This window comes from Ovis canadensis, chromosome 2 (assembly GCF_042477335.2).
Source record: "Ovis canadensis isolate MfBH-ARS-UI-01 breed Bighorn chromosome 2, ARS-UI_OviCan_v2, whole genome shotgun sequence".
NCBI classification, from domain to species: Eukaryota; Metazoa; Chordata; class Mammalia; order Artiodactyla; family Bovidae; genus Ovis; species Ovis canadensis.
Genome location: NC_091246.1, coordinates 244,064,131 through 244,173,886, shown reverse-complemented (window position 1 = coordinate 244,173,886; position 109,756 = coordinate 244,064,131). Strand labels below are relative to the sequence as shown.

The window sequence follows — 109,756 nt, the reverse complement described above, 5'->3', positions numbered from 1 at the left end:
CAGGGAAGTCCCTTCTTCACATATTTTCTATTCCCAGTTCCTCCTTATTTTCAGGGTCTCCAGTTACCTGCAGAGCAGGCCACTTATTAAAGTTATTCCATAGTTCACTCATACTCTTTTCACTTAAAATTTTTTCTGTTTCATTTTGGATAGTTTCTTTTGCTATGCATGAGGTTCACTAATCACTGCTTTTCCAGTATCTAATCTATTATTAATGCCATCCACTATATTTATCATCTTAGATATTATCAAGAAGTTCACTTTGGATCTTTTTATATCTTCCATGTCACTACTTAACTTTTGGACATATGGAATACAGTTAGAATAACTTTTAATATTCACTTCTAATTCTATCATCTATGTCATTTCTAAGTCAGATTCAATCGACTGTCCTCCTTACTATGGTTTATGTTCAGTAAATAAAATACAACAATAATAGAGTGAAAAATTAATATTTATGTTCAAAGAAGATAAATGGGGCCAAAGAAGGCTTCATGGAGATGGCAAATAAAATTTAGCCTTAAATATATATATTTGATATATACGTAAAAATCAGATGTATATATACATCAAGAATTCAGCTAGACAGGAAAGAAAGCACTGGTAGAAAAGGTGAGAAAGGTGAGAAAGCAGGAGTGAGCATGGGCACGTTGAGAGGACAGTGCAGAAGCCAAGGGGGAGACGGGAAAACAACAGCTTGGGGCATTTGGTGCTCCTAGCACAGCACTGAAGAGATATGTCAGTCTTCAGACTTAGAAAATGAGCTTATGGATGCTGGGGAGAAGGATGGGGGGAAAGGATAGCTAGGGAGTCTGGGATGAACATGTACACACTGCTATATTTAAGATGGGTAACCAACAAGGTCCTCCTGTGTAGCACAGGGAATCTGCCACATAACTCAGTGTTATGGGGAGAGTGTTATGGAGTTTGGGGGAGAATGGATACATGTATATATATGGCTGAGTCCCCTCCCTGTTCACTTGAAACTGTCAAACATTGTTAATCAGCTATATTCTAATACAAAATAAAAAGTTAAGAAAAAAAGAAATATGTGAATCTCTACAGATTTTTAAGCAAGTCAAAGTCTCATAGTCATGATTTAGGGAGACTAACTCGGGGATCTTGATGGAATGAAATGAAGGCCAGGAGGTGCTGCTTTAGACCAGAGGGGCAAAAATAAAACATGGAGAGGAGAGGGAAGAACCAGAAAAGATACTGAAGTTTGAGAAACTTTTAACCTTGGCTTGAAGGATGAAGGGTGAGGGTGGGGGATCTTGATCCATGGAAAATGAGTCTCATTTGGTATATTGAGTCTTCTGCGTAGAGCCATAAGACTAAAACCCAGCGCAGAGGTCAGTACCAGACCAGATGGGCTGTCCTCTCAGTTAAAAGGTGGTGGCTCAGCCCCGAACAAGATTTCTGAAGTCCATCCACTTGTATCATGACCCCAGACAAGTTGCTTAACGTCTTTGAACCGCATTTTTTTTTCATTTTCCAACTGTCAAAAGTTTTGTGAGGAACAAATGGATGGATGTGTGTCTGAAGTTCAAGTTAGAGGTTTTACAAAATAGGTAACAATACTTATCTTTATAATTACATCAAGCTATGTGAATGAATAAGATCTTGGAGGAAGACAGCAGAGACAGAGATCCCAGGGCTAAAACTTGGAGGAATTTCACAGCATATCATCCAAAAGGGGAGTCCGTGATGGAGGCAGAAGTAAACTTGAGGAGGTAAGAAACCTTGAAAATGGGGCGTGCTTTGGGGTGGACTCTGTATGGAAGAAATTCAGCTGGTAAAGGCTCATCCGGAGCTTCCCTGGTGGTTCAGATAGTAAAAAAAAATAAATCATCTGCCTGCAATGTAGGAGACCTGGGTTCAATCCCTGGGTTGGGAAGATACCCTGGAGGAGGAAATGGCAACCCACTCCAGTATTCTTGCCTGAGAAATCCCAGGGACAGAGGAGCCTGGTGGACTACAGTTCATGGGGTCACCAAGAGTTGGACACAACTGAGCGACTAACACTTTTACTTCAAACACTCATCAAAAGTGTCCATCTAGAGTTCAGGAATGATAGCATGACTTTCAGAGTCAAGAGTACATGAAATGGAGAAAACACCCTTCTGCAGAGGTCACTCCTTTGACCTGGGAGACCCCCAGACACAATGAAAAGGCCTGAAAGGTGACCACAGGAAACTTGAAATACTGAAGAACTGCCTGAATCCATCCTGAACAAGGAGCATGTTAACAAGAGAAGGGTAGGCAGCTAGCTTACCTAGCTAGCTCCCAACCTCAGTTCACAGCCTCTTCTTTCTTATCTGGCCTCCCTGCCTCACTCTTGGTTTCCCCTCCACCCAAGCCTATTCTCTAAACAAAAATCTGTCACTCATGTGCTCAGATCCCTTCCAGAGTTCCCCATTTCCCCAGGATAGAGGCGGTCTCCTTAGACTAAACCGCTAAGTCCCTCCCACGGCACCCTGTGCCCCCAGTCGGACTTGGGCAGTTTCCCCAACCCACCAGAGGCTTTTATCGCTCCCTGTCCTCGCAAGGATGCTTCTCCTAGGATGCCCTACCCTCTTGGGCTTAACCTGGAAAACCTTCCTTAAGTCCCGGCTGAGCTAGATGACCCTGTGCGCACCCTTGTCACAACAGCCCTTGTCACAGCCCTGAGTAGTTGCTGACAGTCTGACTTCTCATCTTTCTCTGACGGAAAGCCCCTTGAGAGCAGGGACGATCAGTGTCTCTTTTATCCGTACAGTCCCTTCCATACCATATTTTTTCCCCAGGCAAACCCTGATTTCAAGCAGTCTTTCTGGTTGTCAGTCCACTCGTTCCAATTTAGGGCCTTCAAGACACACACCCGTTCTGTAAGCCCGGGCCGGTGCGGAAAGAGCCTGGTGGCGAGCGCCTTAGCCGGGTCGCGCCACCGGCACCTCCCGGGGCGGCCGCCAGGGGGCGCCGGGCTCTTTGTTTTCTTTTCTGGCCCGGGGTCGGGGCCGGAGGCCCGCAGAGCGCATGCTCTGGGGCAGTTCGCGGCCGGGCGGGCGAGCGGAGGAGTTCCTTGTGGCAGACCTGCAGCGAGGTAGGTCGCGCCACTCACGCACGGAGGGTCTGGGCGGAGGGCGGCGCGCGGGGCGGGCACAGCCCGGGAGCGCCGGCGGGCGGCGACGGGCCGGGGCGGTTGCCCGCGCGCGTCCGTGTGGCGCGGCGCCGGCCCCACGTGAAGCCAGCGCGGCTGGGAGGCGCGGGTGCGGGCGCGCGGGTCTGCGGCCCCGTGGGGCGCCGGGGAGCCAGCCCTCCCGCCCGGGCCCCGCCTCGCCGGAGAGAGGGCCGCGCGGCCCCTCCGCCGCCGCGCCTCGCGTGCCCGGCCCGCGCCGCCCGCGGGGGCGGGAGATTCAAACGGCCCGAGCGCGGCCGGCTGGGGTTTTGCGCGCGGCCGCGGTGACCTCGGCGCCCGCGATGCGTAGAGCCGCGCGCCTCCCGGACCGGGGCGGCCGCCCCGGCGGTGCAGCATTTCCGGAGCGGGAAAGTGATTTTTAAAAGTCCAGCACTGGTTTGGAGAGTGCGGTTTGCGGAGCGGGGTGGGAATCCCGCCCGGCAAGGGTCGGCTCGAGGAGCTCGAGAGTAGGCTGCCGAGGGTCTGCGTAGGGAGTGAAATCTCAGCGTCAACAGGCACCGCCACGACTGTTGACCAGTAGGAGAGGTGTGCCGGGAACTCCACATCAACTCATCTGTCAGCAGATTAATCGCTGGCAGTCTCCTCCGTGCCGCGCGTGCAGGGCTGGGGAAAATGGTGAAAGGGCCCCGGGTGGCCTTGATCGAGCTCCCTGCCTCCCCTGGGGAGGCCCATGTGGGGCCACAATTACTGTCCAGGGTGATCCCCAAGGTGTGCCCATGGAGCCGGGACGCTCGCTACTCCTGGCGGATATTAACCAAGGTGCTCCAAGTGTGACTTGAGTGCCTATAGCAGAAGTCGAGTGTAGGGAGTGTGGATGGGGATCTCGGATGTTCACCCAAGCCTGGGCAGGAGGATGAGTGATGGCTTTCCAGCCGAGGTGACTCTTGGCCAGGGTTTTGAAAGAACAGAGGAGTTATTCAGGCTGACCGAGGGTGGAGGGTTTCTGGCGATCCAGGCAGGGAACACAGCACGTGCAAATGCAGGAAGGTGTGGGTGAGTGTTGACATCAGAGGTACCACGGTGTTTAAGTCTGATTGGCACACAGGGTACCAGGAGAGGAAGAGCAAGATGATCGAGCAGGGGCTGGGTCTCCAAAGGTCTGGAGAGCAAGTGCTGGGTGGGGTGGAGAAGGCAGAGACAGTTTTACCCAAGAAGGGCATCAGAGTGGAGTCTGGAAAGGTAAACTAGGATTTCTCCATGCTCTTGTTGGGAAGCCATCCCAAGAACAGGAATCCTGTTCAGCTTTGCAACTGCCTAGTTGGCTACCCCTGGGCCATCCATCTAATCCCCCTGGGCCTTGTCCTTACCTGTAAGATGAAGATAAGAGAGTTACTAATATCCTGTAAAGCTGTGGTTCTAACACCTGGGGTAAGGTGTAGCCTCATTCTGCTGGGGAAAATGAATGCACTTAAGCCTAGGCTCCCCTCTGTATTTTTGGGCTTCCTTGGTAGCTCCGTTGGTTAAGAATCTGCCTGTGATGGAGGAGACCCAGGTTTGATCCCTGGATGGGCAAGATCCCCTGGAGAAGGAAACGGCAACCCACTCCAGTATTCTTGCCTGGAAAATCCCATGGACAGAGGAGTCTGGCAGGCTACAGTCCATGGGGTCACCAAGAGTCTGACACGACTTAGCGACTTAAACCACCACCACCCCCTCTGTATTGATGGGGGATCCTGGTAAGGAGCTCTTGGGTGAGGTCTACCAGCTCAATGCCTGACATCAGGCAGGAAGGAGTTGCTCCCCCAGTGTTTGTTGACAGACAAACAGAGCCTCTCTCCTGCCTTCCCTCACAAAGAGATTCTTCAGCCCTTGCATCTGTCTGGCAAGTGTTTGCCTCCTGACACTGGGGTGGCTGGGTGGGGACAGCTGCTGTGGTTGGAGAGGGCTCTGTCTCCCTTTGCAGAGATGAGGTCTCAGGGGGTCATAGCAGGAACACGAGGGCCCTGGTAGACTGTCTAGTCTACCAAATGGAAAAACAGGCCCAGGGAGACGTGGGGATGGGGGAAGCTCTGGTCCTGGTGGGGCGTGGTCAGCAGACCTGGGCTGTCACCCCACTTCTGTGTGGCCTGGGCCCCCTTCCCCTGAGAATACCAGGATGATCACACCTCTGAGGGCAGGATGCGAGTATTCCAGGATTGACTGGCACATGTTGTTGTTCAGTCGCTAAGTCATGTCCGACTCTGTAACTCCATGGATTGCAGCATGCCAAGCTCCTCTGTCCTCTGCCATCTCCCAGAGGTTGCTCACATTCATTTCCATTGTGTTGGTGTTGCTCTCTAACCATCTCATCCCCTGCTGCCCCCCTCTCCTTTTGCCTTCAGTCTTTCCCAGTCTCTCCCAAGAATCTTTTCCAGTGAGCTGGCTCTTTGCATCAGTGCCCAAAGTATCGGAGCTTCAGCTTTAGCATCAGTCCTTCCAATGAATATTCAGGGTTGATCTCCTTTAGGATTGACTGGTTTGATTTCCTTGCAGTCCACAGGACTCTTGAGGGTCTTCTTCAGCACCATAATTGGAAAGCATCAGTTCTTCACCTTAGGAGCCTGTTAGTGGAAGTTGACTCTGTATCTGACTTATTGAGATTGTATCTCAGTTTTCTTCCAGACTGAACTCCTTGAAGATGGAAGCTGTGTTTGTCTGTTGGGGAGTGAGGGGTGGTGACAAAAGACTAGGACCTATACCCAGCCCAGACTCTCGATGTCTACTTAAGAAAACACACCCAGGGACTTCCCTGGTGGTCCAGTGGTTAAGACACCACATTTCCACTGTAGAGGACACAGGTTCAATCCCTGGTCAAGGAACTAAGAGAAATTAAAATAAATAAATAAAACCTAGAGTGGTTAGAGACGAAGTCTGTCCAAAGGGCTGATTTGTGCGGTAGAAAACATGCATGTGGGTCATGGGTGCAGGGCTCCACCTTTTAGAAGGTGCCCTCTCATTCCCCACATTGCCTCCGGGATGGTTCATAGACACTGCAGTGCCTGGAGTCCTCCCTTTGAGAGATGAAGACTCTCAAGTTCAAAGGGGACTCAGGTGGGCTGGACTTAAAAGCCAGTGCGCTCTGCACCGTGGCTTGGAGCTGTGCTTGTGGTCCTTCCACGCGTGCTTCAGCAGATCTGTTGCCCTTCCGGCCCACTCTCCCAGGCCCTCACTGCTTCCGTGTCTCCCCTTGGCGCTCACCCACCGTTTTGTCCCTTTCAGCAGGCTCCCACCCTCTGCTCCTTGCCTTTGGCCAGGTTCACAGGGGATCCTGGGGAGCCCTGTCCAGGCTGCCGTGATCGCTGCCTGGATCATGACCCGCCTTTAGCCAACCGTTCTTTTGCTTTTAATTTTCAGATATACCTGGATTCCATTCCTGGCTCTCCTTTCCGGCTGTGCCAACTTAAGCAAGTAAATCTACTTCTCTGCGCCCCAGTTCCCTCACCTGTTAAATAAGAGTGACAGAGCCGTCTTCAGCTTGTTGTGAGACGTTAAAGGTTGTTAGAAGGTAGGTGTGGCCAGTGCCCCAAAGAGACTCATCTGAAGGAGCAGATTGGTTAAATAATTATGATCCAAACTCTGTCCTCATTTCTTGGAGAGGATGATTCCTTTAGGATTGAGAGAGGGATCCGAGGTAGTGTACCAATGGAGGCGACTTTGGATAGAAGTTCTTGCAGTAGGATAGGGCTGGTGTGGGATGGAGATGCACTGGTATGGAGAGAAGAGTGAGCAGTCTAAGAGTGTGAGAAGGGAGGGTGTGACAGATAAGATGAACCCAGAAGTTGTGTCAGTACCAGACCCTGGAGGTCTTTTTGAAAAGATCATGAGTGGTCGAATCATTTTTTTTGAGTTAATGATCCATGACACTGAATACCTCCTATAGCCTTTGTTTTTCTGATCTCCACTCCAGGCCTTTCCCATAGATCAACCCAATAGCAGCACCGATGTGCTGATACCATTCTGTTTCCTGTTTGTTTGTGTTTTCCGCTTCTTGTTGTGAGTACTTTTCCGAGCTCCTTCTCAGTCTCCCTCCCCAGCAGAGCTGACAGCTGCAGGTCATTCTGATGAGCTGACGGGGAAATATGCCTTTGGCGGGACAGGGCCCCAGACCCAGTGAACCAGTGCCAACATGGCCAAGGGTTATGAGCTGTTTACTGGAACGAATGGGTCCCTGGTGTATCCCACACTCCTTAACCCATCCAGCTCTGCCACCTTAATACCCCTTCTTGATCGGTTCCTGCACACTTCACACTTGACAAAAACCACTCAGTCTCTCCTCCCTGTTTGTCCCCCAGTCTTCTTGGTAAGTGGAAGTCTACCATCTACCTAGTTACTTAAGCCAAAGGCTAGGAGTCCTTGTGTTGGACCAAGTTCATAGGGGGATTAAAGGGGCCCTGCCCGGGATCCCCTGGATTTTTTAGGATGAAATAGTCAATCTGGTTCCTCCCCCACCCTCATTCCCTACATCTAATCCACTGGCAAAGCAAGCCTGTCTCCTAAATTGTGTATTTTTCTTTGTTGCCTCAGACCAAATCATGTCACCAGCTTCTCTCATTTGGATGCTTGCAATTGCCTCCTCTTCCATTCCCTTCCAGAACAATCGTTAATGAGATAGTCTTCTTAAGGCTTGTCTGTTTTCCCTACTAGGCCTTGTACGACCCGGCCCCTGCTCCCCATGTGCCTCTGATCCATCACTGTCCAGCTGCAGCCCTGCTGGCCTCCCCAGGTTCCTGAGCACGTCACATGCTTTTGTCCAGGCCTTCCCCTGCTGGCTTTCTCTGCGTAGTATTTCAAGTCTTAGCCCAGATGTCACCTATCTGACCTATATCTCCTCCCCTATCCCAGTTACTCTCTCTTTTTTTGTGTGTGTGATAAACTATACATAACAAAATTTACCATTGTAGCCTTTTTTAACTGTACATGGTTCAGTGGCATTAAATACATTTACATTGTTGTGTCCCTAGAATATTCCTACTGTATCACCTTGCCTATTCATCACACCACACTATCTGTAATAATACTCTCTCTGCCTGTGTATGTATTTCTGTCTGTAAGCTCCATGAGAGCAGGGAGAAGGTTAGTTGCCTTTTTCCTTGCTACCCCTGGTCCAGAGCCAAGCAGTGGTAATAAGCATTCATGGAAGGATTGAGTCCATGCTGCTACGTACCATGTGCTTGGCACTGCAAAACCCTTCACAGACATTTCATTCCGTCTGGACAGCGGCCCTCGAAGTGGTCATTACATCGCTTTACATGAGGATACACACAATTCAGAGAGGCTAGAACAGCCAGAGAGGCCAAACATGGTCGCACAAGCAGGGTTGAGCAAACCACAGCTCTTATCCCTGATGCAAAGAACTGACTCGTTGGAAAAGACCCTCATGCTAGGAAAGACTGAGGGCAGGAGAAGGGGATGACAAAGGATGAGATGGTTGGATGGTGTCACTGACTCGATGGACATGAGTTTGAGTAAGCTCTGGGAGTTGGTGATGGACAGGGAAGCCTGGCATGCTGCAGTCCATGGGGTCACAAAGAGTTGGACACGACTGCGCAACTGAACTGATCCCAGTGAAGGCGCATTTCTAGTGAGGGAAGAGGGGTCTCAAAGAGGCTGGTTGGAGGGGAGGAGTGCCACCCTGGGAGAATAAAAGTTGGGTGAAACATAGAACTGCCACCTCAACAAAGTCAAAACTGGGCCAGTCTCAGCCTGTAGAAGCTCAGCCTGCAGAGGCTCTGCCCACACAGCCGTGGGGCATTCTAGGCCTTTGGCTGCTTCCTTGTCTTCGGCACTTTGTTCTCCTCCCCCAGGTCAGCCAGCAGAAATGTGCCTGGAGGTTCCAGGCCGTTGACCTCATGTACATATACCTCGGAACAGGGAGCTAGAGAGGCTCCAGAGAAGGGTTCTTAGAATTCTCTTGCCATTTATAGCCTTAGTTAAACTCTCTATCCCTTTTCTATAAAATGGAGAAAAGGTGGTTAGATTAGATTAGCTGTGCCTAAGCATTACCTGGAACAGACCCTAGATGTTTAAACACCAGCATTGATTTATTGAGCCCTTACCCTACCGTGTAATTGTATGTGTGCATGCTAAGTCGCTTCAGTCATGTCTGACTCTTTGCGACCCTATGGACTGTAGCCCGCCAGGCTCCTCTGTCCATGGGATTCTCCAGGCCAGAATACTGGAGTGGGTTGCCACGCTGTCCTCCAGGTGATCTTCCTGACCTAGAGATCAAACCACCCTGTAATTACTTTTACAGTATTAGCTCATTTAGTCATAGTCATAACAATGTGTAGATACTATTGTTGTTCAGTTGCTCAGTCATGTCTCTTTGCAGCCCCATGGACTGCAGCACGCCAGGCTCCTCTGTCCTCCACTATCTCTTGGACTTTGCTGAAATTCATGTCCTTTGAGTCAGTGACACCACCCTTATGGCAGAAAGCGAAGAAGAACTAAAGAACCTCTTGATGAAAGTGAAAGAGGAGAGTGAAAAAGTTGGCTTAAAGCTCAACATTCAGAAAAACTAAGATCATGGCATTTGGTCCCATCACTTCATGGCAAATAGATGTGGAAACAGTGGCAGACTTTATTTTTGGGGGCTCCAAAATCATTGCAGATGGTGACTGCAGCCATGAAATTAAAAGACACTCCTTGGAAGAAAAGTTATGACCAACCTAGACAGCATATTAAAAAGCAGAGACATTACTTTGCCAACAAAGGTCCGTCTAGTCAAGGCTATGGTTTTTCCAGTAGTCACATATGGATTGAGAGTTGGACTGTAAAGAAAGCTGATCGCCGAAGAGTTGATACTTTTGAACTGTGGTGTTGGAGATGACTCTTGAGAGTCCCTTAGACTGCAAGGAGATCCAGCCAGTCCATCCTAAAGGAAATCAGTCTTGAATATTCATTGGGAGGACTGATGTTAAAGCTGAAACTCTTAATACTTTGGCCACCTGATGTGAAGAGCTGACTCATTTGAAAAGACCCTGGTGCTGGGAAAGACTGTACACTGGGAAAGATTGTATGCGGGAGGAGAAGGGGATGACAGAGGGTGAGATGGTTGGTTGGATGGCATCACTGACTTGATGGACGTGAGTTTGAGTAAGCTCCAGGAGTTGGTGATAGACAGGGAAGCCTGGCGTGCTGCAGTCCATGGGGTTGTAAAGAGTTGGACACAGCTGAGCGACTGAATTGAACTGAGTCAGTGATGCTATCTAACCATCTCATCCTCTGCCACCCCCTTCTCCTTTTACTTTCAATCTTTCTCAGCATCAGGATCTTTTATTTCATGGCAGCACTCACCATCCATAGCGATTTTGAGTAATTACTATCCCCATTTTACTGAGGAGGAAACTGAATGGTGAAGAGACTAAGTAACTTTGTCCAAGGTCAAACAGCCAGAAAGTAGCTGAGTACATAGCCTGGCTCCTCTTAACCACTACTTGCTCTACTGCTTTTGCATCTGGATAGCTGCAAATTGCCTGGGCCCTGCTCTCTATTCCAGAGGGATCACAGAGTTTGGGAGCCTTAAGGCTTAGACAGCCGTCTTTCATAACCTTAAAAACCAGGGCTCAATAAAGGTTTATTTCAGAAACTGCTTATGTGGAGGAAAAAGGGCTTTTGACCCAATTTGGGCTGGGTTGAAATTGAGACACTAGGGCAGAGTGTCTGTTCTCAGTGGCCTTGAGAAGGCAACAGCAGTTAGTTGAAGTAAGGAGGCAGTCAGCACTGACGGCTCAGCTGCCCTGGATCGTGCGAGCTGCCACAACCCTTCATGTCACCCAGAGGTGATTTCCTTTCCCGCTTTGTAATACCGGGTGTTTCTGTTAGTATGAGTGTATATACAGTGTTTATCTCTTGTTGGATGGGTTTAAAGGAAAGCCAGGTTCCTCCTAGGAGTGGTGGCATTTTGGATCAAAGGGCACAAAATGGTTTTGTTTTTTTAATTTATTTAAATTTTGGCTATGCTGGGTTTTCATTACTGCTTACAGGCTTTCTCTAGTTGCAGTGAGTCTGGGCTACGCTGTTGCGCTGCATGGGCTTACTGCAGTGGCTTCTCGTTGTGAGTGTGGGCTGTAGGGCATACAGGCAGAGTAGTTGTGGCGCATGGCTTAGTTGCCTCACAGCATGTGGAGTCTTCCCGGACCAGGGATCGAACCTGTGTCCCCTGCATTGGTAGGTAGATTCCTAACGACTGGACTGTGGTTGAGAAAATGGTGTGGTTTGGTTTTATTTAATGAAAATAACTGTGAATGTGTGTTTGTGTGGTCTGATTATAACAGTAATGTATCACCAGAGTTACTATGGTTATGTTGGGGTTGGGAGTAGTTGTGATGTTCATTGAATGTTCTTCAGTGTTTTAATTATTTTTAATTTTTAAATATAAATTTATTTATTTTAATTGGAGGTTAATTACTTTACATTAATTTTTTAATAATAAAATTTAAAAATACATGTCATGCTGTTTGTATCTTAGATTAAGATGTAAAGAAGTAAAATTTGTCCATAATCACATTTGCCGGAGGTTACCATTATTAATATTGAATGTATTTCCTTCCACATATTTTTATATATGTATGCTTTTTCTTTTCCACAAGTAGGATGATGGCCTGTTTTTCAATCTGCTTATGTTACTTGGCAATGATTCAGTAAATAAATCTCTGAAAACATCACTTTTAATGGCTTCGTACTGTTTTATTATCAGTATGCCACGTATTATTTAGCCAATCCCCTACTCCTAAGTACATGGGTTGCTCCATTTTTTGTTGTTTTTGTTTTTTTAATGTTACGAAGAATACAGTAGAGAATATTAGTGGAACTTAATCTTTGGGTTTATTTATTATTTGGTTCTTCTCAGGTAAATTCCGAGAAGTGGAATTGCTAGGCATTTCTTTTCACTTTTTTTAGGGTTTTTGATAAATATTGCCTGAATAGAGCCATTTCTGACATGGAGTCTTTGCCTGGGTTTTTCAGGACAGGAAGATGCCACCCAAGCGTGTAGCTAAGAGAAGGTCTCCCCCAGAAGATGCCCTCCCCAAAAGCAAGAAGGTGAAAGGTAAGTTGGCCCTCAGTATGGATGGCCTCTTGGCATCCCCAGAATCTGGTACCAGGCTCCTTCCTCCCTGAGATTTGAAGCCAAGGGGCCAGGAAGCCCAGGAACTCCACCCAGCTGGAGGGTCTCCTGTAGCTCACTGATTCCCACCCTCTGGGAATGATAAAGGGGCAGAGACTTGCTTAAAAGCCCTCAGATACAGGTGAAAAACTAGACCCTACGGCTTTGCCCTAGGCAGTAATGCCTAGTTAAGACCATTGACCTCCAGACTGGTTCACATCCTCGCTCTGCCACTTTCTAGCTGTATAGCTGTGGCAGATCGCTAACCTCACTGAACTTAGACTACCCCGTTCATAAAACGGGCAACCTCACCGGGCTGCCATGGGGAAAATGAGCTCGTTTCCTGGTTAGCACTTGAGAGAAGTGCCGTTTGGTCTCCTCCCTGCGGGGACCCTAGAGGGAGTCAGGGAGGAGAGCACCCCCCAGTCTGGGAGGGTGGGGGGAGTGTGGACCCACACTCAGACAGTGTCTGTCTTTTGCAGACCCTCGTAACCAGGCAGTGAGGGCCGTTGCCTCCCGCCGTGTTCCAGGCGCCCGCTCCTGCCAAGGTGCCTGCGGGCTGTGCCCTCCTGACCAGAAGGCCCGACCAGGTGGCTGCCTGCCCAGAGTGCCCTCTGCGCAGCCGCAGCAGTCCTGGCAGCCGTGGCCACACCCCCGGGGGGAGGGGCTGGATGCCATTGGCTCTCCGGGGCCTTGGCGGCCCCACCCCCCATTGCCCAGCAGATGGCCTAGCGCAGCACTCTGATTGGCGCTTACCTCTTTGCAAATGCCTGTGCGGTCTCTTACTCCTCCCTTTCCTCTTCGGCTGCGTATCTGCTCCCCAGAAGAAGTGGAGAGGGGGTCAGTGTGCCCATGTCCAGTGGTTAAGTCACAGCCTGAGGATGGAGACTAGGGACTATGCTCTGACCGTGTAGGCCTCCTCGATTTGGTTTCGCTGCAAACTTTGCTCGTTATTAGCTCTTATGACACTCTCTGAGGCTCTGTTCTCCTTTTCTATACAATGGGAGCCTGAAATGGAAGACCTATAGCATAATGTGGGGGGCTGCAAGTCAATTTAACATTCATAGAATAAGCAGTGTTAGATGTTGTTATGCCCTCTCTGTTAGTTGGTTCCTGACCAAGAACACCCAATCAGAAAAGCTATCTTGTGCCCCATTTCTCCTCCCCACCTGAATTTTCTTCTCTGTATCAAGTATATTATTGCCATTTCCTTCCACTCACATTAATAATGTGCTTAGGTGGGCACTTTCCTGGTAGTCCAGTGGCTAAGACTGCATGCTCCATTCCTGATCAGGGAACTAGATCCCACAGGCCACAACTAAGGAGCCTGCGTGTTGCACTAGGACTGAGCATAGCCAAATAAATAAGTAAATACAGATTTTTTTTTTAAATGTGCTGGAGTTTTTTGGTTTTTAAAATTAAAATTCTTTTCATGTGAGTCATATTTTAAAGTCTTCATTGAATTAGTTTCAGCATTGCTTGTTTTGTGTTTTGGATTTTTGGGTATGAGGCACGTTGGATCTTAGTTCCCCCTCCAGGGATTGAACCTACACACCCCTCTATTGGAAGGCAAAGTCTTAACCACTGGACCACCAGGGAAGTCCCTAATGTGCTCAGTTTTTAATCTTCACAAACATTGTATGAGATAGGTACTTCTCTTACCCTCGTTTCACAGATGATGATGTTTAGGCTTGGAGAGGTCTGACTAATGTTTTGTGGCTGGGCGCGGATTTGAACCCAGGTCTGTGTTATCCCACAGCCTGCGCAGCGACCTCTCCTCTCTCTTGTCATCCTGCACGCTCAGGGGCTATCTTCTTTACCCCTCAGTCTCCCATAGGTCCCATGGCACAGAACCAGGTATGGTGCTGACACTGGGCCAGGGCGACGTGGGCCAGCTGGGGCTGGGCGAGAATGTGATGGAGAGGAAGAAGCCGGCCCTAGTGTCCATTCCAGAAGACATCGTGCAGGCTGAGGCTGGGGGCATGCACACTGTGTGCCTAAGCAAAAGTGGCCAGGTAGGTCAGGGTGGCACCAGATGGGACAGGACCTGGGACTGGGGTCCTTGCGGAAGGAGCTCTGAACCATATGCATTACCCTGTAGAGATGAAGCTGGCTAGATAAGCAGGGAGTGGCCTAGACTAGAACATACTGAGAGGACAGACCTCGCACTAACGGGGGGCATCCTCTGCACAGGTCTACTCCTTCGGCTGCAATGACGAGGGTGCTCTGGGAAGGGATACATCAGTGGAGGGCTCAGAGATGGTCCCTGGGAAAGTGGACCTGCAAGAGAAGGTGGTACAGGTGTCAGCAGGAGACAGTCACACAGCAGCCCTCACCGAGGATGGCCGTGTCTTCCTCTGGGGCTCCTTCCGGGTAAGACTGGGTCTGGAGGATGGCTGTGGAGCTGTGAGCAGAATTAAGTACAGCTGGTGGGGCCCCATCTCCATGCCCATGTTGTACTTGTGGAGAGATTGAGACCCTGGGAAGAGCTTGGACCCAGACCCAGATTTCTGGTTCTTCATCAGGCCTGTGCACACTACTGACTGCCCCTGTGAATCTGATGTTATGATTTTGTGTGTCATGGAAAAGGAGTGGCTCAGGGATACCTTTGGTCTCGGCTGAGCCAAGAAGCCTGCTGACCCATCTCCTCCCTTTTAACCTCCCCCCTCCCCATCCCAGTCTCCTTCCACACTTCTCCGAGGCATATCTCAGAATTTTCAAGACTGGAGAGTGTGGTTTAAACAGCAGATTCAGCATTAAAATTGTTTTGGCACTTTGTTATTCAGTTTATTTTGAAATGTCAGAAATAAAGGAATCTGATATTTCCTCATTGGAGCTCTTTTAACACTTTTTGATGGAGAATTTCAAACATGTAAGAGTAATCAGAATGCTATTTTGAACTTTTATTTACTTGCCTGAACAATTATCAGCTTATGACCAAACTTGTTCGACTTTTACTTCCTTCCATTCCCCAACTCCTTTATTATATTTTAATGCAAATCACAGAGCACATATGATTTCACTCATGAGTATTTCACTGTGTGGCCTGGCTCCTGTCCACCTCTCTATCCTCACCTGGCACCAGTGCCCTTCACCACATAGCTCTGGGGGTGCCTACAAAGCTGGATCTGGCTGGTATGAGACAGGCAGAGCTGGCTGAAAACTGACCCGCCCCTCCCTTCCAGGACAATAATGGTGTGATCGGGCTCTTGGAACCCATGAAAAAGAGCATGGTGCCCGTGCAGGTGCAGCTGAGTATGCCCGTCATGAAGGTGGCCTCAGGTGAGTCTGGGTTCTCACTCTGGGCAGGAGTTGGGAGGACCTTTTTCTGGGTCTGGCCCAGCCTTGGGCCTTACAGACAAGCCCTGCATCCCCTGCTTTCCTCTCACCCTCAGGAAACGACCACTTGGTGATGCTGACAGTTGATGGCGACCTCTATACTTTGGGCTCCGGGGAGCAGGGCCAACTGGGCCGCGTACCTGAATTATTTGCCAATCGTGGTGGCCGTCAGGGCCTTGGTAGGTGTTTGTTTTTAATTTATTTTTGTCTGTGCTAGGTCTTGATTGCCACATGGGCTTTTCTCTACTTGTGGCAAGCGGGGGCCACTCTCTAGTCGTGGTACCCAGCTTCTCATTACAGTGGCTTCTCTCGTTGCAGAGCACAGGGTCTAGGGCACACAGGCTTCAGTAGTCATAGCTCATGGGCTCAGTGGCTCCCAGGCTCTAGACCACAGGCTCAATAGTTGTGGCTCATGAGCTTACAGCCTGTGGGATCTTTTGAATCCAAGCTTCCTGTACTGGCAGGCAGATTCTTTACCACTGAGCCACCAGGGAAGCCCCTTGGTAGGTGTTTTGATGATTTAGTTTCAGTTTAGGTTCAAAGGATTTGTTAACAAAAGAAACCACTCATCACACACAAACAAAATGCTGTTGGTTTCACCTGTGTGTCATAAGATTTCATCTGACCTCAGGGCGTTGGCTAGACTTCCAGGGGCTTAAGAAATTCCAAGACCCACTCCCTTTCTTAAGTGCCACTTGACTTACTGGTAACAGTTGGTGTGTTCACAAGTAGGCATGTAGTCCAAGCAGGGTCCAGGCAAGGTCAGATGTCAGTCAGAGGCCTGCTCTCCTGCTTCTGAAGCCTGAACAAGACTACCTCCATTTTAATTTCCCTGACAGTAGGTAGCTTAGGTTCCTGTGGTGGGACAAGTTGGCAAGCCACCCCCTGCTGAAGGTCAAAGGCAGAAGGGATTCTCTTGTGTTCAGGCTTGCATCGGGTGGACCTGCAGTGATAGTTAAGGAATCCCCAGACTACCTCAGAGTTGAATCTTGGCTCTACCCCTTCCTGGCCATGGGCCCCCAGACAGTTTCCTCATCTCTAAACTACCTGCCTCACTGGGTTGTTGTGAAGTGAACAGAGTTCATATAGAAGGCTGTCTGACACACAGCAAGTTCCATATAAATGCTGCCTCTGTGGCTTGGGGGTCTGAGTGAGGCACCTGGCCTCTGTTCGCCTCAGTCTCCTCTTCTGTATTCTACGGAAAAGAGTCCCTGCGTAGGCTCCCTGTGAGGGCTTCAGCAGTAAAGGAGACACAGTGGGGCAGAGAGGAGAGGCCGTGTGTGTGCCGCTGGCCCTGACCTTCTCTCTGCCTGCAGAACGACTCCTGGTCCCCAAGTGTGTGATGCTGAAATCCAGGGGAAGCCGGGGTCATGTCAGATTCCAGGATGCCTTCTGCGGTGCCTACTTCACCTTCGCCATCTCCTCCGAGGGCCATGTATATGGCTTCGGCCTCTCCAACTACCATCAACTTGGTGAGCCCCAAGCCCATCATCCAGCGTAGCCCAGAGCGACTTGGGTTGCAGTCCTGCCTCCACCACTCATTCATTGTGCCCCCTCCGTACGGGGCTCACCTAACCTCTCAGAGCCTCAGTTGTTGTTGTTTTGAATATTTATTTATTTATTTTTGGTTGTGCTGAGTCTTCGTTGCTGCACTGCGGCTTTCTGTAGTTGTGATGAGTGGATATGATGAGGGAAGGGATGAAGAAGGCAATTCCTTGGACGGTGTCACCCCTGACAGCCTCATCCTGACCTTCCCCCCGCCCCTCCCAGGAACCCAAGGCACAGAATCCTGTTTTATACCTCAGAACCTAACATCCTTCAAGAACTCCACCAAGTCCTGGGTAGGCTTCTCTGGGGGCCAGCACCACACAGTCTGCATGGATTCAGAAGGTAGGGGGTCTAGACCTATCTCTGGGGCGGGGGTGGAGTGTTCCCTGGACACAGGCCTGGCCCTACTCTGTAAACAACAGTGCTTGAAACCTGGGCCTGCTCCATGGATTGGGCTAACCGTGGGTCCATGAGGATCACCCCACCTGCCAGCACCTGGGAGTTCAGTGGGGGCCTGCTATTCTTCGTCTTCTCCTTCCTCCCACAGGAAAAGCATACAGCCTGGGCCGGGCTGAGTATGGGCGGCTGGGCCTTGGGGAAGGTGCTGAGGAGAAGAGCGTACCCACCCTGATTTCCAGGCTGCCCACGGTCTCCTCAGTGGCTTGTGGTGCCTCTGTAGGGTATGCTGTGACCAAGGATGGTGAGTGGGACTGCCCACAGTCGGTCTGGTTGGGGTCTGGGGGTCATGATTCTTACCAGAGTGCCTAGCAGGTTCTGTTGCCCACCATTCTGTGGAACTGAGATGTGGAGAGCAGTATTTGTGATGACGTTATTTTTGTCCTGATTGTTAGAAGTTCTGGCTTCGATGACATAAAGTGGGTAAACACATTATTAAAATTATTTTAATGTGTTTGAGCCAAGGGGATATATCAATTACTGAGGCCCAGATAGGCAAGGCTTCCCAGGTGGCCCGGTGATAAAGAATCTACCTGCCAGTGCAGGAGATACAGGAGTCGTGGGTTTGATCCCTGGGTTGGGAAGATCCCCTGGAGGAGGAAATGGCAATGTACTCCAGTATTCTTGCCTGGAAAATCCCATGGACAGAGGAGCCTGGCGGTCACAGTCCATGGAGTCACGAAGAGTCAGATACAGCTGAACACACAGGGAAGGACAGGGAGAAGGACTGAAACCCTGGTCTCCAGGACTCCTAACACAGGCATGCCTTTACATTTATACCTCGGTGACCCTTTTTTATGCAAACTAGTAACTGCCGGCTTCCCAGGGAGTTGTACTTAAAATATCATCAGGAGAAAGAAAGCTCAGTAGTTGGGGTCCTGGCAGGCACAGCAGAGGATGGTGTGGACAAGTGGTCGCCAAAGCCTGAGGGAGCAGACTTGGAGGCCTTGAGAAAGCAGGCTGGCAGAGGTGCTTGATCCGGGACTGTCTGGAAAGAGTTCCTGAGGAAGTGGGGTGTACTGCACCTTGAAGGTTTAGTCCTTGATGGTAAGAAAAGGAGAACATCCAGAATAGTCTCAAAGGCAGGTGGTTCAGGGAATGGAGGTGATGTAGGGGTTTGGGGAATGACCCACCAGTCATTGTCAGGCCTTGAAAGCTCTGCCTGGGAGCAGGCAGAAGTCTTTGTCAATGCATAAGGGCTGCGGTCTCTGGTTGACAAAGCTCTTTTTTGTCCATCATCTCCTTGCCTCCTCCTAGCTTCTCTGAACTCCCCGGAGGCTGGGACATTGCCAGGCTGCCTCAGGCCAACCCCAGAAGGTACCCCCATGTGCCAGGCTTCTCGCCCTGCAGAAAGCTGGGGCTGGGGATCCTCGAGACAGGATCTCCCTTGTTTCTCTCCCCTGTAGGTCGTGTTTTTGCCTGGGGCATGGGCACCAACTACCAACTGGGCACGGGACAGGACGAAGACGCCTGGAGCCCCGTGGAGATGACAGGCAAACAGCTGGAGAACCGTGTGGTCTTAACTGTGTCCAGCGGGGGCCAGCACACAGTCTTACTAGTCAAGGACAAGGAACAGAGCTGGTGAAGCCTCTGAGGGCCTGGTTCCTGGCCCCCACAACCTCCCTCTTGGAACAGGGAAGCCGTGATGACTACGTGTTCCAGCAGGCCTCTCCCAGCCCCGAGCACTCTGTCACCTCCTGCCTTTTCCTCATCAGCAGAACAGAACCCTTCTCCCTTTTGTGTCCCCTTCTTTTCTGGAATCATCCTGGGACTTACAGGATGAGGGTGGGATAGATGGAAGAGAGGGGAGGGGTTTTTATCAGAAGGAACATTGCTCATCCCACAGCCATACGGTCAGACCTTCCCCCTCATCCCTACTTCCCGTGGTACTGGCTGACCCTGGTTTTGCCTCTCCAAAACCAAAACTTCCTCCCCTGCGTGTTTGGTGCCCATATACGCTGAGAAGTCGGGCTCCATCAAGCCCCGCTCTAGTCCTGTGCCACTCTTCCCGTCCTTCACAACCCACAGGCGGACACATGGTACAGTCGTCAGACCCAGCTGTCATGGACTTATGCCTGGGGGAAACTGGAGAAGGGGCAGGGCTACCCAGCCGTGGGCAACCCCAGGCCAAATATTTGGCCCTGAACAGGTGCCCATGGGGCAAGAAGAAAAACAGGGCTCCTCCGCTTGATCAAGAAAAAAGCTAATCCGCCTTTCTCCCAGAAGCACAAAGCATTCTGTCCTTCAGGCCTTGTCTGTAGTCTCCCCCATTCATCCTGCCTCACCTGCAGCCAAGGGCCTGAAATCTGGAAAGGCAGCTGTGCCTGCAGGGCAGGACTTGCGGGGAGAGGGAAAGGAGGGCTTTATAAACAAACAGCAATATTGAGAGTGAAAGGAGGGAGGGGAAGAGGGTTGGAGGAGTAGAGTCTGGTCCCCAGAAAGGGAAACAGCAGCTTGTACAGTGGCTGAAAAAACAGGAAAGGGTTTTGATTTTCTTTTTTTTTTAATGTAAAGTATTTTGGAGGGGAGAGTGAAGTCTTTTAATACTTTGAATAAATTTAGAGTTTTATAAAACAGGCCACTTATTTTCTACACACTCCCTGCTTTTTTAAGGGAGCACCTGCTGTGTTGGGAAGGGCAGAATGACCCCATGCCTGTAGACCTGGGGAAGACTAGGACTTCAGTGATGTCAAGAAGTCCTGGTATGTGCCAGCTGTTCATTTTTTGTTATTTGTTGTTTTGTTTTTGTTTTTTGTATGGAACAATGTCTGTTCTAGACAAATCAAAATGAGTCGATTGGTTTTTGTTAGATATTTATGTTTCAAGAATCACTGGATTTTTACAAAATTATATTGTACAGTATGTGAGACATGGAATGGATCTTTTTAATATCCTAATTTGAAACCAAGATTTTTGAGTACAATACATCTCTAGAAATACACTAAGTTTAATGATGTATCATTTCAAAAGCTAGTGTAACTGAATAAAAATGATTAATTGCACAGTAACAACTTATGCATAATGATGTAGATTTTCACAGGCATTTGAGCAACCAAATCACATAAAGCTGACCTGTCCAGTATGGTGGTCAGTAGCTACTTGTGGCTATTTAGATTTAATTTAAATTTGTAAAAGTGTAAAATGAACTTCCTCAATTTTACTAGCCACATTGCAAGTCCTCAGTAGTCAAAAGCAGCTAGTGCCTATGGTTTGGGGGCTATGCAAATACCAAAATTTATAGAACATTTCTATAATTGCAGAAAGTCACAGTGGACAATGCTAATATAGGAAATCTATATATGTACAGCAGGGAAGTTTTATTAATACCAGGAGGATTCTTGATGTCAGCTATTCTTGGAAAAATGAATATGATATGAAATAACTTAAAATGTTTTCTGTGATTGTTTTTTCCTCAAACTTTTAGTTTCAATGCAGGTCCTATCCTGATTAGAAATTGACTTCTTAGAAGGGAAAAAATCACAACTTTCGACTTTAATATTTTCATTGTAAAGAGGCAGAGTGTGTCTGCTCTTCCCTCCCCTGCCCCCCAGAAAAGTCCATTAGATTTATTGAAGCTTTCCCTTTTGACATACAGCAGATTGAAAGTACTCTCTCCTTAAAAACAACTCTTGTGGGTTGAGACTTAAATGGGCCAGGCACTGTACTGAGCACGTTGCATACAATAAGAGCTCATTTCATCCTCACATCAGCCTTGTGAAGTTGGAATTGCTGTCCCTCAGGAAAATGTCCCTGGGAGTTCAAGAGACTAATTGGAGATCTAGCTGCCTTTCTTTTCCTTGTATTGTAGTGGAAGTCACTCAGTCTCCGACTCTTTGCAACCCCACAGGCAATACAGTCTATGGGATTCTCCAGGCCAGAATACTGGAGTGGGTAGCCTTTCCCTTCTCCAGGGGATCTTCCCAACCCAGGGATCAAGCCCAGTTTTCCCACATTGCAGGTGGATTCTTTATCAGCTGAGCCACAAGGGAAGCCCAAGAATACTGGAGTGGGTAGCCTATCCCTTCTGCATCAGATCTTCCCAACCCAGGAATTGAGCTGGGGTATCCTGCATTGCAGGTGGATGCTTTATCAACTGAGCTATCAGGGAAGCCCTGATATGTATTGTATGTAACAGTTATAAAGCTCTCTGTAGGTGCTTTATGTAGATTAGAAAAGTATCAGGCACAAAGTAAAGGCCCCACAAGCCTTTGCTATTACAACTGTTGCACATTTCAAAATTCCTCGTGGAATTGCCTTGTTTTTCACATGCTCACTTTTTTGGTATAAATATTGTTCAATAGTTCAATGTCATAGTCTATCGGAAGTGTGAATCTCTTTTTTTTTTGAATCTCCTTTTTTACGTTCAAACATGTCAAGTACTCTTAAGTTTTACCTTTTCCCCTATCCTCCTCCAACCTGGATTGGTTACCCCAAAACAAATATAATCACCACATATGGCTCAGCTGTAAATACTATTTACAGTCATAATAATGTAGCTGTTCAATGGTTTAACAAATTGTAATCAGAAGACAGAAAAGTGTATGTCTGAGGGGACGTCCCTGAAATATCTGAAACTACAAATGAATAGAAATTATATTATTGAGGGCTTCCCTGGTGGCTCAGTGGTAAAGAACCTGCCTGCCAATGCAGGAGACACCAGTTTGATCCCTCGTATTGCAGAGCAACTAAGCCCCCACCACAACTATCAGGCCTGTGCTCTAGAGTCTAGTGGCCCCAACTACTGAAGCCCTCGTGCCCCAGGTAGGGCCTGTGCTCCACAGCAAGAGAAGCTGCCACAGGGAGAAGCCTGTGTGCTGCAACTAGAGCGTAGCCTCCACTCCGCAACTAGAGGAAAGCCGGCGCAGCACTGAGGACCCAGGACAATCAAAAATCAAATCATCTTTAAAAGTACATTATTCAGAAATACACATATTTTAGGGAAAAGGTTGGGGTAAGGGATAGGTAGGGTAAGGGACAGCTGTCTGTTGTTTGACATAAAATTAATTTTTTTTCCGTTGTCTCAGTTCAGTCGCTCAGTTGTGTCTGACTGCAACCGTATGGACTGCAGCACACCAGGCTTCCCTGTCTATTACCAACCCCTGGAGCTTGCTCAAATTCATGTCCATCAAGTCCTTGATGCCATCCAACCATCTCATCCTCTGTCCCCTTCTGCCTTCAAGCTTTCCTAGCATCACGGTCTTTTCCAATGAGTCAGTTCTTTGCATCAGGTACATCAGTCCTTGCAATGAATATTCAGGACTGATTTCCTTTAGGACTGACTGGTTTGATCTTGCCGTCCAAGGGACTCTTAAGAGTCTTCTCCAGCACCACAGTTCAAAAGCATTGATTCTTCGGCACTTAGCCTTATGGTCCAACTCATCCATACATGACTACTGGAAAAACCAGAGTTTTAACTATATGGACCTTTGTTGGTGAAATTAAAAGACACTTGCTCCTTGGAAGAAAAGCTATGACCAACCTAGACAGCATATTAAAAAGCAGAGACATTACTTTGCCAACAAAGATGTCTAACATATCCCCAACATTCTCGTGGAAATTTGATTAGAAACAGCAAAGAAGGAATCCTATCTGATAAAACTTAACATTCTAAATTAAAAATAAATATGTAAAAATTTTCCACATGTAAAATGAAATTTAAAAATAGTAAGCAAAAAGCACAGGGTTTGGCAGATAGTACTATTTATCAGTTATAATTCAAAGGCCTCCAACTGCCGTGTTGGAGGACTTATTAGAAGCCAGGCATTAGGCCAAATGTTTTTCCAACTTGTCATTTTCTCCTCACAACAAACACAGTTTGGGACTTCGCGGGTGGGCCAGTGGTGAAGACGATTCCAATGCAGGGGCCATGGGTCTGATCCCTGGTCTGGGAATTGAGATCCCACATGCCACACTGCTTGGCCAAGCAAAACATGGCACAAGGTGAAGTGAAGTGAAGTCTCAGTCGGGTCCGACTCTTTGCGACCCCATAGACTATAGCCTACCAGGCTCCTCAGTCCGTGGGATTTTCCAGGCAAGAGTACTGGAGTGGGTTGCCACAAGGTAAGCACTGCTATTTGTTGTGGTGGTTAGTTGCTAACTCGAGTTTGACTCTTCGACCCTTTGGACTATAGCCCACCAGGTTCCTCCTTCCGTGGTTATTTCCCAGGCAAGAACACTGGAGAGGGTTGCCATTTCCTTCTCCAGGGAATCTTCCGCATATACAGATGGAACCTGTGTCTCCTGCACTGGCCAGTGGATTCCTTACCACTGAGCCAGCAGGGGAACCAAGTGCTGCTATTTCCCAAAATGGTGAGGAGGGCTGGGATTTGGGCTCTATTTGTTCAAATCTATAGTCAGAGCACCTAAACACTACACTACTGTGGAAGTGAACAGAATAAAACTGGAAATTTGGCAACTTGTGATTGGATCTAAGGCTGGATCCACCAGTGCTTGTCTTTGGGTCCAAACACCCCAAGTTTGGGATTTGTATACTGTCAAGGAAGGGCTGAAGTGGCCCATCAGCCCAGAAGGAGCCTCAGAAATGGGTCCTCAAGCACTTGGAGTGATTTTCACACCTGGAGATGACAATTCTCATAGAAGTTTCACATTCTAGGAAATGGGTATTAAACTGAGGTGAAGGCTTGGGACACTCAGATTAGAAGTCAAATTGTCAGGATTATCTAGAAATGGTGTTTGCTGAGAGCCTTCTGTGGCAGGTCACTGTTTGGGGACAGGTTAGAACTGGTGGTTTGGATTAGTGTAGAAGTGAGACGCCAGAAAGTGACAAGACTTGAGACTGATTGGTTTGAGATGACACAGTTGCCCCAATTTACACTCACTGTAATTCTGCCCTCCCTGCTCCCCAGGGAATGATGGAAGAATCCCAGCGCAGCAGTCAACAGAAATCTCTTGCAAACTGGGAAATGCAGTGTGAAGGGGTAGCTGGAGCGGACCAGTCAGTAATTTGCCTGAGTGAGTGGAACTGAATCGCCCAGACTCCCAGAGGAGATCTTTTACTTGAAGGGGAAAAAAAAAGTTTTTATATTTGCTTTTTTTTTTTTTACAAGGAGCGTAAAATTCTGTAATTTTATCTGTACGTGTGAGTTTAAATAGAAACCCGAGAAAGCTAGGCACCAGCTCCACCCACAGCCTAGCGCAGGGCAGGGTCTGCCCCGCCCCCTCCCGCGGGCTCCAGTCTTGGGACCTGCCCGCCGGGAGCCGGAAAGACCCGGAGCAGCACGCGGGCGCGGTCCGGTGCGCCGAGCTGCGGAGCATGCGCAGAAGGCGGTCGAGGCGCATGCTCCGTGGAGGTCCCGGTTCCGCGGCTCCCGCGTCCGCGCCAGCTCCGGGGGCCCACAGAGTCCCTGCGGGGCCGCGGGCATGGCGGCCAGCCTGTGGATGGGCGACGTGAGTGAGGGCGGCTTCCCGGGTCTGTGGCGCAGGAATGTTAGCGTCGCGAGGAAGAAAGGGGCCGAGTGGGGAGGGCCCTCGAATCTCCAAAAGGGTGGACGTGAATGGGGAGGGGAGTTTTAGGCGACGCTGGCGCGAGTCCCAGTTATTTTAGGTGCCGGGGGGCCAAGACTGAGGGGACGGGTCCTCAAAGTGCTTGGAGAGGGGCAGTTCTCTTAGGTGACGCCCAAGTGAGTCCCAGCGTGTTGGTGAAGGGGGCTGACTCGGAGGGGGAGGGGTCTTGGGGGCCCCGCCTGGGTTCGCGGAGGGGAAAAGGAGGGTTTGGGGGCGGATAGAATGGGAGGAATCCTAAGGGTTGAAGAGCGCCCCTGGTTCTGGGACTGGAGGGATGGATTCCTCCATCCCAGGGGGGCGGCTTCGACAAAGGAGCACATTTAAAGAAGGCGAGGGACGGGGAACGCGGGGGTTCAGGTCATTCTGCGCATGGAAACCTCTTCCCCCACACCCCCAACCCCACTCCCGCCCGCCAGCAGCGTGCAGCCCACCCCGGGCTGAGGGCGGAGGGGCTCCGGATCCGGAAAACGAGGAGTCTGGATGTGGCCCGACCCGCTCTGCTCTTGTGTTTACGCAGCTGGAGCCCTACATGGATGAGAACTTCATCTCCAGAGCCTTTGCTACCATGGGGGAGACAGTGATGAGCGTCAAAATTATCCGAAACCGCCTCACTGGGTTTGTCCTCTTACTTCAGTCCTCGTTCTGCTTTATAGATCGCGCTGCGTGTGTCATTCAAGAGAAGGTTAACATCGCGGAGGGTCAGGGCTTTGACCCCTAGTAGTAGTTGTCATAATGATGTTAACATTTGGTGGTGTACAGATGACTTGAGCCAGTCTGGGTTTGAAAGCTCTTGTGTGCTGTGTGTGACTTTGAGCAATTGACTTAATCTCTCCCTCTTGTCTGTAAAAATAGGCATAATGAAAGCACCTACCTCATAGAGCCCTGGTGAGGATTAAGTGCCATTAATTCATGGTCAAGGTTTACCACAATGTCTGGCATATGGTATATGCTTGGTAAATATAAATAGATTATGATCTGCTAGGTAATAAGCACTTTAAAATCACAAAAACCTCTGAGCTAAGTATTGTTATTAAAGAAGCTTAATAGCTGTCTTAAATATACACAGCTTTTAAATGAGAAGCCAGGACTCTAATTCAGCTGTGTTCTCCAAGTTCATGAGTACCCTTAACTCTCATGTGAAACACTACCTATGTGCTACTGTTCTAGATTTCCTGGACACATGGCTGAAATAACCCAGAAATAGTCCCTCTTCTTATGGATATTACTACATTCTAATAGAGGAATGAGACAGTAAATACTTACACAAAACAAAATGTGAAGAATACTTTCACATAAAGAAAAAAAAAAGACAGTGTTTAGTGAGTATCTACTCTGTGCGGAGTACTAAAGCAGCTTGCTAAAGCATCAGTCAGTTGAAAAATGATGGGAGATATGAAGTGCGGCCTAGTCTTTGGCTGTTTGGTAAACAGGTACTTTCTTATAGACAGAAAACCCTGATAAATCAGCTACTGGCATGAAAATACATTCTGTAATACTTTCCAAAACACTGACATAGGTTCTCACATTTTAATCTTTATTAAGAATTGGAATCATCCTTTCCTGCCGTTGGGCTTCCCTGATGACTGGGTGGTAAAGAATCTTCCTGCCAATGCAGGAGACTTGGCTTCAATCCCCGGGTCAGGAATATCCCCTGGAATAGGAAATGGCAACCAACTCCCATATGCCTGGGAAATCCCATGAACAAAAGAGCCTGGGGAGCTATAATCCATGGGGTCACAAAAGAGTAGGACATGACTTAGCGACTAAACAAGAAATAGCCACCACTGATTACTAAACCCTAGCTGTTTTTTATGGTGGCACCGACATACATATTACATGTGCACTCTGCCTCATATGACAAAGACTTTGAAGTGCTTTATGAGAATACTGTAAGATAAATAAATGTGAATTTAAAACAAGGAACAAAATACAGGGAAAGAGTAAGACCCAAGAAAAAGTAATGCACAGTAAAGCATAGTGCTTAAGAATGTAGTGATTGGTTGCAAAATACTTAATACCACAGAACTGTACAGTTAAAAAATGGTTAAAATGATAACATTTTATGTAACTGTGTGTGCTCAGCCGTGCCTGACTCTACAATCCCATGGACTAGCCCACCAGTCTCCTCTGTCTGTGGGATTCTCCAGGGAAGAATACTAGAGTGAGTTGCCATAACCTTTTCCAATGTAATGTAATCCTTAACAACAATTTTTTTAATTCAGCAAAGAACAAAAAGAATACAGTTGCATGTGGAGTAACCACATCTCTTCCATCACTGGTGGGACTAGAAAATGTTACAGCCACTGGGGACAAGTATCTGGCAGTATCTTTTTAATTTTTTTCCTTTCAAAAAAAAAAAAAAAACCTTGATATTTGGCTGCGCTGGGTCTTTGTTGCTGAGCACGGGCTTTCTCTAGTTGCTGTGGGTGGGGGCTGCTCTCTAGCGCGCAAGCTTCTCATTGCAGTGGCTTCTCGTTGCAGAGCAGGGGCTCTGCTCAAGTGGGTTTCAGTAGTTGTGGCACATGGGCTTAATTGCTCTGAGGCATGTGGGATCTTCCCTGAACAGGGATGGAACCCGTGTCCCCTGCATCGGTAGGTGGATTCTTAACCACTGGACCACCAGGAAAGTCCATACATCTTCAATACATCTGCCTTAGCAAGTCTGCTGCTGCTGCTGCTGCTAAGTCCCTTCAGTCGTGTCCGACTCTGTGCGACCCCATAGACTGCAGCCCACCAGGCTCCCCCATCCCTGGGATTCTCTAGGCAAGAACACTGGAGTGGGTTGCCATTTCCTTTCTCTAATGCATGAAAATGAAAAGTGAAAGGGAAGTCACTCAGTCGTGTCCGACTCTTAGCAACCCCACGGACTGCAACCCACCAGGCTCCTCCATCCATGGGATTTTCCAGGCAAGAGTACTGGAGTGGGGTGCCACTGCCTTTTCCTTAGCAAGTCTAGTCCTAGGTATTTACTCAAGAGAAATGAAAGTGTGTAACTACCATGAAAAGGACTTGAATACGTATAGCACATTTTGTGTGGTGTGTGCGTGCGCGTGCATGCCTACGAGCTCAGTCCCTCAGTTGTGTCCAGCTCTTGGTTGCTTCTCAGCCTACGGTATTTTCCCGACAAGAATACAGGAGTGGGTTGCCATTTCCTACTTGAGGGGATCTTCCGGGCCCAGGATTGAACCTGCATCTCTTGCATCTCCTGCATTGGCAGGTGGATTCTTTACCACTGTGCCACCTGGGAAGCCCCATAGCATGTTGGCCCCAAACTGCAGTCCAGGTATCTGAATAGGTAAATATATAAATACTTGTATAGTCATATAGTATATGACTGGTATACATACACATACAGTTTATGTATATGTATGGTATACGTATACAGTATATGGCATACAATTTCCAGAATTTGGTTAAGTTCACGTTGTTTAAGTTGGTGATGCTATCTAGCCATCTTATCCTGTGCCACCCTCTTTTCCTTTTGCCTTTATTCTTTGCCAGCATCAAGATCTTTCCACTGAGTCAGTTCTAAAATACACAAAATTAATCTGTGGTGGAAATAACTCTGCATCTAGCAGAATTTGTGCATTTCATTGCGTGTAACTTAAAAGGAAAAAACTGTACACAGTAATTGAACTCTAGTTAATAATAAGCATGTTAAAATAATTGAGAAAAATGTACCAATATCTGCAACTTACTTTGAAATGTATCAGAAAATAAGGATGATACCTGTATTTTCCATCTCCTGTAAATGTTATACTTTCATTATTAAAAAAAAATCAACAAAAACAGAAAAGGATGATAAATGGGTAAGGATGTGGATGGATGGATTATCACTTGGTAAAGTAAATTTTTTTTTTTAAGTAAATATTTTTTAAAAAGTGGTAGGTGTGTGTGTGTATATATATATATATATATAAAGGTGTTTGCTGTGGCAGCTCTTTTAATTATTATGTTCAGAATTTTTCATAATAAACTGCTGGGGAAGGAATATAGTCAGATTATCCTGAACTCAAGTCCAGCCGTTGGCAAATACCAGCTGTGTAGTTTAAGGCCTCTTGTATGATCCTGAGTCTCAGTCTCCGTATCTAAATGGGGGCAGTAGTTTGCTTCCCTCATGGAGTTTTTCTGTGAGAATTAGATGAGGTGGTGCATGTGAATTGGCGAGCACAGTGCTTGGCCTGCAGTGACTGCTCAGTAACAGTCAGCTCTTACTGGTGGTGGTCTTTGCATCGGCTTAAATTCTAGCACACACAAGACAGAAAACACAGATTTGCCCCACCGTTCTTCTAAGCAGTAACATTTATGGAGCTCATAGACTGTGTTCTTAGATCCCTGGGCTCTGGTACTTCCCTTGCCCATACCTTTTGGCTTGGTGTCCATAAGGTTATTTGAATTGAGTATCGTAGTTCCAGAAAAGTCTGATTTCTTTCACTGGTGATAGATTTAAGAATGCTGTTAAGGAAAACTGTTTTCAGTATAAATCTCTTAGAAGGAAGGAATATCAGAGGATCTAGCCACATCTACCTACTTATGTCCCTTCATTTCAGTTCAGTCTCTCAGTCGTGTCTGACTCTTTGCGACCCCATGAACCGCAGCATGCCAGGCCTCCCTGTCCATCACCAACTCTCAGAGTTGACCCAAACCCATGTCCATTGAGTCTGTGATGCCATCCAGCCATCTCATCCTCTGTCATCCCCTTCTCCTCCTGCCCTCAATCTTTCCCAGCATCAGGATCTTTTCAAATGAGTCAGCTCTCTGCATCAGGTGGCCAGAGTATTGGAATTTCAGCTTCAACATCAGTGCTTCCAATGAACACCCAGGACCAATCTCCTTTAGGATGGACTGGTTGCATCTCCTTGAAGTTCAAGGGACTCTCCAAAGTCTTGTCCAACACCACAGTTCAAAAGCATCAATTTTTCGGCACTCAGCTTTCTTTATAGTCTAACTTTCACGTCCATACATGACTACTGGAAAAACCATAGCCTTGACTAGATGGACCTTTGTTGACAAATTAATGTCTGTGCTTTTTAATATGCTGTCTAGGTTGGTCATAACTTTCCTTCCAAGGAGTAAGCGTCTTTTACTTTCATGGCTACAGTCACCATTTGCAGTGATTTTTGGAGCCCAGAAAAATAAAGTCCCTTCTGTCCCTTAGTAATGCTTTAAAAGTAGACCACCAAGAATCTCACACATATCCCCACAATTAGGTCTGGTCCGTGGATTTACTTTGTCCAACTAGATTTTAAGTTTCTTAAGGTCAGGTGCCATGTTCTTCAACTCTATCTGCCTGGCTGGTGGTAGTTTATCAAAAAAACTATAAATTACGAAAAATTTAAATTTACAAAGAGTACAATGTACACTCATGTAACCACCACCTAATTTCAAAAATTGTTAATATGTTGCTATATTCTCCTTATCTAAGTGTCTGTAGAGATTTAAGTAGATTGATGTTTTCTTTTTGCTGAACCACATGGAAGTAAATTATAGGCATTATGACATTCTAAATATTTGAGTATTGTTTTTTAATGAATTAGGATCCAGTCAGAGATCAGATCCTGTATTGCATTTGTCTCTTTTTACTGTAGAAATGCCCACTTCTTTCTTTTCTCAGAATGACGACTTTTTGAAGAGGTAAGATTGTCTTACATTAGGTTCTACATTCTGGATTCTGGTCCTACATTCTTGATTTATTTGTTTCCTTGTCATAGTGTTTTATTTGTTCTGTTCCTAAGATTTCCTGTAAGCTGGACATTAGATCTGAAAGTTTGCTTGGGTTGCATAGGAATATTTTTTTTCGGCTGTGCCAGGACTGAGTTAGGGCACACGAGATCTTCAGTCTTCAATTGTGCAGGATCTTTAGTTGTGGCATTCGAACTCTTAGTTGCGGCAGGTGGGATCTAGTTCCCTGACTAGGGATGGAACCCACGCCCCCTGCTTGGGAGCTTGGAGTCTTAGCCACTGGACCACCAGGGAAGTCCCAGGAAACCTTTTTGGCAAGAGTTCTTCATAGGCGATACAGTACATGAATAAATGACTTACTAAATGAGTCTGGTACTGGCCTGGATTGGCAGTACTTATACTCAGGTCTATAAATTCTGAACTGGAGTATAGCATGGAACAAAAATAATATGGGCTGTCATGAGAAAAACATTTTTTCCTGCCCTCCAGCTCAGACTCAGTCTCTCATCTAGGTATCACATCTTGTGTGTGCGTGTGTGTCTGTCTGTCTGTGAAAGCTTGAATTACTCTTTTTTCTAATTTTTTAATAGGAGGAAAATTGCTTTACAGTGTTGTGTTGGTTTCTGCCGTACAACAACTTGAATCAACCATAATTAAACATATATCCTATCTCTCCTCCCTCTTGAACTTTCCCATACCCCTCCTTTTTTAAAAATATTTATTTATTTGGCTGTACCTGGTTTCAGTTGCTGCATACAAATACTTAGTTGTGGCATATAGGATCTAGCTCTCTGACCAGGGATGGAACCCAGGTCCCCTGCATTGGGAGCTCAGAGTCTTAGCCACACAATCACTGTCAAAGTCCTGGGTATCAGATCTTTAACCATTCCCTTTTTCTGTTTTCTCTCCAGGATCCCGGCTGGCTACTGCTTTGTAGAATTCGCAGATTTGGCCACAGCTGAGAAGTGTTTGCATAAAATCAACGGGAAGCCCCTTCCAGGAGCCACACCTGTAAGCACACTTAGATAATGATAATGTTGCCATTTTTGTTACCATGGATAACTGTCATTTGTTGAATCCCTACCATATATTTTATTTAATCCTATAACAACCCTAAACAGTAGACATTGTTATCTTTGACAGACCAGGAAACTGAAGCTCAGGGAGATGGAATAACTTGCCCAAGGCAACACAGGTAGTAAGTGGCAGAGCCAGGATGCAGACCGAAGATTGGTTGCCTCTAAAACCCGTGCCCTTTCCGCTCTGCACCGCTGCCTCCCTTCACAGAAGACTTGAACCTCTAGACCTCTTGCTTGATTGACAAAGTAGAACAGGCTGGCAGCTGTGAGGACACGTTTCAAGAGAGTTGCATTCTGCTCTTCCCACAGTTACTTAGCTTACAGCTGCACCACGCTGGCACACCTGGGCTCATAGAACCATGGAGCTGGCAGTGCCCTTAGCGGTCATCCGTGCATCCCCCTCCTTTTAAACAAGAGAAAAGGCTGAGGCTTAGAGAGGGGGAGATGTTTTGGCCAAGGTAATTTATTTCAGTTTTTTTCCAAAAATTGTTGATTCTTGAAACACCTTTCTCTGTTTTAGTTTGTTTCTTTTTAAATTTTCAGGCAAAGCGTTTTAAACTGAATTACGCCACTTATGGGAAACAGCCAGATAACAGGTAAGTAGAGAGTAGCCACCAGGTAGCTTCAAGTCCTGGGAAATGTCTAAATAGAGACAAGATGTGTTCACTGTGCTGGTCACTTCCAGAGAGGAGGATGGGGAGCTGAGTTTGGCCCCAGTTTGCTTCCCTCCTGAAGGCCAAGCCCTCCCATCCCTGTTGGGGATGCTTCCAGTTTGCTCATGTCAAGGCCCCTGTCTTCTCGGTATTTGCTCCCTCTCCTAGTCCCGTGACTGCCCATGGTAATGACATTTTATTCAGTAAGAATTGCTGTAGCAACATAAATGTATCGAGCATTTCAGATTGCTTTGAAAGCTGGAGAACAATGTATCAAAAGCTTTAGATAGATTTATACCCTTTGAATCCATAATTCTGCTTTTCAGTATTTATTCATGGATATGTGTAAAGATTATTCCTAAGTGGCACTAGTGGTAAGGAACCCACCTGCCAATGCAGGAGACATAAGAGACGTAGGTTTGATCCCTGGGTTGGGAAGATCTGGAGGAGGGCGTGGCAACCCACTCCAATATTCTTGCCTGGAGAATCCCATGGACAGAGAAGCCTGGTGGGCTACACAGTCCATAGAATCACACAGAGTCAGACACGACTGAAGTGACCTAGCACGCATGTGTAAAGATTAGCCTTGATATCGTGTAATATCACTTATATGTGGAATCATAAAAAAGAACTTACTTATAAAACAGAAATAGAGCCACAGATGTAGAAAACAAAATCATGGTTACCAGGGGATAAGGGGACGCAGTGAATAAATTGGGAAGTTGGGAGTGACTTGTACACACTAGTGTATATAAAATAGGTAACTAATTAGGACCTACTGTATAGCATAGGGAGCCCTACTTGATACCCTGTAATGGCTTATATGGGAAAAGAATATTGAAGAATGCATATGTGTGTATGTAGAAACTGATTCACTTTGTTGTACACCTGAAGTTAGCACAGCATTGTGTATCAACTACAGTAAAAGTTTTTTTTAAAAAAGAAAATGTTCATTGAGATACTACATATAATGGGCAAAACTGGGGGGAAATCCAAGTAATCTAATAATAGGAAAGTGGGACATATTGTTAAGTTACAATATGTCCATTTTTTGGAATATTGTGAATCCGTTAAGGTGTCATGTTGTAGCAGAATACTCACATGTCAAGATGTTGGTGAGATCCTGTAAGTGAAAAAAATGCTAGAAACAAATGAGTTGTATCCAGTTTTTATAAATTCAAAGGAAGAAGCTAAAGCAAAACAACAAAAATGCATATCAAGGTGTTCATGGTGATTCCCTTTGAGTTGGGTTATTGGTATTTTATTTTTCTTTTTATTCTGATCTTAGGCAAGGAATATGTATCATACCTGAAATAAAATAATAATGAGTTTATTGTTCCATTACGGGGGTTGGCAAACTGACCTAATTTTGTCATTACCTGAAAGCTAAAAATGTTTTTTTACTTTTTTTTTTTGGCGGTGCCTCACGGTTTGCAGGATCCTAGTTACCCAACCAGGATTAAACCCAGGCCGTCGACAGTAAGAGTACAGAGTCGTAACCACTGGACCGCCAGGAAATTTGCTCTATATTTTAAACTATTCATTTGTTTACTTGGCCATGCTGCTCTGCTTGTGGGGTCTTAGCTTCCTGACCAGGAGTCGATTCTATGCCCCCTGCAATGAAAGTGGACTACCTTAACTACTTAAGTGACTTAACTACTGGGCCACCAGGGAAGGCCCCCTGGCCCCCCTTGCATTTTTTAAGGATTGTGGAAACAGACAAAAGACAACAGAAATGAGAGGTGCCCCAGAGCCTCCAATAGCTACTGTGTGGCCTCACAGAAGATTTTGCTGGCCCTGTCCTGAAAGCTGAGGGATTTCATGTTAGCCCATCTCCAGGGGAGAAGGTTCAGTTCTCATGCTCCTGTGCTTTTCACCGTTTGGATTAAAAGTACGCAGTGACTGCAGGATCTCTGGCTTTATCTTTTGCGCATCTCTGACTTGGCCCCTGGTCTGCACGCATGTGAAGCTGGAAGCCAGATAGGCTTTATTCAGTGGGTGAGGGGCTTGGGGCAGGAGACTCCTTCCGAAACTCTTCTACCAGGACTGCCAGAGGAAACAAATTAGGACTAGGTTAAGGACCCATCAGATGTGGTGTTCTCTGACGCGGCACAGAAGAGGTTTACCTAGAATGGGCCAAGAGAGCTCATAAGAACAGAAGTTTTCTCCTTTGTGTCTGAATCTCGTTCTCTCTTCTCAGCCCTGAATACTCCCTCTTTGTGGGGGATCTGACCCCAGATGTGGACGATGGCATGCTGTATGAGTTCTTCGTCAAAGTCTACCCCTCCTGCCGGGGAGGCAAGGTGGTTTTGGACCAGACAGGCGTGTCTAAGTAAGGCCTTACTCTTCTTGATGCCTACCCTGTTGGCTGCAGCATGTATCTCATAGCTGAGGGTGTGATAACGAGGTGGTGAAGGCTCAGGCTCTGGAGCCAAACCGCCTGGTGCAAATCCCAGCCTCAGTACTGCCCAGGGATTATGCAGCAGACAAGTTACCTGAACCTCTGCGCCTGTTTCCTCATCTGTGGAATGGTATCTGCATCTTATGGGAGTTGGTGTGAGGATGAAATGATGTATTAAATCAATAGAGAATGCTTTATAGGTATTTCCTTTTTTTTTATTATTTTTACTTTAAAAGTGGAAAGACCTTAAGGGTTTATATATATATTTTTTTTCTCCGTTATCATTTATTACAGGATATTGAATATATATGGTTCCATATGCAACCCATTCCAGTACTCTTGCCTGGAAAATCCCATGGACGGAGGAGCCTGGTAGGCTACAGTCCATGGGGTTGCTAAGAGTCGGCAACGACTGAGCGACTTCACTTTCATGCATTGGAGAAGGAAATGGCAACCCACTCCAGTATTCTTGCCTGGAGAATCCCAGGGACAGAGGAGCCTAGTGGGCTGCTGTCTATGGGGTCGCACAGAGTCGGACACGACTGAAGCAACTTAGCAGCAGCATGCTATACAGTAGGACCTCGTTTATCTGTAGTAGTTTATATCTGCTAATCTCAAACTCCTCCTAATTTAGCCCTTTTCTACCCTCTTGCACCTTTGATAACCATGTTTCCTGTGTCTGTGAGTCTCTGTTTTGTAAGTAAGTTCATTTATATCATACTTTAGATTCCACACATAAGTGAGATCATACCATACATGTTGGGAAAGATTCCTTTTTGATCTGAGTAGTAGTTATGGGCTTGGACTTTGAATTCTGCTTCTGGTATGACTTCGGGCAAGTCATTAAATGTCTTTGAAGTTTGGTTTTGCCTTCAATAAGATGTGGATAATCCCTTCAAGTTGTTGGACAGTTTATTGAGATAACTGGGAAAATACTCAGCATAGTGCCTGGGAAATAATAAATGGTCATTAAATGTTAACTGTCATTCATTTATCCCCAAGTGGGATATGAGTTCAGGAAAGCAGGAACCTTGTCTGCTTGTGACTGCTGAGTCCCAGTGCCTGGGGTAGCACCTGGCATGCAGGGCAGGCTCCGTAAATATTTGGCCTTCTGTGACTGTTACTACTATTGCTTCTACTATAATAATAATAATAATACTTCCCAGTAGATTGGGAAGGAAGCTCCTGTTTGGGGAGAAGCCACATCAGGATGGCATGGAGGAGGCTGGTGAACTGAAAGTGGGATCCTCCAGTGCTGGGGTCTCACACTGCTCTGTGACAACTCTCTGTTTCATGGGGCGCTCAGGCCTGCCCATGTGGTTTGATGGGTGCTCTCTCCCTTCTCAGCTTCTTTTCCGTTCTTTGGTTTTACCTGCATCACATTTGTGATCTAAATAGTGCGTGTGTGTCTTTTTCCTGCAGGGGTTATGGTTTTGTGAAATTCACAGATGAGCTGGAACAGAAGCGAGCCCTGACAGAGTGCCAGGGAGCCATAGGACTGGGGTCTAAACCAGTGCGGCTGAGCGTGGCCATCCCCAAAGCGTGAGTCCTGCGCTGGCGTGGGAACCGAGACATGCCTTGTCGGTTGCTGATAATCAGGGCATCCGCTTGCTGATTGGGAGGCTGCCAGGAGACTCAGTGCAGGCCACAAGTAATGAGTGCCCAGTATTTGCCAGGCTGGGTGCTGGAGATGAGCCAGCATCACTGTTGCCCCTGCAGAAGCTTACAGCTGAGGAGAGAGCTATGACTCGGGGAGGCAGGCACGTTCAGAATCGCCATAGCAATGCTGGAAAAGCAGCTGGGCTCTGCAAACTTAGTTTGTGTGCTCTTTGCCCAGTAGAGCTGCTGTTGAAACATACAAACCTCTTATGAGTGCCCCTTGCTATGGGAGTGGCTAAGAATTAATGATGTAGGGAATATGATACAGGAAATTGCCACAAGCCACGCCTTGTGGCCAAAAGAAAAATAATGATATAAGCAGGATAGAATATTATATATATCACTATTGTACCTGTCACTCTGGGCAGAAAACCCTTCATCCCGTGCATATCCAAGCATGTTTTATACTCAGATATAAGACAGTTTTTCTCTGCATAGAATCCTCCATCCTTTGGCCCAAGCAGTGGTTCTCAACTTGAGGACATTGGCAACACCTAAAGATAAATTTGATTGTCACATCCCATACTGAGAGAGGGGAGCCTCTGGAATCTAATGAGCACAGGCCAGGTATGCTACTAAACATCCTGCAGTGCACAGGACAGCTCCCGGAACAAAGAATGCTCTCCTCTGCCACCCAAAAGTCAATTTTACAAAGGCTGAGAAACTTCGTGTTAAAGTATATATAAGTGGTTACACTCTTTGGGCAGAACTTCCAAATGGCCGTGTTTTTTAAGACAGCAAAAAATTTGGAGGCTCTTTGCAGTTTAGCCTCCGCGATTCTCCCCTCCAAATGTTATTTGTTCTAAACTCTACAGTATATGTAAAAACATTAAAGAAAACATTGAAAAGAAAGAAGTTCCTTATTACTCTAGATGACTGCTTATAAGTTCTGGGTTCCTTTTCAGGCTTTGCCATAAGCTTCTGTTCTGTATAAATGTAGATATTGATGTGGACGCACACACACCGCGTGCATACGGGTCAGTTTACATGTGGTAGATTCGTTGCTTCTTCATTTTTAATTACAGTAACAATGTTCACTCTTCTTCCCCAGTTTACTCAGTATACACACTCACTTTGCCATACAGTTGCATAATTGTCATCATTACAACATTTTTAATAGCTGCGGAATATTCTTTTGATTGCATATTCTGTCTGGCAGTTCTTCAGATGTTTACTCTTTTGGTGGTTTCTGCTGTGTCATCATTTATTCAGTCAATGATAACTGAGTCCCTGCAACCACAGCCCCGCCCTAGACTTTGAAGTTGTAGCTATAAACAAGAAAAACAAAGTCCCTTCTGCAGAGCCGTTATATTGTTACATCTGTTTCTTCATTGAGCATTGTTGTCAGCATTGATGCCTGCCTCTGGGGAGGTGCCCTCATGCACTAAGAATTGAGTAATCTGTTTCCTTGGAGAGTCAGACTTGTAAGCCAAGTGTGGAGAAACAGAAATGTGTAGACCCAGACCCTGTGCCTTCAGTGACCTGAGCATGTCGTGAGGGTGGCAGACTCCTTGGATGCCTGGGTCAGGAGGGTAGGGTCACGGAGGCAAACATGAGCAGTTTTCAGCCTGGCAGTGGGCAGGGAGAGGAAATCTCTGCCATCAGACTTCATCAAGCCGCCCAATCGGGAGGTGATGCTAAGGCAGTCAGATGCGGCCTAACTGCTCAGGCTGAGCCCTCACCAAGCCGACACTGAGCACACGAGGAACTTGGGAAGAGCTCATCACCTGTGGTTTTTTAAGGTTTTGAAAGCAGTGGATCTTTTGCAGGCTTGACATTCTGTCTTTGGTTAGCAGTGACTGGGGTAGCTGTGGAATCAGAGAAGAAAGCTTTCTGTTGACCTTGGGCCTCAGCCCTGGTTGGTGAATGCAGGAAGGGGGAGACAGATAGGAGACTTGAGTCTGCAGGGCAGGTGCCTAATGAACCGTGTTGTGGTTGGGGTGCAAGCCTTGGAGTTAAAGTTTGGCTCCAGTCCTCTGTGTAGTCTTGGGTGAATCACTTAACCGTTCAGAGGCTATGTTCTCATATTTACAGAGGAAATAATAAATAATAGTTCTGTCGTAGAACGGTGCGGGGCTTAAAGAAGGAGACCATATGTAAAAAAGAATGGGCACAAATCCCAAGTACCTACTCCACAAATGATGTCTCTGACTACAGTTCCAGGCTCCTGAAACACTTACCTTATGTTTTTTGCAGGGAAAAGGTGATAAGATATTTTGTAATTTGAAAATGCTCCTTGGATCATTCTAAATCCAGATTATCCAGGCCATGTTACTCTGAGCCTTTGTGGCTGGCAGAAAAACAGCTCCCCAAGATCTTGAGAAGGGGAAAAGTCAGTACTAATAAAGTTTGTAAGGGAGACAAACCTAACCATTGGAAGTGCCTTTTTTTTTTTTTTTTTTTTTTAATTTGGCCATGCTCTGTGGCCCACAGGATCCCAGTGCCCCGATCAGGGATTGAACCTGGGCCCGTGGAACTTAAAGTGCAGAGTCCCAAACACTGGAACACCAGGGAATTCCCCAAAGCTCCTATCTTTAAAGCTGGGTTCTGGGATCAGACTGCCTGGGTTTGAATCTCTTACTCACTATGTGACTTTGGACAAATGATGTAATCTCTCTGTACCTCAGTTTTCTCATCTGTGAAATAGGATTAATTATATATTTACTGTATAGCACCATTGTGGGGATTAAACGAGTTAGTCTGTGTAAAGCACTTAGAACAGTCCCGGTCATATAGTGTCATGGAAATGTTTGCTCATTTGTTTGTTTATTTTTCCTTCTTCCTTTAAGGAGCCGTGTGAAGCCAGTGGAATATAGTCAAATGTACAGTTACAGCTACAACCAGTATTACCAGCAGTACCAGAACTACTACGCCCAGTGGGGCTATGACCAGAACACAGGCAGCTACAGCTACAGTTATCCCCAGTACGGCTACACCCAGAGCACCATGCAGGTAACCATGACTTGGCCAGTCTGGCCCCACATCCTCTAGAGACTTGGGTGAGTCTCCAGGGTGGGGTGGTTAAGGACAGGAGCTTGCGCTTCAGAAAGACAGGGAAAGATGAAGAGGGAATTCCTCTTGTTAAAAACAAGCCATCCTAGTCATGGGCCAGGCTTTCACCGTGCTTCTCACCCACCTCTCTGGTCTCTTGGCAGACGTATGAAGAAGTCGGAGATGATGCATTGGAAGGTAAGAAAGGACTCCCTTCACTCAGTGTAAGATGTGAATGTTACCTGAGTGGGGAGTGTGGATCCCAAATCACGCCAGGGAGCAACAGACGGAGGAGGGCTCCCGAGGTTCCCTGGACTTGTGGTGGTCTACCCCAAGATGTAGGTCTGAACCAAAGACTCCATTGCCTTATATTTGTTGCACAGGTTGTCAGATTCCTGTAAAATAATTTTTAATTTCACGTTTTAATTTTTTTCCATACTTTTTATGGGCTACGCTGAGTCTTTGTTGCTGAGCCCAGCAGTCTTTCTCTAGTTGCAGGGCACAGGCTCTGGAGCGTGCAGGCTTGCTGTTTGTCACCTGCGGGCTTAGGAGCCCTGCAGCATACGGAATCCTAGTTCCCTGACCAGGGACTGAACCAGAGACCCCTACATTAGAAGGCAGATTCTTAACCACTGGACTGCCAAGGAGCTCCCCCCATGTATCTTAAATTACCTATTTTCCTCACTTTCAAGTAATAGTTATGATTGAAAGTTTGGCAAATACAGTAAAGTATAAGGAAGAAACTAAAATCACCTCCCAGTTTTGCTACATGGTAATAGCCGTTATTGCTTATTTAAAATTAAAAATTTGTTGTGATTTTTTTATTGAATTTAACAGAGAAAAAGTAAAACCAAAGTAATTGCTGACCTTCAGACATATTTTTTCAAATGAGATATTTATACTTTTAAAGGAGTCTAAGGTTTGAAAAAATTATTAAAAATTTTTAAAAAATTTTTTTCAACATATTTCTGAACAGAATGTTAGGTTTAAGGTTTAAAGAAGTAAAATAAACATCGATTTCTAAGTAAATAAAGCTTTATTTTAAGGTACAAAAAGACTCCAAGTTTAAAATCTTAAGTCTGTTTTAAGAATTATTCTTCAAGAGAAGGTCATAGGGAAAATGTCATCTGTAAGCAAAATATCCTTTAAAGGAAACATCATCCGTAGCCATGGAACAAACTTCATAGCGTTTTAAAGCACTACACGGACCGTGTTGTCATCTGATTCTGGCAGCAGCGAGCGTAGGGGTGGGCTGGGCAGACACAGCTCCAGTAGAGGGATGGTGAGCTGGAGGTCCACGTGGTCTTCTCATCACACAGTGAGTTAGGAGCAAGGCTCAACCTGGAGTCCCTGTCTTTCTAGCCTTAGTCTCTTGCCCTTTTTTGCCTCCTTTTTAGAGAAATTATCCTGATTATAACCATATTTGTGTGTGACTCCTTAGAGTTTTTTATTTCTTCATCATCCGTTATTACAGCCAACACTGCTATAATAGTTTTGCAGGCACTGCTGCCTATCAACACTTCAATGAATAGGTATTTTTATAAATCCCATTCTACAGAAAAGAAAACTGAAGCTTAAATAGTTAACAGCCAACAAGTTTCACTATGTGAGTATACACTAAGCACGTATACAGGTATTAACTCACTTGGTGTTCACAATGGTTTTGAAGTAAGTACCATAATTATCTTGATTTTACAGGAGAGGAAACAAATTAAATTTTGTGTTCAAGGTCAGCTTAGTTGCAACATCGTAGCAAGAGGTAGACTGTCTTAGAATCCTGCAGTCTTGCCCTAGACTTCAGGCTCTTTACCACAGTTATAATGCCTCCCTCTTTTTTTTTTTTGGTGGTCAGATCTTAGTTCCCCAATCGGGGATTGAGCCCACACCTTTGGCAGTGAAAGCATGGAGTCCTAACCACTGGACCACCAGGGAAGTCTCTAATGCCTCCCATTTTAACCTAATCGCCACACAGAGACAGGGCCCAGGAGGGATTGTCATTCTTCATCTGTACCTTGGGTTCAGCAGGCCATCTTCCAGGCCCTGTCATCCAAGTGAGGAAGGGTGCTATACTGTCCATGCATCCATACACTTCTACACACCCAAATACCTGTCCTTGGGAATTCCCTGGCGGTCCAGTGCCGGGTGCTTCACCACCATGGCCCAGGTTCAGTCCCTGGTCAACTGAGATCCCTAGAGCTGTGTGGCTCGGCCAGAAACACCCAAAACAAAACACAGCAGCAGCAAAAATGCTTGCCCTTGCTGGAGCCTTTTACTAATCTGTTCCCATATGCCATTACCAACACTGAATGGAGTGGCCAGACTGGTCATGCTCTGCTTTCCTAGAGTTCCCATATGGAGCTGCTGTACATGCTCAAAACTTCAACTCATAATTTAGATTAGAATTATAAGAGAGATTCCTCTGGTTGCAGGAATGGGCACAGTACTTATGTGAAAAGATTCACCTCTGATTGGTTGATTCAGCACCAACTGGCTGATTCTACCGAGTACCTGAGAAAGTTGGAAACAGTTTACAAAAGAAGCTCAAATGGCCTATAAACCACAAGAGAAAATAATTTAAGCATATACTATTTGTGTTAGTCAAGATTCTCCAGAGCAATAGAGCCAATTGCTCTGTGATGTGCTTCAGCAAGCTGGAGGCTCAGGCAGGATTTCTATATTAGCACCTAGAGGTAGAATGCCTACTTTGAGAATCCTCAGTTTAAGGCCTTTAATTGATTGGCTAAGGCCCACCCACATTATTGAGAATAATCACCTTTACTTAAAGTCAACTGATTTGTAGATGTGAATCACATCTACAGAATATCTAGACTAGTGTTTCACCAAACAACTGGTCACCACTACCCTGACCAAGCTGACACAAAATGTAACCATCATACTGCTAATACTAGTACTTAAATACAAATTAAAATATACTGTCTTTCTACAAAGAATTCTTAAAATGTTCATGTGCATGAAATCAACTTCACCTGAAAGATTTTATCCCACAGTGATATCAATACAGATAAATATCTAATGATAGATTTATTAAATATTGGTAAGATTTTAATTAGATTTTTTGTTTTATTAAATCATGTCTTTTTCTAAGAATATTGATATAGAAAGATTTCTCAATGAAAAAATTCCTGAAATACAATAGGATGTACAGTAAGAATTCGGCTAGGTTTTTTGGTTTTTATTTTGGAGGGTGTAACTCACATAACATAAAATTCACCCTTTTAAAGTGTACAGTAGTTTTTAAAAATAGCCACAAAGTTGTGCAGCCATTACCCCTGTTTAATTCCAGTGAAGAATACCGTGAAACCACTAGCAGTCACTCCAATATCCTGTCCCTGGCAACCACTCACCTCCTTTGGATTTATGTATCCTGAACATTCTAAATAAATGGAGTCATGTATGAGATGTGGTCTTTGGTGAATGACCTCTCTGACTTGACTTCCGATTCCTCTGTTATAGCATGTGTCATTCCTTTCTTTTTATGGCTGAATAATATTCCATTCTCTGGATATCCATTTAGTTGATGGACATTCGGATTGTGTCCACTTTCATTGTTATAAATAATGTTATGAACATACGTGTGTAAGTTTTTGTGTGGATGTAGAAAAGTTTTCAGGGACAAGTTTTCAGTACTCTTCACTGTATACCTGGGAGTGTATTGCTGGATCATATAGTAAACTCTGTTTAACCATTTGAGAAATGGCCAGACCTGTCCAAAAATGCTTGGAGCATTTCCGTTTCTCCACATTCTCACCAACAGTTACAATTTGTCATTTTGGCTATCATAGTGGCTTTGATAGCAGATTGCCACTTCATGGCAAATAGAAGGGGAAAAAGTGGAATCAGTGACAGATTTCCTCTTCTTTGGCTCTAAAATCACTGCGGATGGTGACCACAGCCATGAAATTAGATGATTGCTTCTTGGAAGGAAAGCTATGACAAACCTACGCAGTGTGTTAAAAAGCAAAGATGGCACTTTGCTGACAAAGGTCTATATAGTCAAAGCCATGGTTTTTCCAGTAGTCATGGACGAATGTGAGAGTTGGACCATAAAGAAGGCAGAATGCCGAAGAATTGATATTTTCAAACTATGGTGCTGGATAAGACTATTGAGAGTCCCTTAGACAGCCAGGAAATCAAACCAGTCAGTCCTAAAGGAAATCAGCCCTAAATACTCATTGGAAGGACTGATGTTGAAGCTCCAGTACTTTAGCCACCTAATAAGAGCCAACACATTGAAAAAGACCCTGATGCTGGGAAATAATTGAGAGCAGAAGTGGGCAGCCGAGGATGAGATGGTTGGCATCACCAACTCAATGGACATGAGCTTGAGCAATCTCAGGGGGATGGTGAAGGACAGGGAAGCCTGGGGTGCTGCAGTTCATGGGGTCTTATTTATTTGGCTGCACCAGCTTTTAGTGGTGGCAGTTGCAGCATGCACAGTCTTTAGTTGTGCCATGTGGAATCTAGTTCCCTGACCAGGGATCGAACCAGGGCCCCCTGCATTGGGAGTTCAGTTCAGTCGCTCAGTTGTGTCCAACTCTTTGTGACCCCATAGACTGCAGCATGCCAGGCTTCTCTGTCCTTCACCAACTCCCAGAGCTTGCTCAAACTCGTGTCCACTGAGTTGGTGATGCCATCCAACCATCTCATCCTCTGTTGTCCCCTTCTCCTGCCTTCAGTCTTGCCCAGCATCAGGGTCTTTTCCGGTGAGGCAGTTCTTCGCATCAGGTGGCTGAAGTATTGGAGCTTCAGCATCAGTCCTTCCAGTGAATGTTCAGGACTGATTTCCTTTAGGACTGACTGGTTTGATCACCTTGCAGTCCAAAGGAGTCTTGAGTCTTCTCCAGCACCAGTTTAAAAGCATCAATTCTTCGGTGTTCAGCTTTCTTTATAGTCCAACTCTCACATCCATACATAGTGAATTCGCTCAGTTGTGTCCGACTCTTTGTGACCCCATGGACTGTAGCCTACCAGGCTCCTCTGTCCACAGGATTTTCCAGGCAATAGTACTGGAGTGGATTGCCATTTCCTTCTCCAGGGGATCTTCCCAACCCAGGGATTGAACCCAGGTCTCCCGCATTGTAGACAGACGCTTTACCATCTGAGCCATATTGGAAAAACCATAGCTTTGACTAGATGGGCCTTTGTCAGCAAAGTAATGTCTCTGCCTTTTAATAGATTGTGTAGGTTGGTCATAGCCTTTCTTGCAAGGAGCAAGCGTCTTTTGATTTCCTGGCTGCAGTCACCATCTGCAGTGATTTTGGAGCCCAGAAAAGAAAGTCTGTCACTGCTTCCATTGTTTCCCCATCTATTTGCCATGAAGTGATGGGACCAGATGCCGTGCTCTTAGTTTCTTGATTGTTGTGTTTTAAGCCAACTTTTTCACTCTCCTCTTTCATTTTCATCAAGAGGCTTTTTAGTTCCTCTTCACTTTCTGCCATAAGGGTGGTGTCATCTGCATATCTGAGGTTATCGATATTTGTCCCGGCAATCTTGATTCCAGCTTGTGCTTTAGAAGTTAAATAAGCAGGGTGACAATATACAGCCTTGACGTACTTCTTTCCCAATTTGGAACCAGTCTGCTCCATGTCCAGTTCTAACTCTTGCTTCCTGAACCTGCATACAGATTTCTCAGGCAGGTCAGGTGGTCTGGTATTCCCATCTCTTGAAGAATTTTCCTGTTTGTTGTAATCTACACAATCAAAGGCTTGGGAGTGCAGTCTTACCCACTGGACCACCAGGGAAGTCCCTACTGTTCTGAGTTTTGTAGTGACAAAACTTCCTTCTCTTTATAGGTTTATCACATAGCTATACACCCCTAAATAGCAGGGTTTAGTTTTGCCTGTTTTTGAATTTTAATGCTGTGCTGTGTATACTGTCTTGCTTCTTTCATTCAGTATTTTATTTGTGAGATTCATCCAAGTTGGATGCAACCGAGGTTCATTTTCAGTGCTCAGTAATACTCCCTTCTAAGAATAGTTTACTTGTTAGGGGTTTAAAAGGAAGCTGTTAGGTATTTTGTCATGATTTCTGGTGAACAAATACCACTATTGCAATCAAGAAAAAAAAATTTTTTTTCAATACAGAACTTGGTGTTTCAGCTTGTGTACTTGACTCTAGCTCTTTCATTAGACATTCATTGTTCTTGATTTAGTAATCTTGATCAGGTTTCCCAAACCCAAATTTCAGAAAAGGACCACACCAGAAAGTCTGAGACATGTGACAGTTACAGGTATGTGTAGTGTTTAATAAACATGGAATGACAGCCAAAACTACTTGAGTACTAATTACATGTTACATTCTGTAAAGTTAGAGTTAGACCCTTGATTAACTTTACCATTGGAGCCACCAAGTAATCCCATAGGAGTCTCCCTGCAGTGCGGGAGACCTGGGTTCGATCCCTGGGTCGGGAAGATCCCCTGGAGAAGGAAATGGCAACCCACTCCAGTGTTCTTGCCTGGGAGATCCCACGGAGGAGCCTGGCAGGCTACAGTCCATGGGATCACAAAGAGTCGGACACGACTTCACTTTCTACTTTCTTTTCTTGATTAACTAGGGCTTAGGGCCTCCTGCGCAGCCTCAGTCATAAATCCACATGTAACCTGTAGTCAGCCTTCTCTACCTTCCATTCCTTCACCTCCTTGGATTCAGCCAGCCATGGATGAATCATGGGGTGCTGTAGCATTTACTCCTGAAAGCCTCCACAAGCAAATGGACCCTGTGCTGTTTGAGGGTGGACTGTCCCCTGCCCTGCTCTCATCCTCACAAACCCTGCAGAGGCAGCAGGGCTGGCAGCCCCAGCAAGGAAGAGGGGAGAAGGGCACCGAGTCCCGTGTCTGCTGAGTGCTGCGCCCCTGAAGCCACCCTTGCTTCTCTTCCAGACCCCATGCCGCAGCTGGATGTGACCGAGGCCAACAAGGAGTTCATGGAGCAGAGCGAGGAGCTGTACGATGCGCTGATGGACTGTCATTGGCAGCCTCTGGACACAGTGTCTTCAGAGATCCCTGCCATGATATAGCCAGGACAAGGGACAAGCCAGAATGGACTTGTGCGGAGAGAAGAGACTCCTTTTTTAAAGTTGCCGCAAGACTTTTTTGAAATGTTTCATAAAGATTTTAGTAATCAGCTGTTCCTGCAATTATATTTTTCCTCTAACACTGCTGCCTTCATTTGAGTTTGAAAACCCAGAGACCAGTTAGAAGAGGGTTGAATGAGGTTCATCTTTGAACAGTAATCTCATTTATCCAGATAATGTCACCTACACTCCTGGATATAATGATTAAGAACAAAGGTGGGTCCTAAGTTACTAAGCCAACTTCTTAGGAAGTTTCACATTTAAGGTTATGGTTACCTGCTGGGATAGTGTCACATGGTGGGCGGTTACTTTTCAGGTTTCCTTTCCCCCTAAAAATTTGCTTCAAACCTGGTGTCTAGGAATTCATTATTTGAATTGGGGGGTAAATTTCAGGGCCCATTGTATGGTTGAATGGTGGCTCAGACAGTAAAGTGACTGCCTGCAATGCTGGAGACCCGGGTTCGATCCCTGGGTTGCGAAGATCTAAGAGAACAAAATGGCAACCCACTCCAGTACTCTTGCCTGGGAAATCCCATAGACAGTGGGGCCTGGCAGGCCAGTCCACGGGCGACTTCCAATTTCAGTTTTCAATTGAACAGTCAAAGTGTTCATGCTTCTCTGTCCATGAAAATTCAGGCAATACAGGAACAGATTGCCATTTCCTCTTCGGGATTTGCCCCACCCAGACATCAAAGCACCTCTGGTATTAGCAGGCAGATTCTCTTACCACTGTGCCACCTGCGAAGGTAGAAGTGTTAAGTCGCTCAGTCCTGTCCAGCTCTTAGCGACCCCATGGACTGAGACTGAGGAGCCTGGTAGGCTACAGTCCATGGGATTTTCCAGGCCAGAATACTGGAGTGGGTTGCCATTTCCGTCTCCAAGGGATCTTCCTGACTCAGGGATCGAACCCAGGTCTCTGGCACTGTAGGCGGATGCTTTACTGTCTGAGCAAACCAGTTCCCAGCCAGCTTATTCTAGACCAAAAAGGCCTAGACTGTTTCAGGTACAAGATGTATGTGCCAATCCCACCTCTTAAGAAAATGTTAAAACTAAAGTAAGTGCATAAACTATATTAAACTAAATGCATGAGTCTTATTTACATATAGGAAATGGTAATTCAGAAAGCTAGCCAATGAGATTATCAACCATCACCAAACCAGATCTTGATGTATTTTCCAAATAGGAAATCCCATTTACCAGGGCCCTCCTGAAATGCCTGGAATTATGCCAAGAATCACTTCCCTAGTTTTGTGTAGACCTGAGGGGTGGCAAAGTATGTACCCTTCAAAGATCATTAAGCAGCAGTCTTGGGCTCAGCCTGAATTCTCACTCAGCAAGAGGAATATAATTGCAGTTATAAACTGATCCATTTTATCACTTTCTGAAATTAATCTTCAGAGATTGAGACTCTTAATTCATCCTGGGTCTTATGCAATATTTAAATGAGAATAAGCAATAAATTGAAAACATCAGGAGACGGACACAAACATCCATCTGTGAGTCTTTTATTGGTCATTTATATGCCAGGTAGCAGCATCACCAAAAACAAAACCGGTTTCCACCTGAAAGCGCCCCCTGTCTCTTCATTTGCCTTTTTCTCTCCTGAAAAGGAAGTATAAGCCAGTGTGTTAGTTAACGCCGTAATGAATCAGTGCCCCTCCAGGTTTTCCTAAGAGCTGGTCTCAGTCCCATATCCGCATTTATCATCCACAGATGTCCACTCAGATTAGGTGTCATCCTAGACCAGTCACAGCGTGAAAAAATATCAAGCTAGACAGAACTGCCTGTTTCTTCCCAGTCGTCTCCCCCTCTCAAAGCAGGGGTGGGTGACTCCATGGTCACCCAAAACCACTGAGCATTAAGCAGCAGTCAGCCCTCAAGTGTTAACGTGAAGACTTCGAGCTGCTACACTGTACTCTGGATGTGCTCTTGGCCTTAGTGCAGGCAAAGTCTAGCAGTCCCGAGTCACAAACATTTTTTGTCATCTGGTTATGAATAGCCAATAAATACAGCTTCCAAGGAAAGCCAGACGTAAATGATACATTATAAATACAGGACTTTTACACACTGAGTATCTAGCTATTGGCCACACTGCTTAGAGTCTCAACAAGCTAAGTACAAATGTGAAGTTGTGATAAAGCTTCAGTTAGCCATTCAACTCACCCAACTCTGTAGATCCACACAGATGAAGATAGCTTTACTGGCAACAGGTCTTAGGGGGAGAAAAATATCAATCAGGAGGCAAGAAAGCTATTGGTATATCCCTCCCAAATACAAAAATATTAGCCAGCATTTACTATACCAACTGCCAGTTTCACATAGTCTCCCCTTAAGCCCAAGATTATCCCATTTTAAGGGGTGGAGAAAACAAGTTCCAAGAGAATTCAACCTTGTCTGAAACTAGCCCACATGCTATACAGCACACACTACGAGCCCAGTTTCAGTACTACTATTCCTCCTCTTACGACCACCAGGACCAGGGTTTAGATCCGATGGGAAAGGGAACTGGAGGGTCAGGCTGTCTCCAATACCCAACTTTACCTTATTCTAAAGCACGGCTCTAGCAACAAGCTGGTATTTTCAGTTACTTCAGTATCAGGCACTGCCAGTTAAAAAATGGGGCAACCTGCAAAAGAGTGTGGAAGCTCTAACCAAAATCCTCAACACAGAATGTGATTTTTGATGGAAACACACGGATTCAAGTGGAAGACTTCCAGCCAAAATCCTGAGAGATTATAGGAGAGGCGAGTGGCAGCTGCAGGTATTATGCTGACCTGTGCTGTCAAAGTCTCTCCACGTTGCTCTCGCATGCAGTTGGAGATCCCATGGCCACGACAAGCCACAGCCCTTGGAAACATGCTGTACTGACCCACCAGGTGGCTCCCAAGCTACATCTTTAGAGAACCTACCAGGTCCTGAGGCTTGTGTTCCATCACTGTCCTTTTCACTCACCAGGAAGGTCAATCCTAGAATCTTCTGGCGCAACTAAAATGAGAACGGCATTGTCCTGAATGACCTATTTGTTCCATTCATCTGGTTTTCAGAACCAAGGTTTTTGACTCGCCTTTGGACTGATGCCTTAAGCTTTTCAGAGTAAAGACCCAAAGCACGGCCACAATCTGCGCCACTTGCCCCGGGATTTCCCCAGCATAGGTATCTAACCCACCCATATCTGCATCTCCATACTGGTTCTTGGCCTCTGCAAGCCACTTCTCAAAAGCCTTATTCTTGCATGTTAGAACCCATCAATGGAACATTTCTGGTGGCCTCTGAAAACGTTGTCAGTTCCAATAAAGGTCTCTGGTTGTACCTGAGAAATGCCAAGTACAATGGGAACTGTCTTTTCCTGAAATGTTGCAGATCAGTTACAGCAAACAGAACAGCGACCGTCAAGGAAAACTGTCACTTTGGGCTCCTTTTTGACCACAGCAGCTATATGGAAGCAGCTGCAGCTTCGATAAGGGCCATGGCGCGGGGAGGGGGGTGGGGGTGGTGGCCCGCGGGGATCTAGGTCACAGGGCAGACCCAACACTGCAGCCCTCAGACTCACCTAAATCCTGTGCGTCAGGACTCATCTACTGGAACATTCTGGAAACTAAAAGAGAACAGACATCCTATAGGTTGTGATCACCACCTTCTTTTACTGTGTGCCAGTGGTTTGTCTCATTTTATCTTCACAGGATCGTTTTATCAACCCCGTCTTACATCAGATTTAGACTGCTTACTTGCCAAAGTTCTGTATCAGTGGAGAAAGTGACAACCTTGGGATTCAAAATAGGATCTGAATGACTATAGCCCGTCCTCCAGAAGACCTTGTCCTTATACCCATCAGGGTGACTTCCTTATCATGTTGTGCAGCCAGATAATTTAGGAGAAGGTAGGCAAGTTAACATGCCCACGGTCACGGAGCAACTGTCACAGGCCTATTCAAGGTCTGGCTGACCCCAGCACGTGGTCTACCCTAACTTAAGCCACTTCAGTCCCAGAAACGCCGTACACCCGACTGCCCATGAGTAACTGCCCCAGTTACTCACCCGTCACACCGGAGCACACGGCCGCGAGGGCCGCGGCAGGAGCAGGGCGTGGCCCATACAGGGTCCGGCTTCTTCCACTGCGCCTGAGAACCACGCGGCCTTCCAGATCTCGGCCCGACTAGGCCAGTAGGCCTGGATCCTCCATGCCGTGCTCAACATCCCGCCGCCTCTAGAGGCAGCCCCGGCAGGTGCGGCGCCCGTGGCAGCCAGGCTACGGCCGGGTATGGCGGAGGATGGGAGTGGACCACCGCAGACAGAGAACCCAAGACACACTACACGACCCACGCGCGGCTGCCGGGTAAAAGGACGCTTCTGAGCCGGGACGGGGTTTATATAGGCCCCGCCCCTCGCAGCTGTGCCTGACGATTGGCGCAGCGCGCCGCGCGGAAGGAGGGGAGTTGTAGTTCGTTCGCCTCTGGCGAGCGGCCGGGTGTCTGATTCGCAGTCCCAATCGTGTGCTGTGTGAGACCGTTTTCACTTGGTTGGAGGAAGCTTGTGTAAGTGGTTTCTTCAGGATCCGAAGAGATTCCTCCGCCATCATTCAGCACTCAGTGAACATCCAGTAACCCAGGACGGAGCTCATAAATATCACCGACTTTCAAAATCGGGAAGTTAACCTTTAACCCAGTGAGCTGAGCCAGGGCTTTGGTTCAGACCGCCTGAGAGCACGTCGAGGAACAAAGACTGAGCAGGACTTCGGCGGAGGGATCTGAGGGCGGGCTTCCTTTCCGAAAGGAAGAGGTGACTGATTACAGAATTCATTAGAAGAATGCGTTGTTTGTGTGGGCTTCTCTCTTCGGCTAATAGATTAAAAAAACAAACAAACAAAAAAAAAAACTACCGAGTGCTTACTAAGTACATTATGCTCGATTATCTCAGCTAGTTTTAAAAATAACCCTGTGTATGGGAATTACAATTATGCCTCTTTCACAGATAAGATAACAGAAATGGCTTACGCAGATAGCAAGCGAGTTAAGACCTGAAATGTGGAAGTTCACCTCATACGCCCACACTCGTATAATCACTGGACCATGTACAGGTTTTATCCATAGAATGAATAAGCATCAACAACAACAACAACAAAAATTAGTGGGACTCTGAGGTCTCAATGCAGGGGCCCCAGTTTCCATCCCTGGTCAAGGAACTAGATCCCACATGCTGCAACTAAAGATCCCACCTGTGGCAGCTAATACCCAGGCGTCCACACTCAGCCAGCTCTGACCCAGGCTCCTCTGTCCATGGGGTTTTCCAGGCACGAATACTAGAGTGGGTTGCTATTTGCTCCTCCAGGGTTGAACCCCTGTCTCCTGCATCTCCTGCATTGGCAAATGGGTTCTTTAGCACTGAGCCACCTGAGAAGCCCAAGATTCAGGCAGCCAAATAAATTTTTTTTTTAAATTTCAAATATATTTTAATAAGAGATAAATTGGGAGAGTTGCAAAACATGCCCTGAATAGGGGCCTTGCATCTAGAACAGAAAGAACGCTGAAGGAACTACCCTGGTGGTCCAGTGGTTAGGAATCTGCCTGCCAGTGCGGGGAGCACGGATTCCGTCCCTGGTCCAGGACGATCCCCCATGACGCTGGAAAGCTAGGCCTGTGGGCCACAACTACTGAGCCTGCGCTCTGAAACCTGTGTGAGCCACACCTATGGAACCCATGTGCTGCAGCTACTGAAGCCTGAGCTGGAACCTGTGCTGTGCAGCAAGGTAAGTCACCGCAATGAGAAACCTATAAGTAAATAAATGGCTCTTAAAACTCAACAGTAAAAAGTAAAATCACTCCATTTTTTAAAAGGGGGAAAAGGGGGGGGGCACAAAATTTGAAAGACACCTCACCAGAGAAGATAAACAGATGGCAAATAAACACATGAATGACACTCAATATCAAAACACTACAAACACGTGGAAGGGCTAAAAGTTAAAAAGATTGACAATATCAAGCAATGACGGAAAAGTAGAGCACGTGGAAATTTCATACAATATTCAGGACTGTAAAATGGTGCAACCACTTTGGAAAACGATTTTGCAGTTTTTAAATAAGTAAAAATGCACCTACTATCTGACCCAACGGTTGCCGTACGAGGTATTTCCCAAGAGAAATGAAAAGCATACATCCACACAAAGACTTGAATATGAATGTTCATAGCAGTTGTATTTCTAATAGCCAAAGACTGAACATGACACAGATGTCCTTCAACTGGGATTGGATAAACAAATTGTGGTATATTAATCCAGTGAAATATATCATGTTGAGTGAAAGAAGCCAGACTATATGCTGTATGATAAAAATTCTAGAAAATGCAAACGAATCTTTAGTGGCAGAAAGCAGATTGATGGTTGTCTGGGAGAGGAGGTCAGGAGACACGAATTAAAGAAAGACATGGAGAAACGTTTGAGAATAATAGATATTCATTATCTCAGTTGTGGCTTTGAGGATGTACACTTATGTCAAATGAATATTGTACATTTTTAATATGTGCAGTTTACTCTGTATCAATTACATTTTAATAAAGATGCTAAAAACAAAAAAGTAAGCAAGAGAAAGTTCAGATCATGTAATTCACTTGCCTCACAATCACTGACTTCTCAACACATTTGGAATAAAGCTCAGCCCCTACAGTGGCCTCTGAAGCCACAGGTGATTTGGCTCCTCCTCCTCTTTGCTTTCATTACCTGATCCCTGGTCTAGGAGGATCCCACACGCATCAGAGCAGCTAGTGGCAGCTAGATGCTAGTGGCATCCCCAGTGGCACAACCACTGAAGTCCACATGTCCTAGCACCCATGGTGAACAACAAGAGAAGCCACACCAATGAGAAGCCCGCACACTGCAATGAAGAGTAGCCCCTGCTCCCAGAAACCAGAGAATGCCCAAGCAGCAACAAAGACCCAGAGCAGCCAATAAATAAATAAATTTTAAAAATTAAAGAAATAAAACTGAGATCTGAGAGCCACTGGGAACCTGCTGTGTAGCACAGGGAGCTCAGACGGTTGCTCTGTGATGACCTAAAGAGTGAGATGGGGAGGGGGGGATAGATGTGTGCACAGAGCTGATGCGCTGTGCTCTACAGCAGAAACACAACATTGTCAAGCAATTATATTCCAATAAGAAGATTCATTAATTACAAAATAAAACAAAGGAAAAAGAAAACACTAAGATCTGTCTAATGCAAATATGCACCTGCTGTGACACACAGTGGAGAAGGCAGTGGCACCCCACTCTAATTCTCTTGCCTGGAAAATCCCATGGACGGAGGAACCTGGAAGGCTGCAGTCCATGGGGTCGCTAAGAGTCGGGCACGACTGAACGACTTCACTTTCACTTTTCACTTTCATGCACTGGAGAAGGAAATGGCAACCCACTCCAGTGTTCTTGCCTGGAGAATCCCAGAGACAGAGGAGCCTAGTAGGCTGCCATTTGTGGGGTCGCACAGAGTCGGACACGACTGAAGTGACTTAGCAGCAGCAGCAGCAGCAGTGACACACAGTTACCCCAGAACTACCCTGTGAGGTGGACGCCATGATTTGTCTCACTTTGCAGAAGGGAAGCAGGGCTGGGGAGGAGAAACGACTCGCCCCTTGGGGAGTCACATAGGCAGTCTATGACAAAGTCAGCTGACAACTGGATTCCAGTGCCAGGTGCAGTCAGGGGCAGACATGTGACTCCAGCCCACAGCAGGCACTTCTAGGAGAGGAAGGTCAGGAGTCTGATGCTGACAGTGCACTCTGCCCACATGCTGACTACAAAGGCTTCTGGGATGTCCGGTTTCAAACTCCCTTTCAAGCCGTTCCATGCCTCTCTGCCTTCACCCACTGCCCCTGCCTGAGTACCCTTCCTCGCTTACCTCCCCAGCTCCCACTATCCTTGGAGATCCAGCTTCAGCTTCAGCTTTTCCAAGAGGTCTTTTCTGACCCCATGGCTCCCTGAGTCCAACTCTGTTGTGGTATTTGAGTGAATAATGAGTGAATGAATAAATGAATAGCACATCTACTTTTATTCATTCATACAACCATAAATATTTACTAGCCAAGCACTGAGGATACAGCCACTGGTCCTTCTCCTCAAGGGGCCTGAGCCTAGAAGGGAGACAGACATCACAAAGGACAAAAGGGCCTGTGACCTCACTACCCAGTCAATGAGGGGCTTCTTGAAGACATAGATCTAACCTGAGGCCTAAAATTGGGGTTAGTTACCCTTTGAAGAGCAGAAGGGGAGTATTCTTGGCATTGGGCTGATAAGAGGAAAGATGTTCCACGTGGCTGGATCAACAGTGGTGGGTAAAGAAGGGAGAGGGTGGAATGGGGGGAGACCGTTCTGCACAGGCCTGATGCAGAAATTGTTTTTCCAGTTGAACAGGGCAAGGTGATGAGAACATCCTAATGGAAACCTCAGAGGGGCAGGTGGCACTGGGGCAGACTCTCCTGGTTTGGACAGAACTGGCAGGGAGGATTCCCCCAACACACACACCCTACCTAATTTTCCTTTCTCTCCTGGAGTGGGGGTGAGCAGAGACTTGGGCCCCTTCAGGCTAGTGCAGTGACTGAAGGGCAGAATTACTAGGAGGCTTAACAAAATGGCTTCTCACTGATTTATTTAGGAAACCTGGGCCTTCCCAGGTCCCCAGATTGTCCAGCCAGAAACAAATTCGGCCGCTACTCTGTCTTCTGTGCTGGGTGATCTTGGGCTGCTTAACTTTGTTACTCATCTGTAAAAAGCCAGGCAGACTAACATCCACTCACAAGGTTGTGTAAGGAGGAAATGTGATGATACGATGGTTTGCCTTAGTGAGAACTGTTTCCTACTGCCAACCTGTTAAACTGCAGCATCCACCCACTGTGGGTTAGTGGGATTAAACCAGCAGACAAGCTATTTGGGACCAACCTTGAGTCTTGATGTCCTGGGTGTTCTCAAGACCAGACTGGAAAGAGTGGAGCTCTTGGATGCCGGAGCATCTGCCTTACCCTTGCCCCTAACCCACTTTGTCCTGGTCCTTTGGGAACTTGCTTTCCAGTCCCCTTCTGTGGCATCAAGCGTAAGCCACACATGTCAGTTGTGTGACAAGCCACACATCTGAGCCTCGGTCTCCTCAGCCCTAAAATGGGCACACTATAGCCTTCTCAGAGGGTTGCTGTCCCAAAGCATAAGAAACTGACCATCTCACCTCATAAACATTAGCTGTCCAGTCCAAAAGCCAACTGTACTCTCTCTGGAATTGCAGTTATCTGACTACCCTGTGTCCAAGTCTCTCTCTGGACCATGGGGCCCAGTACAGGCAGGCAGCGGGGAAGCAGTGGGGCCTGCTGAACCGTTGAACCTGAACACTGAGCCGGAAGCGCTAGGCCAGGGCCAGTAGGGCTCCAGGGAAGGGGCATCTGGGTGAGAAAAGTGCATCTATAAACCGTCAACTCTCTCCAGGTCCAGCAGCATGGGCGCAATGGGGGGACTAAAAGAGAGTTGGGGCTGCAGAGGGAAACCACCCCAAAGAGTGAACGAAGTGGTTGCTCTGGCGCTGTTAGCCTCAGGCCAGTGCACGTTGGGTGTGGTGATCGGTCCTCAGTAGCCCTCCTCCCCACATTATCTAGTTTAATCTCTTCTTCCTTGAAGTAGATTACTATCTCCATTTTACAGAGGAGAAAACTGAGGCTCGGAGCGAGTAAGTGACCTGTCCAGATGTTTCCACCGGGCCGGGTGGCTTCCTCGGCGTCCGGTTCGGCGTTGCTGAAGACGCCCCAGGTTCTCCAGGCCCAGGTCTGGGCGTTTCTGGGGCCGCCCGGAGGCAGGGGGCGGGGCCCAGAGACGGGGCGGGGGCGTGGCTGCGGGGCGGGGGCGGGGTCGCACAGTTGGCCGCCCGGCCTCGGGAGGCGAGACGCTGGCCATGGAGGCGGGGGTCTGCCGCTACCAGTTTCGGATCGCGCTGCTGGGGGACGCGGCCGTGGGCAAGACATCGCTGCTGCGGTGCTACATGAGGGGCGCGCCCGGGATCCCCGAGCCCGAGCTGGAGCTCGAGTCGGCGCCCACGGTGGGCGTCGAGTTCTACACCCGCACTGTGCAGCTTCAGGCTGGGCCGCGCGTCAAGCTGCAGCTCTGGGACACGGCGGGCCAGGAGCGCTTCAGGTGCGCGGTGGGTGGAAGGTGGGCCGGGGGAGGGACGAGAAGGGTTTGGGGTGAGGCGTCTCTGGTTGGGGCGGGGTGACCATGGGGATCCTTCAGAGTCGCCGCCCTCAGTGGCCCAAGTAGAGATCTGGGGGTCCCTGCCCTGGGCCCGGGTCCTTCACGCTTGAGTCATTCATCCTACAAATAACAGCTGGGGGACTGAGCCCCTGAGCTGGATGCCTGAGACCTGGCCCGGCCGGTGGAATATTCGACATTGAAACCTAGAGGGATGAATGACCTGGGTGCTTGCTGAGAGGGCCCACAGAAGCACAGAGGGAGGTGTCAGGGAGAGGTGGAAAGAAGAGAAATTTGTGTTGGCTGTGACGGATGCGTAGGAGTTTGCCAGGGAGAGAAATGGTGAAACCTGCGGTCAGGAAAACATCAGGTTTTCTCCAGGAATGGTCAGGAGAGTATGGGAATCAGCCTGATCCCTGACTGAGAACACACAGTAACTTGGGAGAGACACAGACCAGGGAAAAGCGAAGCAGAGAGTGGTGTGAAATGAGCTGAAATGGGGGTGTGAGGCAGTCCCTGGATGGAGGAGGACGCAGGACCGGGTGTGTTGAAGGCATAACCCTCTCCCACCTTACTCCCTTCACCATTAGGTGCATCACCAGGTCCTTTTACCGGAATGTGGTGGGTGTCCTGCTGGTCTTTGATGTGACAAACAGGAAGTCCTTTGAACACATTCGAGACTGGCATCAGGAGGTCATGGCCACTCAGGGCCTGGACAAGGCGATCTTCCTGCTGGTTGGCCACAAGAGTGACTTGCAGAGTGCCCGTTGTGTCTCAACCCAGGAGGCGGAGGAGCTGGCTGCCTCCTTGGGCATGGGCTTTATGGAGACCTCCACCAAAAGTAACTGCAATGTGGACCTGGCCTTCGACACCCTTGCCAACACCATCCAGCAGGCCTTGTGGCAGGGGGCCATCAAACTGGAGGAGGACTGGGGGGGTGTGCGGCTCATCCAGAACACCCAGGTCTCCAGGCAGCCCAGCAGAATGCAGCACCCGGGCCCGTGCAGGTGCTGACTCTAGGAGGGAAAGGGTTAAAGCAGTGCTGGTGGGGTGGGGAGTGTTCGTATCTCTCTGGAGGCCAAATGGCAGAATCTATTCAGACAGTTATTACAAACCATATCCTGGCACAGTCATGCCTCCTGGATTTTGGGGTCTCAGAGCTCAGCCCCTTTTCCACCAGAAAGGTCTAAGAGGCCAGGTGTGCAGCTTCCTGTCCTGGAGCCTGTTTGCTCTGTGGGCAGAGGCGCTCATAAGAGACCCCACTCATGGGGGGTTGTGGGCATGACTGAGATCATGGATGCGCTGTGCTCAGCCAGAGCCAGAGCCTCCCACACGGTGAGAATCGAATAGCAAGAACTGTCGTCGCTGCTGGTCTTTCCTCTCTTAGCTAGGATGCGGCCATTTCAGGTAGTGTCCCTGGGCTCAGACGCCGAGCTGCTCAGCGTGTGGACGCTGCTACACAGGCGAGGAGGGGGGCAGGGGCTTTCAGGCTGAGCCAGGTCTTCAGGCTTGGATGAGAAAGTGCGTCCTAAAACTCGGATTGCTGCCCAGTGCTCCTACTCCAAGGCCACGGATCAGAGAGGGATGAATATGAACAGCTCTCTGGCTGGGCGCATGGTGGACAGTGTTGGTTAGCCACCAAAATCTCCCCTCAGGGCTGAAGAACCCATACCCTCCTCCCCATCAAAGCTCCTAGCTGCTGGAAGTGCTATGAGGTGGCGAAGCCCAGGCTGCTCTCTCTGGGAACTGCCTGCTCATCTGGGGCAGCCCACAGTCCAGCATCAATGTATCAGCTCTGTTGGGGGGGGGGGCGGGGAGTGTTCAAAGACCTGGCCTTCTTGCCTCAACTCTGAAGGAAACCCCCATCTTCATCATTCTCCATGGGGTCGAGGCCACTGTTAGGACAGCATCACAGCTAAATCCTCCTGCTCAATCCTGCTTTCTTCCCTTCCTCCCCCACAAGTAGGTATTGATCTCAAGAATCTCCTAATAGGGACTTCCCTGGTGGTTCAGTGGCTAAGACGTTGAGCTTCTGAGCTTCTGAGCTTCTGGTTTCGATCCCTGCTCAGGGAACTAGATCCCACAGGCTGCAATAAAGATCGAAGATCCTGAGTGCCACAGTTAAGACTTGGTGCAGCCAAGTAAATATTTTTTTTAAGAAAGAATTTCCTAATAAAGGTCTGCACAAAAATACAAGGGTGGGGGAAAAGTCTGCACCCTTGGAATTCCCTGGTGGTCCAGTGGTTAATATTCTGTGATCTCAAAGCCAAGAGCCCAGGTTCAATCCCTGGTTGGGGAACTGAGATCCCACAGTCTGCATGGCGTGGAAAAAAAAATTATATATAAAAGTCTAGGGGACTTCTTTCATGGTCCAGGGGCCAAGACTGGGTGCCCAGTGCAGGGGGCCTGGGTTCAATCCCTGCTCAGGGAACAATTACCCTCATGCTGGAACTAAAGATCTCACATGCTGCAATGAAGACTGAAGATCCTGCCTGCTGCAACTAAGACCCGGTGCAGCCAAACAAATACTAAAAAAAATAAAAGTCTGCACACTGATTTTGTTCTCAGAATCTGGCTGCTGGGGAACTTAACCTGCCACAGAAGCTGCTAGGCACAAAATATCCAGTGGCAATGAAGGAAGGCTTTATGGAGAGAGGAATCTTTACACGTCACTGAAGGCAGAAGAGGGTGACAGAGGGTGAGATGGCTGGATGGTATCACTGACTCAATGGACACGAACTTGGGCAAGCTCCGGGAGACAGTGACGGACAGGGAAGCCTGATGTGCTGCAGTCCATGGGGTTGCAATGAATTGGACATGGCAACTGAACAGGCAACAGAGCAGGTGTAAAGGGGATATCTGGGAGGTCTCATTGTGCCAGCGGGCATGGGCAGGGCAGGGCAGTTGCCATAGCAAAAATAGCACAGCCACCTTACTCACTTTGTGACCTGGGGCCAGTTACTCTACCTCATTGAGTCTCAGATTCCTCCTCAGTAACCTGTCACTGAAAACCCCTCTTTCCTAGGGGTCTTGGGAAGTTTTTACTTGGGGTGATTTTTAGCTTCCTCGCCATGGCACCTGGGCCAGGAGGGCCCTCTCTGCGCTCTACTTCCTCCCTGCCTTCTCTTTTTAAAACATCACTCATTCTTCTGAACATCTTGCAAGGTTGGCATGACTATCCTCATTTCGCAGATAAGAAAGGGTAGGCAGGAGAGGGAAATTATTTACTTTAGAGTTATTATCATTCCTTCATCAAAAATGTCTTAAAATGAGCATCTATTCTGATCTGGGCTCCAGGGATACAGCAGTGAACAGGACAGAAAAGCAGTCCTCAGGCTGACATTCTCGTGGAAGAGAAAAGACTAGTAAGTGGGACTAAATGAGTCCTAGCTCTAAGTGCTGTAAAGACCACAGGTCTGGGAGACAGGCCTGAGGGTGACGGCGGCTCCTTTAGAGCACATGGTCAAGGAAGGCCTCTCTCAGGAGATGGCCTTTGATTTGAGAACCTAGATGAGGAGGAAGAACCAAGCTAAAAGCAGAGATCTAGGCAGAACGAACAGTGTCCAGCTCTGACTGGGCACTTCTTAAGTACCATTTGCCAAGCAGTTTGCCGTTGCTATCTCAGTGCAGCAACCCCAGCCCCAATCTTAGTGCAGATTGTATCACCCATCTTGAGGGTCTCAGACCTGTTGGGTGTGACTTAGCATCCACATTGCCCCAGGGGATCTTTTTAAAATACAGATTTGACCTGGCTGCTTCTCTCCTAGAATCCTTCCCTGGCTCCCCATTGCCTGCAGGGTAAAATCCAAACCCTTTCCCCCAAGTCCAATCTAATCTGGTCCTACGGCATCTCCACCTGCTTTGCCTGCTTTGCCCAGCTTCCCAACCACCTACAGCCCTGGGGTTTGCACATGCTGTTCCCTTTGCTTGGAAGACCCTAGCACTTTCCTCCCTCCTTGTGTTATCTGATCAGCCTGCAACACTCAGAATAATATGGCCTCCTCTTAACCATTGCATTATCCCAGCTGCCAAAAATAGGGCAGGCTTTTGGTCAAACCTGGGTTTGAATCTTAGCTCTGCTATATACAATTGTGGGACCCTGGGGAACTCATTTCATCTAAGCCTCAGTGGACTCATCTGTAAGATGGGGACAATACTAACAAGTTCTAGAAAGGATCAAATAACAACTCAAAGGCAGTGCTCCTCACTAGGCACTAGGAGTTCAGAAGGTGGAAGCCCGCTTCTTCCCCTAAGGGTTTTGCTCTTGTGACTATTAGGGAACAGAGACTGCCGAAGTACATACTTTAGGGAAATAAGAATTCCAGATGCTAACAAAGTTCTTAAAGGTCCTGATCCCTTGCAGAGAGATGGGTTGGGCTACCCACAGGCTACTTGGCCTCCAAGCCTTTCCATGAGTTGCTTCCTCATCTGAAAACCTTGCAGCCCAGGCCTGAATCCCCTGTGCCCTTCAGAAGGAACAGAACCGAAGGTCTGCCACCCAGGAGACCCTTTCTGAAGACCCTGCCTATTCTGGGACCCACTGAAACCTGGCGGATGAAGAGGGAAGGTTTGTCCGACCCACTCTGCACAGGCTGGAACTGGAGCCTTCTGGGGAGATCTTTCCTCTACCTCTGAGCCTCAGTTTCTTCATGGTAAAATGAGAATGATTCTTAACCTCACAGTTTTGTTAGAGGATTAATTATGAAATGGATTAAGTGTTAGGTTACTTAACACTTAATAAATGTTAGCTTACTTCGGCCAACAAGCCCCCTCTGGGTCTTTCGTGTGTGATTCCCTTGCTTGGAATGTCCCTCCTCCATCTCTGACAAAACTCCGTTCACCCATCAAAGCTTAGTCCAACCTAACCTATTTCTTTCCCTGAGCCTTCAGGGCACTTACTGGAACGGCTCTCCTCTTGGCAGATTTCAGGCTCTGCTGTACCTTTTTGGCCCACTAGAGGGCAGCTCTTCAAGACCGGGCTGATTCCCTTGAGGAAGCTCTCCGGCAGGGGAACACTGGGCTTTCAAAAACCATTCGGGAAAATATGAAACATAACCAAGAATAAAGAAACTAGTATCAAGTAGTGTGAAGAACTTCTTGTACTCATAACTCAGCTTCAACAAATAGCACCAAGCCCATCCTGTTTTCATCTTTTCTCTATGAAAGTTATTCTTAGATCCTGGCCCTGGTGGGTGACAGATATGGGAGGATCTCTCTAGGACCCCTGGCAGGGACGTGTCCCGCAGGAGTCCCAGTGTTGAGAGAGGTAAGCCTCACACCACAGCCCACATAGACCTGAGTGCTCTGGGACTCAGGTCAGCAGAGGGCAGAAAGGGGTCAGTACATGGGGCCTGCAGGGAGGGCATCTTTGCCAAGGGCATCACCCAAGCAGTGGAGGTGGCCTTCTCTTGAGAGTTTTGTGGAGGCAGAGCCTAGGGGTCTAGCTGGCCAGGAAAGGTCCTGGGCTCAGCCCCTGCTCTGCCTTCTGTACCACCCACCCTTGAGGGGAGAGTCCACCCATCAGAAAGGGAAGGGGTGGAACTCCCCTGGTGGTCCCGTGATTAAGAATCTGCCTTCCAAAGCAGGATTCGATCCCTGGCTGGGAAACTAAGATCCCACAGGCCACGGGCAACTAAGCCCGCGTGGCGCATCTAGAGAAGCCCATGTGCCTCAACAAAGACCCAGCACAGCCAGATTTTTTTTAAACAAAGAGGAAGGGAAGGGGCCTTTACCTGGAAAACAAAGGACTAAAAAACTGGGGGACTGTGGGGAACTTTCCCAACTATAGGGAACTGTGACACCTCAGTCCAGTGCTGCCCTCCTCCTCCCTGCTTGACCCCATGCAGGAGGGACCCTCTCCAGGATGGCTGCTTGATCCCAAATGGTGCCTTCTAGGTCCTCAAAACTCACCCATTTTTGTGACCACCCCCTACAGCTGCCTTTTGGTTGATTCAAACTTTTTGTTTATATGCCTGAAGTTATCATCAGAGGGCTTCCCTGGTGGCTCAGCTGGTGAAGAATCTGCCTGTAATGTGGGAGACCTGGGTTCAATCTCTGGGTCGGGAAGATCCCCTAGAGAAGGGAACAGTATTCTCCAGGATTCTGGACAAGTCCATGGGGTCGCAGAGTCGGGCACGACTGAGCGACTTTCACTAGCATCAGAATCTTGTCAGATGGGATCTTTCCCACAGCCCTAAAATGCTCCACAGCTGACAGAGATGATGCTCAGGCTGAAGAGGGGTGGGAAGCTCAGGGTCAGCCAGCTGGACTCCCCACACCCTCCCAAACCCCTGTAAGACACACACATGGCAGACTCCAAACACGGGCACTGGACCCCACCACTAGGCCTGAGGGCTGTCCACCCCCAGGCTTACTCTGCTCACCTCTGACCATTCTCTCCTGACATAGCACCTTATGCTTCAGCCACGCTGACAAGGTGACTTCTTCACACCTCCAGGCCTTTGCATGTGCTGTCGCTCACCTCTCTGTCCCCCACTAGGACATGGGGAGAGAGTTTAGGGCACAGTCAGGGGAGCAGGTTCTGGAGTCAAGAGGGACCTGGTTGAAACCTTAGCACCATCACCACCACTTGTGTGATCTTGAGCAGATTACTTAAACTCTCTAAAGTTCAGTTGCCTCATTGAACAATGGGGTTAAATGAGATTATTGCAAAGTGCTTAACACTTTCTTCATGCTTGTTGGGGAAACAAGCCTATTCACAGAAGGTGCTCGGCACAGCACGTGGCACCCAAGTTCTCTCTGGAGCTCTCAAATTCGTCAGCCCTGCTCCCCACTCCCTGGGCTGCTCAGCACGTGTGAAGTCATCTGTGTGCGCAGTGTGCAGGGCTCTGGGAATCAGATGGGCCTGGTTACTTAGCTAGTGCGGTGGAAGGCCTTGCACCCAGGCTAAGCTGCCCCAGACACCGAGTTAGGAGATCCCTTATAGATACCTGGTGACACCTCTCTCCCCACGTCCAGTCACCAAGGCCCACGCGTGCACCACTTAAACAGCTGTCAAATCTCCCTTCTCTCCACTTTGTTACAGCCACCTCAGTCCAGGCAACAACGTTCTTATGAACCTCTGCTTCTACAAATGTTTTCTTATCCCCTCCACTGTCTGGCCAGAGTGATCTTTTCAAAATACCAATCTGACCATTTTCTGCCTAAAATCCTTCAATGGTTCCTGCTTTCTGGGTAAAGCCCACTTTTCTGAGGCCTACAAGACACCACATGACCTGGCCCATCTCACTTCACACTGCACTGTGGTTGGCAAATGTGCAGCGCTCTCTCCTTTAAAGTGGCCCTGCCTTCCCATGGATCCCTTAGATTACAGCTCAGCTGCTCAGACGCTCTCCCCTGACCCTGGGAACCTCTGCTTTGTTGTTCTCGTCACAGAGGCAGGTTCCCTTTCCCTTGGTGGAAGGAACACTCCCTGTGTTCATTCATCACCGTTGGCTATGGCTGGCATAGGCAGGGGCACAGTTTATAAACACACACTGGATGAACAAGCCTCTCAGGAAGCACACAGGACAAGATGTCTCAGCTGGAGGAATGCACTCACCTGTCACGCAGCTGATCAAGAACTGAGGTCTTCTGACTCAACCCAGCTCTTGCCATTAAACTGCCTGGATTCCCTACCCTCTGCTGTCCTCAATGGAAGATTCAAAACTAATTCTGGATTCCTTCTTGGCTGCCGAGGCCAGTGACTCGCTCCTACTGCAGGAACTTGGTGGAAGGCTTTTTGTAGCTTGGTAATCACCAACAGAACATCCTTTGAGTGTCCCCCAGCAGCATCAGGAGATTCTGGAGAAAGCACAACCCTTCAACATCCTCTGCCTGGTGGGAGGCCACAAGAGTGATGACTGAGCGACAAGTGATGGAGGAAGGCGAGAAGCTGGCTGCCTCTTTGGGTGTTTATTATGTTGAGACCTCAGGCAAAAGCAACGGTGACATCCGGCACAGACTTTGAGCTGCTCACTCAGGAGATCTATAAGCTGTAAAGAGAGGGGTCATGGGGCCAAACTCAAGGTGGGAGGGAGTGAAAAGCAGGGTCCCACCACAGACCAAGTCTCAGAAGGCAGAGACCCAAAGCATGGCAAGGGGGATGTGTCCATGCTGGTGGCCCCTGGGTGGGCAGCCACGCTCCCTGAAGCTCCTGGAAACTTCATGATCCACAAAGGTCTCTGCCAGGCACAGAACAGTGGCTAGGTGCCACTGAAGGTCATGATCCTGAGGTCTCAAAGCACCTGGTTTCCTCTGTATGATGGTGAAAATACTAGGATCTCCACAACTACAAACAGACAGAAGCCTGCACGGAAAGGCCTTTCCCCAAGTCTATTGCTATCTTTTCTCAGCATCAAGGATGAACTCCAGAAGTTCCAGAAAAGCAGATCAAAAACAATTTCCCCAAACCAGGATGCCTCTTCAGTTTGGGGCTGATAAGAAAAGGTCACCCTGCTTGATTGTTATGGCAGAGATTAGACTGAAAGTCCTGCTGATGGTAAGGTCTTCCTTGGAGTAAAATAATGGAAAAATCCCTGGGTTTTTTCCTCCATCATAGAAAGGAATAATAGTGCTGCCATCTGCTGACTAGAGGCCTACATTTAGCCTTGCTTATCCTTCTCTGGCATTTCAAAGGCTGTAAGCCATGTACCCTGTTTCTTTCGATTAATAACTTCTTTATTCTGGAAAAGCAAATGAAAGTCATATTCATATAAACACTGACATTACAAAGTACAGGGAGAAGGGAGAGGGAGAAGGGAACAGAAACCTCTACAAATCCTGCTAATATTAATACTCTCTCACCAAACAAGACCATAATGCTTTGTCCCCTATTCAATCACTTACATAATAAACCACAAATAAAATCTTCTCTGGAAGATACACTGCTCTTCTTTGAGATGGCAGGGAACAGGGACTGGAAGTTGGGGTAGGAGGCTTTATTCTTTTGGCAGATCCTCTCAGTCATTAGAGATATTGCTGCACTGTTAATAAAAAATATATGCTTCTCTGTAAAGCATTAAAAAAAAAAAATCCAAGGATGAGATGGCTGAGGTCTCAGCTCAAGTATCTCCGAATACATTGCTGTCCATCCCCTGAGCTTTCCATGCGTTATTTCTTGGTTGTTTTCCGGATCAACGCCATTCTCTGAAAGGAGAGAGAAATAAGCAATGACACAGGTTAGAGTGAGGAACTTTCCAGGAAATCTATGTGTGGTTACCAGGCAGCATGGTCTACGCCACTCCTGAGGCTGGAGTCCTCAGGAACTTACAGGCACAGGGCAGCTCAGCAGACTCCTTCTAACTAAAGTGCAGTCTGCGGGGTCCTAAAAGATGTTTATATTGGCCAGTAGACCCATTTCATTGACCGAAAGACTCAAAGAGCCCTACGCTAGTGGGATGGCAAAAAAAAAATGTTAAAAGCAGAAGCTGACATTTCTTGCCTTTTGGGGATTTAAAGGGACAGGCTGTCAAAATACATGTTTTCTAGGCTTACTCCCCCTCACCAATCTCTTTTCCTGATGATGGAGAAAATAGGGAAGAGGCCTCTGTTTTGAGCCTGTTGCCAACACACAAAGGGAGCTGATATTTCACACTTGATGACCTGCAATGGAGGAAACTGACTCTAGTAATTTCCACCATAACCCATCTGGCAACATTCAGATCATGGGTTTCAAATCTTCCTATTACCAGCCACTGGCCAAATTAACGACTTGCTTTGCTCACTTTGACTAAGAGATCATTTTAACATTATATTTGCTGCTGCTGCTGCTAAGTTGCTTCAGTCGTGTCCAACTCTGTGCAGCCCCATAGACGGCAGCCCACCAGGCTCCCCTGTCCCTGGGATTCTCCAGGCAAGAACACTGGAGTGGGTTGCCATTTCCTTCTCCAATGCATGTAAGTGAAGAGTGAAAGTGAAGTCGCTCAGTCATGTCCGACTCTTAGTTGTAGCTGTGTCTGACCCCATGGACTGCAGCCCACCAGGCTCCTCCATCCATGGAATTTTCCAAGGAAGAGTACTGGAATGGGGTACTGATATTTGCTGACTGATAAATAAATAGGGCTAAAAGTGGACAATTTGATAGCAGAACCAAATTGACTGTCCACTGCCTTGAGGGACTCCCTTCTGAACAATACTGCACTTAGGCTATTCAGTTCAGTCGCTCAATCGTGTCCGACTCTTTGCGACCCCATGAATCACAGCACCAGGCCTCCCTGTCCATCACCATCTCCCGGCGTTCACTCAGACTCACGCCCATCGTGCCATCCAGCCATCTCATCCTCGGTCATCCCCTTCTCCTCCTGCCCCCAATCCCTCCCAGCATCAGAGTCTTTTCCAATGAGTTAACTCTTCTCATGAGGTGGCCAAAGTACTGGAGCTTTAGCTTTAGCATCATTCCTTCCAAAGAAATCCCAGGGCTGATCTCCTTCAGAATGGACTGGTTGGATCTCCTTGCAGTCCAAGGGACTCTCAAGAGTCTTCTCCAACACCACAGTTCAAAAGCATCAATTCTTCGGCGCTCAGCTTTCTTCACAGTCCAACTCTCACATCCATACATGACCACAGGAAAAACCATAGCCTTGACTAGATGGACCTTAGTTGGCAAATTAATGTCTCTGCTTTTGAATATACTATCTAGGTTGGTCATCACTTTTCTTCCAAGGAGTAAGCGTCTTTTAATTTCATGGCTGCAGTCACCATCTGCAGTGATTTTGGAGCCCCCCAAAAAAGTCTGACACTGTTTCTACTGTTTCCCTATCTATTTCCCATGAAGTGATGGGACTGGATGCCATGATCTTTGTTTTCTGAATATTGAGCTTTAAGCCAACTTTTTCACTCTCCTCGTTCACTTTCATCAAGAGGCTTTTTAGCTCCTCTTCACTTTCTGCCATAAGGGTGGTGTCATCTGCATATCTGAGGTTATTGATATTTCTGCCGGCAATCTTGATTCCAGCTTGTGCTTCTTCCAGTCCAGCGCTTCTCATGATGTACTCTGCATATAAGTTAAATAAGCAGGGTGACAATATATAGCCTTGACGTATTCCTTTTCCTATTTGGAACCAGCCTGTTGTTCCATGTCCAGCTCTTACTGTTGCTTCCTGACCTGCATACAGATTTCTCAAGAGGCAGGTTAGGTGGTCTGGTATTCCCATCTCTTTCAGAATTTTCCATAGTTGATTGTGATCCACACAGTCAAAGGCTTTGGCGTAGTCAATAAAGCAGAAATAGATGTTTTTCTGGAACTCTCTTGCTTTTTCCATGATCCAGCAGATGTTGGCAATTTGATCTCTGGTTCCTCTGCCTTTTCTAAAACCAGCTTGAACATCAGGGAGTTCAAGGTTCACGTATTGCTGAAGCCTGGCTTGGAGAATTTTGAGCATTACTTTACTAGCATGAGATGAGTGCAATTGTGCGGTAGTTTGAGCATTCTTTGGCATTGCCTTTCTTTGGAATTGGAATGAAAACGGACCTTTTCCAGTCCTGTGGCCACTGCTGAGTTTTCCAAATTTGCTGGCATATTGAGTGCAACACTTTCACAGCATCAGCTTTCAGGATTTGAAACAGCTCAACTGGAATTCCATCACCTCCACTAGCTTTGCTTGTAGTGATGCTTTCTAAGGCCCACTTGACTTCACATTCCAAGATGTCTGGCTCTAGATTAGTGATCACATCATCATGATTATCTGGGTCGTGAAGATCTTTTTTGTACAGTTCTTCCGTGTATTCTTGCCACCTCTTCTTAATATCTTCTGCTTCTGTTAGGTCCATACCATTTCTGTCCTTTATCGAGCCCATCTTTGCATGAAATGTTCCCTTGGTATCTCTAATTTTCTTGAAGAAATCTCTAGTCTTTCCCATTCTGTTGTTTTCCTCTATTTCTTTGCACTGATCACTAACGAAGGCTTTCTTATCTCTTCTTGCTATTCTTTGGAACTCTGCATTCAGATGCTTATATCTTTCCGTTTTTCCTTTGCTTTTCACCTCTCTTCTTTTCACAGCTATTTGTAAGGCCTCCTCAGACAGCCATTTTGCTTTTTCACATTTCTTTTCCATGGGGATGGTCCTGATCCCTGTCTCCTGTACAATGTCACGAACCTCATTCCATAGTTCATCAGGCACTCTATCTAGGACATCACCAGATGGTCAACACCGAAATCAGATTGATTATATTCTTTGCAGCCAAAGATGGAGAAGCTCTATACAGCCAACAAAAACAAGACCAGGAGCTGACTGTGGCTCAGATCATGAACTCCTTATTACCAAATTCAGACTCAAATTGAAGAAAGTAGGGAAAACCGTAGACCATTCAGGTATGACTTAGGCTATTAGTAGTCTTCTTATAGAGCTTCCTTTGTGAGCTTTGTAAACATACCCATCCAGAGATCCTAAGCTATGGAAAAGCAAGGTACACTCAGTCAGAACTGCCCAACGGTGGCCATCTAAAGCTTGCAAAGAGCCCACTTTCAAATCAGAGTAGCCAGTTAAATTAAGACTTGTCAAATGGAGGCCAATATTACTATAACACTGACTAGTGACTGGGACAGCTTGTTCTCCAGCAAAAGTGGAGACAGATTCTCTTACTGACCCCTCAGTTCTGCAGTAAGAGGGACAGAGAACAAAGGTTAAGCTGGGGCAGAGGCCAGAATGCCTGCCAGAGCAGCCTGGGTGCTACCTCCTGGCGTAAGTATAGCATACTTCTTTCCTTAAACTGCCCTTTAGTCAGGGGGTCCTGGATGATGTTCAAATCAGCAACAATGAAAGATTTCATTAATGAGATGTGGTGGGGGCAAGTTCCATCCATGTTAGAAGAACCTAGAATCAACTTTAAGCAACACCCACAGACACTCAGTTTTTCCTCTCATCAGAGTTGAGGGAAACAACAGACCCCACATGAGAACAGCAAAGTACCAAGGAAAAACATGTCTGATGTACCATGCAGCCTTGCTGCCTCCTGCCCTCTCTGACATTTGGGGGAAATGACACTGCAGTCATTTCCCAGCTGCAGACAGTAGCTGTGTGCCTTCTCTCTGAGACACAACTCAAGGAATCAGCTGTGGCAGCCTTGGGACTCTGAAGGCTTCTCACCTGTTTGTGAGCTTCTGTGGTGCAAGCTTTTTTGTAGGGTCGGATTTCTTCAGAGCCAAACCCTGGGATCCACATGTTCCACTGGCGTTCTGTAAGGAAGAAGCCCACACAGAGATAAGGGGACCAGGAAGAGAGTGTCTGCGTGCAGTGTGACTCTCAGACAAGGGTTAGGGAGGACTAACCTGGGCAATCCACTGTACTAATAAACAGTAACTCTGAAGAGCAGCTCTATGGGACCCAAATAGGTAACTGCATATGGTGCCTTAAAGGTTTTAGAGGACACTGTCTGACCTTCTTGCAAGGAAAAAGGAGGTAAATGAATCAAAATTTTGAGTGTGAAGCCCTACGGTTTTCTACATAGCTTTCCAGGAAAGTTACTTGTTTCTTCAATCATCTTACCCTTATGCTCAAGGCAACTCCTCTCAAACCTAAAGGAGGAGTAGGAATGGAAAGACACTCTTAGCAATCTGGAGTGAAGAGCCAGGTCCTAGCTCTGCTGCTTCACTGTGGAGCAATATAATGCTGGGTCTTGGTTTCTTGACCTTTTATATGGTAGTAACAACAGAAATACTCATTGGAAAGACTGATGCTGAAGCTGAAGCTCCAATACTTTGGCCACCTGAGGTGAAGAGCCTACTCATCAGAAAAGACCCTGATGCTGGGAAAGATTGAAGACAGGAAGAGAAGAGGGCGACAGAAGATGAGATGGTTGGCTGACATCACTGATTCAATGGACATGAAATTAGGCAGACTCCAGGAGATGGTGGAGGACAGGGAGGCCTGGTGTGCTGCAATCCAGAGGGAAGTAAAGAGTTGAACACGATTTGGCGACTGAATAATAACAACAGAAATAACCACCTGATAGGGTGGTTGAGAGCCCTCAGTAGCATATTGCAATCCCAGAGCCTGAAATAAACACACAGAAATACAGATACTGATACAGGTATGTCCACACCACAGCTCCAGGACCTTTTGCCACTGGATGACCATACCTGTAGAACTGCTACTCCAAGTTACCAGAGGGCAGACATTTGGTTATTCTCCTTTGTCAGAAACTGGCATAACTACATGGACCCCTCAATCTACAAATAAAACTGCACTTTAACTACATCAAATGTAAAAAAATCACACATATAAGATTATTTAGGGAATAACTCTCTGCTCAAAAGGAGTCCATATTTAATATATATTCAAGTACAACTAGTTAGAAGATACCTAAATTAATCAGTTTAGTAACCCTGAATATTTACATTCATTTAAACCTAAAGATAATGAATTAGTATGAATGTATATTCTACAGATAAATATATTTAATGGAAAAAAAATAAAGAAATGAAGACCATGTCATTATCTAGCCGTTCAAGTATAGGAAATAGCTGGGTGAGAAGCAAACACTGGCAGCATCCATCCCAGCCTGTCCTAAAGAAAGCCATCAAGGTTTACAGCCCCACTGGCAAACTTATTCTTGCTAGGGCTAGGAGGAGGTGTGCACAGCTGACCCAGATGGTTAACACCAGGTTCCCTAACTTCCCATGCTCTGATCCCATGCCTCCCAGCAATCTTCCTTATGATTCAGGTTCCATTAGGCCCCCTGACAAGAAGCTATTCTGGTCATACAGAATTTCAAGTATTCATGTCTGTGATAATTATTTCTTACCCTTAATGAAGAAACTGACATTCCAATTTTATTTTCAACAATCAAAATACAAAATACTTTTACAAACAGGAATGTTAAACTCTGAAAGTAACAGAAACTGTGTAGGATTTTTTTGGGGGGAGGGTATGATAAAATGCACATAAAATTAACCATTTTTAAGTGTACAGCTCAGTGGCAGTAAGCACATTCACACAACCATTACCATTATCCACCTCTAAAACTTCTTCATCCATCCATCCAAACCTCAACTCTGTACACATTAAACAATAACTTCCATTGCTCCATCCTCCTAGCCTCTGGTAACCACCATTGTACTTTTGGTCTCTATGCATTTGTGTTGTGGTGGTTTTAAAGTATGTCTTCTATCAAGAAGTGGAGTCTGTGATCCCTCCCCTTGAACCCGGACAGGTCTTTGTGATTGCCTCATAGAACAGAATTCAGCTTCCCAGGTGGCACTAGTGGTAAAGCACCTGCCTGCTAATGCAGGAGATGTAAGAGATGCTGGTTCGATCCCTGGGTCAGGAAGATCTCCTGGAGAAGGGCATGGCAACCCACTCCAGTATTCATGCCTGGAGGATCCCATGGACAGAGGAGCCTGGCAGGCTATAGTCCACGGGGTCACAAAGAGTTGGACATAACTGAAGTGACTTAGCACGTGCACATGCAATGCAATGTGTCTTCAGAGGCTAGTTGACAAAAGCCATGCTATTTCTGCCATGTTCGTTATACAGTAACAGGTAATCGAAATATCTGTCTTCTGCTATTCAGTTCAGTTCAGTCACTCAGTCGTGTCTGACTCTTTCCGACCCCAGGGACTGCAGCATGCCAGGCTTCCCTGTCCATCATCAACTCCTGGAGCTTGCTCAAACTCATGTCCATTGAGTCGGTGATGTCATCTAACCACCTCATCCTCTGTTGTCCCCTTCTCCCCCTGCCTTCAATCTTTCCCAGCATCAGGGAGTCAATTCTTTGCATCAGGTGGCCAAAGTATGATGCGAAAGTATGATGCAAAGTCTTCTGCTAATAATGCCAGCCATGTTAACCAGAAGTGTGTCATTTATTCCACCCCCAGTACCAGCACCTTCTGAGCAGTAGCTCCCTAACACCAAGAAGGAAGCCATTCAGTCATGGGCTGATCTGCACTGAATCCCTTAGTCACTGCGCCTGATTCTTTTGGCCTGACTTTGTAGTCACAGATTGTTCCCTTTCTTTTGATCATACTGCAACCAATGCAGCAGGGGATGGGGATGGGGGTGGCTTACTCATTTCCAAGTGATTATGATTATCAATGTTAGATGAGTGTCTCCCAGAAAAATTGAAGCTCAAATTTAGTGTCTATTAAGTAGAAAAGCAGAATACAAAATTATATGTGCATTAGGGATAAAATGTTCTTGGGAAAAATACTTCAATAAACTAAAAACTGGAAGGAAAATGCCACTATATGAATGGTGGACATAGAATAGCTACATTTACTGAGCTCATTATTTTGTGCCAGTCACTTTACAAACATTATCTATAATCCTCACAATGACCCTGTAAGGATGATATTATGATCCCTATTTCACAAATGAGGAAATCGACTTTAAGAAAAAGTAAGTGGAAAGGATAAGGTGGTACAGTTAGAAAGTGGCAAACCTAATGCAGGGCTCATTCCCCATACCACAGATGGGATTTCTCTTTCCTGTTTAATGTTACTATTGAATGAATATATAAATCCCAGAGCCCTAAAGTCTGATCCTGGCAGGAAGGTTCCTGAAGGAGCAACAGTGTGGATACCTCAGGGAGAAATGAGACCGCATACCTAGATGCAACTGGACATCTTTCACCTCCAGGGTGCTGGACTTGCGATGCCGAGCAAGCTGGCAGGCAGCTGTCACCACACTCTCAATAAAATCATCAGCAATCTGCAGCAGCATCTGGGGGAAAAACAATGGGGGAGAGTAACCATGGCATGGCAGGGTAGGCTTCTGTTACAGAGACACGTGTATTTGCTTGAATCACATATCTAGTCAGACTTTCTATTACAAGGCCTGGAATCAGCATTTGAGTGAAGGTAAGGAGGAGTGAGGACAAGAGAAACATACCCACTCGTTAACCAGGTTGAGAGAAATTCACACCTTTCTGAGGATGCATTTTCTGTACTTTCTACCTAGCAGCAGTCCACCAGCCCAAGCCCTACCCCCTCTATATCTTCTTCTGAATTATCGAGGAACATAAAAGTGAATCATTAAATCCTCATTTTCTCATTAAATCCTTCATATTCTCTTAAGCATTTTTATTTCCATTATCTCACCGAGTCCTTATAATAATCCCATGGGGGGAAAAAAATGGGGCATAGATTTTATCCTAATTCTGTAGAGGAGGATGCTAAGATTCATGGAGACTAACTTATTTATAGCCACGTAACTACTAAGCAGCGGAAGCAGGATTCGAGCTCAAGGTTCTAAGTCCAAATCCTGGATTCTTTCCACTTCATTATCCATTATTCGTAGACTATGTAAAGAGCAAAATCAGAATTCTGAAGTTAAAAATCTACAATTAAAAAAAACTGAAATTTTGATTAGTGAATACCTTCCTCATGTCTTCCTCTGGAAAAAAAATAAAATAAAATTACAACCATAGTTATAAACATTACTTTTTCTGCTAGACCATTAATATATTGCTATCATTCTTATGGAACCAAACTATCTAAAATAAAGATTTCAAATGATTAGACATGGTAAGTCACCTCCAAAAATGACCTCTCCTTCCCTAACCCAATAAAACAAGAAAAGGGTGGGGGTGGGGAGACATATAAATCCACAAAGACAAGAAAAAGAGAGAAAACCTTAATGGGCAAGAGAGTCCAATAAACTTTTACAGCAAATTTTTGGAAAAGAAGTAACAAAGAAGGAGTGGGAACTGACCTAGCAGATAGAAGGTGTAACACAAATGCCTGTAGAGGGGACACCAATGAGAACTGAACTGATCTGGCAGAGCCAGGATTTGGAGCTATCATTAACCACAGAAGACTTGACTGAGATATGGAACTAAAAACTGAAGAACTGTTAGATCTCTATAAACAGAACAGACTTCCAATCCTCATCTTCAAAAGCAGCCAAGCAACTTTTCCCAACACATACCAGGATTACTAGACATCTGAAGAAAATCTCCAACACTAAAAAGAAAATAAACAAACAAAAGGGGGATTAGGGGGACCCAGAGGAAACAGACAATACAGGGAAAAGAAGAAAATGTCAAACAACATAATTAATATCTTCAAAAAGAAAAATAGAAGATGACCCTAGCCATCATAAAATAAGAACAGAATGGCTTAAGGGGAAAAAAAACAGTCAACAAGAAAAAGTTCATGGAAATTAAATTTTTTATAAAAAAAAAAGTTAAAATTTAGAAGATAAATTGAGGAAAATCTCTCCAGCAAGAAAAACTTAGAATTGCAAAGAAATGAACACTAGAAAAGATTTTTTTAAAAACCCCAAAACTAAGGATCAATGCAGAAGATCCAACATCCAACTATTACTGTTATAATAATCCTGCGGAAAAAAAAATGGGGCATGGATTTTACCCTAAGCTTACAGAGGAAGATGCTAAGATTCATGGAGACTAACTTGTTCACAGCCATGGAACTACTAAGTTACATGGACAACTGTCATTCCAGAAAGAAAGAACAATAATAGAGAAGAAATTATCAAAAACCTAAGATTAAAAAAATGGAACCCTCATAACAGCTGGTGGAAATGTCAAAGGATGGAACACTTTATAAAAACAGTAAATTCCTCAAAGGAAAAACACAGTTACCATATGACTCATCAATTTCAGTCTTAGGTATATACCCAAAAGAAATGAAAAAGTATGCCCACAGAAAAAATTGTACATGATTTCAAAAAGAGAAAGGAAAGAAAAAACAAAAAACCTGTACATGAATGTTCATGGCAATATTAGTGATAATAGTCAAAAAGTGGAAATAATCCAAATGTCCATCAACTGATAAATGGAAAAACAAAACATGGCATACCCATACAATGGACTATCATTATTATTCAGTCATAAAAAGAAATGAAGTATTGATACTTGTTACAACAGGATGAATTTAAAAAACATCATGTTAAGTGAAAGATACTAGTCATATAAGACCAATTATTATATGATTCCAGTTATTTGAAATGTCAAAAATAAACAAATCTACAGAGACAGAAAGTAGTTTAGTGGTTGCCAAGGGTTGTGGGGGTTGTGGGAAAATGAAGTGACTGCTCCTTTTAGGGGTGATGACAATGTTCTAAGATTATGTTGGTAACTGTACAATTCTGTGAATATACTAAAAACCAATGAACTGTGTACATTTATAATGTGTGAACTGTGTGTTACATGAATTTTATTTCAGTAAAGCTGCTATCTAAAAAACCGAACTCACATAGTGAGGACAAATATTTTCCCTCTAGATAAAAAAAACATAAAAGTAACAGTGGAATTACACTGTTTTTGCAACCTGCATTTCCTTTCTCTGTCATTACATATTCCTCAGAAAAGGAAAAAACAAAACAAAACAATATCATCTTTGAATTGAGGCACGCAAGTGTCTAAAAGAAGCCTGTAAGAACACAGCACAACAAAAGAAAAAAGATACATATAAGGCTCATATGAAAATTCAGAACAGGACAAAATTTGGACCCTAGACGAACTGGGACCAGAATAGCCTAAGGTTTCTTAAATTTCAGAAGACAATGGAGCAATGCCTTCATCACTAACAGGAAAAAAATAATTTCCAAATAGAATTCTAAATTCAGCCAAACTAAAAATTAAGTGTGAGGTTAGACTGCAGATATTTTCAACATTTTACCTATCATCTAGCCTTTCGTAGGAAGTAACAACAAAAAAATCTAGTCTAACAAAATGAGGGAGTAAAGTAAGAGGATGTGGGATTTAGGAGACAAGACATCCAACAGAAAAAGAGCAAAAGGAAGGGGAGGGGTCTGTATAAGTGGATTAAAATAAATTAAACTAGAAGAGGATGGAGGTTTCTCCCAGAGGGAGAAAACCCAAATCAAGTATTTTTCCATTTGGAAAATAATGTTGATGGGGTATAAGATAGCTAATAGTGGAAGCTGAATAAAAAAGGTACAAAGAAAAGTAAGTAACTAAAAAGGGACAATTATCTACTTCAAGAATATAAGTTATACCAAAAAAGAAAGGTAGTCATAGGCATGACTTGGCTCACTGGTGATGAGTAAACAAATAGCCAGAATAATGTAAATACTGATTTCTGGGCTATGCAAAAATTGTGACAAAACGATACTGGAAAAATGAGAGAAAGGAAAGCATGTATGGCATGTATGTGAGTGGTTTAACAAATTCTCGTCTACCATAACAGTAAGTTTACAACCATTAGAAAATTAATGAATCAAAGAATATCTGTTTAAGTGTATTACTCAGAAATTCAGTAGAATGGGGACTTCCCTGATGGTCCAGTGGTTAAGGCTCAGCACTTCCAATGCAGAGGGCATGGGTTCAATCCCTGGTCAGGGAACTAAAATCCCACAGGCCCCAACAGTGTGGGCAAAAAAAAATTAATAGAAATAGAAGAAACAATTTAAACTGTTGAAAGTAACTGCCTATGAGCAGCAGACTACACTCTTTCTGATAGGCAAAAATAGCAGTGTTGTTAGGTATAAGTGCTAAACCTTCTCTAAGGTGATGTGTGTAAGTTATTCTACCGGACCCTCATAAAAACCCTGAATAACCCTGTAGATAAATAATGTCATACCTTACCAATACGGGAGGAAGCTGAGTTTCAGAAAGCTTCACTAACACACCCACAGAGCCAAGTCTCAAATTCAGATATGTCTGCCTCTAGAGTCTGTGCTGTTAACGGCTATTCTGTACGACTTCTCAGGGACACAGTCTCCGGAGTCCCCAGTCCCACCTTACCTCCTCCACATCTTCATCCAATTGCTCATTAGGATCCACTTCTCTTACTAAGTCCTGTAACTTCTTCTTGGTCAATACCTAAAGTTAATTGGGAGAATAGTTTTCAGCCAATTTACTGGGTTTGATTTCTACTTTCCAAAGAATTCTCAGTCTGGCCTACCTGGAGCTACTACTGGAAGACTATATTCTAGAGACAAGAACAGCCTAGGGAAAGGCAGAAAGAGCAGCCTGGAGGAGAGGCCAACATCTGTCAAACAGTTTTAGGAAACTCTGTATTAATTACCAATTTTCTGACCACCACAAGTTGTACAGCTCCTCTGCTGCCTTTGGACAAGCTCGTCTACCCTTCTTCCCACCTGCCCAGCTCACAGAGCCTTCTTTCTGTGCTTTCCTAGGCTACCCAGGTAAAAGCAACCACCTCCTCCTTCGGCCTCTGTCATACCCTGTGTACCCTTCCATCACTGGGTTTCTTTCCTTGTTTTCTGATTTAATAGCTAAAAGCTCCTCGATGGCTAGGAACATGTGTTCCTTTCTATTTAACTGAATATTTGTATAAGTATGTACAACTATAATCCCCTTTTTCATAAAGGAAAAATTATATCACATGTATATGCCACTAAAGAAGAATCAATACACTAAAATGTTTACCACAGTTACTTTGGGGTAGTAGTAGAATTACGGACTATTTACTCTCTCTTTTTCTAAAATTTCACGAAAGCCTGTATCACATTGAAATAGGAAAAAAGAATACAATTTAAAAAATAAATATTTGTTAATAATGTCTCAGATCTATCCATTCTACCATTATTGTTTACTTCTTTACCACATATCGTGACTTACTGTAAGAGTCTCAGACTTCCTCTCAGAAGTCTGCCCCCTTTCTTACCTTTCTTGACCCCTTACTGTCAAGTTAATCCCCCTAAGATACTTTATGTTATTTTAATGCCTCATTGAATATTTGCAAAGATTGTTTATTGACTAAAAGTTCCAATGGAAACTAACATAGGCCCAGTACGTTCTGCTGTAATCTCACCTATACAATTTTAATTTCTGCTCTTCTCCAACTCCACACTCAGTATGGTAATCAATCTCCTATCTGCCTAACCCTTTCCATTCACCACTGCTAGTCCCTCCCTCATTCTCTTGAACTACTGTCTCCTCATCCTGTTCTACTCAGCCTACAAGGCCCAAGTCAGAGATTATACTTATTTTTTATGGCTCTGGAGGACAGAATCAGGATCATGGGTAAAAAGAGGGGGTCAGATTATAGAATCATTGCAGAAAATGAATAATGGTAGCAGTTAGATGAACTAGAAGGAGAAAAGACTGGAAGCAACAGTACTTTTATTACAGGAATAATGAATAACGAAGCCATTAATTATTTACCTATTTTATTTTGCTTAACAATTATATAGCATATATTTATATATAAATATATAAAAACCTGTCATAGGCAAGGTATTGTATTAATGCATGCATGTGTGTATACATATATACGTATATATATACATATATACATATATACATGTATACATATGTATACACACATATATTCCACAAAGTAAAAATTGATAAATGTACATGATATATCAATAAAGAACTTAAGAAGTCTGAGAGGAAGAGGCAGCATCTGAGATGGACATCTCTCAAAGTATCACTGCTTTAAAGAACAGGTAAGAAGTGCCCGCAGAGAACAAAAAGAGGATGATACCTGATTGTTTTCAGGGCTGAGACGCCCTCCTGTCCCAGGAGTGCCTGGGATCTTTACCACTGCAGTGCTATTGGCCATGGAGCCTTGTGGAGGGGTGCTAGCTGGTTCCGGTTTTATTGATGAGAAATTGGACAGGTTGATTAGGGCTGAGGGACCAAACTGGTTCATAATCTGTCTTGCTTTGGACTTCAGCTCATAGAGCTTATCGAGATCTTGTTTCTTTTTGGAGCTATGAGGACCAAGGCCAATCAACTGTAGAAGAAAAACAAAAGAATTAATTCAGGAAATACATGTAATAAAGGATGAGTTTTAAAAGTAAAATTCTATGAGGTCTGTTGGACTTTGAAGGGTCTTCATTTGACACCTGCACATTCAAAATGGAATGAAGAATGTTCACTGCTCTCACCTGATATTTAGAAACCATCTCTTTTGGAAAAGCTAAATAGTCCACACAAGTGAAATAAGAAATTAAATGAAATGAGGGATCTTATGGACATAAATAAACTAGAATGAGCAAGACATTTTTGAAGACTTTGTAAAAACAGAATACTCGGTTAAGTAGTACATGCATTATTTTTGAACATCAAGTAAGGCTAAATTCAAATAAACCATGGCACAATCACATACTTGAAACTTAGTCACAAAACTTCAAAAAACAGATTAGTTCATTTCAGTATTTCAAACATGCTTAAATCTATGCCAGGGCCTGATAAACACGATAAATTTAGCAATTGTTAAAAGTAAGCTCTTCTCTGTCATCAAGGGCAAATTTTCTCTGAGTGTTAGCAATCTTTAAATACATGCAGAGTCCCTAGCCTGGAATAGCCAAGATGTCTAAATTTTAGAGCCATGAAGTTGACTCGGTGGACCTCAGCTTTGGTGTCATCAAGATCAGAAGCACATTCAAGAATTTCTGCCCACGGTGACCTCAAGGAGCTTACTTACAGCTATCTGAGTGTCTAGATCTTTAATTACATCAGCAACGGCTGTGAGCCCGGTGAAATGAGAGGCAGCCATTTTCAAAAGCTACCTGTAAATGAATAACTGGCGTCAAGCACCACCCTTGTCACAGAATCATTTCAGTTGCATGGCCTGCATGCCTTCAAAGACCTGGATGCAGGCAAACTGGATGCAGAGAAACATTTTCTTATTCCTACTGTGCACCAAGAAAAACATCTCCATCTCTTTCATATATAACTTTAAAAATTAATTAATGATAACAATAGTAACATTAAGACTCTTCCAAAAAATGAATGCTCTACTGTTAACGGATAAACTAGCAGCATATGAAACACTTTATTGGCCAAAATTACAGAATTTGAACCTGCAAGAATCATGGCAAAGTTTTCAGAACTTGATAAAGCTTAGCAACCTAAATGGAGAAGGCAATGGCACCTCACTCCAGTACTCTTGCCTGGAAAATCCCATGGATGGAGGAGCCTGATAGGTTGCAGTCCATGGGGTCGTTATGAGTCGGACACGACTGAGCGACTTCACTTTCACTTTTCACTTTCATGCATTGGAGAAGGAAATGGCAACCCACTCCAGTGTTCTTGCCTGGAGAATCCCAGGGACAGGGGAGTCTGGTGGGCTTCCATTTATGGGGTCTCACAGAGTCGGACACGACTGAAGTGACTTACCAGCAGCAGCAGCCGCCTAAATGAGTATCTTCATCTATTCTATTCTTGCTCCTATTGCTAAGCTCCTCTCCAACAAATTGTTTAACTCTCTAATGGCAGAAATCATCTTCTGCTGGTTTACTCTTAATAAAAGCAACTAGTTAAATGATCAAGAGAAACTTTGTTGGCCAAGAGTTGGCTGAGGGGAGTAGCATAACATAAAGATTACTTTAAAAAAAAAAACACATGGTCCATGCTTCCTTCTCCCTTACTCACAAATGTTACCAAAGAAAGAATCAGGGGAAAAAAAAGATTGTTAAATGGTAGTAACTCCTAATGTTATAAAAAAACAAACTATTTTCCCAGAGCAAGTTCTATGATAAAGCTTTATTGAAGATTATCAGTATGAACATACTCTGTCCTCAAATAACATTCCCACAACATTCAACAGACTTACTTCCCAAATAGCACTGAGTATTGCTCAAAGTAAGTGGAAGAACTTTTCTGTATTTCTGAATAATGGAAATTCCCCTATTAAGAACTTGGAGATAGGGACTTCCCTGGTGGTCCAATGGCTAAGATTCCATGCTCCAGTGCAAGGGGCATGGGTTTGAACCCTGGTTGGGGAATGAGATTGTACATGCCACAACTAAGAACTGGTGCAGCCAAATAAATAAATATTTTTTAAAAAAGAAGCTGGAGATTAAAAAAAAAAGCTATCTACACAGTACCAAATATGAATAATCATATAGAAATTAATCTTAAGGAATAGCTCTGATGGCTACTAATAAAATAAACTACCTTAATGAAATAAGCAGAATCTGTGTAACGAAAGAAAAATCAAAGTTTCTTAGAGAAGACTGAAATTTACCATTCCCACTGATTCGGTTGAGAAACAAACGATACTTCTAACTTTAAAAATTCTGTGGTACATATACACAATGGAGTATTACTCAGCCGTTAAAAAGAATTCATTTGAATCAGTTCTGATGAGATGGATGAAACTGGAGCCAATTATACAGAGTGAAGTAAACCAGAAAGAAAAACACCAATACAGTATACTAACACATATATATGGAATTTAGAAAGATGGCAATGACGACCCCGTATACAAGACAGCAAAAAAGACACAGATGTGTATAACGGACTTTTGGACTCAGAGGGAGAGGGAGAGGGAGGGATGATTTGGGAGAATGGCATTCTAACATGTATACTCTCATGTAAGAATCGAATCGCCAGTCTATGTCTGACGCAGGATACAGCATGCTTGGGGCTGGTGCATGGGGATGACCCAGAGAGATGTTATGGGGAGGGAGGTGGGAGGGGGGTTCATGTTTGGGAACGCATGTAAGAATTAAAGATTTTAAAATTAATAAATAAAAAAATAAAAAGTTACTCCCAGTTCCAGCTTAAAAAATAAAAAATAAAAATAAAAAGTTACTCCCAGTTCCAGCTAAAAAAAAAAAATTCTGCGTCAGTGAGCTACTTCTTCCATTAAAACAAAACAAACAAACCAGATGATAACCAGACACCCATTTCCAGACTGGCACTGCCCTGAGTTTCCTAGACCGTTCCTTTATTTGGTTGAATTTAAAGAACCAGAACATACCTGGGTGGGTGATGATTTCAAGGGCTTATATACCTGTCAAGCTCATCACACTGAATATTTAAGATCTGTGCATTTTAAATTATGCCACAATTAGGGACAATAAACCAACCCCTCCCGAAAATAGGTAAAAGATTACACTCCTAGGCATTTATCTCAGAAAACAGAAAACTTATGTTCTCACACAAAGCTATATACTCATGTTCATAGCATGTATCAATAGAGAAAAGACATTATTGAATAAATTGTAGTGTATGACTGAGTATATCTGGAAAACATCTAGTTTCATATTTAAAATTTAAATAGTTGACCAATTTGCAGTGGGGGGTGTTATACATTTTCCCTTTCATATGCTCCTCCATTCCAGATGGATCAGATATTTAAATTTTAAATATCAAATCACAGATAAAATACAGAATATCTTTAAAGAATATTCTGAAACCTAAACTTTACATTTTATACAAAAATTAACTCAAAGTGGATCAAATATATGTAAAATGTATAACTACAAAATTTTTTAAAAAAGAATATTTTTGGGCTCTAGCTAGGCAAAGCATTCTCAGACATGACACCAAAGGCATGATCAATAAAAGGGAAAACTGATAAATTAGCCCTCATCAAATATTAAAAGTTTCCTCAGTGAAAGCCCATGTAGAAAAGATGGAAAGACAAGCTACAGACTAGGAGAAAATATTTAAAAACTATAGATCCAACAAAAGACTAGTATCTAGAATGCATTAAATAAACTCTCAAAACTCAAGTTAAAAAAAAAAGTAATTCAACTGGAAAATGGACAAAAGTCACACCAGACATTACACAAAGGAGGATAAGCAGAGAGCAAGTAAGCAAATTGAAAGTCATTCAATCAACATTAGTCATTAAAGAAAGGCAAATTAAAACTATAATGAGATATAACTACACAATTATCAGAATAACTAAAATAAAAAATAGTGACACCAAGTGCTAATGAGGATGCAGAGAAACTGGATCACTCACATATTGCTAGTGGGAATATAAATGGTATAGCCATTCTGTAAAACAATTTCTTAAAAATCTAAATATATACTGTCACAGAGGAGCCTAAAAAGACAAGAAGACTAAGTGGAAAAACGAAGAACTGAATAAACCATGGACTTCAGCTAATAATGATGTATCAAAATTGGTTGATTAGTTGTAATGAATATACTATACTAATATATTAATAATGAAGTGCATTATTATAGTAATTGGGTACAGGGTATATGGGAGTTCTGTACTACCTTCTCAATTATTCTATAAATCTAAAATTGCTATCCTGGTAGGACCTCCTGCTGCTGCTAAGTCGCTTCAGTCATGTCCGACTCTGTGCGACCCATAGACGGCAGCCCACCAGGCTCCCCCATCCCTGGAATTCTCCAGGCAAGAACACTGGAGTGGGTTGCCATTTCCTTCTCCAATGCATGAAAGTGAAAAGTGAAAATGAAGTTGCTCAGTTGTGTCTGACTCTTAGCGACCCCATGGACTGCAGCCTACCAGGCTCCTCCGTCCATGGGATTTTCCAGGCAAGAGTACTGGAGTGGGGTGCTATTGCTGCCTTCTTCAGGTAGGACCTCCTAGATAAATAAATAAAACTGCTCTAAGAGTTTATTTAAAAATGGAAAAAGAAAAAATCACTAATACAGAAAACAATAGGAATGAATCAAAATATTTTGGTGGGAAAAAAAAGCCAGTCTCAAAATAATGCATACTATGATCCCATTTATGTGAAATTTTAATATCTAATGATCTAAACACAAGTCTCTAATGATAGATGAGGCATAGACTGACTGCAGCAGGGCAGGGTGGAAGTTTTCAAGGTGATGTAAACCTTCAATATCTGAAGTGGGGGAATGCTTACACAGCTGCTACATTTATCAAAACTCACAGAACTATATGCTTACAAGGTATACATTTTATTGAATGAAAATTATATCTCAACAAAGTGAATATGGAAAAAAAAACACAAAAAACCACGCAACTACTATATGACCCAGCAACTGCAATCCTAGGCATTTATCCTAGAAAAATGAAAATTTATGTTTACACCAAAACCTGTACATGAATGCTCATAGGAGACGTACATGCAATAATCAAAAACTGCAGTCAATTCAGATGTCCTTTAATAGGGGAATCATTAAACGAACTGTGGTATAGCCATACCATGGAATACTACTCAGCAAGAAAAAGGAATGAACTACTGATATGCACAACTTGGATGAACTTCCAGAGAATTATGCTGGGGAAAAGCCAATTCAAAGAGTACACACTGTATAGTTCCATTTATATAACATCTTTGAAATGACAAAATTTTACCTACAGAGGACAGATTAGTGAGGTTGTCAGGGACTGGGTGGGAGGGAGGGAGATGTGGTTATAAAGAGGCAACGAAGAGCCCTTGTGATGGAACTGTTCAATATCTTGATAGTGATGATGGGTAAATTAACCTATAAAAAGTGATGAAATTGTGTAGTACTTAGTACATATATACATATAAGCAAACAAGTACAGGTAAAACTGGGGAAATCTGAATAACATTGGTTGTATCAATGTTGATATCCTGATTGTCATATTACTCAAGTTTTGCAAAATGTTATCAGTAGAGAAAACTGGTGGTGCAAAGGGTGCTCTGTATTATCTTTTATAATGTTATATAAATCTAAGTTACGTCAATTTTTAAAAATTGGAAAAACAATATTTTCAAGAGTAAATAATATCCTTTTAAAGAAATGAAAGCTCAGGAGCTATAGCTCAGGAACCATAAGAGAGACTAATATGTTCAATCATACAAAAATAAAAATGTCTGCATGGCAACAAATGCAACAAATGAAGTTAAAGGACAAAAGACAAACTAGCAAAAATATATGCAAGATGCATCAAAGGATTAATTTCTTTTATATATAAAAAATAACTGCAAACCAGTAAGAACTATCCAAAATAAATACTATGAAGAAACATAACAGTACAAAAGAAATTCAAATGGTTCTTAAAACAATGAAATGATCCTTATTCTCATTTATAATAAAAATACAAATTAAAACTACAAGGTACTATTTATTTGCCATTTGGCAATGATGACAAAGTTTTAGTATACATACTGTGTTTGAAAATTTTATGGAGAAATAATCATTTCATAAGTTGCTGGAGTGGGGGGAATGAAAATTAGTTAGAGATCTCTATAGAGAGCTACTTGGACTATCTACCAAAATAAGAAAAGTATATATTGTTTTGATCCCATGGTTCTATTTTTAGCAATTTATATTACAGATGAATTTGTATGTGACTAGAATACTATACATACAAGCAATTTCAACCTAAATGTCTATCAAAGTGATAGTTAAATACACTAGAATATAACTATATAATGGAATACACTGAAAAAAATGAGACATGAAAATATTATCTAAGTGAAAGAAATCACTCACAAAAGATTATATATTGTATGATTCCATTTATATGAAATGTCCAGAATAGACCAATCTATACTATAGTGGTTGCTAGAGCTGAGGAGTGGGGAAATGGACAGGGACTGACTTCTAATGTTATGCAGTTTCTTTTAGGAGTGACAAAAATAATCTAGAGTAGATTGTGGTGATGGTTGCACAGCCCTCTATGTACCATAAAACACTGGACTAGGGACTTCCCTGGTGCTCCAGTAGCTAAGACTCCAGGGCTCAGGTTCAATCCCTGCTCAGGGAACTAGATTCCACATGTCACAACTTAAAAAAAATATCCCCCCTGCCTCAACTAAAGATCTTGAATGCCACAATGAAGATCAAAGATCCCCGTGCTACAACTAAGACCCGGTACAACCAAATAAACAAAGAAACCAAAACACTGAAGTGTATAATTTTTCTTTTTTTGGCTGTGCCCCATGGCATGTGGAATCTTAGTTTCCCAACCAGGTGTTGAACTCCCACCCCCTGCGTTGGGAACATGGAATCTTAGCCATGGACCACCAGGGAAGTCCCTGAATTGGATACTTTAAATTGGTGAATTGTATAATATGTGACTGTCTCAATAAACTGGTTTCTAAAAAGCAAGGAAGTTCATGAAATGACCTGCAAGATACACTGTACATTGAAAATGCAAGGTACAGAACAGTGAGGATAATTTGTTATCACTTGTTTTATAAATTATTCCTGGAAAGATACACAAGAAACTGATAGCGATGGTTGTCTTGAGGGGGATAGGGGAATGGTAGTATCCATGGCAGTTCCACACCATGGAACCAAGGTGTGATACTTATCTTTCATTATATACCCTAAATTCTGTAATATTTGCATACATAACCTATAAAAAATTAAAATAAACTACTGTTTGGTTTGTTTCCTCTGAAGAAATAGGTAATATTGACCCGTTTTTAAAACCTAACAAAAAATATAGCAGTAGCAACAAAAATTAATCTTGACCTTTATCTCATACCTTATACAAAATATATTCAAAACTGATCACAGACTTAAAAGTAAAAATGTAAAACTATAAAACTTCTAGAAAACATAGAAGAAAATCTCCCTAACTTTGGGTCAAGCAGAGTTCTTAGACACAACACCAAAAGCACAATCCACAAAAGAAAAAATTGATAAATGGGCTTAATCACAATGTAAAACTTCTCTGCAAATGAAAATAAAGACAAGTTTCAGACTAAGAAAAAATATTTACAAATCATGTTATCTGCAAACAATTTGTATCCAGGATATACAAAGGACTCTCAAGATTCAATAAGAAAACAACTCAATTAAAAAATGGGCAAAAGATCTGAACAGATCCTTCACCAAAGACAAGCAGATGGCAAATAAACACATGAAAAAACACTCAGTATCATTACTCATTACAGAAATGCAAAATAAAGCCGCTATGTGCTCAGTCATGTCCAACTCATTGCGACCCCACGGACTATACAGGCCCCCAGGTTCCTCCATCCATGCAATTTTCCAGGCAAGAATACTGGAGTGGGTGGCCATTTCCCACTCTAGGGGACCTTCCCAACCCAGGGATCGAACCTGGGTTTCTTGTGTCTCCTGTATTGGCAGGTGGACTCTTTACCATTGCACAACCTGGGAAGCTCCAAAGCCACTACGAGATAACAGAAAGCACCTACTTGGAGAAGGAAATGGCAACCTACTCCAGTATTCTTGCCTGGAGAATCCCGGGGACAGAGGAGCCTGGTGGGCTGCCATCTATGGGGTCGCACAGAGTCGGACACAACTGAAGTGACTTAGCAGCAGCAGCAGCAGTAGCAAGCACCTATTAAAATAATTAAAATTAAAAATAGACAAGTGCTAGAGAGGATTTGGAGCAACTGGAACCCTCATACATCTATGGTGTGACTGTAAAATGGTACAGTCTCTTTGGTAAATGGTTTGGCAGTTTATTATAAAATTGGATACTTACTATATGACCCAGCAATCCACTGCTAACTATTTACCCTAGACAAACGAAAACTTTTAATCACACAAAACTCAGTATGTGAATGTTTATAGCAACATTATCCATAATTGCCAAAAACTGAAAACAATCTTTCACCTGGAGAATGGATAAATGAACTATGTATATCCATACAATGGAATACAATTTAGCAACAGAAAGGAAGAACTACTAATACAAAGAACATGGATAATCTCCAGTGCATTAAGCTAAATGAAAGAATCAAGATTCCCAAGGCTACTTCCTGTAAGGGTCCGGAAAAGGCAAAGCTATACATGGATGGAGAACAGATCAGTGATTGCCAGGGGTTTGACACTGGGGAAAGTCTGACTACAAAAGAGCAGCATGAAGGAAATCTGGAGGGTGCTGGCCCTGTTATGTAACTTGAGTGTTATGGTGCTTACATGATAGTACACACTTGTTTCAACTCACAGAACTGTAACCTGAAAAGTGAATTTTACTGTGTGTAAATTTTAAAATAAAATTTCAAAAAATCATGACGTGATCAAAATGGTCCAAATTATCTGTTTACTGACAACTTTCATTAGCTCAATTGTAGATGACACTGGTCAAGCACAATGGAATGAAGTGACCGTAAATAACTTGAATTCCATTATGTAACGTACTATGGTTGCTTTTGGGCTACTCAAATCTCTAACTCATTTTCTTAGCATGCCAAGAGGTAGGAATGTACTATGGATTAAAAACAGAGGTATTCACTGTAGGACAGTTTGAGAGGAGAACAATTATAATAGCAAACTGTTTACTAGCCCCTACTATGTGGAAATCATGTGCCTGGATTGGCTTTAAAATCCTTTTACCTCTGAAATATTTAGGAATTTATTATTTAAACAAATACTAAGTAGGGAATTCCTTGCCAGTCCAGTGATTAGAACTCCACGATTCCACTGCAGGGAACCCAAGTTTAATCCCTGGTCAGAGAACTAAGATCCAAACAAACAAGAAACCCCAAACTGAAAGGGGCTACCAGCCTGATGGCATAAAAGCCTTATCACTGTGGTACATGACTTAATGATTTGAGTTTTCTACCTGACTGTTTCTCTTCTCACTGGTTTCTAGATGCATCTAAACAAGCTCATGGTTTCCAGCCTAAATAAACCACAAAGAATCCATTTTACTGCAGTCTCTAAGATCTGAGAGCAACAGAAATGTGGGATTTTTTTCTACTTGTTTTTTGACTAGTTTGATCCTGTTCAGGCTTTTTTTTTTTCTTAGGCAATTTTGAATTAGCAGGAAAGCACTACAGTACAGCAGTCAAGGGATGGACTCTGGTGGCAGTTTCTGGGTTCAAGCACCTACTCTGCCACTTATTAGCTTTATGTCCTTGAGCAAGTTACCTAATCTCTTTATGTCTCAATTTCCTCATCTAGAAAATGGAGTTAATCGTAAGGTATACCCCATGGGACTGCTGTGACCATTCACTGAGTTTATGTACTCTAAAGCACTTAGAAGAATGTGTGGCACTGGTAAGTACAATTTAAATGTTTGCTAGTGTATCACACATGCTCTCCTCTTTTACATTTTAACTATAAAAGTCAGTATATTAAGCCTAAAATGTTTCACCCATCCTGCTATGTATTAGTGGCATCCCATAATTACTCTTATTACTACAGACATTTAAAAAAGAAAAGTGGATTAAAAAAAAAAGTTGTGGCAAATGGTCAGCAGGAGGCTGATGAAAGGTACTGTGACACAGGGAAGATGCAAGTCAGTTGGGCTAGGTGCCACCATAGTTATGCCACCGAGTTATGTGAGCTGCCTTTGCCTAGAGTTTCTACTCCTATAATTAGAAAAGGACCAGGCAAAATCTAAAGTCTCCTCCAGCTCTAACAAGTAGTATAAGATTTAAAATTAAGTTCATGTGTATAGATTTAAAAGTTTGTCTTCAACACACTTGTTTCACAGAGCAGGTTATCAACACTGCCGATGTGTTGCCTCTCAAGTACTTTGGGTCAAAAGTAATATGTTCTATGTTCATATCTGCTCTAACACAATGGTTTTCTGATCAGATACTTACTTAGAAATCCTATCCTAATAACTCAATCAATGCTAGAGCCACAAATGAGTGAAATAACTAACACAATTTGCAAATGTAGATGAGAATGATAACTCAGGAGTAAACTATCATGAATTAAATCATCAGGTATTTTGAAATGGCAGTATGGTCATGCTTTACCTCATAATTTGGTGTAAGTTTTGATCACTTGCATTCAATATAGGCATTTGAAAACAGTATAGGCAAACCCACTGGGAACTAAGTTATTCTGGTTTTCTCAATCATCTAATTCATATTACAATAACTGCAGTTACTCCAGTTTAAGTCCTTGTTCTTCACACTGGTCTTTCTTAGCCTCCTAAATTTAAAATTAATATGTCTTACTCCACTGTGAGGATAGTTCTATACAGGTCCCATTTTTCTATCTTGAATATCTGTGCTTTAAAACACAGGAATTTAGTTCCCCTCAAAAACACACTGCTTAAATACCCTAATAAGTTACAGTACTTGATATTAAGAGGCGTCTGGAGGAGGAGGAGGGAGAGCTTTTATTCAATGCTAGGCTTTGTATAACTATTCCATTTTGCTGAAGAGCAAACTGAAACATGGTGAGGAATCCACTCAGAAAAACAGAAAAAAATATTAGAAAAACACATAACTGGATTTGACTGGGGCTGGGTCACTTAGTAGCAAATGATTTCAGGCAAGGCACTTCACTCCCTGCACTGATTTCATATATCTGTACAATGGAATTAACAATATTTAACTTGTGGGACTGTAAACTCACTCTAAGTTTCAGCAAAAGGTATTACTGAAGAACCAAAGTAACTGGTTCTAGTATCCCCACCATCCTTATCTAAAAGCAGCCATCTTCACTAAATATTTATGTTAAAAAGAAAGGACACAATTTACTTATCCCTGACTTTCTAAATTACTATATTTTTGAGGGGGAAGGGGCTTCATTTAAAGGTTTCCTAACATGTGACACTCATTTTATCAATGTCAATACAGTAAGAAGACTCAAAATAAAATACTAGAATCTGTAAAACTTCCCTCTTGAGTTTGAAGTTAGAGCAAAGATTCTAGAAATATATCTTCAAGTAATATTAACCATAAGCATCTCCTACCTGCTATGCAGAGCAGGGTACTGTGTCAAAATCATGATCTAATCAGTCGTGGCCTCACTGTAATCTTTTTTGGATTTTAGCTTCCTTATATGTAAAATATGAGTTTTAAAAAAGATTCTTTCCTGGTCCTTTCATCTCCACCATCCTCATTTTTTGAGATTGAGAGATCTGCGCTCAGTTGAGTAGAATGGGATTTAAAGCACTTAATAAGTATATAACTGCTTCAACTTTACACCAGGTGCTTTACCAGAACGAAGCTGAAAAAGAAGATGCTTGCAAGTGGGCTTCCTAGATTGCATCCGACACAAGACAAGCCTGCCAAAAGGTCAAGCAGGCAGCGCGAAGGAGTCGTTATCTTCCCCTGAATACATCCTTTACCACTCTCGGTTCAGAGACTACGAGGAGAAAAAGTGGATCCCTGTATCTTTTCCGAACTCTCCCTTTTACTAAGAGGCTCATTTCCTCACAGCCACGGCCCCTTATCCTCTTCGCTTTTAGGAGTTCGGGTCCTTACAGCCCTGTTCCCTCAGATACTTCGGAGTCTCCAAGCCCCGATCCCGTCCCCACAGAAGTCCGTCTTCACTGCCCGCTCCTGTTCTTCCCAAACCCGTGTCCTCTTACTACTCCTGTCTCTCAGGAACCGAAGTCTTCGCTGCCCCGTTTCTGAATCCTTCCTTAGAAGCATGGGTCTTCAATGTCCTGCTTCTATCGCTCAGCAGCCCAAGTCCTTACAGCTCCGCTTTTACCTCTTAGGAGACCGTGTCTTCACGCCCCGTTCTCTTCCGACCCTCTCCTCTAAGGAGCGTGGGTCCTCACAATCCTGTCTGGCCCTCTCAGCCCGCTTTCCCTCGGATGCCGGGTAACTCACATCCGTTCCCTTTCCCTATGTCGCATCTGGAGCCCAGGTCCCCACAGCCGTATCTTCTCCGAGCCCCGAGCCCCTCAGTCCCGTCCCAAGAGCCTGATTCCTCACACAGCCCCGTCTCCTCCACAACCTGGCTCTTCAAATACTGACCACTGTGGGTCTGGGTCCTGACTCCTTCTTCCCGCTCTTCTTCCTCAACTGCCAGGGCCCAAGACTCACAGGCAGCAGCGTCTATCTCCCCATGATATGCGGAGACTGCCCCAGTGAAGCGTTCGTCTCAGCAGCCTGTCCGACTGCTCGGCCCTCCCCGAGTACTTCCGGCACCGCTCCCCGCCTCCAACCCGGAAACGCGCGGCTCTTCCGGCCGGCGGGCGCGCGCCTGGTTGCGCAGGCGCGGACTGCCTTCAGACACGTGGTGGTGATGTTGCCGGGTAGCTCTGGGGTTGGGGTTTTGGCGGTTGGGGTTTTTCCTGTTTGTGACTTGACTGGTAGTCTGAGCGAGCTATGCGCCTTGTATCCCGGCGTTACTAACCCTGACCTTATTGTTTCTCCCCAGAATAGCTTGTTGTATATATTGCTAGCAAGACCGGTAATTGACGCCATCGGATGGCTTAGAGGTCGGCATTTTTGGTGGTTGTCTTTGTCGTGCCGTGAGGACAGTAATTGAAGGCGGGAGGAGAAGGGGACGTCAGAGGATGAGATGGTTGGATGGCATCACCGACTCAATGGACAGGAGTTTGAGTATACTCCGGGAGTCGGTGATGGACAAGGGAGGCCTGGCGTGCTGCAGTCCATGGGGTCGCAAAGAGTCGGACACGACTGAGCCACTGAACTGAAACTGAATTGAGGACAGTAGTATCTCCTGGGACCAACACTCCAAAGATACCTACTTATTGGACGTCAACCGGAGAAACGTCAAAGAAGAATGGTTTATGGCTGTGGTTTGGCAGTTAATAACAACTAAGCGCTTACTACTCACCAGGAACTTTTTATAAACACCTTACCGTCGCCAAGTCATTTAACGATTTAAAGAAACTTGTGAGAGGGACTTACCTTGTGGTCCAGTGGGTAAGACTCCGCTCTCTCACTGCAGGGGGCGCGGATACTATCTATCCCTGGTAGGGGAAGTAAGGTCCGCGTCCTGCGGGACGCATCCAGAAGAAAATAAAGGAAACCTGTGACAGATTAACCAAATTCTAACTAATAAGTGCAGAGGCACAACTGGAACTCAGAATTTTCACCCTGAAGCCTGAAGTGTCTAATCATTAGAACTGATGCTTTCGGTTACTTCATCTATCAGATAAATGTCAAATGCTTGGTGAGAACTGCTGAATTCCTGCTAGATGCTAGAGTTGTAAAGAAGACCTTATTCCAGCCTGAGTGCCTTCCAGCCCGAGTCCCTCCTAGAGCCCAGGTCCCCAGACTAAGATGGACGAGAATCCACAGACAAAAAGTAGTATACAAAGTGCTGTGATAGCTTAGTGAGCAGCAGTACTGTCAGCATGAAAAGCTGCCTCCCACCAGGAATGGTACAGCAACTTGTTCTCCCTGTCTTTGTTTGTTGCCTAACTCATCCCACCAAACTCCCAATCCACCGGTAACCGTGCCGCAGATCTACATTCACAGATTTCAGGCGGCTTCAGCATTAGGCGCCAAGCTATGGTACTAGTCTAATTTCTCTGCCACTGCTCTCTTCATTCTCCTAAGGGTCTGGCATTCCATTTTTGTTTTTGCACTCTGTCCTTTTAAGACCCAGTTTACTTTTTTTCTGGGTCTTAATTATTCTTTTTAATTTTATCTTTTATACAGTTTTAAAGGTTACACTCCATTTAGTTATTACAAAATATTGGCTATATATCTCCCATGTTGTACAATACATTCTCGTAGCCTCTCTTACACCTAGTAGTTTGTACTTCTCACTTCCCTACCCCTATATCGACCCTCCCCTCTCCCCATTAGTAACCACTAGTTTGTTCTCTAAATCTATGAACCTGCTTCTTTTTTGTTATATTCATTAGTTTGTTGTATCTTTTAGATTCCCCATATAAGTGATATCATACAATATTTGTCTTTCTCTGACTTATTTCACTTAGCATAATGCCCTCCAAGTTCATCCAAGTTGCTGCAAATGGTGAAATTTCATAGTTGCTGCAAATGGTAAAATTTCATTCTTTTTCTAATGGCTGGGTAATATATATATATATATAAAATCCATTAATCTGTTAATGGACACTTAAGTTGTATCCATATCTTGGCTATTGCAAATAATGCTGCTATGAACATCTTGGTGCATGGATCTTTTCAAATTATTGTTTTTTTCAGATACATACCCAGGAATGGAATTGCTGGGTTTTATGACAGTTCTATTTTTAGTTTTTTGAGAAACCTCTATACTGTTTTCCACAGTGACTGCACCCCTCTGGGTAGGAGGCAAGATAAACACAAAACTGTTAATAGTAGTTTGGGAAAACCATTCTCACACTTCTGTACAGTATCAATTCTCAATTTTCTGTACTATGTCAATTTCTTTCCAGTTTCTTTTTTATATTAAAAAAAATGAAATATACATGAATGATTCCAATTTTATGCCTTTCTGGAAAACACAGAACTACAGGGCCAGAAAAGAGGTTGCCAGGATTGGGGATGGGAGGAGGGGTTGACTAGAAAAAGGGACAAAGGGACTTTTGGGGGTGATAAAAATACTGATTGTGATAACAGATTCATGTCTATATGAGTTTGTTAAAATTCATAGAACTGTATGATAAAAAAAGGTGAATTTACTGTATATAAATTATACCTCAATGAACCTAACCTTAGGGCTCCCCCTCTGTGGCTCGGCGGTAAAGAATATGCCTGCAGTACAGGAGACACAGGAGACCCGGTTTCGATCCCTGGGTGGGGAAGATACCCTGGAGGAGTGCATGGCAACCCACTCTAGTGTCCTTGCCTGGAGAATCCCATAGACAGAGGAGCCTGGCGGGCTGCAGTCCATGGGGTCGCAGAGCCAGAAAGACTGAAGCAACTTAGCACGCAAACCTGACTTTAAGAAATGTCAGAGAAATTACAGAAAGCAAGGACTATATTTTTAAAATAGTCTTAATTGCACAAGTGACAAAATACATAATAAAATAATCGTTATGGGTTTTTTAACAAAACATTATAAGTAAATCTAAAGTTTTGTGTGTCTGTGCCCAGACTCCTTTCCTCCTTTCCAGCGTTAATCATTAATGTTTTAATACAAATATGTAGCCATAAAAAATAAAGCACTGGGTTTTTGTATGCACACGTGTGCTTTTTATTAGGTCAATGATATCATGCGGTACCCTATGCAACACATTTTTCACTCAGTTTTAAAATATTTGTTGATAAAGCACAGTAGTTTTTGTTTGCTTACGTTAATGGTATCACGCTGTACCTTATTCTACTGCTTTTATCAATCTGTGTATTTTGATGTCCAATTTACTCCTTGAAAGTGCAGCAGTTGGCATTCCACTTTATAAACCCACCACATTCTGCTGTTCCGTTGCTGCGTAGGTGAAGATTAAATTGCTCCCAGTGTTTTGATCTTACAGTGATCCGACGCCTCCAGTGCTCCTGTGGTCGCTTCGGGGTGAACGCCTAGGAGTAGCACAAGTTGTGCATTTTCAATTTTAATAGGGTGAGATTTGAGTCTTCCCCAGATAGGTACGTGTATCTACCGGAAAATCAGTCTCGCAGCGCAGCTCACGCGCAGTAGAGGATCACGCTCCTTCCTACAAACCCCTCCCCTACGCCTCCCTAAGCACCCACAGGCACCTTCCCAGGAAGCACCGCGCATATTTGCATACGACTCAAGTCTCGGCTTTTATTTTAAATAAAAATCCAAAGACAGATGATAGAGTCTCCTTATGAAGACTTCTCTCCCTTTCAGAAGGGTCTGCCGTTACATCCTCAACTTTGGGAACTCTGAATGGAAAACTGCATCGACTTTATTTTCACCTTTATTGTAAAAGGGGTTTGCCGACACTGCCACCCTGCTTTGAAAACTGGCAAAGCAAAAAGGGCTTCTGTCGTGAGTGGCACACGTAGGGCAGCTCGTTTGCTCTACGTGCGGAATCGACATCAAGAGATTTCGGAAGCATAATTTTTGCTATTGGGGCAGCTGGTGATCGTTGGTCCTGGCGCCCCTACTTATGGTGTCCGCAAAGCAGAAGTTGAAGTTAACCGTTGTGTTCTCTTCTGGCAGGTTGGCTTTTGCTTTTTTTTGTTTCTTTTTCCTACTGGTGGTGTTATGTATCTCGTCCTTCAAAAACTTCGATTTTTAAGTAAAAAGTTGTGTGAATTAAACCAATATACTTTCGAGAGCTAGATTATGATTTTTTCTCATTTTCGCGAGTTAGGAGAGTAAGTGAAGTATTTTTCTGCTGGGCCAGGCAGCCAGAAGAAATGTCTACAGTTTTTTTGGATGTCTGTTTACCAGGGTAACAGAATCATAATGCGAAGCTTATTTTGTAAGAGTTATTTTCTTACTACTACATGTATACACTATCAGTTTCTAAATTTGTGTTGATATTCTTTCTGTAATTTCTGTCCTTTAAGAAGAATCACTACTTTAAAACACCAGGTAAGTAGCACTCTTACTGTTGATAACAACAACGTTTTCGCAGAGCAGCCCATTAAGAGACACAAAAGTGTAAAACCTTCAAAAAATTCATCTCATATGTTAAATTATGTTTAAGAAGGAAATTCTCTGGCTGTCCAGTGTTTTATATGCAGAGCTGCCGCTGCAGGGGGCGCAGGTGGTCCGAGAACTAGAATCCTGCATGCTGCCTTGTGCGACAAAAAAGAAAGAAAGCGGTTTTGCTACAAAGATTCATTCCATTCATTCTAACAACAAATGTGTAAGTGTTCTGCAATATAGGATGGTCTCTCCAAACCCCTGGAAGCCCAGACGTAAAGAATCTGCCTGCAATGCCAGAGACCTGGGTTTGACCCCCGGGTTGCGAAGATCTGGAGGAGGGCATGTCAACCCCTTCCAGTATTCTTGCCTGGAGAATCCCCATGGACAGAGAAGCCTGGCCGGCTGCAGTTCATGGGTCTCAAAGAGTCGGATACGAGCCACTAAGCACACTGTTCAGTTCAGTTAAGTCGCTCAGTCATGTCCGACTTTTTGCGACCCCATGAATCGCAGCACGCCAGGCCTCCCTGGCCATCACCAACTCCCGGAGTTCAGTCAGACTCACGTCCATTGAGTCCGTGATGCCATTCAGCCATCTCATCCTCTGTCGTCCCCTTCTCCTCCTGCCCACAATCCCTCCCAGCATGAGAGTATTTTCCAGTGAGTCAACTCTTCACATGAGGTGGCCAAAGTACTGGAGTTTCAGCTTCAGCATCATTTCTTCCAAAGAAATCCCAGGGTTGATCTCCTTCAGAATGGACTGGTTGGATCTCCTTGCAGTCCAAGGGACTCACAAGAGTCTTCTCCAACACCACAGTTCAAAAGCATCAATTCTTCGGCGCTCAGCTTTCTTCACAGTCCAACTCTCACAACCATACATGACTACTGGAAAAACCATAGCCTTGACTAGACAGACTTTTGTTGGCAAAGTGATGTCTCTGCTTTTGAATATGCTATCTAGGTTGGTCATAACTTTTCTTCCAAGGAGCAAGCGTCTTTTAATTTCATGGCTGCAGTCACCACCTGCAGTGATTTTGGAGCCCCCAAAAATAAAGTCTGACATTGTTTCCACTGTTTCCCCATCTATTTCCCATGAAGTGATGGGACCAGATGCCATGATCTTCGTTTTCTGAATGTTGAGCTTTAAGCCAACTTTTTCACTCTTCACTTTCACTTTCATCAAGAGGCTTTTTAGTTCCTCTTCACTTTCTGCCATAAGAGTGGTGTCATCTGCATATCTGTAGCACACTCCAAATCAGCGCACAAGTTGGGAGTGGGATAGTTGGATCCAGGATCCCCCCTTGGATACAAAAAATCCGCAGATGTTCAAGTACCATATATAAAATGGCATAGTGTGTGTGCCTGCGTGCTCAGTCGTCTCCAACTCTTTGCAACCCCACGGACTGTAGTCCGCCAGGCTCTTCTATCCATGGAATTCTCCAGGCAATAAGACTGGAGTGGGTTGCCATTTCCTCCTCCAGGGAGGGGATCTTCCCCAACCAGGGATGGAATCTGTGTCTCCTGCCTTGGCAGGCTGATTCTTTACCATACTTGCATGTAACCTCTGCACATCCTCCAGGTATATTTAAAATCACTTCTAGATTATTTACAATACCTAAAACAAGGTAAATGCTTGTAAAATAGCTGCAGGCTGGCAGCAAAATCAAGTTTTGCCTTTTGGAACTTTATGGGTTTCTTCTGTTTTTTAAATCAGTGGTTGGTTGAATCTGGGGATGCAAAACCCAGGGATACAGAGGGCTGGTTGTACTGTTTTGCTCACTTAATGAATGAGAAAACAGAAGCTCTGAAAGGCGCCCAACACAGAGCTAGAAAGTAGCAGGGTCAAGAGATGAGTCCAGATCTTCTGAAAGGAAACTTGCTCTGACTTCACAGAGTAATATCCAAGAAAAATGTCAACCAGAATGGAATCTATTACAGATGGAAGATTTTACTGGGAGAGTGAAGCTTTTTTCCTTTTATTTCTCTATATTTTCCAGTTAGTTCTCAGAAAATATGGGGTAGATGAAAAGATTAGAGAAATGATGAGGATGCACAGTCACTGGAATACAAATGATGAAAAATAAAATAAAATAAAGAAAAAGAAAAAGAAAATCAGATTCACAAAGAAGCCAGTCAGTAAAGACCATATATTATATGATTCCTTTTACCCAAGATGTCCAGAAGAAGCAAAGCTATAGGGACAGAAAGTAGGTTAGTGATTGCCTGGGACTGGAGTTGAGAGCAGGGACTGACTACAAATGGGCATGAGGCATGTTTCTGCCGTGAAGGAAATGTTCTACAAGTAAATTATGTTGCATAAATCTATGAGTTTCCTAAAATCATTAAATTGTACACTTAAAATGGGTAAGTTTTATGTAAATTGTATTTTAATAAAACTAAATTTTCTCTTTTTCAGCAGCCTGTCTTCCTCTCGAATTTTCCCAAAGTGACTAATTCCTCCTCATTCTTTGTGTCAGTTCAAATATCACTTCCTCAGGGAGGCCCTCCTTGACCCACCCCCAATAGACTTACTTCTAATCATATCATAGACTCACAACAGGATGTGTTTACTGCAGGTGGGTGATGGGAGGGGAGGTGGTTCAGGGATATGGATTTTGAGAAGCTATGAAGTTTTGGTATTTTGAAGGATGGAGGGGGAAAGGGTGTCAGTTTGTCAGAGAAGTGAAAGTGAAAAGTTTCTCAGTCATGTCCAACTCTTTGCATGACTCCATACAATCCATGGAATTCTCCAGGCCAGAATACTGGAGTGGGTAGCCTTTCCCTGTTCCAGGGGATCTTCCCAAACCAGGGATAAAACCCAGGTCTCCAACGTTGCAGGCAGATTCTTTTTTTTTTTTTTTTCCTGTTAGATAAATTAACCCATTTATTACAGGCTAGCAACGTTATCGATGGTGGCGCTTCTACTGGTCCTTCAGTTCCTTCAGTCTTCTGATGGCGGACTTGACTGTGACAGCAGAAGTGGTATTGTAGGTCCAGGCACCACCAGCTACTGTTTTCATGCAGGAACCACAATGCCAAATGCCCACAGCTCTTCTCTTCATCTTGGTTTTGCCACAGAAGGAGCAGGTATACTTGGCATGCTGGCTGATTTCAATTTTCTTCACCATTTTTCTGAGGGAGGCACCATAACGGGTCCCGTACTTGCCCACGATTCCGACCTTCTTGGTGCGTTTCGCCATGTTAACGCAACCTAGAACCGAGCCCAAGAGCTGCAGGCAGATTCTTTACCATCTGAGTCACCAGGGAAGTACAGTTTGTCAGAAGAGAGGAGGAAGTTTCCATCCTTCAGGTAGGCAAATGCCAGCATGGCTTCTCTCTTGAAACCAACCAAATCTGATTCCTGAGCTCCCCTATTGATCTGTATCTCCAATGTTGCAATCAGTGACCACTGATAAGAAATGAAGGTCACACAAAAATTGTATTCTATACACTAACTGAAAAGAAAATTAAGAAATAATTCCATTTACAATAATATTAAAAAATAATATTAGAAAATATTTTTAAAAATAATAGAAAAAAATACTTAGGAATGTTTGTATGATACTTAGGAAATTTAACCAAGGAGGAGAAACTTAACCAAGGAGGAGTGTAACTTGTACATGAAAACTACAAAACATTGTTGAAAGAAATTCAAGAAGGCAGAAACAAATGGAAAGGTCGTCCATGTTCACAATCTTATTAAGATGCCAATACTATCCAAAGTAGTGTGTGGATTTAATGCAAAAAATCCTGTAAAAATCTCAATGACATATTTTGCAGAAACAGAAAAACCCATCCTAAAATTGGTTTGGAATCTCAAAGGACTCTGAGTACCAAAAACACTCTTGAAGAAGAACAAAGTTGGATTTCAAAACTTACTACAAAGCAAAGTAAGTAAAAATATTGTCGTACTGGTGTAAAAACACACATGTAGACCAATGGAATAGAATAGAGAGTGCAGAAATAAATCATGGCCTCAAATGATTTTTGATAGGAATGCCAAGACCATTCAATAGTGAAATGATGGTCTTTTCAGCAAATAGTGTTGGGAAAACTGGATAGCCACATGCAAAAGAATGAAGCTGAACTCTTACCTTAAACCACATAGAAAAAATAAATCAAAGATCTAAATTTAAGAGCTAAAACTAAAAAGTGCTTAAAAGAAAATAAGAAAGTTTTATGACATTGGGTTTGGTAATGATTTCTTAAATATGAAATCAAAAGGACAGGCAACAAAAGAAAACATAAGTAAACTGGACTTCATTAGAATTTACAACCTTTGTGCATCAATAATCGCTATTGATGGGCTTTCCTGGTGGCTCACCCAGTAAACGGAGATGGCAACAGCACCCCACTCCAGTACTCTTGCCTGGAAAATCCCATGGACGGAGGAGCCTGGAAGGCTGCAGTCTGGGGGTCGCTGAGGGTTGGACACGACTGAGCGACTTTCACTTTTACTTTCATGCATTGGAGAAGGAAATGGCAACCCACTCCAGTGTTCTTGCCTGGAGAATCCCAGGGACAGGGGAGGCTGGTGGGCTGCCGTCTATGGGGTCGCACAGAGTCGGACATGACTAAAGTGACGCAGCAGCAGCAGCACCCAGTTAAGAATCTGCCTGCACTTGCAGGAGAGTGGGGTTAGATTCCTGGATCAGGAAGATCCCTTGGAGAAAGGAATGGCTACCCTCTCCTGTATTCTTGCCTGAAGAATTCCGTGGAACAGAGGAGCCTGGTGGGCTATAGTCCACGGGGTTGCAAAGAATTGGATACGACTGAGTAACTAACATACACACAACCACTATCAATAACCACTACAGAATGGGAGAAACTATATACTGTGTCCCAGACCAACTTTTTCCTCTTCTATGGTGTCACCTCCTGCCCATGCCAGAAACTGAAACTCTAGGACTGCCAGGACCAGGCTTTGAGTGGAATCTGCGGCAGGCCTACTGTGGTAGGATCAGCTGAAGAGTTTATGTTCAATCTGGAGGAGCAGTGGGCTCCCCTACCAGCCTGCTATGGCCTTCCTAGTACATGGGGAAGGGCCCAGTGTTACCAGAGCAACCAATTTAGAAAAGGAGGCAGAAAACCTTTTATTTGATATCTCTGGATTTGTAAATGTTGATAAACAATTTTAAACAAAAACTTCAGATATCCTCTGGACCCTATGTTATCCATCTGTGAAGAGGTATGACCTATGGGTCCCTAGAAGGATAGCCTCTGGTCCCTCCTCTCTGATATCTACTTCCAGCCCAGAACACTGTCTCCAGCTGCATGGACAGCTAACTCTGCAATTATTTCATAATTTCTATCCCCACTTCCCCTTAGATTCCCATCCCCCCATCAAGCCTGCTTCTTCTCTTGTCTCTTCCACCCCTGCAAATGACACCTCCATCACTTAGTCACTTCCCAGAGACTCCTCTAAGACCACCTCCTCTCTGAATCCCCACGTGATCTGAACCATCACCATCACCTGTTCTATTACAACCTGAATCTCCTAGTGGTCTTTTGACTTCCTGTCATGCTGCCTTCTAGTCTTCATTCTTAACTCCTCCAGTAGCCTTCCTGTCACTTAGAATTAACCTTTAACTCCTCATCCAGGTCTACAAGACCTTACATGTATTGGCACTGGGATCTTGTCTTGACTTCTTTCTGTTTCTCTGCTCCAGCCTGACTGGCCTTCTCCAAGTTCCTCCAACATGTGAGCATCTCATGGCCTTTGCCTCTGCTGTTTCCCCACAGAATCCTGAAACACTCTACTTCCGGATCTTCAGCTAGGATCTTCTCATCCTCCAGGCCTTAGCTCCTGAGCCAGCCTTCCCTGCTCACTTAACTATGTCTAGTTAGGTCCCCTCCTCAGTCATATTCTCTCTTAATCTCTCTCTGGCACATCTCCTTCATAGCCCTGGCATATCCTACCCTTTGTCTATATCCACTTCCCTCCTTTCTTCCCAACTTCCCCTATCTTTCTACCCACCTACCCCCAACATATGCACTATGCAATAGAATCTCTATGAGAACAGAGACAAAATCTATTTTATTCACTGCAGGACTCCTAGCCCCTGGACCATTGCCTGCTACATAGAGAGTACTCAAAAAAGTCTTTGTTTACTAAAGACTGCCTGTACTTTTGCTTCTAACTCCCCATCCTCTGTATCACATTCTCAGAAGCCGATATGGGGACTGAATCAGAAAAAGAGGAAGTTCTTCCCGTGGGTGCAAAAGAAAAAACTCTGTGATGAATCCAGATACAGTCAAGTGAATCACCTCCTCCCCTACACCAGCCCCACCCACCCCTAATGTCCACTACCGCCACCCAAGCAAAAGGCTAACTTGCTGGTTTTGGAGTCAGAGAGGACAAGATTCAAGTCCTGCTGGCTCTGTGACCTTGAATCAATTTCTGTCTCAGCCTCAGTCTCCTCATCTGTAAAAGGAACACAATAATGGTACCCTCCTCACAGCAGAGGTTGTGAAGAGTAGATGAGGTAATCCACACTCACAGAGGGACTGGGAATCGTGTCTGGAATGAAATAAGCACTCAAATGCCAGCTGGTATTATTTTTAATACTCCAACTGGCACCACCAACCTGCCTTTCATAACAGAGCCCAGTCGTTGTCCATCAGTTGCTCAGTAGTGTCTGACTCTGTGACCCTATGGACCACAGCACACCAGGCTTCCCAGCCCTTCACCATCTCCTGGAGCTTGCTCAAACTCCTGTCCATTGAGTTGGTAATGCCATCCAACCATCTCATCTTCTGTCGTCCCCTTCTCCTCCTGCCTTCAATCTTTATCAGTATCAGGGTCTTTTCCAATGAATTGCCTCTTTGAATCAGGTGGCCAAAGTATTGGAGTTTCAGCTTCAGCATCAATCCTTCCAATAGCTACAGTTAAGACCCTCTCTGGGCCTAAGTCTCCCCATCTGTAGCTATACTTATTATTATTATTTTGGGCTATGCTGTGTGGCATGCAGGATCTTAGTTCCCCAACCAGGGACTGAACCTGCGCCTCCTGCAATGGAAGCTTGGAGTCTTAACCACTGGGCCACCAGGTAAGTCCCAGGAACTACACTTATGAGCACGTGCTCTCTACCAGGCACTTGGCTTGGGCACTGTTATGCCTGGTAGAGCCTAAATTCCCTCAGCTGGCAGCCAGCTTCCTGCCCAGGGCCAGGGACATCATAGGCATGCCCAAAACCTTGCTCTTCACTGTCTTTTATTTATTTTATTTATTCATTTTAACTTTTAAAATTATTATAAAAATATACTTAACATAAAATTTGCCATGTTGAAGTGTATAGTTCAGAGGCATTAAGTACATTCATGTCATTGTTTATCATCACCAACAACCATTCCTAGAACTTTTGCACCATCCTCAACTGAAATTCTGTACCCAATATATACACTAACTTCTCAAATACTCCCTTTACCCCGGTCCCTGCTAACCACTATTCCATTTTTTGTCTCTGTGATTTTGATGATTTTAGTTACTCCAAATAAGTGAATAGAGCTTGGACTTTGGACAGACCCACTGGGAGTGGCAGCTCTGCAACTTCTTGCACTTGTAACCTGAGGTTGTGCCCCTTAATTTCACTGAGCCTGCTTTGCCTCAGCTGAGAAAACGGGATATCACTCCCTACCTGGAAAGGAAATTCCCTACCTGGAATTTTATCTATGGAAAAACTTCTAGTACACTGCACACAGAGGAAGGGCTCAAGAAATGTTAGTTTCCTTTCCCTTCAATCCTGTCAGCAGCTAGTCTCAGGAAATCATCTTGGTTAGGCCATAGCACAGCCTGAAGTCAAGAGCCCAGATTCTGGTTCTACTGCATACCAACTATGTGACCTTGGTTTTCCTATCTGTAAAATGGGGACCCTACTAGTACCTTCCAAGTACATTAATACCACGTGTTTAAAATGGGCTGGCACTTAGTAAACTTTAGCTGTTGCTATTCATGCTGCTGCTGTTGTTACTGGGCTTGGAATAGACATAGTCAAGTGCCAGCAGAGCTGTGGTTTTTCCACCTGGCTGTTCCCTAGAGTCATTGAAGGCCATTTTAGAAAATATTTATGGCCAGACTCCACCCTCACAGATTCCAGTCAAATTCATCTGGGATGGTGCTCTGGTATGGATAAGACCACCTCGAGTGATTTTATATGTGACCAGGGGTAGAAGTTCCCTGGTGGGATAACTAGGAGCATGGGCTCTGGAATCAACTGCCTAAGTTCAAATACAAGCTAGCCAATAAATAGATGTATGAATTTAAGAAAGTTTTTTGGTTTTTGTTTTTCTTTTTTTTAGCTGTGTAGCTTGCATAGAATCTTAGTTTGAACTAGGGACTGAACCTGGGCCCTCGGCAGTGAAAACTTAGAGTCCTAATGATTGGACCACCAGGGAATTCCCCAAATGTGGGAAAGTTCTTAACCTCACACGTTACACTGGGTTAATAACAGGACCTTGGAGGCTATATAGATCTAACATGCTTAGACCAAGCTCTCAGCAGGCCTGATACCACTACCCCTCAGGCTCCCTTCTGTTTTCAAACCATGCAGCCATGGTGGGCCTATGTCCAGCTCATACCTACAATCTAACCAGGGGGGCCTAAGTGCCTTGAACATCCCAGATGGGGTCCTCTCCTCACCTTGCCAGCTTCCCCCAAAGTTATGTTTGGCCCTTGCACTGTTTGGCTTTTTTATTTAATCAAAATGAACAGAATTATCTCCCAAACAAAATTGTCTGCTTAGAAATCAGAGAGACCCGAGAATGCTATAGGGAAAGATAGAGCCAGACTGGTTATTCAAGTATGTCTCATATTTAAAAGAAGAAGGGAAGGAAAGGAGATGGGGTGGGGTGGGGAGGGGTTGGGGAGAAGGAGGAGAAGAAAAATTATTCTCTTCAATGCTTAGGAAACAGTGTTTAAGGGAAAAAGAAGTATAACATGGATTGCATGTTCAAGATATTTCTTCATGATAAGGAAAAAATGCATAGAAAACAGATTGGAAGGAAATATATTCCATGTTAAATAAGTGGGTTTTTTCCCCTGCTTCCCCATCCTTTTATTTTTATTTATTTATTTTGACCACGCTAGGTCTTTTTCGCTGAGCTCAGCCTTTCTCTAGTTGCAGCAAGTGGGGGCTACTCTCGAGTTTCGGTGCTTGGGCTTCTCATTGCAGTGGCTTCTGTTCTTACAGAGCACTGGCTCCAGAGCACACAGGCTTCAGTAGTTTAGGTGTGTGGGCTCAGTAGTTGTGGTGCATGGGCTTAGTTGCCCCAAGGCACATGGGAATCTTTCCAGACCAGGGATCAAACCTGGCAGGCAAACTCTTAACCACTGAACCACCAGGGAAGACCCTCTCCATCCTATTATGTATTTTACAATTTTCTGCAGTGAAAGGGGATTACAGGAAAAATAAGTGAAAAAATAAAAAAGGAAGACCTTCACATGACTTTTTCTCCTATTAATGTATCATTATTATTTATTTTATATCTTGGCCCCACAGAGACTTGCAGGATCTTAGTTCCTCGACTAGAGGTGGAACCTGGGGCCCCTGCAGTGGAAGCTCAAGAGTCCTAACCACTGGACCACCAGGGAAGTCCCTCTCCTCCTAAAATAATTATCTTGGTCCTTTATATCTTAGTTTCTCCTTTTTGTTAAAAATTTTTGTTGTTGTTGTACAGCAGAAACGAACACTACATTGCAAACCAATCATACTCCAATAAAAAATGATAAATGAAAAAGAAAAAGTATATATATACAACAGATGAAGAAAAGATGAATAAATGTTAGAGATATGCCGTACAACATTGTGCCTACAGATAACAATATTGTATTGCACACCTAAAAACCTGTTAGCAGAGTAGATCTCATGTTAAGTGTTCTTACTACAATTAAAAAAACCACGAGTCAAAAAAATATTTTTTTGGTCAAAAAATATTCTCTACTCACTGTTTCTGCTAATTCTCCTCCCACTTAACCATTTGAGCCACTAGAATCTGGCCTCCTTCCTAACCTCAGAGGTGACCCCATCCTTGAAGGATCAACAATGACCTCTTAGTTGCCACAGTGACCTTTTTTTTCCCTAGCCTGAGCTCTCTGCAATATCTGGCATGGCTAGTGCCATCTCCTTCTTCTGGAAGCTCCCTGCCTGCTCTCTGGGCTTTGCTCTCTTCTGTCCAGGGAGCTAATCATGCTGACCACTTTCAGTTGCTTCCTTTAGTTTCCTCAGGGCTTAATGTTGCCCAGGTTTGGGCCTCTAGGTTCCTTCCTTCTTCCCTGAACACTCACCCTAGGTGACCCATTCACTCTTGGCCTCTTCCGTCCATCTAATTGAAAAGTCTTCAAATCTAGCCCTGGATTCTTGCCTCAGGACAAGTCAATCCAACTTCCTCCTGGAGGCTTTCATTTAGATGCCCCTCAAATATCACAGACTGAAGAAGCTCAAGTAGACTTATCATTTCCACTTTCTCTCAATCCCAACTCTTCCTACTTCATTCTTTCACTTGGGGAATAGCCTCATCCCTTTCTCTCATTCATCACATTCTCTTGGTCACTAAGACTTGTTGTTCCGACTGGAACTGTGTCCAGAGCCATGAACTCTGCCCTGCATGAGGCCTACCTCTCTGTCTTGTGGGGAGGATCCTAGTAAGATGATCCTAGTCTCCCTCACATAAGTTTCCTTGTCCTGGTCTTTCTCCTCTCCAGTCTATATCTTATCGTTTTTTTTCTGATTATTCAGTCATTTAATCAAAAAACATTTGCCATGTACCATACTCAATAGATTGATACAAAATAGGTCAAGATATAATCCAGAGGGTTTCACATTGTGGAGACTGCTATGAAAATCAGCTGGAGGTTGGGAGACAATAACTAGGACGTGGATATAGGAGCTCTCTCAGATGTGGTGCCCTGAACAGTCTTCCAAATGAACCTGACCAGTGCCCTGATGGAAAGGGGAGCAACAGAGATAGAGCAGACTGTGGCTGGGGGCCCTGCTTTAAGGTTGGGAGCCAGGGAAGGCCTGTGAGGAATGAAAGATGAGCGAACCCTGAAAACCTGAGGGAAGAGCTTCCCAGGGAGAGAGAAGAGCCAGTGACAAGGGCCTGTGTGGGGGTTCCAGGCACACATATGGTATCCGGGGCACAGGGAGTGAGGGCAGAGGAGGGCAGGAAGAAGATCACACATGGTGGTCCTAGTGAGGGGTCTGGGTTTTTATTCTAAGTGCAATGGGAAGCTACTAAAGGATTTTTAAACACAGAAATCACCTACTTTGTTTCTTTAAAAGATTACTCTCTCTAGGTACCTCGGGTAGATAACATTTAGAAGGTGGGTGGACAGGGTTGCTGAGTACTAGGAATTACTTCAGTGGTCCAGGTAAGTCCTGTGGGCTGGGGCTGGGTGTTAGCAGTACAGCCAGAGAGGACTTAAACCTCCAGTGGGTCCCCACTCCTTGTATAATACCTCTTTACTCTTTATGAGGACCATCTGATTCTGAGCCTCCCTCTTCACACTCACTTGTTCTTTTTGGAATGTTCTGCCTCACTTTTCCCTTTGATGAACTCCTGCCGATGCTAAGTCACTTCAGTCGTGTCCGACTCTGTGAGGCCCCATAGACGGCAGCCACCAGGCTCCCCCGTCCCTGGGATTCTCCAGGCAAGAACACTGGAGTGGATTGCCATTTCCTTCTCCAATGCAGGAAAGTGAAAAGTGAGAGTGAAGTCGCTCAGTCGTGTCCAACTCTTAGCGACCCCATGGACTGCAGCCCACTAGGCTCCTCCATCCACGGGATTCTCCAGGCAAAGTACTGGAGTGGGGTGCCATTGCCTTCTCCTCGATGAACTCCTAGTCATCCTTTAAGACCAGGTGCAAATACCCCCTCATCTTTGAAGCCTTTCAGGAATCCTGCAGGGATTTGTTTGTATCTCTACCATAACACCTATCACACTGTACTGCTTCGTATGTTTACAATTCTGTCTCTGAAGAAGGTAGACCGAGAGCTTCTGGAAGACAGGGACAGGGTTTTGGTAAATGTTCCGTGAGTGCATGATGCATAATCAAAAGATATAGATGAAAAAATATATATAGATGGTATCACTATGAAATAGTTCACAAAGGTCAAGAGTCCAGTCATGACCAGTCCCTATTATATTCAGAATCATCTGCTAATGTGTAAATTCTTGATCATAAGAATAGATATGAATGTGGATACTAAACCTCCTCATTTGATCTTGCAAACAGCCCTGAGAGATGGGCACAGTGAGAAAACTATCTTAGTTTTACAGATGAGGAAATCAAGGCATAAAGGAGATGTGACTTGGCCAAGATCCCTGAGCTTTGATCAGTTCAGTTCAGTTGCTCAGTCGTGTCTGACTCTTTGTGACCCCATGGACTGCATCACGCCAGGCCTTCCTGTCCATCACCAACTCCCGGGGTTTACTCAAACTTATGTCCCTTGAGTCAGTGATGCCATCCCGCCATCTCATCCTCTGTCATCCCCTTCTCCTCTTGCCTTCAATGTTTCCCAGCATTAGGGTCTTTTCAAATGAGTCAGTTCTTCGCATCAGGTGGCCAAAGTATTGGAGTTTCAGCTTCAGCATCAGTCCTTCCAATGAATATTCAGGACTGATTACCTTTAGGATGGACTGGTTGAATCTCCTTGCAGTTCAAGGACTCTCAAGAGTCTTCAACACCACAGTTCAAAAGCATCAATTCTTCAGCACTCAGCTTTCTTTATGGTCTAACTCTCAAATCCATACATGACTACTGGAAAAACCATAGCCTTGACTAGATGGACCGTTTTTGGCAAGGTAATGTCTCTGCTTTTGAATATGCTGTCTAGGTTGATCATAACTTTTCTTCCAAGGAGTAAGCTTCTTTTAATTTCATGGCTGCAGTCACCATCTGCAGTGATGAGCTTTGATAACCAAGCCTAGAATCCAGGTTGTCTAGCCCCCAAATCCTTTTCTATTGTCTGACTCCTGGGCTGCCTCGCCTGTTCTTGAACCAAGAGCCTGTAAAACTTCCTGCTACTTCCTCATGACACAGAACAGAGATGTGAGTCGTAAGAGCAGGCAAGATGGGGAAGCAACTCTTTCCCCCCAACTCAAAAAAGTGCCTGCATACCACCACCTCATTCATTCTTAATAAAGGTAGCAACCA

General features: G+C 44.8%; 5 protein-coding genes, 2 long non-coding RNA genes and 6 other non-coding genes across 35 annotated transcripts; 6 read left to right on the top strand and 7 right to left on the bottom strand.

Annotated features, from left to right (window-relative positions):
- Positions 1-1,603: 1,603 nt before the first annotated feature.
- Positions 1,604-20,547, top strand: RCC1 (regulator of chromosome condensation 1). 9 transcript variants are annotated; one of them, XM_069578849.1, is made up of 12 exons: positions 1,604-1,733; positions 6,512-6,662; positions 12,125-12,206; positions 12,746-12,811; positions 14,091-14,278; positions 14,457-14,636; positions 15,449-15,545; positions 15,659-15,781; positions 16,919-17,074; positions 17,373-17,492; positions 17,698-17,850; positions 19,013-20,547. In XM_069578849.1, the coding sequence occupies exons 3-12, from the start codon at positions 12,134-12,136 to the stop codon at positions 19,189-19,191; spliced, it is 1,335 nt and encodes a 444-aa protein (XP_069434950.1). In that variant the 5' UTR covers positions 1,604-1,733; positions 6,512-6,662; positions 12,125-12,133; the 3' UTR covers positions 19,192-20,547. The 9 variants fall into 9 exon arrangements, with proteins under 9 accessions (XP_069434950.1, XP_069434947.1, XP_069434952.1 ...); XM_069578846.1 differs by lacking the exon at positions 1,604-1,733 and adding an exon at positions 2,961-3,082 and having other exon boundaries at positions 12,746-12,853; XM_069578847.1 differs by lacking the exon at positions 1,604-1,733 and adding an exon at positions 2,988-3,082.
- TRNAG-UCC (transfer RNA glycine (anticodon UCC)) lies at positions 5,904-5,976 on the top strand. The gene has a single exon. It is a non-coding gene; the product is annotated as a tRNA-Gly (tRNA).
- A 3,966-nt stretch (positions 20,548-24,513) lies between the features above and the next one.
- TRNAU1AP (tRNA selenocysteine 1 associated protein 1) lies at positions 24,514-46,770 on the top strand. Of its 3 annotated transcripts, XM_069578827.1 has the most exons (9): positions 24,514-25,013; positions 25,648-25,745; positions 31,724-31,823; positions 32,435-32,487; positions 34,745-34,876; positions 36,368-36,487; positions 39,394-39,556; positions 39,760-39,793; positions 46,495-46,770. In XM_069578827.1, the coding sequence occupies exons 1-9, from the start codon at positions 24,987-24,989 to the stop codon at positions 46,629-46,631; spliced, it is 864 nt and encodes a 287-aa protein (XP_069434928.1). In that variant the 5' UTR covers positions 24,514-24,986; the 3' UTR covers positions 46,632-46,770. The 3 variants fall into 3 exon arrangements, with proteins under 3 accessions (XP_069434928.1, XP_069434929.1, XP_069434930.1); XM_069578828.1 differs by lacking the exon at positions 36,368-36,487 and having other exon boundaries at positions 24,796-25,013; XM_069578829.1 differs by lacking the exon at positions 34,745-34,876 and having other exon boundaries at positions 24,833-25,013.
- A 1,407-nt stretch (positions 46,771-48,177) lies between these two features.
- LOC138434331 (uncharacterized) lies at positions 48,178-52,023 on the bottom strand. The gene is made up of 6 exons (XR_011254741.1): positions 50,723-52,023; positions 50,239-50,283; positions 49,598-49,673; positions 49,230-49,314; positions 48,852-48,900; positions 48,178-48,290 (listed from the first exon to the last, which is right to left on the bottom strand). It is a non-coding gene; the product is annotated as an uncharacterized lncRNA (long non-coding RNA).
- On the bottom strand, positions 48,363-48,436 carry LOC138434921 (small nucleolar RNA SNORD99). The gene has a single exon (XR_011254978.1). It is a non-coding gene; the product is annotated as a small nucleolar RNA SNORD99 (small nucleolar RNA).
- LOC138434903 (small nucleolar RNA SNORA61) lies at positions 49,077-49,202 on the bottom strand. Its single transcript, XR_011254961.1, has one exon. It is a non-coding gene; the product is annotated as a small nucleolar RNA SNORA61 (small nucleolar RNA).
- Positions 49,420-49,550, bottom strand: LOC138434894 (small nucleolar RNA SNORA44). The gene has a single exon (XR_011254952.1). It is a non-coding gene; the product is annotated as a small nucleolar RNA SNORA44 (small nucleolar RNA).
- LOC138434884 (small nucleolar RNA SNORA16B/SNORA16A family) lies at positions 50,023-50,157 on the bottom strand. Its single transcript, XR_011254943.1, has one exon. It is a non-coding gene; the product is annotated as a small nucleolar RNA SNORA16B/SNORA16A family (small nucleolar RNA).
- A 4,328-nt stretch (positions 52,024-56,351) lies between the features above and the next one.
- On the top strand, positions 56,352-61,653 carry RAB42 (RAB42, member RAS oncogene family). Its single transcript, XM_069578830.1, has 2 exons — positions 56,352-56,837; positions 57,482-61,653. The coding sequence occupies exons 1-2, from the start codon at positions 56,599-56,601 to the stop codon at positions 57,903-57,905; spliced, it is 663 nt and encodes a 220-aa protein (XP_069434931.1). The 5' UTR covers positions 56,352-56,598; the 3' UTR covers positions 57,906-61,653.
- A 3,895-nt stretch (positions 61,654-65,548) lies between these two features.
- Positions 65,549-93,148, bottom strand: TAF12 (TATA-box binding protein associated factor 12). 13 transcript variants are annotated; one of them, XM_069578832.1, is made up of 8 exons: positions 92,097-92,289; positions 87,636-87,757; positions 80,216-80,300; positions 79,271-79,522; positions 77,560-77,637; positions 73,436-73,550; positions 69,978-70,066; positions 65,549-66,038 (listed from the first exon to the last, which is right to left on the bottom strand). In XM_069578832.1, the coding sequence occupies exons 3-8, from the start codon at positions 80,285-80,287 to the stop codon at positions 66,003-66,005; spliced, it is 642 nt and encodes a 213-aa protein (XP_069434933.1). In that variant the 5' UTR covers positions 80,288-80,300; positions 87,636-87,757; positions 92,097-92,289; the 3' UTR covers positions 65,549-66,002. The 13 variants fall into 13 exon arrangements, with proteins under 13 accessions (XP_069434933.1, XP_069434935.1, XP_069434936.1 ...); XM_069578834.1 differs by having other exon boundaries at positions 87,612-87,757; positions 92,097-92,278; XM_069578835.1 differs by having other exon boundaries at positions 87,612-87,757; positions 92,166-92,259.
- LOC138434332 (uncharacterized) lies at positions 92,316-94,512 on the top strand. Its single transcript, XR_011254742.1, has 2 exons — positions 92,316-92,377; positions 92,503-94,512. It is a non-coding gene; the product is annotated as an uncharacterized lncRNA (long non-coding RNA).
- A 1,469-nt stretch (positions 94,513-95,981) lies between these two features.
- On the top strand, positions 95,982-96,114 carry LOC138434910 (U11 spliceosomal RNA). The gene has a single exon (XR_011254967.1). It is a non-coding gene; the product is annotated as a U11 spliceosomal RNA (small nuclear RNA).
- Positions 96,115-99,446: 3,332 nt separating this feature from the next.
- On the bottom strand, positions 99,447-99,835 carry LOC138434326 (large ribosomal subunit protein eL43). The gene has a single exon (XM_069578826.1). The coding sequence runs from the start codon at positions 99,801-99,803 to the stop codon at positions 99,525-99,527; it is 279 nt and encodes a 92-aa protein (XP_069434927.1). The 5' UTR covers positions 99,804-99,835; the 3' UTR covers positions 99,447-99,524.
- Positions 99,836-109,756: the final 9,921 nt, after the last annotated feature.

What these genes read in the sequence shown, in the direction of transcription:
- RCC1 (XM_069578846.1), top strand. Translation starts at nt 12,134, where the DNA reads ATGCCACCCAAGCGTGTAGCTAAGAGAAGGTCTCCCCCAGAAGATGCC. An exon ending in TGACCAGAAGGCCCGACCAG is followed by an intron (nt 12,854 to 14,090) that starts GTGGCTGCCTGC and finishes TTTACCCCTCAG; the next exon opens with TCTCCCATAGGTCCCATGGC. An exon ending in GCCTAAGCAAAAGTGGCCAG is followed by an intron (nt 14,279 to 14,456) that starts GTAGGTCAGGGT and finishes TCCTCTGCACAG; the next exon opens with GTCTACTCCTTCGGCTGCAA.
- TRNAU1AP (XM_069578827.1), top strand. Translation starts at nt 24,987, where the DNA reads ATGGCGGCCAGCCTGTGGATGGGCGAC. An exon ending in CCCTTCCAGGAGCCACACCT is followed by an intron (nt 31,824 to 32,434) that starts GTAAGCACACTT and finishes TTAAATTTTCAG; the next exon opens with GCAAAGCGTTTTAAACTGAA. An exon ending in ACACCCAGAGCACCATGCAG is followed by an intron (nt 39,557 to 39,759) that starts GTAACCATGACT and finishes GTCTCTTGGCAG; the next exon opens with ACGTATGAAGAAGTCGGAGA.
- RAB42 (XM_069578830.1), top strand. Translation starts at nt 56,599, where the DNA reads ATGGAGGCGGGGGTCTGCCGCTACCAGTTTCGGATCGCGCTGCTGGGG. An exon ending in GCGGGCCAGGAGCGCTTCAG is followed by an intron (nt 56,838 to 57,481) that starts GTGCGCGGTGGG and finishes CTTCACCATTAG; the next exon opens with GTGCATCACCAGGTCCTTTT.
- TAF12 (XM_069578832.1), bottom strand. Translation starts at nt 80,287, where the DNA reads ATGGCTGCCTCTCATTTCACCGGGCTCACAGCCGTTGCTGATGTAATT. An exon ending in AGATGTCCAGTTGCATCTAG is followed by an intron (nt 70,067 to 73,435) that starts GTATGCGGTCTC and finishes TCTTCCTTACAG; the next exon opens with AACGCCAGTGGAACATGTGG. An exon ending in CCACAGAAGCTCACAAACAG is followed by an intron (nt 66,039 to 69,977) that starts GTGAGAAGCCTT and finishes CTCTCCTTTCAG; the next exon opens with AGAATGGCGTTGATCCGGAA.
- LOC138434326 (XM_069578826.1), bottom strand. Translation starts at nt 99,803, where the DNA reads ATGGCGAAACGCACCAAGAAGGTCGGAATCGTGGGCAAGTACGGGACC.